This window comes from Heloderma suspectum, chromosome W, assembly GCF_057233095.1.
Source record: "Heloderma suspectum isolate Gila_16-S chromosome W, 16-S_ref, whole genome shotgun sequence".
Classification (NCBI taxonomy): domain Eukaryota; kingdom Metazoa; phylum Chordata; class Lepidosauria; order Squamata; family Helodermatidae; genus Heloderma; species Heloderma suspectum.
The window spans coordinates 46245374-46387745 of record NC_139475.1 but is presented as its reverse complement, the minus strand read 5'-3'; the positions used below and the strand labels follow the sequence as shown (position 1 = coordinate 46387745).

General features: G+C 48.6%; 3 protein-coding genes across 8 annotated transcripts; 2 read left to right on the top strand and 1 right to left on the bottom strand.

The window, feature by feature from the left end:
* Positions 1-30073: 30073 nt before the first annotated feature.
* LOC146333983 (uncharacterized) lies at positions 30074-39158 on the bottom strand. Of its 2 annotated transcripts, none has more exons than XM_084825144.1 (2): positions 32312-39158; positions 30074-31701 (listed from the first exon to the last, which is right to left on the bottom strand). In XM_084825144.1, exon 1 carries the CDS (start codon positions 33803-33805, stop codon positions 32327-32329), a length of 1479 nt encoding a protein of 492 aa, XP_084681270.1. In that variant the 5' UTR covers positions 33806-39158; the 3' UTR covers positions 30074-31701; positions 32312-32326. The 2 variants fall into 2 exon arrangements, with proteins under 2 accessions (XP_084681270.1, XP_084681269.1); XM_084825143.1 differs by having other exon boundaries at positions 30074-34143; positions 36743-39158.
* Positions 38679-106349, top strand: LOC146333982 (DAZ-associated protein 1-like). Of its 5 annotated transcripts, XM_084825146.1 has the most exons (13): positions 38679-39164; positions 59206-59246; positions 59955-60121; positions 61310-61375; positions 62848-62952; positions 81183-81231; positions 92262-92344; positions 96284-96437; positions 97820-97849; positions 99892-100032; positions 100456-100638; positions 103711-103800; positions 105285-105356. In XM_084825146.1, exons 1-12 carry the CDS (start codon positions 39133-39135, stop codon positions 103788-103790), a joined length of 1131 nt encoding a protein of 376 aa, XP_084681272.1. In that variant the 5' UTR covers positions 38679-39132; the 3' UTR covers positions 103791-103800; positions 105285-105356. The 5 variants fall into 5 exon arrangements, with proteins under 5 accessions (XP_084681272.1, XP_084681275.1, XP_084681273.1 ...); XM_084825149.1 differs by lacking the exon at positions 103711-103800 and having other exon boundaries at positions 100456-100644; positions 105285-106349; XM_084825147.1 differs by lacking the exons at positions 103711-103800; positions 105285-105356 and adding an exon at positions 103584-103678.
* A 5305-nt stretch (positions 106350-111654) lies between these two features.
* LOC146333981 (small ribosomal subunit protein uS19-like) lies at positions 111655-119689 on the top strand. Its single transcript, XM_084824894.1, has 5 exons — positions 111655-111709; positions 113916-114061; positions 115266-115351; positions 117483-117717; positions 119523-119689. The coding sequence occupies exons 1-5, from the start codon at positions 111655-111657 to the stop codon at positions 119634-119636; spliced, it is 636 nt and encodes a 211-aa protein (XP_084681020.1). The 3' UTR covers positions 119637-119689.
* Positions 119690-142372: the final 22683 nt, after the last annotated feature.

Here is a 142372-nt window from a genome sequence, read left to right as displayed (position 1 = left end):
ACCCACTCAGAGCCCTAAGTACATAGCGGCCCATGGAGTTGAAAAGCACGTCGATTAATCCTGGAAAGCCCAGGAGGATGGAGGATGGAGTCCTTCCCGGCAGGCCTAACAAAGACTGATAGAGGATGCATTCCCAGTTCCCCCGCGCCAACCCTCTCAGAAACACTAAGTACATAGGGGCACATGGAGTTGAAATTCACATGGATTAATCCTGGAAAGCCCAGGAGGATGGAGGATGGAGTCCTTCCTGGCAGTCCTGACAAAGGCTGGTGGAGGATGCCTTCCCGTTCCCCAGCCCCAACCCACTCAGAAAGACTAAGTACATAGGGGCACATGGAGTTGAAAAGCACATGGATAAATGACTGGAAAGCCCAGCAGGATGGAGGATGGAGTCCTTCCCAGCAGGCGTAACAAAGGCTGCTGGAGTGGAGGATGCCTTCCCAGTTCCCCCCACCCCGACCCACTCAGAAAGATGAAGTACATAGGGGCACATGGAGTTGAAAAGCACAAGGATTAATCCTGGAAAGCCGAAGAGGATGGAGGATGGAATCCTTCCCGGCAGGCCTAACAAAGGCTGCTGGAGTGGAGGATGTCTTCCCAGTTCCCCCAACCTGACCCACTCAGAAACGCTAGGTACATAGGGACACATGGAGTTGAAAAGCACATGGATAAATGACTGGAAAGCCCAGCAGGATGGAGGATGGAGTCCTTCCCAGGAGGCCTAACAAAGGCTGCTGGAGTGGAGGATGCCGTCCCAGTTCCCCCCACCCCGACCCACTCAGAAAGACGAAGTACATAGGGGCACATGGAGTTGAAAAGCACAAGGATTAATCCTGGAAAACCGAAGAGGATGGAGGATGGAATCCTTCCCGGCAGGCCTAACAAAGGCTGCTGGAGGATGCATTCCCAGTTCCCCCGCCCCACCCTCTCAGAAACACTAAGTACATAGGGGCACATGGATTTGAAATGCACATGGATTTGAAATGCACATGGATTAATCCTGGACAGCCCAGGAGGATGGAGGATGGAGTCCTTCCCGGCAGGCCTGAGAAAGCCTGCTGGACAATGCCTTCCCAGTTCCCCCGCCGCAACCCACTCAAAAACACTAAGTACATGGGGGCACATGGAGTTGAATAGGACGTCGATTAATCCTGGAAAGCCCTGGAGGATGGAGGATGGAGTCCTTCCCGGCAGGCCTGACAAAGGCTGCTGGAGGATGCCTTCCCAGTTCCCCCGCCCTAACCCACTCAGAAACACTAAGTACATCGGGGCACATGGAGTTGAATAGCACGTCGATTAATCCTGGAATGCCCAAGAGGATGGAGGATGGAGTCTTTCCTGTCAGGACTGACAAAGGTTGCTGGAGTGGAGGATGCCTTCCCAGTTCCCCCCACCCCAACCCCCTCAGAACCTTAACTACATAGGGGCACATGGTGTTGAAAAGCACAAGGATTAATCCTGGAAAGCCCAGGAGGATGGTGGATGGAGTCCTTCCCGGCAGGCCTAACAAAGGCTGCTGGAGTGGAGGATGCCTTCCCAGTTCCCCCACCCCAACCCACTCAGAGCCCTAAGTACATAGCGGCACATGGAGTTGAAAAGCACGTTGATTAATCCTGGAAAGCCCAGGAGGATGGAGGATGGAGTCCTTCCCGGCAGGCCTAACAAAGATTGATAGAGGATGCATTCCCAGTTCCCCCGCCCCAACCCTCTCAGAAACACTAAGTACATAGGGGCACATGGAGTTGAAATTCACATGGATTAATCCTGGAAAGCCCAGGAGGATGGAGGATGGAATCCTTCCTGGCAGGCCTAACAAAGGAGGAGGGAGGATGCATTCCCAGTTCCCCCGCCCCAACCCTCTCAGAAACACGAATTACATAGGGGCACATGGAGTTGAAAAGCACGTGGATAAATGACTGGAAAGCCCAGGAGGATGGAGGATGGAGTCCTTCCCAGCAGGCCTAACAAAGGCTGCTGGAGTGGAGGATGCCTTCCCAGTTCCCCCCACCCCGACCCACTCAGAAAGACTAAGAACATAGGGTCACATGGAGTTGAAAAGCACAAGGATTAATCCTGGAAAGCCTAGGAGGATGCAGGATGGAGTCCTTCCCGGCCGGCCTAACAAAGGCTGCTGGAGTGGAGGATGCCTTCCCAGTTCCCCCCACCCCGACCCACTCAGAAAGACTAAGTACATAGGGGCACATGGAGTTGAAAAGCACATGGATAAATGACTGGAAAGCCCAGCAGGATGGAGGATGGAGTCCTTCCCGGCAGGCCTAACAAAGGATGATGGAGGATGTATTCCCAGTTCCCCCCGCCCCAACCCTCTCAGAGCCCTAAATACATAGGGGCACATGGAGTTGAAAAGCACATGGATTAATCCTGGAAAGCCGAGGAGGATGGAGGATGGAATCCTTCCCGGCAGGCCTAACAAAGGCTGCTGGAGTGGAGGATGCCTTCCCAGTTCCCCCACCCTGACCCACTCAGAAATGGTAGGTACATAGGGACAGATGGAGTTGAAAAGCACATGGATTAATCCTGGAAAGCCCAGGAGGATGGAGTCCTTCCTGGCAGGCCTAAAAAAGCCTGCTCGAGTGGAGGATGCCTTCTAGTTGCCCCCACCCCAACCCACTCAGAAAAAATAAGTTCATAGGGGCACATGGAGTTGAAAAGAACAGGGATTAATCCTGGAGAGCCAAGGAAGATGGAGGATGGAGTCCTTCCCGGCAGTCCTAACAAAGGCTGCTGGTCTGGAGGATGCCTTCCCCGTTCCCCCCAACCGAACCCTCTCAGAGCCCTAAGTACATAGGGGCACATGGAATTGAAAAGCACATGGATTAATCCTGGAAAGCCCAGGAGGATGGAAGATGGAGTCCTTCCCGGCAGGCCTAACAAAGGATGATGGAGGATGCATTCCCAGTTCCCCCGCCCCACCCTCTCAGAAACACTAAGTACATAGGGGCACATGGATTTGAAATGCACATGGATTAATCCTGGAAAGCCCAGGAGGATGGAGGATGGAGTCCTTCCCGGCAGATATAAGAAAGGATGCTGGAGGTTGTCTTCCCAGTTCCCCCACCCCAACCCACTCAGAGCCCTAAGTACATAGGGGCACATGGAGTTGAAAAGCACAAGGATTAATCCTGGAAAGCCCAGGAGGATGCAGGATGGAGTCCTTCCTGGCAGGCCTAACAAAGGATGCTGGAGGATTCCTTCCCCGTTCCCCCGCCCCAACCCACTCAGAAACGCTAGGTACATAGGGGCACATGGAGTTGAAAAGCACATGGATAAATGACTGGAAAGCCCAGCAGGATGGAGGATGGAGTCCTTCCCGGCAGGCCTAACAAAGGCTGCTGGAGTGGAGGATGCCGTCCCAGTTCCCCCCACCCCGACCCACTCAGAAAGACTAAGTACATAGGGGCACATGGAGTTGAAAAGCACAAGGATTAATCCTGGAAAGCCTAGGAGGATGCAGGATGGAGTCCTTCCGGGCAGGCCTAACAAACGCTGCTGGAGTGGAGGATGCCTTCCCAGTTCCCCCCACCCCGACCCACTAAGAAAAACTAAGTACATAGGGGCACATGGAGTTGAAAAGCACATGGACAAATGACTGGAAACCCCAGCAGGATGGAGGATGGAGTCCTTCCCGGCAGGCCTAACAAAGATTGATAGAGGATGCATTCCCAGTTCCCCCGCCCCAACCCTCTCAGAAACTCTAAGTACATAGGGGCACATGGAGTTGAAATTCACATGGATTAATCCTGGAAAGCCCAGGAGGATGGAGGATGGAATCCTTCCTGGCAGGCCTAACAAAGGATGAGGGAGGATGCATTCCCAGTTCCCCCGCCCCAACCCTCTCAGAAACACGAAGTACATAGGGGCACACGGAGTTGAAAAGCACGTGGATAAATGACTGGAAAGCCCAGGAGGATGGAGGATGGAGTCCTTCCTGGCAGTCCTGACAAAGGCTGGTGGAGGATGCCTTCCCGTTCCCCAGCCCCAAACTACTCAGAAAGACTCAGTATATAGGGGCACATGGAGTTGAAAAGCACATGGATAAATGACTGGAAAGCCCAAGAGGATGGAGGATGGAGTTCTTCCCTGCAGGCGTAACAAAGGCTGCTGGAGTGGAGGATGCCTTCCCAGTTCCCCCCACCCCGACCCATTCAGAAAGACGAAGTACATAGGGGCACATGGAGTTGAAAAGCAAAAGGATTAATCCTGGAAAGCCTAGGATGTTGCAGGATGGAGTCCTTCCCAGCAGGCCTAACAAAGGCTGCTGGAGTGGAGGATGCCTTCCCAGTTCCCCCCACCCCGACCCACTCAGAAAGACTAAGAACATAGGGTCACATGGAGTTGAAAAGCACAAGGATTAATCCTGGAAAGCCTAGGAGGATGCAGGATGGAGTCCTTCCCGGCCGGCCTAACAAAGGCTGCTGGAGTGGAGGATGCCTTCCCAGTTCCCCCCACCCCGACCCACTCAGAAAGACTAAGTGCATAGGGGCACATGGAGTTGAAAAGCACATGGATAAATGACTGGAAAGCCCAGCAGGATGGAGGATGGAGTCCTTCCCGGCAGGCCTAACAAAGGATGATGGAGGATGTATTCCCAGTTCCCCCCGCCCCAACCCTCTCAGAGCCCTAAATACATAGGGGCACATGGAGTTGAAAAGCACATGGATTAATCCTGGAAAGCCGAGGAGGATGGAGGATGGAATCCTTCCCGGGAGGCCTAACAAAGGCTGCTGGAGTGGAGGATGCCTTCCCAGTTCCCCCACCCTGACCCACTCAGAAATGGTAGGTACATAGGGACAGATGGAGTTGAAAAGCACATGGATTAATCCTGGAAAGCCCAGGAGGATGGAGTCCTTCCTGGCAGGCCTAAAAAAGCCTGCTCGAGTGGAGGATGCCTTCTAGTTGCCCCCACCCCACCCCACTCAGAAAAAATAAGTTCATAGGGGCACATGGAGTTGAAAAGAACAGGGATTAATCCTGGAGAGCCAAGGAAGATGGAGGATGGAGTCCTTCCCGGCAGTCCTAACAAAGGCTGCTGGTCTGGAGGATGCCTTCCCCGTTCCCCCCAACCGAACCCTCTCAGAGCCCTAAGTACATAGGGGCACATGGAATTGAAAAGCACATGGATTAATCCTGGAAAGCCCAGGAGGATGGAAGATGGAGTCCTTCCCGGCAGGCCTAACAAAGGATGATGGAGGATGCATTCCCAGTTCCCCCGCCCCACCCTCTCAGAAACACTAAGTACATAGGGGCACATGGATTTGAAATGCACATGGATTAATCCTGGAAAGCCCAGGAGGATGGAGGATGGAGTCCTTCCCGGCAGATATAAGAAAGGATGCTGGAGGTTGTCTTCCCAGTTCCCCCACCCCAACCCACTCAGAGCCCTAAGTACATAGGGGCACATGGAGTTGAAAAGCACAAGGATTAATCCTGGAAAGCCCAGGAGGATGCAGGATGGAGTCCTTCCTGGCAGGCCTAACAAAGGATGCTGGAGGATTCCTTCCCCGTTCCCCCGCCCCAACCCACTCAGAAACGCTAGGTACATAGGGGCACATGGAGTTGAAAAGCACATGGATAAATGACTGGAAAGCCCAGCAGGATGGAGGATGGAGTCCTTCCCGGCAGGCCTAACAAAGGCTGCTGGAGTGGAGGATGCCGTCCCAGTTCCCCCCACCCCGACCCACTCAGAAAGACTAAGTACATAGGGGCACATGGAGTTGAAAAGCACAAGGATTAATCCTGGAAAGCCTAGGAGGATGCAGGATGGAGTCCTTCCGGGCAGGCCTAACAAACGCTGCTGGAGTGGAGGATGCCTTCCCAGTTCCCCCCACCCCGACCCACTAAGAAAAACTAAGTACATAGGGGCACATGGAGTTGAAAAGCACATGGACAAATGACTGGAAACCCCAGCAGGATGGAGGATGGAGTCCTTCCCGGCAGGCCTAACAAAGATTGATAGAGGATGCATTCCCAGTTCCCCCGCCCCAACCCTCTCAGAAATTCTAAGTACATAGGGGCACATGGAGTTGAAATTCACATGGATTAATCCTGGAAAGCCCAGGAGGATGGAGGATGGAATCCTTCCTGGCAGGCCTAACAAAGGATGAGGGAGGATGCATTCCCAGTTCCCCCGCCCCAACCCTCTCAGAAACACGAAGTACATAGGGGCACACGGAGTTGAAAAGCACGTGGATAAATGACTGGAAAGCCCAGGAGGATGGAGGATGGAGTCCTTCCTGGCAGTCCTGACAAAGGCTGGTGGAGGATGCCTTCCCGTTCCCCAGCCCCAAACTACTCAGAAAGACTCAGTATATAGGGGCACATGGAGTTGAAAAGCACATGGATAAATGACTGGAAAGCCCAAGAGGATGGAGGATGGAGTTCTTCCCTGCAGGCGTAACAAAGGCTGCTGGAGTGGAGGATGCCTTCCCAGTTCCCCCCACCCCGACCCATTCAGAAAGACGAAGTACATAGGGGCACATGGAGTTGAAAAGCAAAAGGATTAATCCTGGAAAGCCTAGGATGTTGCAGGATGGAGTCCTTCCCAGCAGGCCTAACAAAGGCTGCTGGAGTGGAGGATGCCTTCCCAGTTCCCCCCACCCCGACCCACTCAGAAAGACTAAGTACATAGGGGCACATGGAGTTGAAAAGCACAAGGATTAATCCTGGAAAGCCGAAGAGGATGGAGGATGGAATCCTTCCCGGCAGGCCTAACAAAGGCTGCTGGAGTGGAGGATGTCTTCCCAGTTCCCCCACCCTGACCCACTCAGAAACGCTAGGTACATAGGGACACATGGAGTTGAAAAGCACATGGATTAATCCTGGAAACCCCAGGAGGATGGAGGATGGAGTCCTTCCCGGCAGGCCTAACAAAGGATGATGGAGTGGAGGATGCCTTCCCAGTTCCCCCCACCCCGACCCACTCAGAAAGACTAAGTACATAGGGGCACATGGAGTTGAAAAGCACGTGGATAAATGACTGGAAAGCCCAGGAGGATGGAGGATGGAGTCCTTCCTGGCAGTCCTGACAAAGGCTGGTGGAGGATGCCTTCCCGTTCCCCAGCCCCAACCCACTCAGAAAGACTAAGTACATAGGGGCACATGGAGTTGAAAAGCACAAGGATTAATCCTGGAAAGCCGAAGAGGATGGAGGATGGAATCCTTCCCGGCAGGCCTAACAAAGGCTGCTGGAGTGGAGGATGTCTTCCCAGTTCCCCCACCCTGACCCACTCAGAAACGCTAGGTATATAGGGACACATGGAGTTGAAAAGCACATGGATAAATGACTGGAAAGCCCAGCAGGATGGAGGATGGAGTCCTTCCTGGCAGTCCTGACAAAGGCTGGTGGAGGATGCATTCCCGTTCCCCAGCCCCAACCCACTCAGAAAGACTAAGTACATAGGGGCACATGGAGTTGAAAAGCACATGGATAAATGACTGGAAAGCCCAGCAGGATGGAGGATGGAGTCCTTCCCGGCAGGCCTAACAAAGGCTGCTGGAGTGGAGGATGCCGTCCCAGTTCCCCCCACCCCGACCCACTCAGAAAGACTAAGTACATAGGGGCACATGGAGTTGAAAAGCACAAGGATTAATCCTGGAAAGCCTAGGAGGATGCAGGATGGAGTCCTTCCGGGCAGGCCTAACAAACGCTGCTGGAGTGGAGGATGCCTTCCCAGTTCCCCCCACCCCGACCCACTAAGAAAAACTAAGTACATAGGGGCACATGGAGTTGAAAAGCACATGGACAAATGACTGGAAAGCCCAGCAGGATGGAGGATGGAGTCCTTCCCGGCAGGCCTAACAAAGATTGATAGAGGATGCATTCCCAGTTCCCCCGCCCCAACCCTCTCAGAAACTCTAAGTACATAGGGGCACATGGAGTTGAAATTCACATGGATTAATCCTGGAAAGCCCAGGAGGATGGAGGATGGAATCCTTCCTGGCAGGCCTAACAAAGGATGAGGGAGGATGCATTCCCAGTTCCCCCGCCCCAACCCTCTCAGAAACACGAAGTACATAGGGGCACATGGAGTTGAAAAGCACGTGAATAAATGACTGGAAAGCCCAGGAGGATGGAGGATGGAGTCCTTCCTGGCAGTCCTGACAAAGGCTGGTGGAGGATGCCTTCCCGTTCCCCAGCCCCAACCCACTCAGAAAGACTCAGTATATAGGGGCACATGGAGTTGAAAAGCACATGGATAAATGACTGGAAAGCCCAAGAGGATGGAGGATGGAGTCCTTCCCTGCAGGCGTAACAAAGGCTGCTGGAGTGGAGGATGCCTTCCCAGTTACCCCCACCCCGACCCATTCAGAAAGACTAAGTACATAGGGGCACATGGAGTTGAAAAGCAAAAGGATTAATCCTGGAAAGCCTAGGATGTTGCAGGATGGAGTCCTTCCCAGCAGGCCTAACAAAGGCTGCGGGAGTGGAGGATGCCTTCCCAGTTCCCCCCACCCCGACCCACTCAGAAACACTAAGCACATAGGGGCACATGGAGTTGAAAAGCACAAGGATTAATCCTGGAAAGCCGAAGAGGATGGAGGATGGAATCCTTCCCGGCAGGCCTAACAAAGGCTGCTGGAGTGGAGGATGTCTTCCCAGTTCCCCCACCCTGACCCACTCAGAAACGCTAGGTACATAGGGACACATGGAGTTGAAAAGCACATGGATTAATCCTGGAAACCCCAGGAGGATGGAGGATGGAGTCCTTCCCGGCAGGCCTAACAAAGGATGATGGAGTGGAGGATGCCTTCCCAGTTCCCCCCACCCCGACCCACTCAGAAAGACTAAGCACATAGGGGCACATGGAGTTGAAAAGCACAAGGATTAATCCTGGAAAGCCGAAGAGGATGGAGGATGGAATCCTTCCCGGCAGGCCTAACAAATGCTGCTGGAGTGGAGGATGTCTTCCCAGTTCCCCCACCCTGACCCACTCAGAAACGCTAGGTACATAGGGACACATGGAGTTGAAAAGCACATGGATTAATCCTGGAAACCCCAGGAGGATGGAGGATGGAGTCCTTCCCGGCAGGCCTAACAAAGGATGGTGGAGTGGAGGATGCCTTCCCAGTTCCCCCCACCCCGACCCACTCAGAAAGACTAAGTACATAGGGGCACATGGAGTTGAAAAGCAAAAGGATTAATCCTGGAAAGCCTAGGAGGATGCAGGATGGAGTCCTTCCCAGCAGGCCTAACAAAGGCTGCTGGAGTGGAGGATGCCTTCCCAGTTCCCCCCACCCCGACCCACTCAGAAAGACTAAGTACATAGGGGCACATGGAGTTGAAAAGCACGTGGATAAATGACTGGAAAGCCCAGGAGGATGGAGGATGGAGTCCTTCCTGCCAGTCCTGACAAAGGCTGGTGGAGGATGCCTTCCCGTTCCCCAGCCCCAACCCACTCAGAAAGACTAAGTACATAGGGGCACATGGAGTTGAAAAGCACAAGGATTAATCCTGGAAAGCCGAAGAGGATGGAGGATGGAATCCTTCCCGGCAGGCCTAACAAAGGCTGCTGGAGTGGAGGATGTCTTCCCAGTTCCCCCACCCTGACCCACTCAGAAACGCTAGGTACATAGGGACACATGGAGTTGAAAAGCACATGGATAAATGACTGGAAAGCCCAGCAGGATGGAGGATGGAGTCCTTCCCAGCAGGCCTAACAAAGGCTGCTGGCGTGGAGGATGCCGTCCCAGTTCCTCCCACCCCGACTCACTCAGAAAGACGAAGTACATAGGGGCACATAGAGTTGAAAAGCACATGGATTAATCCTGGAAAGCCCAAGAGGATGGAGAATGGAGTCCTTCCCTGCAGGCGTAACAAAGGCTGCTGGAGTGGAGGATGCCTTCCCAGTTCCCCCCACCCCGACCCACTCAGAAAGACTAAGTACATAGGGGCACATGGAGTTGAAAAGCAAAAGGATTAATCCTGGAAAGCCTAGGAGGATGCAGGATGGAGTCGTTCCCGGAAGGCCGAACAAAGGCTGCTGGAGTGGAGGATGCCTTCCCAGTTCCCCCCACCCCGACCCACTCAGAAAGACTAAGTACATAGGGGCACATGGAGTTGAAAAGCACATGGATTAATCCTGGAAAGCCCAGCAGGATGGAGGATGGAGTCCTTCCTGGCAGGCCTAACAAAGGATGCTGGAGGATTCCTTCCCCGTTCCCCCGCCCCAACCCACTCAGAAACACTAAATACATAGGGGCACATGGAGTTGAAAAGCACATGGATTAATCCTGGAAAGCCGAGGAGGATGGAGGATGGAATCCTTCCCGGCAGGCCTAACAAAGGCTGCTGGAGTGGAGGATGCCTTCCCAGTTCCCCCACCCTGACCCACTCAGAAACACTAGGTAGATAGGGACACATGCAGTTGAAAAGGACATGGATTAATCCTGGAAAGCGCAGGAGGATGGAGGACGGAATCCTTCCCGGCAGGCCTAACAAAGGCTGCTGGAGTGGAGGATGCCTTCCCAGTTCCCCCCACCCCAACCCCCTCAGAACCTTAACTACATAGGGGCACATGGTGTTGAAAAGCACAAGGATTAATCCTGGAAAGCCCAGGAGGATGGTGGATGGAGTCCTTCCCGGCAGGCCTAACAAAGGCTGCTGGAGTGGAGGATGCCTTCCCAGTTCCCCCACCCCAACCCACTCAGAGCCCTAAGTACCTAGCGGCACATGGAGTTGAAAAGCACGTCGATTAATCCTGGAAAGCCCAGGAGGATGGAGGATGGAGTCCTTCCCGGCAGGCCTAACAAAGACTGATAGAGGATGCATTCCCAGTTCCCCCGCGCCAACCCTCTCAGAAACACTAAGTACATAGGGGCACATGGAGTTGAAATTCACATGGATTAATCCTGGAAAGCCCAGGAGGATGGAGGATGGAGTCCTTCCTGGCAGTCCTGACAAAGGCTGGTGGAGGATGCCTTCCCGTTCCCCAGCCCCAACCCACTCAGAAAGACTAAGTACATAGGGGCACATGGAGTTGAAAAGCACATGGATAAATGACTGGAAAGCCCAGCAGGATGGAGGATGGAGTCCTTCCCAGCAGGCGTAACAAAGGCTGCTGGAGTGGAGGATGCCTTCCCAGTTCCCCCCACCCCGACCCACTCAGAAAGATGAAGTACATAGGGGCACATGGAGTTGAAAAGCACAAGGATTAATCCTGGAAAGCCGAAGAGGATGGAGGATGGAATCCTTCCCGGCAGGCCTAACAAAGGCTGCTGGAGTGGAGGATGTCTTCCCAGTTCCCCCAACCTGACCCACTCAGAAACGCTAGGTACATAGGGACACATGGAGTTGAAAAGCACATGGATTAATCCTGGAAAGCCTAGGAGGATGGAGGATGGAGTCCTTCCCAGCAGGCCTAACAAAGGCTGCTGGAGTGGAGGATGCCTTCCCAGTTCCCCCCACCCCGACCCACTCAGAAAGACTAAGTACATAGGGGCACATGGAGTTGAAAAGCACAAGGATTAATCCTGGAAAACCGAAGAGGATCGAGGATGGAATCCTTCCCGGCAGGCCTAACAAAGGCTGCTGGAGTGGAGGATGCCTTCCCAGTTCCCCCACCCTGACCCACTCAGAAAGACTAAGTACATAGGGGCACATGGAGTTGAAAAGCACATGGATAAATGACTGGAAAGCCCAGCAGGATGGAGGATGGAGTCCTTCCCGGCAGGCCTAACAAAGGATGATGGAGGATGTATTCCCAGTTCCCCCCGCCCCAACCCTCTCAGAGCCCTAAATACATAGGGGCACATGGAGTTGAAAAGCACATGGATTAATCCTGGAAAGCCGAGGAGGATGGAGGATGGAATCCTTCCCGGCAGGCCTAACAAAGGCTGCTGGAGTGGAGGATGCCTTCCCAGTTCCCCCACCCTGACCCACTCAGAAATGGTAGGTAGATAGGGACACATGGAGTTGAAAAGCACATGGATTAATCCTGGAAAGCCCAGGAGGATGGAGTCCTTCCTGGCAGGCCTAAAAAAGCCTGCTCGAGTGGAGGATGCCTTCTAGTTGCCCCCACCCGAACCCACTCAGAAAAAATAAGTTCATAGGGGCACATGGAGTTGAAAAGAACAGGGATTAATCCTGCAGAGCCAAGGAAGATGGAGGATGGAGTCCTTCCCGGCAGTCCTAACAAAGGCTGCTGGTCTGGAGGATGCCTTCCCCGTTCCCCCCAACCGAACCCTCTCAGAGCCCTAAGTACATAGGGGCACATGGAATTGAAAAGCACATGGATTAATCCTGGAAAGCCCAGGAGGATGGAAGATGGAGTCCTTCCCGGCAGGCCTAACAAAGGATGATGGAGGATGCATTCCCAGTTCCCCCGCCCCACCCTCTCAGAAACACTAAGTACATAGGGGCACATGGATTTGAAATGCACATGGATTAATCCTGGAAAGCCCAGGAGGATGGAGGATGGAGTCCTTCCCGGCAGATATAAGAAAGGATGCTGGAGGTTGTCTTCCCAGTTCCCCCACCCCAACCCACTCAGAGCCCTAAGTACATAGGGGCACATGGAGTTGAAAAGCACAAGGATTAATCCTGGAAAGCCCAGGAGGATGCAGGATGGAGTCCTTCCTGGCAGGCCTAACAAAGGATGCTGGAGGATTCCTTCCCCGTTCCCCCGCCCCAACCCACTCAGAAACGCTAGGTACATAGGGGCACATGGAGTTGAAAAGCACATGGATAAATGACTGGAAAGCCCAGCAGGATGGAGGATGGAGTCCTTCCCGGCAGGCCTAACAAAGGCTGCTGGAGTGGAGGATGCCGTCCCAGTTCCCCCCACCCCGACCCACTCAGAAAGACTAAGTACATAGGGGCACATGGAGTTGAAAAGCACAAGGATTAATCCTGGAAAGCCTAGGAGGATGCAGGATGGAGTCCTTCCGGGCAGGCCTAACAAACGCTGCTGGAGTGGAGGATGCCTTCCCAGTTCCCCCCACCCCGACCCACTAAGAAAAACTAAGTACATAGGGGCACATGGAGTTGAAAAGCACATGGACAAATGACTGGAAACCCCAGCAGGATGGAGGATGGAGTCCTTCCCGGCAGGCCTAACAAAGATTGATAGAGGATGCATTCCCAGTTCCCCCGCCCCAACCCTCTCAGAAACTCTAAGTACATAGGGGCACATGGAGTTGAAATTCACATGGATTAATCCTGGAAAGCCCAGGAGGATGGAGGATGGAATCCTTCCTGGCAGGCCTAACAAAGGATGAGGGAGGATGCATTCCCAGTTCCCCCGCCCCAACCCTCTCAGAAACACGAAGTACATAGGGGCACACGGAGTTGAAAAGCACATGGATAAATGACTGGAAAGCCCAGGAGGATGGAGGATGGAGTCCTTCCTGGCAGTCCTGACAAAGGCTGGTGGAGGATGCCTTCCCGTTCCCCAGCCCCAAACTACTCAGAAAGACTCAGTATATAGGGGCACATGGAGTTGAAAAGCACATGGATAAATGACTGGAAAGCCCAAGAGGATGGAGGATGGAGTTCTTCCCTGCAGGCGTAACAAAGGCTGCTGGAGTGGAGGATGCCTTCCCAGTTCCCCCCACCCCGACCCATTCAGAAAGACGAAGTACATAGGGGCACATGGAGTTGAAAAGCAAAAGGATTAATCCTGGAAAGCCTAGGATGTTGCAGGATGGAGTCCTTCCCAGCAGGCCTAACAAAGGCTGCTGGAGTGGAGGATGCCTTCCCAGTTCCCCCCACCCCGACCCACTCAGAAAGACTAAGTACATAGGGGCACATGGAGTTGAAAAGCACAAGGATTAATCCTGGAAAGCCGAAGAGGATGGAGGATGGAATCCTTCCCGGCAGGCCTAACAAAGGCTGCTGGAGTGGAGGATGTCTTCCCAGTTCCCCCACCCTGACCCACTCAGAAACGCTAGGTACATAGGGACACATGGAGTTGAAAAGCACATGGATTAATCCTGGAAACCCCAGGAGGATGGAGGATGGAGTCCTTCCCGGCAGGCCTAACAAAGGATGATGGAGTGGAGGATGCCTTCCCAGTTCCCCCCACCCCGACCCACTCAGAAAGACTAAGTACATAGGGGCACATGGAGTTGAAAAGCAAAAGGATTAATCCTGGAAAGCCTAGGAGGATGCAGGATGGAGTCCTTCCCAGCAGGCCTAACAAAGGCTGCTGGAGTGGAGGATGCCTTCCCAGTTCCCCCCACCCCGACCCACTCAGAAAGACTAAGTACATAGGGGCACATGGAGTTGAAAAGCACGTGGATAAATGACTGGAAAGCCCAGGAGGATGGAGGATGGAGTCCTTCCTGGCAGTCCTGACAAAGGCTGGTGGAGGATGCCTTCCCGTTCCCCAGCCCCAACCCACTCAGAAAGACTAAGTACATAGAGGCACATGGAGTTGAAAAGCACAAGGATTAATCCTGGAAAGCCGAAGAGGATGGAGGATGGAATCCTTCCTGGCAGGCCTAACAAAGGCTGCTGGAGTGGAGGATGTCTTCCCAGTTCCCCCACCCTGACCCACTCAGAAACGCTAGGTACATAGGGACACATGGAGTTGAAAAGCACATGGATAAATGACTGGAAACCCCAGGAGGATGGAGGATGGAGTCCTTCCTGGCAGTCCTGACAAAGGCTGGTGGAGGATGCCTTCCCGTTCCCCAGCCCCAACCCACTCAGAAAGACTAAGTACATAGGGGCACATGGAGTTGAAAAGCACATGGATAAATGACTGGAAAGCCCAGCAGGATGGAGGATGGAGTCCTTCCCGGCAGGCCTAACAAAGGCTGCTGGAGTGGAGGATGCCGTCCCAGTTCCCCCCACCCCGACCCACTCAGAAAGACTAAGTACATAGGGGCACATGGAGTTGAAAAGCACAAGGATTAATCCTGGAAAGCCTAGGAGGATGCAGGATGGAGTCCTTCCGGGCAGGCCTAACAAACGCTGCTGGAGTGGAGGATGCCTTCCCAGTTCCCCCCACCCCGACCCACTAAGAAAAACTAAGTACATAGGGGCACATGGAGTTGAAAAGCACATGGACAAATGACTGGAAAGCCCAGCAGGATGGAGGATGGAGTCCTTCCCGGCAGGCCTAACAAAGATTGATAGAGGATGCATTCCCAGTTCCCCCGCCCCAACCCTCTCAGAAACTCTAAGTACATAGGGGCACATGGAGTTGAAATTCACATGGATTAATCCTGGAAAGCCCAGGAGGATGGAGGATGGAATCCTTCCTGGCAGGCCTAACAAAGGATGAGGGAGGATGCATTCCCAGTTCCCCCGCCCCAACCCTCTCAGAAACACGAAGTACATAGGGGCACATGGAGTTGAAAAGCACGTGAATAAATGACTGGAAAGCCCAGGAGGATGGAGGATGGAGTCCTTCCTGGCAGTCCTGACAAAGGCTGGTGGAGGATGCCTTCCCGTTCCCCAGCCCCAACCCACTCAGAAAGACTCAGTATATAGGGGCACATGGAGTTGAAAAGCACATGGATAAATGACTGGAAAGCCCAAGAGGATGGAGGATGGAGTCCTTCCCTGCAGGCGTAACAAAGGCTGCTGGAGTGGAGGATGCCTTCCCAGTTACCCCCACCCCGACCCATTCAGAAAGACTAAGTACATAGGGGCACATGGAGTTGAAAAGCAAAAGGATTAATCCTGGAAAGCCTAGGATGTTGCAGGATGGAGTCCTTCCCAGCAGGCCTAACAAAGGCTGCGGGAGTGGAGGATGCCTTCCCAGTTCCCCCCACCCCGACCCACTCAGAAAGACTAAGTACATAGGGGCACATGGAGTTGAAAAGCACAAGGATTAATCCTGGAAAGCCGAAGAGGATGGAGGATGGAATCCTTCCCGGCAGGCCTAACAAAGGCTGCTGGAGTGGAGGATGTCTTCCCAGTTCCCCCACCCTGACCCACTCAGAAACGCTAGGTACATAGGGACACATGGAGTTGAAAAGCACATGGATTAATCCTGGAAACCCCAGGAGGATGGAGGATGGAGTCCTTCCCGGCAGGCCTAACAAAGGATGATGGAGTGGAGGATGCCTTCCCAGTTCCCCCCACCCCGACCCACTCAGAAAGACTAAGTACATAGGGGCACATGGAGTTGAAAAGCAAAAGGATTAATCCTGGAAAGCCTAGGAGGATGCAGGATGGAGTCCTTCCCAGCAGGCCTAACAAAGGCTGCTGGAGTGGAGGATGCCTTCCCAGTTCCCCCCACCCCGACCCACTCAGAAAGACTAAGTACATAGGGGCACATGGAGTTGAAAAGCACGTGGATAAATGACTGGAAAGCCCAGGAGGATGGAGGATGGAGTCCTTCCTGGCAGTCCTGACAAAGGCTGGTGGAGGATGCCTTCCCGTTCCCCAGCCCCAACCCACTCAGAAAGACTAAGTACATAGGGGCACATGGAGTTGAAAAGCACAAGGATTAATCCTGGAAAGCCGAAGAGGATGGAGGATGGAATCCTTCCTGGCAGGCCTAACAAAGGCTGCTGGAGTGGAGGATGTCTTCCCAGTTCCCCCACCCTGACCCACTCAGAAACGCTAGGTACATAGGGACACATGGAGTTGAAAAGCACATGGATAAATGACTGGAAAGCCCAGCAGGATGGAGGATGGAGTCCTTCCCAGCAGGCCTAACAAAGGCTGCTGGCGTGGAGGATGCCGTCCCAGTTCCCCCCACCCCGACTCACTCAGAAAGACGAAGTACATAGGGGCACATAGAGTTGAAAAGCACATGGATTAATCCTGGAAAGCCCAAGAGGATGGAGAATGGAGTCCTTCCCTGCAGGCGTAACAAAGGCTGCTGGAGTGGAGGATGCCTTCCCAGTTCCCCCCACCCCGACCCACTCAGAAAGACTAAGTACATAGGGGCACATGGAGTTGAAAAGCAAAAGGATTAATCCTGGAAAGCCTAGGAGGATGCAGGATGGAGTCGTTCCCGGAAGGCCGAACAAAGGCTGCTGGAGTGGAGGATTCCTTCCCCGTTCCCCCGCCCCAACCCACTCAGAAACACTAAATACATAGGGGCACATGGAGTTGAAAAGCACATGGATTAATCCTGGAAAGCCGAGGAGGATGGAGGATGGAATCCTTCCCGGCAGGCCTAACAAAGGCTGCTGGAGTGGAGGATGCCTTCCCAGTTCCCCCACCCTGACCCACTCAGAAATGGTAGGTACATAGGGACACAGGGAGTTGAAAAGCACATGGATTAATCCTGGAAAGCCCAGGAGGATGGAGTCCTTCCTGGCAGGCCTAAAAAAGCCTGCTCGAGTGGAGGATGCCTTCTAGTTGCCCCCACCCCGACCCACTCAGAAAAAATAAGTTCATAGGGGCACATGGACTTGAAAAGAACAGGGATTAATCCTGGAGAGCCAAGGAAGATGGAGGATGGAGTCCTTCCCGGCAGTCCTAACAAAGGCTGCTGGTCTGGAGGATGCCTTCCCCGTTCCCCCCAACCGAACCCTCTCAGAGCCCTAAGTACATAGGGGCACATGGAATTGAAAAGCACATGGATTAATCCTGGAAAGCCTAGGAGGATGGAAGATGGAGTCCTTCCCGGCAGGCCTAACAAAGGATGATGGAGGATGCATTCCCAGTTCCCCCGCCCCACCCTCTCAGAAACACTAAGTACATAGGGGCACATGGATTTGAAATGCACATGGATTTGAAATGCACATGGATTAATCTTGGAATGCCCAGAAGGACGGAGTATGGAGTCCTTCCCGGCAGGCCTAAAAAGGATGCTGGAGGATACCTTCCCAGTTCCCCCCGCCCCAACCCACTCAGGAACTCTAAATGCATAGGGGCACATGGAGATGAAAAGCACAGATATTAATCCTGGAAAGCCCAGGAGGATGGAGGATGGAGTCCTTCCCGGCAGGCCTGAGAAAGCCTGCTGGAGAATGCCTTCCCAGTTCCCCTGCCGCAACCCACTCAAAAACACTAAGTACATGGGGGCACATGGAGTTGAATAGCACGTCGATTAATCCTGGAAAGCCCTGGAGGATGGAGGATGGAGTCCTTCCCGGCAGGCCTGACAAAGGCTGCTGGAGGATGCCTTCCCAGTTCCCCCGCCCTAACCCACTCAGAAACACTAAGTACATCGGGGCACATGGAGTTGAATAGCACGTCGATTAATCCTGGAATGCCCAAGAGGATGGAGGATGGAGTCTTTCCTGTCAGGACTGACAAAGGTTGCTGGAGTGGAGGATGCCTTCCCAGTTCCCCCCACCCCAACCCCCTCAGAACCTTAACTACATAGGGGCACATGGTGTTGAAAAGCACAAGGATTAATCCTGGAAAGCCCAGGAGGATGGTGGATGGAGTCCTTCCCGGCAGGCCTAACAAAGGCTGCTGGAGTGGAGGATGCCTTCCCAGTTCCCCCACCCCAACCCACTCAGAGCCCTAAGTACATAGCGGCACATGGAGTTGAAAAGCACCTCGATTAATCCTGGAAAGCCCAGGAGGATGGAGGATGGAGTCCTTCCCGGCAGGCCTAACAAAGATTGATAGAGGATGCATTCCCAGTTCCCCCGCCCCAACCCTCTCAGAAACACTAAGTACATAGCGGCACATGGAGTTGAAAAGCACATGGATAAATGACTGGAAAGCCCAGCAGGATGGAGGATGGAGTCCTTCCCAGCAGGCCTAACAAAGGCTGCTGGAGTGGAGGATGCCGTCCCAGTTCCCCCCACCCCGACCCACTCAGAAAGACGAAGTACATAGGGGCACATACAGTTGAAAAGCACATGGATTAATCCTGGAAAGCCCAAGAGGATGGAGAATGGAGTCCTTCCCTGCAGGCGTAACAAAGGCTGCTGGAGTGGAGGATGCCTTCCCAGTTCCCCCCACCCCGACCGACTCAGAAAGACTAAGCACATAGTGGCACATGGAGTTGAAAAGCACAAGGATTAATCCTGGAAAGCCGAAGAGGATGGAGGATGGAATCCTTCCCGGCAGGCCTAACAAAGGCTGCTGGAGTGGAGGATGTCTTCCCAGTTCCCCCACCCTGACCCACTCAGAAACGCTAGGTACATAGGGACACATGGAGTTGAAAAGCACATGGATTAATCCTGGAAACCCCAGGAGGATGGAGGAAGGAGTCCTTCCCGGCAGGCCTAACAAAGGATGATGGAGGATGTATTCCCAGTTCCCCCCGCCCCAACCCTCTCAGAACCCTAAGTACATAGGGGCACATGGAGTTGAAAAGCACAAGGATTAATCCTGGAAAGCCCAGGAGGATGCAGGATGGAGTCCTTCCTGGCAGATATAAGAAAGGATGCTGGAGGTTGCCTTCCCCGTTCCCCCGCCCCAACCCACTCAGAAACACTAAATACATAGGGGCACATGGAGTTGAAAAGCACATGGATTAATCCTGGAAAGCCGAGGAGGATGGGGTCCTTCCTGGCAGGCCTAAAAAAGCCTGCTCGAGTGGAGGATGCCTTCTCGTTGCCCCCACCCCGACCCACTCAGAAAAAATAAGTTCATAGGGGCACATGGAGTTGAAAAGAACAGGGATTAATCCTGGAGAGCCAAGGAAGATGGAGGATGGAGTCCTTCCCGGCAGTCCTAACAAAGGCTGCTGGTCTGGAGGATGCCTTCCCTGTTCCCCCCAACCCAACCCACTCAGAGCCCTAAGTACATAGGGGCACATGGAATTGAAAAGCACATGGATTAATCCTGGAAAGCCCAGGAGGATGGAAGATGGAGTCCTTCCCGGCAGGCCTAACAAAGGATGATGGAGGATGCATTCCCAGTTCCCCCGCCCCACCCTCTCAGAAACACTAAGTACATAGGGGCACATGGAGTTGAAATGCACATGGATTAATGTTGGAATGCCCAGAACGATGGAGTATGGAGTCCTTCCCGGCAGGCCTAAAAAGGATGCTGGAGGATACCTTCCCAGTTCCCCCCGCCCCAACCCACTCAGGAACTCTAAATGCATAGGGGCACATGGTGATGAAATGCACAGATATTAATCCTGGAACGCCCAGGGGGATGGAGGATGGAGTCCTTCCCGGCAGGCCTGACAAAGGCTGCTGGAGGATGCCTTCCCAGTTCCCCCGCCCTAACCCACTCAGAAACACTAAGTACATCGGGGCACATGGAGTTGAATAGCACGTCGATTAATCCTGGAATGCCCAAGAGGATGGAGGATGGAGTCTTTCCTGTCAGGACTGGCAAAGGTTGCTGGAGTGAAGGATGCCTTCCCACTTCCCCCCACCCCGACCCACTCAGAAACACTAAGTACACAGGGGCACATGGAGTTGAAAAGCACATGGATTAATCCTGGAAAGCCCAGGAGGATGGAGGATGGAGTCCTTCCCGGCAGGTCTAAGAAAGGATGCTGGAGGATGCCTTCCCCATTCTCCCGCGCCAACCTACTCAGAAAGGCTAAGTACATAGGGGCACATGGAGTTGAAAAGCACATGGATTAATCCTGGAAAGCCCAAGAGGATGGAGAATGGAGTCCTTCCTGGCAGGCCAAACAATGGCGGATGGAGTGGAGGATGCTGTCTCAGGTCCCCCCACCCTGACCCACTCAGAAATACTAGGTACATAGGAACACATGCAGTTGAAAAGGACATGGATTAATCCTGGAAAGCGCAGGAGGAGGGAGGATGGAATCCTTCCCGGCAGGCCTAACAAAGGCTGCTGGAGTGGAGGATGCCTTCGCGTTCCCCTGCCCCAACCCACTCAGAAAAACAAAGAACATAGGGGCACATGGAGTTGAAAAGTACATAGATTAATCCTGGAAAGCCCAGGAGGATGTAGGATGGAATCCTTTCCGGCAAGCCTAACAAAGGCTGCTGGAGGATGCCTTCGAAGTTCCCCCTGCCCCAACCCTCTCAGAAACAATCAGTAAATAGTGGTACATGGAGTTGAAAAGCACATGGATTAATCCTGGAAATCCCAGGATGATGGAGGATGGAGTCCTTCCCCGCAGGCCTGAGAAAGGCTGCTGGAGGATACCTTCCCCGTTCCCCCCGCCCCAACCGACGCAGGAACACTAAATACATAGGGGCACATGGAGATGAAAAGCATAGATATTAATCCTGGAAAGCCCAGGGGGATGGAGGATGGAGTCCTTCCCGGCAGGCCTGAGAAAGGCTGCTGGAGGATGCCTTCTCAGTTCCCCCACCGCAACCCACTCAAAAACACTAAGTACATGGGGGACATGGAGTTGAATAGGACGTCGATTAATCCTGGGAAGCCCTGGAGGATGGAGTCCTTCCCGGCAGGCCTGACAAAGGCTGCTGGAGGATGCCTTCCCAGTTCCCCCGCCCTAACCCACTCAGAAACACTAAGTCCATCGGGGCACATGGAGTTGAATAGCACGTCGATTAATCCTGGAAAGCCCAAGAGGATGGAGGATGGAGTCCTTCCCGTCAGGACTGACAAAGGCTGCTGGAGTGGAGGATGCCTTCCCAGTTCCCCCGCCCTAACCCACTCAGAAACACTAAGTCCATCGGGGCACATAAAGTTGAAAAGCACATGGATTAATCCTGGAAAGCCCAGGAGGATGGAGGATGGAGTCCTTCCCTGCAGGCCTAAAAAGGATGCTGGAGGATGGCTTGCCCGTTCCCCCCGCCCCATCCCATTCAGAAACAGTAAGTACATAGGGGCACATGGAGTTGAAAAGCTCATGGATTAATCCTGGAAAGCCCAGGAGGATGGAGGATGGAGTCAACAATGCAGTGATTACTCGAAGCCAACATGGATTTGTCAAAAACAAGTCCTGCCAGACAAATCTGATCTCATTTTTTGATCAAGTCACCTCCCTTGTAGACCGTGGGAATGCTGTAGACATCATATACCTCGACTTCAGCAAAGCTTTCGACAAAGTGCCCCATGATATCCTGATGAGCAAACTAGCTCGAAGTGGGCTAGATGAAACAACGATCATGTGGATCCACAGTTGGCTACAGAATCGGACCCAAAGAGTGCTTATCAATGGGACCTTCTCAAGCTGGGGAGAGGTAACGAGTGGGGTACCGCAGGGCTCAGTCCTGGGCCCAGTGCTCTTCAATATTTTTATTAATGACTTGGAGGAGGAGGTGCAGGGAATGCTGATCAAATTTGCAGATGACACAAAATTGGGAGGGATAGCTAATACTTTGGAAGACAGAAACAAAATTCAAAGTGATCTTGATAGACTGGAGTGCTGGGCAGAAAACAACAGAATGGCATTTAATAGGGACAAATGCCAAGTTCTGCACCTAGGAAAAAGAAACCAAATGCACAGTTACAAGATGGGGGATACGTGGCTCAACCACACTACGAGCGAGAAGGATCTTGGAATTGTCGTCGATCACAAGCTGAATATGAGCCAACAATGTGATGTGGCTGCAAAAAAGGCAAATGCTATTTTGGGCTGCATTCATAGAAGCATCGCTTCCAAATCCCGGGAAGTACTAGTTCCCCTCTACTCAGCACTGGTTAGGCCTCATCTGGAGTACTGTGTCCAGTTCTGGGCACCACACTTTAAGAAGGATGCAGACAAGCTGGAGAGGGTTCAAAGGAGGGCAACAAAGATGATCAGGGGACTGGAAACAAAGCCCTATGAAGAGAGACTGAAAGAACTGGGCATGTTTAGCCTTGAGAAGAGAAGACTGAGGGGAGATATGATAGCGCTCTTCAAGTACTTGAAAGGTTGTCACAGAGAAGAAGGCCAGGATCTCTTCTCGATCATCCCAGAGTGCAGGACACGGAATAATGGGCTCAAGTTACAGGAAGCCAGATTCCGACTGAACATCAGGAAAAACTTCCTGAGTGTCAGAGCAATACGGCAATGGAACCAATTACCTGGGGAGGTGGTGGGCTCTCCCACACTGGAGGCCTTCAAGACGAGGCTGGACAGCCATTTGTCAGGGATGCTCTGACTTGGATTCCTGCATTGAGCAGGGGGTTGGACTCGATGGCCTTGTAGGCCCCTTCCAACCCTACTATTCTATGATTCTATTCTATGATTCTATGATTCTATGAGTCCTTCCCGGCAGGCCTAAGAAAGGATGCTGGAGGATGCCTTCCCCGCTCTCCCGCCCCAACCTACTCAGAAAGGCTAAGTACATAGGGGCACATGGAGTTGAATAGCACGTCGATTAATCCTGGAAAGCCCAAGAGGATGGAGGATGGAGTCCTTCCCGTCAGGACTGACAAAGGCTGCTGGAGTGGAGGATGCCTTCCCACTTCCCCCCACCCTTACCCACTCAGAAACACTAGGTATATAGGGACACATGCAGTTGAAAAGGACATGGATTAATCCTGGAAAGCGCAGGAGGATGGAGGATGGAATCCTTCCCGGCAGGCCTAACAAAGGCTGCTGGAGTGGCGGATGCTTTCCCAGTTCCCCCCACCCCAACCCACTCAGAACCCTAACTACATAGGGGCACATGGAGTTGAAAAGCACAAGGATTAATCCTGGAAAGCCGTGGAGGATGGAGGATGGAGTCCTTACCAGCAGGCCTAAGAAAGGCTGCTGGAGTGGAGGATGCCTTCCCAGTTCCCACCACCTCAACTCACTCACAAACAGTAAGTTGATAGGGGCACATGGAGTTGAAAAGCACATGGATTAATCCTGGAAAGCCCAGGAGGTTGGAGGATGGAGTCCTTCCCTGCAGGACCAACAAAGGATGCTGGAGGATGCATTCCCAGTTCCCCCGCCCCAGCCCTCTCAGAAACACTAAATACATAGGGGACATGGAGATGAAAAGCAAATGGATTAATCCTGGAAAGCCCAGGAGTATGGAGGATGGAGTCCTTCCCGGGAAGCCTAACAAAGGCTGCTGGAGGATGCCTTCCCTGTTCTCCCTGCTCCTCCAACCCACCCAAAAATCACTAAGCATAGAGGCACATTCAGGTAAAGTAATCATATGAAATAACATTCCTTCACTGTAATAAAGTTTTAACTGCTGTGCGGTAGAATGGGGATACACAGAAATACACGGACACTCTTTCTGCAGCAGCGGCGCCTCTGGTCTCTAGTCTGGACTGGAGCAACTGAGGCTGCTGGCCACTCACACACTGCCATCCTATGTGTGAAGGCGGGATAAATGTTTGATGAGTTCCCTCCCCTCAATGATGTTATCTTGGGGGGGGGGGTGAGTGGGTGGCCTGGAGGGACCTCACCTGAACCTGACCTCACCTGAACCTGACCTCACCTTCACAAACAATAAAAAAAAGATGAGGTGACGTGCAGTTTGTGACTCATCCTCAAGCAAGCTACGTGCACTTCGTGACCCCGTCCCTCCCAGTGAAAGAAAGTCGCATCATTGCAGGAAACTGCATATTTATTAAACAGTTTCGTAAAATCCCTTTCGACATCTTTCGTCCCCATTTGCAAAGTTTCCTTCGTAAATTCTTTTGTAAAATTTTCAGCGGAGAAAAAAAAAAAGTTCCACGTGATCTCCGGTCCGCGTAGACTGGGGCGCCCCATTCCGGGGAGGGTTCTGCGGACCGGATGTGTCTGAATTCGATCCCATTTGACTTTCGGATGGATTTCTCTGACATCCCTAATCCTAGAGAGGTGTGCCTGCTGCTGCTGGGCCTGCTGCTGCCCCCCCCCCCCCCCACCACCAGGCCTTCTCTGTAGACTTCTGCCTGGCAGACCGCCACTCCCTGCAGGACCAGGCCCCCAGGTACTGAGCCAGCTGTGCTGCTCCACCTGCCCCTCCCTGGAGGAGCTACATAAGCTGGCTGGCTGAGATAGCCTAGGAGAGCCAGGGCCTGCAGGAGAGGCCACCATCACCACTGGGGAAGAGGCATGCCTGCTGCTGCTACCACCACCAGGCCTTCCCTGTAGACTTCCGCCTGGCAGAATGCCAGTCCCTGCAGGACCAGGCCTGGCATTATTTTTAAGGGGATTTTTAATTGTTTTTTTTTTGTTGTTTTGTTTTCTGAGGGATTTTGTTGTGTTTTTAGGGGGTGGGTAGCCTGCCTGATAGGCGGGAGTGAGGGGGCATGTGTCCACCTGATGGAGGCAGTGGGGGGAGTGTTGGGGGCCAGAACATACTGAGGCTGGGCGGCAGGTGCTGGCGGAGCGCTAGGGGCAGGCCATGACAGGTAAGGGGAACAAGGGAGAGATGTGTAATATCTGTCCCCTGCTCCGGGCCTGTCCAGAGCCAAAGGATGGCTGGGGGAGGCATAACCCCATCTTCTGGCCTTCGTTTGCTGCTCTGCAATGCCAGGTCTGTTACCCAGAAAACCTCCCTCATCCATGACATGATCCTGGATGAGGGTGCAGACCTGGCATGTATTACGGAGACCTGGCTGGCCGAGGCTGCTGCTCCAACCCTTGCAGCCATGTGTCCAGCTGGATTTTCGTATGCACAGCAGCCGAGGGCTGGGGATCAGGGAGGGGGAGTGGCTGTTATCTACCGAGAGTCCTTGGTCTTCACCAGACCCCCTCTCTGGGAGACCAAGGTTGCTGAGTGCATGTACTGGAGGTTGGGCCCAAAAGGCAGTCTGGGGATTCTGCTCGTGTACCGTCCACCCCGCTGCACAACTGACTCCCTGGCTGAGGTGCTGGAGGTGGTCTCTGATGTGCATGTACAGTCACCTAACTTATTGGTGTTGGGGGACTTCAACGTACATTCGGAGGCCATCCTCACAGGAGCACCTCGGGACTTCATGGAGACCATGGCCTCCTGGGAGCTGCACCATATTCTAACTGGGCCCACCCATGTAGCCGGTCATGCACTAGACCTTGTGTTTGTTTCTGGAGAAGCGGGGAGTGATCTGGAAGTCAGGGGTATATCCACCACCCCCTTGTGGTCAGATCACTATCTGGTGACGTTGGACTTCTCGGTTCCACAACCCCTCCGCAGGGGTGGAGGACCCATTAAAATGGTCCGCCCCAGGCGTCTTATGGATCGAAATGGATTCCTGAACGCGCTTGAGGATTCTCTGGGGCACGCCAACGGCCACTCGGTTGAGGCCCTGGTGGGTGGCTGGAATGCCGCAATCACTGGGGCATTAGATCAGGTGGCTCTGAAATGCCCTCTCCCCATGAACAGGGCTAGGACTGCACCATGGTTCAATCTGCAGTTACGAGCTCTGAAACAGGAGGTGAGAGGGCTAGAGCGCCGGTGGCGGACGTCTCGCTCCAAAGACGATCAGACACAGGCTAGAGCTGTATTTTCAGCCTATCACGTGGCGGTGATAGCAAAAAAGGAATATTATGCTGCCTCCATCGCGTCTGCAGAGTGCTGTCCCAGGAGGCTGTTCCAAGTGGTCCAGAGCCTGGTCGGTCCTGTGGCTCCAGAACCACTGGAGCATTCTAAGGCCTCCTGTGAGGCCTTGGCAAGGCACTTCGCAGATAAAATTGACCAGATTAGGTGTGTTACTCTGCATGCTGTGGATACAGTTAGTGAGCAAGAGGCAGCCTGTGGCAAACCGGTTTTGTGGGATAGGTTCCAGCTTCTTTCTCCTGATGAAGTGGACAAGGTGCTTTCAGCTGTAAGGCTGACCACCTGCTTACTTGATCCTTGCCCATCGTGGCTCATTATGGGCTGCAGAGAGAGACTGGTTGAGGGGATCAGGGCGGTGGTGAATGCCTCCCTTGAGGAGGGAGTGATGCCACCAGCCCTCAAGGAGGCAGTGATAAGACCGCTCTTAAAGAAGCTCTCCTTGGATCCTCAAGTTCTGAACAACTTTCGCCCAGTCTCAAATCTGCCATTTTTGGGCAAGGTGATTGAGCGGGTGGTGGCGGTGCAGTTGAAGGCACACTTGGAAGAAACTGATTATCTAGACCCATTTCAGTCGGGCTTCAGGCTTGGGCATGAGACAGAAACAGCCTTGGTAGATGATATGAGGAGGGCTCTGGATAGGGGTGAATGCTCCTTCCTTGTTCTCCTCAACCTCTCAGTGGCTTTTGATACCATTGACCAAGGTATCCTCCTGGACAGCCTGGAGGGGTTGGGCTTTGGAGACACCGTATTGCGGTGGTTCCGGTCCTTCCTCTCCGGCAGGTACCAGAGGGTAGCACTGGGAGAGGAGGTTTCGGACCCATGGCCACTCACTTGTGGGGTGCCACAGGGTTCCATCCTCTCCCCGATGCTATTTAACATCTATGTGAAGCCGCTGGGGGCTATCATCAGGAGGTTTGGGGTGCAGTGTCATCAATATGCGGATGACACGCAGCTCTACCTCTCGTTCAAATCTTCACCAAGGTTGGCCGTAGAATCCCTGTCCAAATGTCTGGAGACGGTGAGTGGCTGGATGGGGAGGAATAAGCTGAACCCTGACAAGACAGAGATACTTTTGGTGGGAGACAAGAGGAGGCTAGGGGATGTTGACCTGGTTTTGAATGGGGTACGGCTACCCTTGAAAGACCAGGTCTGCATCCTGGGGGTCATTTTGGACTCCCAGCTGTCCATGGAGGATCAGGTGTCAGCTGTGAGCCGGACAGCGCTGTATCAACTCCATCTGATACGGCGGCTGCGCCCCTTCCTTCCCATCTGCTCCCATCGGTAGTACATGCCCTGGTCTCCTCTCGTGTAGACTACTGTAATGCGCTCTACATGGGGTTACCCTTGAAGAGGGTTCGGAAGCTGCAGCTGGTACAGAACGCGGCGGCTCGCCTGAGTAAAGGCAGCCGCCGGCGAGATCACATCACTCCAGCGCTGAAGGAGTTGCACTGGTTACCAGTTGTTTTCCGGGCCAAATTCAAGGTGTTGGTTTTGACCTTTAAAACCCTATATGGTTCCTGCCCAGCCTATCTTAAGGAGCGCCTCCAGCAGCACCAGCCAGGCCGCTTAACAAGATCAGCCTCGGATGGCCTTCTCTCTGTCCCATCAGCCAGGACAGCTAGACTGGTGGGGACGAGGGAGAGGGCCTTTTCAGTGGTGGCCCCCACTCTGTGGAACTCCCTCCCTAGGGAACTCCGTCATGCCCCCTCTTTAATGAGCTTCCGTCGTGCATTAAAAACGTGGTTGTTCAGGCAGGCATTTGGGGTGGGTTAGGGTATTTTAGAAAATGTTTTTATTGGTTTTTATTGTATGTTGTACATCACCCAGAGTGGCTGGGTGACCAGCCAGATGGGCGATTAATAACTTTAATAATAAATAAAAAATAGACAGTGAAGTCAAGTGGGCCTTAGGAAGTATTACTAACAACAAAGCGGGCGGAGATGACAGTCTTCCAGCTGAGCTATTTAAGATCCTAAAAGATGATGCTGTTAAAGTGCTGCACTCAATATGCCAACAAATTTGGAACACTCAACAGTGGCCACAAGACTGGAAAAGGTCAGTTTACATTCCCATTCCAAAGAAGGGCAACGCCAAAGAGTGTTCAAACTACCATACAATTGCACTCATTTCACATGCCAGCAAGGTGATGCTCAAAATCCTACAAGCTAGGCTTCAGCAGTATGCGAACGGAGAACTACTGGAAGTACAAGCTGGGTTTCGAAGAGGCAGAGAAACTAGAGATCAAGTCACCAACATTCGCTGGATCATGGAGAAAGCAAGAGAATTCCAGAAAAATGTCTCTTTCTGCTTCATTGACTACACTAAGGCCTTTGATTGTGTGGATCACAACAAACTGTGGCCAATTCTTAAAGAGATGGGAGTACCAGACCACCTTACCTGTCTCCTGAGAAACCTGTACGAGGGTCAAGAAGCAACAGTAAGAACCGGACATGGAACAACCGATTGGTTCAAAATTGGGAAAGGAGTACGACAAAGCTGCATATTGTCGCCCTGCTTATTCAACTTATATGCAGAGTACATCATGAGAAACGCCAGGTTGGATGAATCACAGGTTGGAATTAAGATTGCTGGGAGAATTATCAACAAGCTCAGATACGCAGACGATACCACCCTAGTGGCAGAAAGCAAAGAGGATCTAAAGAGCCTCTTGTTGAGGGTGAAAGAGAGTGCAAAAGCTGGTTTGAAACTCAACATTAACAAAACGAAGATCATGGCATCTGGCCCCATCACTTCCTGGCATATAGAAGGGGAAGAAATGGAAGCAGTGACCGTGACTGTAGCCATGAAATTAAAAGTCGCTTGCTCCTTGGGAGGAAAGCTATGGCAAACCTAGACAGCATAGTAAGAAGCACAGACATCACCTTGCCAACAAAGGTTCGTATAATCAAAGCTATGGTTTTCCCAGTAGTAATGTATGGCTGTGAGAGCTGGACTAGAAGGAAGGCTGAGCGCCGAAGAATCAATGCTTTCGAACTGTGGTTCTGGAGAAGACTCTTACGAGTCCCCTGGACTGCAAGGAGGTCACATCAGTCGATCCTAAAGGAAATCAACCCTGACTGCTCATTGGAAGGACAGAGGCTGAAGCTCAAATATTTTGGCCACCTAATGTGAAGAGAAAACTCTCTGGAAAAGACCCTGATGCTGGGAAAGATTGAAGGCAAAAGGAGAAGGGGATGGCAGAGGATGAGATGGCTGGATCCTATCACCAATGCAATGAATATGAACTTGAGCACACTCTGGGAGAGAGCGCAGGACAGGAAGGCCTGGCGTGCTATGGTCCATGGGGTTGTTGCACAAAATGCTAGTGTCGCCCCCTGGAGGCTAGTCCAATTTGCCCCAAAGAGGAGAGTCAACTTCAGGCTAGGTCCAACTCGATTTTATTGTTTGCAAACAGTTTGACAGAGGAGCTCACACTCAAAAGCAGAGTCGACCCTGGGCAACCCCTGCACTACAGTTTTATCACTCAGCCAGCATTCCTCAGCCAGCATGTTACTTTTGATTGGTTGCCAGCAGTTTGCCTAGCAACCTTATCTTAGGGTTACTGCTCACTCATTCCAGTCATGCGCAGCTCTCACAATGCTACGCCTGCTTAAGGCACATACAATGGCATCAGGTTACATTTTTTTACCACAATTCCCCCCTCAAGATGCTTTCTTCTTATAACACTTAATCTATTTCAGCCATCGCTAATCTCTGGTAATGTACAAACATTTCCCTGCTGACTACAGATTCTACCGTGCGCCTAACTAGGGTATAATGCAGGGTAGTATGCAAGGTAATAAACACAAAATTAGCATAACTAAGCAGAATATCATAAATCCAGTCTTTAACCAGCGAAAGTTTGGCAGCCACGAAGTCAGCCAGTCAGTATTCCACCCGTTCCAGGTTTGCACTGGGACGTGAGTTACTTTTTTATTTTGGTTGCGATATCTCTTAAGGATATCGCCATTGCTGTCAATCTGTAAACAACAGTCTGTCCAATTGAACTTTTGACAAAGGCCCCCCTCTGCTTCCAACACGTAATCAAGTCCCATCCGATTTTGGGTGACAGCATTGCGGAGTTGGGTTAGCTGTGTGGCCGCTAAATCTATGGCCCTTGCAGTCTCGTTTGCAAAGATTTCCACTACTGCCTGAAGCCGGATTATGCGGTTAGTGAGGTATGTGGGTTCTCTCCCCACCACGTTGGGTTCCCATAATACCTTATCCTTTCTGCCAGCCACTTGTCATTTCCCCATCTTTGTGTAGCAGACAAGTCTTTCATGCTCAGGGATCTTTTATCTACTCCGTACAGTCGGTGCAGCACTGAGGCCCTTTGAGGCAACAGCATGAATGGGGGCCTTAATATCCTGGGATAGCACACACCAGTCCTGTTGGCAGGCAACTGGGTATATGCCTGAGTCCCACAGATCCAATAATGGCCAGTCAAAGCAGGCCAAGACTTGTCTGCTAGGCCATATTTTTGGGGATCCAAATACTGATTATAATATCCCAAGTATAGGGTTGAATCTCCACGTGAGCTGAGAGTTCCATTCATATAGCAAGCTCTAGTATTTTGATCTTTTGTCTGGTTTCGAATGCAATAGAACAAGGATTGTGCGCTACTATGAGGGATTGACCACAACACACATTTGTGGCCACCTATCACCCTTGAAACCTCGGGTCGAAGGGTGATAAAGTCTGTGTATCCTGCACAAAAAGTTCTCTTCGAGGTGTGATTGTTGTGCCATGCACCTCCCTTTACTATATAATTCCTGCAGCTACTATTCCCTAGCAAGTGTGTATGTGTGTCAGACCTGTTTTGCATGAAGCACCATTCTCCTAATTGGGGCTGCACTTCCCATGATGGAGTTTGACTTAAGATAAAATCGTCTTCCCAAGTAACATTGGTTTGCTTATGTATTCTATAATCAGTGTGTACTAATTCAGTCAGGTTCAGAGGATGAGGGATCCATGTGCCTACTTTTCCCTCATTCTCGGCCTGTATGCAAACCCAGCAGTTTGAGAGGTTCAAGTATCTGGCTACAGCTTCGGCTAGAAACAGCATGCTGTTTTCTCCTGCAGCTAGGTTCAGCTTTAAGATCATCATTAACAGACACGGCTGCTGCATACTTAATCTTTGGTCCTCGTCTTATATAATTTTAATTTCAGTTCTGTAATGGGATGACTATGCCAGTTGTCTTTATCCCGCTGCTTGCAGGCTTCTTCTTCTGAGAGGAGGTCAGCTTCTGGAGTGACCACGCCCTGGGAGCTGTTGTCCTCACTTTGGTTGTACCTCTTTATTCTGGAACAATGAGTCCACCTGTCATTGCCGCTGAGCTTGACAGCCATATGGGTTACCAGCAACACCTGGTATGGCCCCTCCCACTTCTCGGTTAGGGGGCCCTTTTTCCACTTTTGGAGCAGCACCTGGTCCCCCGGCTGGAAGTTATGGATCGGGGCATCCAACAGTAGGCTCTGGAATGGTGCAGCAAACCTGTGAAGGGATGACAAAACAGACTGCAAGGCAATAACATGTTCCTTAATTTCAGTTTTTCCTAAATCGACAGTGACTTGTTCCCTCCACCCTGCTGGCAGAACCCTGGGAGGCACCCCAAACATTAATTCAAAAGGAGACAATTTATCCCTCTACGTGGAATGCTACGAATGCGAGTTAAAGCCAGTGGGAGCGCCTGGGGCCACTTTTAAGTGGGTCTCAATGCTAATTTTTGTTATCATTGCCTTTGACGTCCTATTCATGCGCTCCACCTGACCTGAACTCTGAGGTCTCCATGGAGGTATGGAGCCTCCATTCAATGCCTAAAGCTTTGGACACTTCTTGCACTATCTTTCCCCCAAAGTGGCTCCCCTGATCTGATTCAATAGACTCAGGCAACAGGAACTGGGGTATCAGTTCCTGGAGCAGGAAGTGTGCCACTGTTGATGCTGTAGCTGTCCTTGTAGGGTAGGCCTCTACCCAGCCCGTTAGTTGGTCCACCAGTACCAATAAATATTGGTGTCGGCCTGACCTTGGAAGTTCTGCAAAGTCAATCTGCTAGGCCTGTCCAGGGTAGTACGCCCACTGTCGTCCTCCCATTGGCGGTGGCGCTCGGGCCCCTTTTGGATTTACCTTCTGGCAGGTGGGTCATCTTGCTGCGACTCGTTGGGCTTCTACATACAGTCCTGGTGCTACAACCTGCCAAACTAGTAAGTCTCCCATTGCAGTGCCTCCCACGTGGGTCTTCGCATGAAGTTGTTTTACTACTTCTTCTGTCAGCCATCGGGGTAGCATGACTTTTCCTCCTGGGACTACCCACCACCCTTGGGGGGGTTTTGTGGCCTTATTTTCTTCAGCAGCTTTGTCATCAGCCTGGGTATACTGTGCTTTGTAATCTTCCAGGCGAAGGGGTATCTCATGGGCTGAGCTTTGAAACGCTGCTTCTCCTCCCATCTGCGCTGCTTCATTGGCTGCCATGTTGGCCTTCGCGTTTCCCCTTCTCTGGCGCTCGTCTGCGGCTTTGCTGTGCGCTTTTACGTGCACCACGGCTACCTCCTTTGGCAGTTGAAGAGCTTCTAGTAGTGCCACAATTTGCAGCCCATTTGCAATCTTCTGTCCAGAGGCTGTGATGAACCCACATTCTTTCCACAGTAGTCCATGGGCATGCAAAGGCATAGCGTGAGTCTGTAAAGATGTTCGCTCTTTAAAGATGTTCGCTCTTTTATCCTTCCCCAATTCTAGCGCGCGTGTCAAGGCAGTGAGCTCTGCTGCTTGCGCTGACCAACTTGCAGGGAATTTCTCTTTCCACATAGTCTCAGTCAGCGTTACCACGGCGCATCCTGTATGTCGTGTGCCATGGGTTCCATTGCTTGAGCCATCTACAAAGAACTGTTCTGGATTTTCAAGTGGGTCATCTGCCAAGTGGGGTCGAATCAATACTGTTTGAGTTAACACTTCTAGACAATCATGACATGGGGGTCCTGGTTCTGGCAGAAGGGTGGCTGGATTTAGGGCAGTGGTGTGCTTGTAGGTGAGGCCTGGATTGGATAACAAAAAGATCTCATATCTAGATTGTCTGGAAGGGTTTAAGAACTTTCTTCCCTCTGCTCCGAGGATTTGGGGCACTCCATGTGGGGTGCGTACCTCCATGTTGGCTCCCATGACAATCTTCTGAGCTTCCTCTACAAGGGTGACGGTGGCCGCAACAGCTCTCAGGCATGCTGGCCACCCTTTTGCTACAGGGTCCAGGACCCTGGAGTAGTAGCCCACAGGCCTCCATGTCAGGCCCACTGGTTGAGTTAAGACTCCTGAGGCAACTCCCTTGTTCTCATGCACGTACAGTCTATAGGGCTTGTGCCCATTTGGAATCATGAGTGCTGGAGGCTGTGAGAGGGCAGTTTTCAATAGTTCAAATGCATGCTGGTTTTCTTTGGTCCATTTCCAACTTGCGAGGCCCTCTTTGGTAAGAGACTCATATAGGGGCTTAGCCTTTCCCCCATAATCAGGGATCCACATTCTGCAAAACCCCGTCAGACCCAGAAAGGCTTGTAGCTCCTTTGGGCTTTTAGGAGCAGGCATATTTTGTATAGCTTGTATTCGATCTTTGCTCAGGGCTCTTGTTCCCATTTCAGTCTCATAGCCTAAGAAGGTGACCTTTGGCTGGCATATTTGAGACTTTTCTCATGATACTTTATACCCCCTTTCTCCCAAGGTGTTCAGCAAGGACTCTGTTGCCCGCCTCTTCCCCGTTTGCATGCTAGGGCTCGCTATCAACAGGTCATCAACATATTGCAACAGCGCCACCTCCTGGTGCTTTTCTCTCCACTGCTCCAAATCCTTTTGCAATGCCAATCCAAAAATGTTGGGGGATGAAACGAGCCCTTGGGGCAACACAGCCCATAACAATTGAGTTCTGTGATAAGTATCTGGGTCTTCCCATTCAAATGCAAATATCTTCTGGCTGTCTTTGTGCAGTGGGATAGAGAAGAAAGCATCTTTTAAATCTAGGATGGAAAACACCCTTGCATTCGCTGGGACTTGGGTCAAAATGGTGTCGGGGTTCGGAACCAGGGGTGAGCCACTAAAACTTTCTTGTTTATGGCTCGCAGGTCTTGCACCAGCCTGAAGGAGGTGCTATTTGCCTTGGGCAACCCCAAAAATTGTAGTGGTAAAGCGGGATGAGCGCTCTACTAGCCAGCCATACTTCTTAAACTTTTCAACAAGCGGTTTTAAGCCTGCAAGAGTAGCTCTCTTCAAAGGATACTGTTTCACGCACACAGGCAGCTCTCCCTCCTTTAGGGGAATTTTGATTGGTGTTACATACTTTGCCCGGGCTGGGGTTCCGTCTGCCCATACACACGGGTCAACATTCTCTAAGAGCTCAATCCCCTTGGCCTTTGACACAGTTTCAGTTGCCTGGAGGGCCATCTGGTAATTTGAGCTCTGGTTTACAGGTAGCTGTACTACAACCTGATCCTCACAAAAGAAAATCTCAGCTTGCAGCTTCGTCAGCAAGTCCTGCCCCAGAAGGGCAACCGGACATGTGGGCGAAACCACAAAGGCATGTTCTAGTCTGTTGTCTCCAATCTTTGTGAGGAGGGGCTCACATACAGGCCATCTAGCCTTTCTTCCTTCAGTTCCCTCTATCGTCACGTGCCGTCCACTTTCTTTAGCAAGGGGAGGTTTTGCGGGGATCATGGAAAAGGTGGCTCCAGTATCTACCAGAGCCTCATAGTCTCTGCCACCGACCCTTATCTTTACCATGGGATCTTCCCAAGCACTTACTTGTAGGGTGGTGGCCTTAGATCCCGGTCCCCTTCAGCTACATTCCTCAGAGGAGTCTGCTCTCAATTGGCGTCCCTCCCCCTGGCTCTTCTCCTTCTGCCTTTTCAGCGGGCAGTCTTTGTTCCAGTGTCCCTTCTCTTGGCAATACGCACACGTCAAACCTAGGGTGGCTCTTTCCCTTCTTCTGCCCCCCCTCTGGTCTCTGCTGAGGCTCTACGCATCCTGCGCTGCCACTCAAGGCGGCTGCTAGCATCGCCAACTGCTTTTCCCTGCGTTTTGTCTCCCGTTTTTCTGCTACTTGCTCTCGGTTGCCATACACTTTATATGCAATCTACCAGCTCGGAGAGTGGCTTGCCCACGGCTCCTTCAGCTTTCTGTAGTTTCTTTCATATATCTGGAGCTGCCTGCCCTATGAACATCGTATTTACCATGTGCTGGTTTTCTGGGGCCTCAGGAACTAGGTCACTAAACTTCCTAAATGCATCAAACAACCATCCTAGGAACAGAGAGGGATTTTCATGCTTCTCTTGGTGGACTTCATACAGTTTGGAAAAGTTAGTCACATGTGGCACAGCCTTCCCCAATGCCTCCACTATTATTCCCAAATACTCCTGACTCCACTCTCGGTCTCTGGGGTCGTTGGGACACCACTCGGGGCCTACTTGGGGGCATAATTCACGGGGGTCCCTAGTAGTTCCCGCTACTTGCTCTTTGGCGATCCTATCAGCTGTGCCTTGCACTAGGCATCTTTCCTCGGACGTTAGCAGGGTTTGCAACATCAACTGCACGTCTACCCATGTGGGTCAATGCGTCTGCCCCACAGATCGAAATAAACGTTGCATCTTATCAGGATCATCCCTAAAGGAAGGATTTTGATTTTTCCAATTGAACAAATCAGCAGTGCTGAAGGGTACATATACAAATGCAGTCTGCCCTTGCCCCGTCATCACCTCTCACATTGGGCACTGGTATTGGAGGTGCAGATTTCGGGTGGCCCTAGGCTCAGCCAGAGGAGAAAAATGTATTGCTAACTGGGGTGGATCCCACAGGGGTCTTGGTGAGTCAGGTTGGGCCACTTGTCTTGGGACTTGGTCAGAGGAGGAGTCAGCAGGGCATGAGAGAGTTGCGTTGTATTCTTCATTATAGGGCGGTGGCTGAGAGACTCTGCGGTGTGGACCCGGTTGGCCGGGGTTGGGAGGTTGTGGCTGCCATTGGGGTGCTGTCTACTGGAGGCTGAGGTGGGACTGCGCGACCACAGTCCTGCCCCCTCAAGCCTTGTGCCAAGTCTATCTCATCTTCTCCCTCTAAGATTGGCCTTCCCTTCCCCCCTTTCTCTCTCCGAGGGTCTGCAGCCAGCATTGGTTTACACATCTCTCCTTTACATTGTTTCACCCAGGAGGGGTTGCTCAAAGCACAACTCAACCACGAGTCTATGTAGGAATACTGATCCCAGTGCCCATCATTTACAACAATAACGTGCACTTTTCTAATTGTGGCCTCATTAAAGGAGCCAATATCTGGCTAGTTGACTCCAAATGACAGCCATTCCAATTGACAGAATGTAACCAGCTTGCCTTTCGACATCTTAGTGCCATAATTATCTTTGAATTTACTAAAGTTCTTTAGCATGCATCCCAAGGGAGTGGCAGAGCTTTGTAAATTGGAGCTACCCGCCTCCACTGTGCCTGCCTCTGTTCAAAACCATACACGGAGCCTGACAAACCTCAGATGCTCCGAAGGCAACTCAAAAAGAAGACACAAGGGAAATCAAATACTTACTCCGCCCAGCACCCTGGCGCCATCCCTTCGGACCCGTTCAGCCTGGTTGACTCAGTCAATGGAGTCCACACCTTTAATCTCCCGGGTGTCCCGGCCCCTGTTCTCCGGTGCCGTGGCAGACCTCAAAGGCGGTCTGGCGCGCCCACGGGCACCTTCGCCGGTCGTGTCGTTTGACCCTGGGGTGGTCCGAGGGGACTCCTGACCGCTCGCCAGATTGTTGCACAAAATGCTAGTGTCGCCCCCTGGAGGCTAGTCCAATTTGCCCCGAAGAGGAGAGTCAACTTCAGGCCGGGTCCAACTCGATTTTATTGTTTGCAAACAGTTCGACAGAGGAGCTCACGCTCAAAAGCAGAGTCACCCTGGGCAACGCCCGCGCTACAGTTTTATCACTCAGCTTGCATTCCTCAGCCAGCGTGTTACTTTTGATTGGTTGCCAGCGGTTTGCCTGGCTACCTTATCTTAGGGTTACCGTCCGCTCATTCCAGGCATGTGCAGCTTTTACAATGCTGCGGCTGCTTAAGACACATACAATGGCATTAGGTTACATCTTTTTACCACAGGGTCACGAAGAGTCGGACACGACTTAACGACTGAACAACAACAACAAAGGGGGGTTGGACAAATTCCTGGAGAAGGCTATCCATGGCTACTAGTCCTGATGGCTATGTGCTACCTCCAGTACCAGAGGCAGTGAGCCTATGTGCACCAGTTGCTGGGGAACATGGGTGGGAGGGTGCTGTTGTGCCGATGTCCTGCTGGTGGGATTCCCATTAGGGCATCTGGTGGGCCACTGTGTGAAGAGAATGCTGGACTAGATGGACCCTGGGTCTGATCCAGCAGGGCTCTTCTGAAGTTCTTATGCTCAGTCCGGTATCATTCGGAGAGACAGCAAACTTCAGAAGGAACTCATATTGTCAGCACCGACTGCTGGCAGCTTTCGGAGATTTCAGCCCAGGAATAGTCTTTCCCAGACCAACCAGTTGCCGGGCATTGAACCTGCAAGCTTCTGCATGTGAAGCAAGAGCTTGACCACCAAGCTACGGTCCTTTCCCTAAAAACAAGGTCAGCTTCTAGTCCTCATGATTCTGCATAACGAGATGATTTAAACAGGAACACTGGAAGCTGCTTTCTACCAGTTCAGACAATCACTAGCAACTGGCAACAGCTCTCCAAGGTTTCAGACAGGTTCACCCGCCCTCCAAATCTGGTGATGTCTGGGATTGAACCAGGGATCTTCTATTTACAAAACAAGAGCTGTGCCACCGAGCTATTGGTCTTCCCCTAAAATTAAGGTGACATTCTAGTCCTCATAGTTCTGGTTTAAACAGGAAGCCATCCAACACGGAGTCAGAACATTGGTCCATTCAGCTCAGTATTATCTATCCTATTACACTGACTGGCAGTGGCTCTCTTCTAGGGTTTAAATGGAAATAGTCACAAATTAATTGTTTGCAAAAGAACCGACCAGGTCTGAATGGGACTCAGGGCTCTGTGGCAGAAACCTGTTTTGAAATCCCACGGAAAGATGTGAATTCGTAATAAAAGGTTGTCTCTGAGCATGTGGTCCATGGGGTCACGAAGAATCGGACACGACTGAACAATAACAATGTGCAGAGCGCCCCCTCAGCACATCTTTTTAAAAAGACTTTCACATTTCCTCCCGTAAAGAAATACGAAAAAAAAATCTGTTCAAGCCCCCTCCCCTCAATCCCACCATGTAGCTCAAGGGCACTAAAACCCCCATGAAGCCTTGCGCCGAGTCGCTTCAATCCCGCATACGCGCGGCACTATCTTCCTTGTCTGCGGCCCCGCGCTTTCCTAACCTTCCTAGTATGCCCTTTGGGCCTTCCGCCGGAAAAGACTATCTCTTCCATCACGCTTTTCGCTCCTCGACCGGAAGTGAGGCAGCTGCGTGCGTCATCACGCGCTCCTCATGAAAAACCGTCAGTCGCGTCGCCTCGACTGCCTTCTCTTTCCCTGCGTCGCTGCCGGAAATCCCGTAGCTCTCTGCCAATGACGCGCGCGCTGGCTAGTGGGAGTGAGGGGCGGGCGGAGAGGAAACCATTTCGCGCGCCCCTTGCGCACGCGCGGTAGCCGGCTTCGTCCGGAGCGGCGGTTGGTGGCGAAAAGGGCAGAACGAAGGGGGAGGAGGCTGCCCGCGCGCTACGGCCCGCTGCCTGTCGCCCGGGCCCTCTTGTGTGAGGCGGCGGCCAGGCTTGAAGGGGCGAGAGCGGTGGAGGAAGGACGCGAGGAAGGAGCGGTGTGGACGTCCGCCACCCCCCCTCACCCCTTTACCGGAGGGACCCCCCCCCACCGGAGGAGGAGGAAGAACGCCGGAGGGGCAGCCGAGCGGGCCCAGCCCCAGGCCTTCGAGCTGCCCCGCCGCCGCCATGAACAGCGTTGGGAGCGCCGACGAGATCGGGTGAGGGAGGCCCGAATGTGAGGGAAGGAACGGACGGCTGGGTCACGCGGGGGGGAGGGGCGAGCTGCCAGGGGGGACACGTGGGTCGCCTTTATGTCCTCCCCCCACGTGAGGGACGCTCCCTCCCTCCGCCGCCACGCGATCCCTTTCCTCAGGGTCTCAGGAGGTGGTGGGTGTCCTCTGGCTCGGTGTAAAGCCGAGCGGGGAGGGGTGGGCAGGGGTCACCCCAAAGGCGCTCCAGCTGAAAGGACCCCTATTGCTCTCCCTCCGTACTTCAGGGTGAAATGGGCCAATAGATCCTGTTCAGTACCAAGCAAGTCGGGGTGGGGGTCTTGGAGTTGGCAGGGAAGGGGTTACATGGGGAGGGCTTGAGAGAATCTCCAATGAAAGGTTCCCCACCGATTCGTTCTTTTATTTCTCCCCTTCAGGGAGGGAGAAGGTATGGAGGTACCAAGGCCCCCCAGCCACACACGTGGAGAACCTCCAGTGAAAGACAAACACCCCATCCCTTTTCTTTTTTTCACTGTCTGCACCATGGGGGCAAGATGAGCGAATGCATTCTACTTGGTAGAGAGCAGGTCCCCATAGTGTGTGTGGGGAGGCTGAAAAGAACCTCTAGTGAAAGACCCCTGCGATTTCCCCAAATGCGGGGAAACTCGACTGCATAATTTGTGGTTTCTGGTCAGAGAGAGAGGAGGAGTTTGGAAAGGGCAGAGGAGGGGGCATGTGGAGACACCCCACCCCCCCAGTCAGTAAAGGATCTCTCTTTCACCCTTGTTCTTTCTCTCCCTCTGCCCTGTAGGGCAAGATGTGCCAGTGGGTCCTAGTCAGTGGAAGGCAATGCTCTCTGTTCAGAGAGAGGGGGCGAGATGGGGGCCTGGAGAAAGCAGGTTGGGGGCTCACAGGTGGGGCTGAGAGCCTCCAAAGAAAGACACCCCCTTTCCTTCTGCTCACCCCCTTTTTCTGTACACTACAGGGTGAGATGGGTCAACATTCCCTTTTGGTGTAAATCCAAAGGGAAGGCCTCGTTCAGCAGGAGGGCCAAGGGGCTAGATGGAGAAGGGTGGCTTGGAAACAAGGGAGAATTCTCATTACGGATGGAGAATCAGACTTGGAATAATGAATAAAGGCCTTCCGTGTGTGTATGTGTGTGTATTTAAATGAGGTTATGGGGGTTACGCTTGGTGGAGATCTGTGGGGGGTTTAAACAGTGCAGGAAGAAAAGGAGCATGTGGTGATTTTGGGAGGAGGCTGGTAATGTGGGTGAAGACGTGCAGGGCATAAATAGCCCTGCTGGATCAGGCTAGAGGTTCATTTATCCCAGTGTCTTGCTTTCCACAGCAGCCAACCAGCTGTCCCAATGGGAAGCTCCTCAGTGGGGCGTGAAGCCAACAGCTATCTCTTGCGGCTTGCCCCCAACAACTGGTGTTCAGTGCCATCCTACTCCCTCTGAACACGGAGCATGGGCTCTCTAAAGGGAGCTGTTGGTCCAGAGCTGCTAATTTGCAGGTCAGCGTTTGGTGCACAGGCCCCTGTGTCAAGGAGATCCCTGTAGCTGGGGCGGAACACTTTGTATGGGTCATTTTACTAGTTAGGGGACATATTGGGAGAGGGTGATTATCTTGGGGCATGCGTGGGGAAGGCAATTGTCTTAGGGGTCTGAGGGCAGGCAGCAATGCTCTTTCCCGGGTAATTGGGCTTTGGGGATGAACCCATGCTGGAACAGGCCTGGTGGTATCAAGGGGTTCCTTCAGCTCATGCAGTTTTGTGATTGGGGTGTTCGATTTGTCCTGAGCCTGGCGCAAGCTCCACCCCTTCCTCACAGGTGGGAAGCTGACATCCACAGGGACATCTGCTTATGTCCACCTTTGTGGCAAAGGGCTTTTGGGGAAACACTTTCCTGTGGCTCTTTAAGTTACTCCTTTGTGTGTTAGGGGGTTGGTCGCCCTATTGTGAAGTGATAGTGCAGAGTCCAGTCCCAGTCCAGTCCCGCTCCTGAATCCGTCAGCGGCCTAGACCATTTGTATGTAGCGATGCGTAGAATTCCTCTGCCGTGGGTTCCGAGGCCTCCTCCTGCTTGCCTGCTTGTGGGTGCTGGATTTCCAACACTGTGGTACAAATGTTAAAGACTCGAGAGCAGCTGGAAGCCTTGCACCTGCCTATTGCAGCTGAGGCCCAAGGTGATCCTTTGCAATTGGGCATCTGCAGCATTCCCGTGTCATCCTTGCTTTGCAAAGAGCTCCAGTTATCTGAAGTTCTTCTGCACACTTTGAGAAGCAGGGCGGGGGGGAGGCATATGTTGCTTAACCATGCCCTCCTGGTCCCTTTCATATCACTGGTGGCCCCGCATGATCCTCCGTATTGGGACTTTTGCTGCTGAAACAGTGTTACATGCTCTCTTGCTGTTGAAGAAGGAGGAACACCTGTGCAGGGCAGAACAGTGGTGACTCATCAATGCTCCCCACACTGTATGAGCTTGCCCCACTTGCACTACCAAAGGCATGGTTTGCATTCAGCCTCTGGGGCTGAGACAGCTCATACAAGAGCGGTAGAGGCTTAAAACAAGATTCTCTTTTGTATCTCCTTTTGACTTCTCTGCTTGTCCTGCCACATAGAGATAAGACCTCCTGGGGTGTCTGATGAGCTTTTATGTTTCTTGTTCCTGGGCAGATTTCCACAGATCAATTTCTACCCTGGGAATGGCTGAATTTGAAAAACGTGGGGGGGGGGTTTACATTTGTAAAACCTTCCAAGGGATTTCATGCTTTTAATAACCTCAAAATAGCTCTCTAGTTGAGTTTCTTTGTATATGTTTTTCTTACTCACCATGCTCCAAATGTTGAGCAGGATGTCTGAAGTGTGTAGGGAAAGAGCTGGAGGAATATTTTAAAACCCTCACTTTGCTCTCTAAGCTGCTGTTGGCATGGAAATAGACATAGATACCCTGGAACTGAAACCGGACTATGCTATAATACAAAATATGCTTTAAAAAACCAACCCACCATGGAATTTTTTAATGTTTAGATTATACTTCTGTATGTTGTCCTATGTTTAAGTTTAAGATCAAGCAGCTACCTTATGATTTGATCATAATATTTTTTGTGCTGTCAGGCCCATTCCTAGAGTGGCACATGGAAACCAAGCAAGCACGATGTCAAAGTGTGACAGTACGCCAGTGTTGCAAGTAGACAACCTGAATGGGGGATGTTGAACTGTAGCTAAAATAATAACTTATTCTCTGAGTTCTGCTCAGCAGGAAGGTTTCCACTCTGCAGGTTTGGATACTTTGCCTTTGGAGTCTTTATTTACTATTCTTAAATCAAGCCTCCTCAAAGTCCACCTTTTCCATGAACCTTAAACCCCTCATTTGTTTTCATCCACATCTGAAATGAGGCCTGAGTACATGTAACTTCATTTATTTATATTTGTCCTTTGTAGCTTTTTCTTCCCATGTTGTCTCTAAGCAATTGACATTTACATTTAAAGCTCCTTCGGATAGGGACCTGTCTTCTGTCACTCTTATGTATTTATTTATTTATTGCATTTATACCCCGCCTTTCTCCCTCTCGCAAGGAACTCAAGGCGGCTTACATTATCCTCCTCCTCACCGTTGTATCCTCACAACAACAACCCTGTGAGGTGGGTTGGGCTGAGAGTCTGTGACTGGCCCAAAGTCACCCAGTGAGCTTCCATGGCCAAGTGGGGACTAGAACCCGGATCTCCCGGCTCCCAGTCCGTCACTGTCACCACTACACTACACTGGCTCTCATGTAAAGCTTCATTTACATTGGAGGTGGTGCTATAATGTTCATTTTGGAAATTAATATCCTGCCTTTCTATGGTCAAAGCTGCACTCAAGGAGGCACAAATAAATTGCTTCTCTCTATCTGATTCATTTCAGTTGAATTTAAGTTCTATAAATGGGGCCACGGGCAAATAAAATCTTAACTAGTTTAACCTACACTTGTCAGTGGTCACACATGACCAGCCCAAATCCTTTCTCTTCAACTAAGCAAAAAGAAAGTTGGATTTTTTTTAAGGCCAAAAATAGGTGTAGGGGTGGGTGTGTGGACAAATAACCTCTGCACCCCATTGCAAGAGCAACTGGATTCACTCTAGTTTTTAAATCCATTAGATCCCCAGAAGTGCTCTTTCTCTTGCAGCATAACCAGTACTAGATCCTGCTGCTGACTGTCAGCAAAACTAGTTGTGAAGGTGCAGGACTGATTCTCAATCCAAGTGGCCGGACTTGTAGTTGAACTTGGGATAACTTAGTTTGTCTTGATCATCATACACATGCTTCAAAATACAGAATACTTCTGGCCACTGTGCTGTTAATTCTGGATGTTTTCAAGACTTCTACAAAATTGAGTGGTAAATAGGATTTTTCACTGGTTGCATTTGGATGATCGCATTATGCGCTTCTTGCTCACAGGACCAACCCTTTTGTGTGAGCTGGCAAAGAAACCAGGAAGTATTCCACTAACTATAGTTTCCTGTTTTGTCCAAACCAGGAAACTGTGGTTAAAAGCCAGGATGTTAAACCAACTTCAAGCCATGGGTTAATATACTGACTTAGTTCCTTGATTTAGATGAATTGGGAAACTTCTGTTAATGGAAGACTTCCTGGTGGTTTGCCAACTTGCGCAAGAGGTACGAAAGGGCTGCGTACGTGGGCAAAAGGTTCGGTCACATCTTGGCTTATTAATTGTGATATCATCCAAGCTCTCGGGAAGTGTGGCTACCATTTGTCCATTTTTTAAAAATTAAATGAGCTTTGTAAGCTTATTCGTAGCTTGCTTGGGGTTTGTGGTTTTATATGAAGCTGTTTTCTCCTGTCAAGGGCTCCTTGGAGGCCTCTCTCAGTCTAATCCAGTAGCCAAGTCCAGACACAGACAACTGGATTCCTTTCAAAGCTTTATTCTACTTTTACAACTTAACAACTTTACAGGTAGTAACTAGATCTGAGCAGCAGAGTACCTATGCCCTAAGTTGGAACAGTTGGTCCCCGTTTGAAAGGGATTTACTGGCAGACCCCTGAACTTAAGGATTAGGGAGAGTCCCTCCCCTTTTCCCTTGGAGCCTCTGGGCGCAGCCCTTGTTTGCGCGCCAACCTGGCACTTTGCCTCCTTTCCATGCCCTCCATCTGGCGCTGCTCTCTGCATCTGCGTCGCGCATCTACTAAGTCTGCTATCTCTGTTCGGTCACTCTCTGGACTGCTTTCAAGTCTAGGAATGCTGGTGGGAGGAATCTCCGCCAGCTGTGGGCCCTGGGAAAGCGGAGCGCGCTCCTCTCCCAGGAGCAACTGCTCTTCCTCAGAATCAGAACTACTCTGGGATTCTATGGGTTCAGTGTCCACCCTGACATCTCCTGTGGTGAAGCAGAGGATAGTGCAAACAGAGCAGACAAAACAGGAAATCATGGTTGGTGATATGAGAATGAGCCTCCAGGCAGCTTCTGGCTGCCTCCTCGCCCGAGGCTTCTTCAACGTTGGTCCTTGTGGCATCAGACTATGGCTTCGTGTTGCTAAGATCCAGCCCAGAATGTTCAAATAAACCGAAAGATTGGGAAAACATTTGGATGGGTGCTTAGTAAGTAAAATTACTATACAGCAAATACTTTAAACAAATTAATGAAAATAGTGCAGGACATATAACCCAAGAGAGTGTTCAGCCAGATCCTGTGCATGTTTATTCAGAAGCAAGTTCTACTGAATTCCAATAAGTATGCATAGGATCTTAGCGTATTGCATGTGGAGAAAGTTTTCCATGGCCATGTAAACCATTTACTCAAAATAATCCAAGGGAATTCAGTGATGTTGCCATGGAGCGCATAATATGGCTCACTTTTGTTTGCTTTGCTGCTCTGTTCCTTGCTGTTTTCAGCGTGTTACTTAAACAATTTCATTTTTATTTTTTTAGCATTAAGGAAAATACTGCTCAAAACAATGCATCAATTTTATGCTATGTGGCAGGTGAGCTGCAGATAAAGCTGGTAGATGCTAGAGGCCACACATTGGAGGATGTTTTCTTGAGGAGTTTGGTACAAGATAGTTTGCTTCTCTCATGGACCCTGTTTATTTTTTTCGTCCCCTACTCAGGCTGCCATGCTGGTTAATTTTGCGTTTGCTCGGTGTTCCAGAATCCATCCATCACAAAGCCAAAGGTCCAAACAGTCTTAGCTTGTGGTGATCGATAGAGCTGTGTATAAATAGCAGCACTTTATTTCCATCCTGCTGCTCCGCTTGACCTTGGAAAACCCTGCCTTTTTTTCTGAATATTTGTCAAGGTGGAATCCAAAGGAGGATTGAAATAATAATTTAGAAATAATTTAGAATGAAGCTGGGAGACTGAAATGGCTACAGAGAAGAGAAAATCCCTGCAGTCAAACCTGCTGCATGATGTGTTAGATATGTTTGCCTCAGCAATTGAATACCACTAATAACACTTTTTAGCAGGTCTGTGCAACGTTAACAACCTTGTCTGTGTTTGGTGCTGCTTACAGTCCCCAGCTTTCTCTTCTAAAGATTTCAGGCTCCTTCTCATTGCAGAGAGATGCTTGTTTTAGGAAATGTTGTGTTTCATAATAATTTTAGTGGAGTTTCAAGGAGGGATGTGTTCATTGGCTACCTTGAGCCCCTTAAATAAGAGGGAAAGATGGGTAGAAATATAATATACTGGAGGAAATGCCAGAGGATCAGAGGCAGGGCAAACCATGTTCATAATTCTTCCTCTCTTGTAATGTCCACTGCTCTTAGCCAATAAACCACTTGCATGGCCTTGTGCAAATCACAATCTCTCGGCCTCAGTTTATCTACAGTGGGAATATTAACGCTCTGTCAAAAGGATTCCTGCTGAAATTAATCTAACCCTATTACAAGAGTGGGAATTTGGTGGCCCTCTAGATGTTGTTGGACTCCCCTCAGCCCCAGCCAGCAGGGCCAGGGATGATAGGAATTGTAACCCAGCATCATCTGGAGGCTGCAAGTTCCCCACCCCTGCCCTACACCGTATGTGTACCTGTGTTGCTCCAGCCGTGGGCATTGAACTCTTAGGTGAGAAGTGCCAAGATAGTGATACATCAGACTCAAAGGTTTGCTTACAAGGAGACTTGATTGAGTAACTCCCAGCACACAGGCGTACCCAATGGTTGGATCAGACAGCTTCTCCGAACCCCGAGCCATTGGGTACAATGGGTCTTATACTCTACAGGTTAGCTAGCAATCAGCAGTGTTTCAGCAGCACGCGCCCCTAGTGCTCATTCCCCGCATAGGCTAGCAGTATTTGGTTCTCAGCTCGGCTATCTGTAAACAGACTTTGCTTCCCAGGCACATCAGAGATAAAGACTCTCCTCATTCGCAAGGAATGCACCAAGAAGGCTGTTATCGGCCTTCTGACTCATCTGCACATGCTCAGAGGCTTACTAGCATGGGAATTGCACCAGTAATGAACTTAAGCAAGCATTATGGATCTCTAGGCCCCTCTAACTCTACAAATGACTTGGCTACACTCCTGGGGCCAATACAATACCATATCAATAGACTGTATTTTGGCACATGTGCTTTTCCATATGCAGGTTATGTTACTCATATGCTTCTGAGATGCATGAATGAGTTTCAGCCCTCTAACTTGGTCCTTGGTGTGTTGCGCAAGTTGTCTTCCCCCTCTGCTTTTTCATCAGGCTGCCTCGTGAGTGTTATTTGGGTCTGTGCAGTTGGGACAGTGCCTGGGTCTGCTTTGAGCCAGGTTTGTGATAAGATGTGCATAAGAGTGCCAGAGTCCTGCTTTGGTGATGATGGTAGCAACGTCTCTTAATATTAACGCGCCCAGACCACGCTCCACTTTAAGAACGCTCCATGCTTTCTGTACAGCACTGATGGGCACTGCACATGATTAAAGAGCTGAAACACTGAGGGCGGTGTTCATGTGGCTTGCACCAAAAACTGCTTTGAGCTCTGAAAAGAGTTAAAAAAAGAAATGGCTTTTTTTGGTCACACGTCAGTTTTGCCAGTCATAGAATCAGAGCTCTGAGGAACCTGAAGGTGGCTCTGCCCTATGTCGAGAGCTTGCATTTCCTGCCTCTATTGACCCATGTCATGCCCTCCTTTGGATTCCACAGGCTGAAAAAAACCATCCATTCAGGAAGATAGTTTTACAACACATGGTGCTGATGTTGTGGAGGAATAGACTTTGCATGAACCTCCCCCCCCCCCATTTTTTTTTAGCACTGTCTTCATTAGATTATCAGAACCTAGAAAGCTGCCTTATACTACCCCAGGGCATTTGTCCGTCTAGTCCAGTATTGTGTCTGGAAGTGCCTTTCTAGAGCCTCCCTCAGGCATCTTTCACATCACCTGCTACCTGGTCCTGTTTTAACTCACGATACCAGGGTTTGCGTCTGGGGCCCTCATGCAAAGCAGGTGCTCTCCCTCTGAACTATGGTCCCATTCCTTCCACCTCTTTGGTGGTACCCAATGTAATGAAGTTCATGATGCTTTCAGTCTTGTGTGCAGCAGAATTTGCCCCCAGAGAGGCTTTCTTCTTGCTCAGCTCCCTGTAACTCTTAGAACTAGCTACCAGTGGGTCCTGGTTGTCTAATGGCAGCCATTCTTAGGACGTGGTTCACTTGTGGTGTAGATCTATTTTCTTCTAGATCACACTGACAAGACAAAGCCATTAGTCATCAGGGAGGGTAGCTCTCTTTTATCTTGGTGCCTGGGAAAAAACATAAAAATAAAAAGAGCCTTCTCTGCCCTGGGGAGTGCCCTTTGATCATCTTCTCTGCTGCTTTTGTGGAGTGGGGGTGGGCAGCTGGAGAGAGACTGTCCCCCTAGTAAATGAATTACAGGTAAGCATGTTGGATGTGGGATGTCCCAACCATCACCGAAGCTGCAACATTATGGCATCAGATATAGCCTCATTGCATTACTCCCACTAGTACATGGGCAGTGGGAAGAGAAGGGCATGGAGTATTGTCCAGTAACAGTTCCATTATGCTCCTTTTGTGGGCTGAGCCGTTGAGTGGTGGAATCCTGGCTCTTGCATGGGTCCCCTGTTGATCCTCTTAGCCCAGCCTCTGAGTTATGCCCACATGATCATCAGCTAGTCTGTGAGGGTTGATTCCTCAGCCAGAGCCAGGTTGCTTTGCCTTTTATTCAACATTCTGGTCTTTATGGTTCTAGACATGTGTTCACAGCCATGTAGGCAGTGCTTGCAAAATACTACTTTTTCTGATGGGGCCGACTTGAATTCTCCCCATCCCACCCTTCTGTATTTAGTCTCATTGGCTTACTCTGCTGGCCCTCATAGCCCATTTTTCTTCTCCATAGTCCAGCTTGCCAAAAACTTTACATGTTCAGTTTAGAAAATACACCCTGCAGATTTATGCTAAATGATGTCTTGCGTAATTAAGACTAAATGTAATGATGGGATATACCATAGCTGCATGGTGGAGCACATGCTTTGCACACAGAAGGGCTGTCCCAGCACCTCTATTTTAAAAAAAAAGCATCAAGTGGCAGGTGATGAGAGATACCCCTCTCAGCCTGAGACCCCAGAGCTGCTTGAGAGACACATAATCTGGCCTGGTATTAGGTGGCTTCTTATGTTCCTATGTCTGGCTTTAGTCTCTTCTACATTGTGCCAGGTTTGTGCTGCATTGAAGGCTTTCAGCTTCACTGGAGAAGCAAATACACAATTAGGTAGGTGTGTATGTGTTTTTATGGTGCTTTAAGTTTCCTTTCAGTATCCACTGCCATACACCTGGCTCCTCCACCTGTGGGGTTATCATGACTTTGTGTTTAGGGATTTTCTAATAGTTTGTTTGCCAGCTGGGCAGTCTGTTCTGTATTTGTGCTTTCTTCTCTTGGCCCAGGGACAGAGTGTGAAAACATTTCAGCATCTCAGTTTATTGTCCATTTTACTAGGCATCGTGAAACTGGTAACTGGCAATCTTGTATTATTTGAAAAGCATTTGAACACGTCGCTGTACTTGCCATGAGGTCTTCCAGTTATAGCAGAGTAAGCCCCAGAAGCCCTGGTCAAATGAACACACACTGACCTTGAGGTTCTGAGCTTTGGAGCAACTACTTTGCATTGGAGCTGTTCATGATCCACGTTTGGAGGATGGGGAGAAAGCCAAACTGGTTATGTAGGGAAATCAGCAAGTGTTAATAGGAATTAGACTTCTTCAATGGGCTTAAGTTGTTTACTGCTCTCTGAAGGATCCTGTTTCTTCAAAGAAAGACCCGCATATTACATCACTCTGTGCCTTGAAGTAGCTCCCAAGAATGAGTCCTCGTGACATTTTTTAGAGAAGTCATGGGATGTTCTGTAGTACTATCCACAACTCAAAAAATTTCTTCTGACAACAAAAATTAATGTTTCCTCTTTATAAACTGAAAAGCAGGTGTGTTCTTATCTTGGGCTCTCATTCAGCAGAGCAGGATAGTCTGAGACTTGGGGCCTAGAACTGCATTCAAGCCTGACACCTTGGTTTTGTCTGTCTGAAGTAATGTTTTTGGGGAAAGATGAGTTTAGGACAGTCAGCATATGAAATTAAGGGCGCACAATCCTGTGCATGCTTAGACAGAGAAAAGGCCTACAACTCCCAACATTCCCCAGCCAGCCATGCTGGGGAATGCACCCTTAAAGGATTTAAGACTTGGTCTGCTCCTGGAAAGCCATCTACAAACAAGGGACACCCCTCTGGATGTCTGCCAGTATTACTTGCAGTAGGGCGTAATACTGAATGTCAGATCCTGATAACTTTTCAGTGCCTTACGGGCATACCACTGTTGAGTACACACTTGAATCTGGATCTTTTATTATTTATTCCCCCCCCCCCCCCAACTCAGCTTTCTTCATGCTAAAACTTTGGTAAGATTCTGCTAAGTTAGAAAAAGACTGGGTGATATCCAATTAAATTCTTCCCCCAGTGGAATGGCATCTGTTAGATTTTGGAGGTGGGGAATCCATTCTGCTATCTGGAGGATTGGGGGACTTTCCAGAGTAGTTTTGGGGGTCTGCCGATGGGAAGAGAGGAAGGGAAAGTTCTGTTGCGTGAACAGAAGTCTGCTCACAATGTTGGATATCACCTGCTTTTCCTTGGCTCAGTTGATTGTTGCAAGTGACTTTAATGTTCAGACAGGTAACATTCAGGATTGTGTATTAAAAGTGCGTGGGGTTCCTGCATTTGAGGAAGCCCTATTTTTGAACGTCAGTAGGCATTAATTTGATGGTAAGATCAGTGCTTCTGGGCTGGAGTTCTATAAACTGATACTGGAATTTGTATTGATTATATTGGGCTGCTTCATAGAGTCATGGAATAGTAGGGTTGGAAGGGGCGTATAAGACCATCAAGTTGACACAATCAGAATAAACTACTGTGGCTTATTTAAATCACAATGCGTGCAAGGTGCGATTTCCATAATCACTGCCTAGGCACAGCTTGTTGTGTCATCCAAACCTGGTGGCATAGCTTGCTGGTGGGGGAAACAACCCTTCACTAACCCATGGGCTGCTGATGGGTTAAATAAGCCACAATAACTTATTTTGATTGTGCGAACCAGGTCATCGAATGGAAATTCTGTAGGAAAACAAGGAGGGGATTCAACACATTTTGTCATATCTGGGGTAGTGTGACTGCATAGTACTTACAGTGGTGATAAAACATTTATTTGATTGCTGTGCGATCTGGGCTCTGGATTTTTTCCCTTATAATCAGTACAGGTGTGTGTGTGTGTGTGTGTGTGTTTTTCCTGAGGGCTGTTCGCATATACCATTGAACTGGTGATCTTAGGTCTGAGAATGTGCGTGTCAGGGTCAGGATCTTAGGTCCCCTACCTGCCTATTCTTGCCGATTGCGTTACATTGGCTTAGGGATGTCAGAGAAATCCGCCACGGACCCCAATGAGTCTGTGGCTGAAAGGAAACCTTACCTCCGTCTCCCTGCGGAATCCTCCCCGCCGGTGGCTCCGGAGCACCAGAAAACATGAGGCCAGGGTGCATTCGCCACTTCTCATGAAAAGCGCTTTGGATAACATCAGCAGAGCTTTTCCTTGCTTCCTTTTTCCGTGCAGTCAACCTTCTCCGATCCAGGAAGCGGCAAAAGCAGTCTCACAAGTACCACCGGCACTCAGGAGCAAGAGCACACACCATTCTCTAACAAGCATTTCTTCATCAGGATACACACACAGAACTGCCACATCTCCTGAAAGGCATATACAGTCTACAAGTCCGGGCCTGAAATTTCTATTTCTAGACAAACTAAGCATTTCCCAAGATGCCAGATGTGCACCACCAATCACAATTATATTGCACATGGTTTCAGGATGCTAGAATCACCACAGCCAGAGTAACGTGAGTAACACGTTAACCTCCCCTCCTTCACCCCAGTAAAAAAATATAAATTAACAAGGTAAGCATTTATTGGCCAAAATTAAACATCCAGGCGAACGAAGACACTACTTTGTTCTCTGGTTAACGTTTTTCATACACTTGAATATTTGGTTGCTACTTTATGAACATAGGAAGCTGCCTTATACCGAGTCAGACAATTGGTCCATCTAGCCCAGTATTGTCAACACTGGCTGGCAGCAGCTCCCCAGGGTTTCAGGCAGGAGTTTTTCCAGCCCTCCCTGGAGATGCCAGGGATCGAAACTTGGATCTTCTACATACAAAGCATGGGCTCTTCCATTGAGTTTTCTGGGTAAGAGGAGAGGAGGGAAGAGATATTGCATTACTTTAATCCTCTAGCAAGGGTAGACATTTTACAATCCAACTGTGACAATTCCTGCTTAAACGTCCATTTGTTTAAAACAATATCAGGTTCAATTCAGCTTGGATATGTTACTTCTGGGTTTTGCTTTGATCAACCATACCTGAAGTTCTGTGCAACTAGACTCCCATCATCCTAAACATTTGGCCCAAAAGAGATATTCCGCTGTGGGACCAGTTGGTTTCATTACTACAATAATTAAACCAAAGTAGAGAAGCCAGAGTGATTAAGAGCATCAGTCTAGGACGGGGGGAGAGCCAGGTTTAAATTCCCACTCAGCAAGGATGATGAATCAGAGGTCGGAATTAAGATTGCTGGGAGAATTATCAATAACCTCCGATATGCAGACGATACCACCCTAATGGCAGAAAGCGAAGAGGATCTAAAGAGCCTCTTGTTGAGGGTGAAAGAGGAGAGTTTAAAAGCTGGTTTGAAACTCAACATTAAAAAAACAAAGATCATGGCATCTGGCCCCATCACTTCCTGGCATATAGAAGGGGAAGAAATGGAAGCAGTGACAGATTTTACTTTCTTGGGCTCCAAGATCACCGCAGACGGGGACTGTAGCCATGAAATTAAAAGACGCTTGCTCCTTGGGAGGAAAGCTATGGCCAACCTAGACAGCATAGTAAGAAGCAGAGACATCACCTTGCCGACAAAGGTCCGTCTAATCAAAGCTATGGTTTTCCCAGTAGTAATGTATGGCTGTGAGAGCTGGACTATAAGGAAGGCTGAGCGCCGAAGAATTGATGCTTTCGAACTGTGGTGCTGGAGAAGACTCTTACGAGTCCCCTGGACTGCAAGGAGGTCAAATCAGTCCATCCTAAAGGAAATCAACCCTGAGTGCTCATTGGAAGGACAGATAATGAAGCTGAAGCTCCAATATTTTGGCCACCTAATGCGAAGAGAAAACTCCCTGGAAAAGACCCTGATGCTGGGAAAGACTGAAGGCAAAAGGAGAAGGAGACGGCAGAGGATGAGATGGCTAGATAGCATCACGGATGCAATGAATATGAACTTGAGCACGCTCCGGGAGAGAGCGCAGGACAGGAAGGCCTGGCGTGCTCTGGTCCATGGGGTCACGAAGAGTCGGACACGACTGAACGACTGAACAACAACAAGGATGAATTACAGCCTGTCAATCTTTTTCAACTCAAAGATGGGGTTGGGGGAACCATGCATGTCACTCTGAGTACCTCAGAGGAAGGGCAGGATAAAGATGTAATAAATACAAGTAACTAATTGTTGGCAAGTGCACACAGTGACCATGAAGTCAAAGTAGTCTTGGTCTCTTTGCTATAAGTCCTGGGTGGGTTGGGATGAATATGAGGAGCCAATATAGGGATGGGCGGTTTCCTTACCTGCTTCTCTGCTGGAGAATCTGCCCTTGCGGGGAGGCAATCCCTCCCTCCCCCCGGAATCCTCCCCTGCCGGCTCTGGAGCGCCAGTAATATGGCCGCCATTGGTGTGCTGTATTGCTGGCTGAGGCTGACTCTGGACACAAATGGCATCCACTATGCCATTTGCGGCTGTAGAGCTCTTAGATTAAGCTAAATGGCTGCACATGAGGAGGCACATGAGGTCTTAAGAGCTCTCTAGCTAGGAGGTAGTTCTCCTGACATAATAGTGGTATGGCTGTTCCATACAAGCCGGGGTTGAAATCCCAGGTGTGCAGTCCACTCATTCATCTATTTGACCAGAATGGGAGATGGTACTTCAGTGTGTGAGGCACAGACTTCAGTTTTTAAAGAGCAGGCATGACAGATTTTAGGTGCTAGGCCTGTAAACAGCTGAATAAATGTTTCAAATTCCCAGGTGCCGCAAATGACTAGCTACCCTGGGTAACGGGGTGCACGAACGAACAAACACACAGATACATGCACACACACAGTCTGCCTTATGAAGATAACAGTTCAGGCATCTGATGAAGGGAACGCTAGTCCATGAAAGCTTATGCCAGATTTCCCCTATGTGGTGCCCTCCAGATGTTTTGGACTGAAATTCCCAGCATCCTTGGCCATTCATTGGTCATGCTGGCTAGGGCATGCTAATCTAAAACATCTGGAAGGCAGGCAGCAAGTTGAGGAAGGCAGGCTTATGCCATAATACATTGGCTTGCCTTTAGGCTGCCTCAAGATTCTTTGCTGCAGTAGGACTAATATGATTACCCCTCTGGAAGTTAGAACAATAAGTAGGTTTCACCAGCAATAACCTACTAGAATAAAAAACATTTCTACCTGAACCTGCAACCTGGGAACCTGGGAGAAACTCCCACTTAACTGTAATGAGAATTAAGGCCCTGTAGACATGTATGAGACTTTGCGGTCAATATAGTGATTTTCACTGACAACAGGGAAGGATAGATTGGCATCTAGTGGAAATTCTCTGCGTACTTTGCATAGATCACCAGGGGTTTCCGACTCCCAGTTGACATTGTTTAACAACAGCAACAGCTAAAAAGCTTTCCCCTGCCTCTTTTCCCTAAATTAGGCTGCTAAAATTAGTGTAAAAATTACAATAAATTAATACAATAAATCATATTAAAAATAAATTATTAAAATTACAAAGATTGATTTTGGGGGGAGCCTTTTGACAGAAGAGTGGGATAAAAATGCTTTTAATCAGTAAATAATAACATGAAGAAAGCTGGTGGCCGGGGAGGAGAGTGGATTTTGTGTGACAAAGTACCGAGTTTAGTTCTGGTACTGAAAACAAACTCCTAGTCGGAGCATGTGCTTGGAGGCATCTTGCTACTTGATGTTGCCTGCACTTCACTCTGGCTGGTGGACCTGGGGGTTGAACATATATGAACATATGGAACTGCCTTGAGACTGTTGGTCCATCTAACTCTGCATTGTATGTATACTGCTTGGCAGTGATGCTCCAGGGTTTCTGATGGGTCTTTCCCAGCCCTATGAGGCCTGGTGCCTTCTCCATTCAGAGCATGGGCTCTACCCCTGAGCTACTGCCCCGTCTCCTTTATTGGTAAAAAATAATGATGAAATAGATCCAACAAGCCTGTAGTCAGCTCACCCCTGGTACATGGTGATCTCCTTGGCTTCCAGTTGCCTTTAAAAGTCTGCTTTCGAACGTGTCAATCTCCTTTTTTGCCAATAAACGAAGTGCTTTCCCTCAAGAGCCAGTGTGGTGTAGTGGTGAGAATGTTGGACTGGGAGTTGGGAGATCTGGGTTCGAGTCCCCACTCAGCCATGGAAGCTCACTGGGTGACTTTGGGCCAGTCACAGACTCTCAGCCCAACCTAATTCACAGGGGCACTGTTGTGAGGATAGGAGGAGGAGGAGGAGGATTATGTACGCCGCCTTGGGCTCCTTAAGGAGGAAAAAAGGCAGGCTATAAATGTAATAAATAAATAATTTTAGTTTTCAATTATTTGTACTGCTTAGTTCGCAGTAAAGAGGAAGAAGTAACACAAAGACACTATTCCAAGGAGTTGATGTAAGACATGTTGGGTTAGATCCAGAGTTGATTCTTGGTGAATGGAAGCACTCCTTTTGTTGGCAGAATGAACCAGGATCCAGCAGAGCTTCTCCAGTAGAGAAGGGGCTGATTCGCTCTTCCCCCAGCAGTCCTTAGCGCCACCTCATGCTGTTCTGGAGTAACCATAGCAGATTTTCAGGACATAGAAGGCTGCAAGGGGGAGCAATGAAAATGCCCCCCCCCCCCATCATCCAGTTCATGGAGTTCTGCTTCGCACAGCTCTGGATCCAGCCCATTGTTTTCAGGAACAAGACAGACAAATAGATGTAAATGCCCTTGCAAGGTAAACTCTATTAACTGGAGGATGGAAGGAATTTCAAATGGTCTTTCGGTGTATAATGAGGTTAGAGCTGAAGCTTAGTGCAGGAGGTGGTGGGAGTTAATGGTGCCTGGATCCTCCACTGTTGTGCTTTGTTTGGTGATGCGTTGCCCCGGCCGTAGGCTCTGAACTCGTAATTTAGAGGTGCCGAGATAGTGATACATCAGACTCAAAGGTTTACTTACAAGGAGCACTTTATTGGGTAACTTACAGCACACAGGCGTACCCAATGGTTGGATCAGACAGCTTCTCTGAACCCTGAGCGACTGGGTACAATGGGTCTTATACTCTCCATGTCAGCAATGAGGCAGCACAACACTAGCAAGCGCCCCTAGCTTTCATTCCCCGCATAGGCCAGAAGTGTTTGGTTCTCAAGCACAGCCACCTGTAAACAAGCTTCACTTCTCAGGCATGGCCTGATAAGGCTTTCTACTTGTTAGTAAGGAATGCGCTGAGAAGGCTGTTAGCGGCCCTTTGACTCATCGTCACATGCTCAGAGGCTTACTAGCAAGGGAACTGCACCAATAATGAACTTAAGCAAGCATTATGGATCTCTAGGCCCCTCTAACACTACAAATGACTTGGCTATGCTCCTGGGGCCAATACAGGTGTGTGCTAAAAAGGAAACCTCTGTCTGCTGCTTGTGATTTCCCAACAGGCTCTCTTCCACCATATGGCGTGCGAGCAAAGTGTGCAGCCATCACATTGCTGATATATGGCATTGTTTGACTTATTAAAAGCCAGCACTTGGGTAACTTTAACTGAAGGGGAAGGATTTTTCATGCTTCAGTAGGCTTGAATATCCCCTGACTTGGGAGATGGCGGTGGAGTGTTGCTGCATGGTAGAACCTAGAAATTGTTGTCGCCCCTTGTTCTTTTCGGCTTTTTCTTTTATTTATAGAAACAGAAACCAGCTTTCAGCCCCCATAAAGAGGCACCCAAGGAAGTTCACAACAGTAAGATACAATTTTGATACAATAAATGAGAATAGTACAATAAAACACAAGGACAGTAAAAACAAAGTAAAAAAAAAGCCAGTAAAGTTAACATAAAGTTAAAACATTAAAACAGTGAAGTTAACATTAAAAGCCCAGCAAAATAAAAGTGTCTTCAGTGCCCACCTGAAAACCATTAACCAGGGGTGAGCACCTTGGGGAGGTCAGGAGGCCATTTTTGCACATGCACACACTCCATACTGTCTAAATATTTTTTTTAACAAAATTAAAATGTTTTTTAATGGCATCTGTAGTGGCTACAGATACAAAAGGGGTCAAAATTAGCTTGAGGTAGGGTTGTGTGTTGAACAGGAGAGTTGATGGCACCCAACCATGGAGCCCTGAGGAACCTCGTAGGCCAAGGGGCTGGCCAGTATAGCACATCCACCCATCTAGTCCCATACCAGCTGCAGCACAGTACCTTCCAGTCCTATACCAGCAAGACATTGCAGGCCTTGGTGGTTGCTACTAAAAGCTGCTGAGAGGTCCAGCAGAACCAACAGGGACACGCGGACCACGTCTAGCTCCCGGCAGAGGTCATCCATCATGGGGACTAAGTCTGTTTCAGCCCCCAACCTGGGCCTGAACTCAGATGGAAAAGGATTGAAATAATCAGTTTCATCCAAGAATGCCTGGGGCTATGTAGCCACCCCTTTCTCTGGCACCTTACTTTAAAAAGGTACATTAGAAAATGGCCGATCATTATCCAGGATGATGGAGTCAAGTGAGAGCTTTCAAAGCCAAGGTCTTGCCACTGCTCTAACACCACAGGAACACAGCCTTCCGCCACTCATGTGGCCAGTATAGACACTGATCTAACCAGTAAGTGTTCGGCCTCGATCCTCCAAACAACATGTCCACCTCCTCAGGCTAAGCAGAAGCCTATCCAATGAAACAGGACGAGGAGCTTCAGTCGTTGCTATAGATAACTGCTCCCAACGAGGAGTCTCAAGTCGAAATGAACGCGAGCAGCTTTTATCAGCAAAGGTCTTTGTAAACTGGTCACAGCAGGCTGCAAAGCACAAGTTTGTGCCCCTACGAGGGTTGCACTGGAGATCAGGGATATGTGTTCCCTCAAATTGGGGGGGGGGAATGTTGTTTTCTGCTTATATGTGGGGAATAGGCTGGAGAGCCACTCCCCAGGTTCAATGAGCTGTGATGGTCTCTGTCAGTTTCTGTGCTGGGGTGCATATCGCATAATGGGAGTGGTATGCATATGCATGCAGGGAAGGATGTGTCTCTGTGCCATCTAGTACAGAGAGATCGGGAATAAGAGGATAACGACCCCCTGTGGTGCTCTCCACATGTTTTGGACTACAACTCCCATAATCCCTGACCACTATCCATGCTGGCTGGGGGTGATGGAAGTCCAAACCTTTTGGAAGGCCCCAGGTTGCCCACTCCTTCTCTGTGGCATACTGCTTGTCCGGTGAACGTCTGCCACCTGGCTGTTATTATTCCATTGGTGTAGCAACCCTAATGAGTCACCGTTGTAGTGTTTCCATGCTCGTAGAGGAGCAGCAGTGTTCAAGTTACTGTTAGGTTGCCATGCTCCTGAGATTCTGGTGCCAGTGGGATCTGTCTAGAGAATCACAGAGGCATTCCTGAAGGAGTATACAAAACCCTCTGCAGTTCAAGCCTGTAGCCGGGAATTGGTCAGGCACACCTTTTGTGTAGGTACTTGAACACTACAGCAGTTGTGAAATCCTACCCCAGTGCTTAAAAAATAAGGCATATATGCAGCTGGCAAGTAGTGGATTGCTTGCTGGATGATTTCCCTGGAAGCAGTTCTGTTCCTGAGGATCAAACGGTTTTTCTGAAGCAATTTTGGGAAAACAAACTGTTTGCCAAAATGGCTTTCTAGAGCCTTTGTGGTCTAATGAATAGAGTGATAGCAAAAGATCGAAGATAAATTCTCAGCCCAGGTGCGATCTTTCTAGGTGATGCTGGCAAACTGCTACCTTTTTTCTTTTCTTTTTGGCCTCTGTAAATGGGAGCAAAGACCTACCTCAAACAGCCATTGGGAGGGATGAGATAAGAACTATAAAGAATTGACACACTAAAAAATTCTTACAATACCTTTTCAGTAGGTGGTATAGTGGGATAATGATCAATAATGAGTTTTGCTTGGGCTTTGAGAAATAGATTCTTGATATCCCATATTTTATGAGTGTTACTTGTGGCTTTAGAAGTGTTAGTCACCCCCACCCTGTATGTTTGTTTACTACTTCAACAGGCTTGAAAATTGGTTCGTAATATCAGTTCAAGTGGAAAAGAAATTCTTAGTTGGTAACAGCTTCAGGATCTACAAATCTTAAGGACTAACATAGTTATCCCTCCAACGGCATTTTAGGATGTAGCACATTACTCTAAACAGGCTGTGTCTGTCAGGTTTAAAGAGATCTTTGTTTTTACAGAGCAGATCTTAACTAATGTGTTCTTTGTCTTGCAGAAAGTTGTTTGTGGGTGGCCTAGACTGGAGCACCACACAAGGTAATCATCTCCTGAACTGATCATGAGCTTCTTACTTTAAAAAAAGCACACGTACAACCCAAATCACGACCCACCCATTTCGAATCCCTGCTACCACAAGGCTGGACTGCTGCTTTGCATTGTAACATGACTTTAAGCAGCCTTGGTTCCAAATCATTTGTGGTTTCCCTGGGGCCAGCACAGCCTGAAAGCCATTCCCAGCCCTGCTAATGATGAGTTGCAGGTACAGAAAGTGAAGGTCAGACGAGATAATTTTTGTGAACTGCCCAGAGAGCTTCGGCTATTGGGAAGTATAGGAATTAAACGGATGGATGGATGGATGGATGGACAGTGGATTAGAGCAGGAATTCTCAAGCCTTGCTATAATAAGCTTCCCTAAATTATAAAATGCTTCTTGTGTACATTGGCCCTATTGCTTTCACTATAAAGCCATTCTTCTTTGGACCTTACGAGTTTGTTCAGAACAGAGTTGCACTACTTCTGTAAGCATTGAATGGCTGGAAACCTATTTCAAGGTAATGAATACTTTTATACCTTTGTTTTGATTGCCCTAAAAAAGTGTCTCTCTCCAGTCCTGAGTATGTCCTTCTTGAAAGTTGCAAGCCATCTTGGGGTAGTGTATTACGGGGTTCATCTACTTCCGCCTCTGCCCATTTTCTGTCTCCAACAAATTGTTCTCAACAAAGCGTGTGTTTTTTTCTTTCACAGAAACGCTCCGCAGCTACTTTTCCCAGTATGGGGAAGTTGTCGACTGCGTGATAATGAAAGATAAGACAACAAATCAATCGCGAGGGTTTGGGTTTGTCAAGTTCAAAGATCCCAACTGTGTGGGCACAGTCCTCGCCAGCAGGCCCCATACATTAGATGGCCGAAATGTAAGTTTACCTCGGTCTGGGGGCAGAAAGGGGAGAATGTGGGTGCATGCCCAGTTGTTTCTTAAAATAACCAAGTTCAAGAAATGATTCAGGTGGCTAATGGAATAATTATACTTTTGCTTAGTGATCATTCCTTCCAGATGTGACTGTCCTTGAGGCTAAATGTTATAAGAACTCAGCTTTTAGGAAAGTGTTCAGCATTAATACGCAGGGTCCCCATTCCTTGATGTTCTGCTTACAAGATTGTAATGAGAACTATGTGGTGAAGGGTGAGGTCTCCCCATACCCCATGATGAGCCTCTTCCCAGTTTTGTAAAATGTATCTTTTTACTTTGACTTTCCCCCAGCCATGACCTGCCTTTGAATCAGTCTCTAATATGGCACTCTTTATTTGTATTGTATTTATTCTGTTTCTTTGTGAACTGCTCTGGGATTTGTGCAAATGAGAAGTGGTATAGAAATATTGCTAATACTACTAATAAAAAATAAAATAATTGCTACCACCGCCCAAGAATCCCTTGGTTAGCAGACACTCGGGTAACTTTAATGGCAGCTGTTTGTTATGCTGACCTTTTGTCTGAGAATCATGCTTGGTAACTGGCAGGTGGCTGACTGCTGTAATTACGAGATGAAACTGTGGCTGAAATGCTGCAGCCTTGCGAATAAGCCCACTGATTTTACTAGACCATGACAGTCCTTATTAGCCTGCCCACTGATGTGTGCCATTTAAGGCACATCAGCATCCTGAAAAAGAGAGCCAGTTCTCCCATTTAGAAAAGCACCTCTGCTTGGCCATCTCCAGTGCTTCCTACTTGAGAAGAGAGTGGCCTCTTATATGCTTAAAATAAGCAGCTTGGCCTTGAGATTGACAGATGGGTCCTTGCTCTACTTTGGAGTTCCCTCTGCAAGTTCTCTAGCTTTCTCTGAGCGAGGATTTCTCTGAGAGAATATCACTGCTCAGTTGCATGCAGATCTGTGTTTGTTGGAAGAGCGTCCTTCCAGCTGGTTCATCCAGTCTTCCTGTGAGTTTCTTAATACATGGCTTGAGCCATCCTGGAAAGGGGGTGGCGGGAACACCTAGTACTCATCAGCTTGCTTGCCAAATGCTGGTACAGGGCAAAGCCAATTCCAGCTTTTTAAACTGCAGCTTGCCGTGTCTCCAGTTTCACACTCGCCCTTGTTTGACAGATTGATCCAAAGCCCTGTACCCCTCGAGGAATGCAACCAGAGAGAACACGACCAAAGGAGGGATGGGTAAGGGAGTTGTGTCAACATTGCTTTGTGCTCTGCCCTCGCTGAGCTGTTGATGTTTTTGCTGCTCTGCCCTTGCTGAGTTGTTGATGTCCAAATTCCAGGGAGCTTTGTTAACCCGTTGGAAGCAGGCAGTGAATTTCAAGTGCCCTGGCAGAAAACGAATGGAGCTCTCAGGACTGATGCTGGCTTGCCAGATGTCACCGCTTGCGAGAAGTGGCCCCACTTCATAAGCCGTTGGGTTTCCAGCCAGTCGTGGCAGCTGTCTTTTGGTGCGCTCAGCTCCATGATCTGGTTCTAAGGGAGGGGTTGCATTGACCTTTTGACATCTGCACACCTACAGGCTACTGCCACACAAGAATCAGAAGGAGCTGGGGCAGAATCTCCCATTTGGAAGCCATACTGATGTGTTTAGATGCCCCTGCACAGTGAGCATTTACTGTTGGGGATAACATGCATTAATTTTTCACCCTGAAGAATTGGCCAGAACGAGGTAGAAAAATAGGCTTACAATTACAGTTAAGAGCTGTAAAAATGATAAAAACAACAAATACAACATCCAGTGTAAGATTTTAAAAAACCTAGCACGGACCAGGAGAAGTGTTAGTTATAAAGGCCTTGGGGAATAAAAAAAGTCTTCGCATCCTCCCTTTCCTTGTTTTAGTTGAGGCCTCGTGGGCTTCCCTTGGGGCAAAGTTCCAGAACCTCGTTGCCACCCCAGAGAAGTCTCCTCTAAACCCCCCTCACAAATGTTACCCATTCCTTTGTTTTGTGAAGTAAGCTGTTTCCTACGGGGACTGAGAGGTTCCTGTCAGAGAAGCTCCTCTATGTTAGGCTGGGCCCAGGCCATGCAGAGCTTTGGAGCCCATAGGGCAGCCTGGGGCTGTCCAGATGTGTTGGACTACAACTCCCAGCATCCCCCAGCCAGCATCGAGTGTTGCTGGGGATTTTAGTCCAACGCATCTGGAGGGTGCCAGATTGGGAAAGGCTGACTGATTGGGAAATTCGATTGAGCTTGGAGCTTTTCAGAGCTTCATATATAGTCGCCCTTCATGAGATTCACCATTTGCCTTCTACAAATGGTGAGATTCGTGAGATTCACCATTTGCCGTCCAGGCTGCCTCTGCACTCCTTTCTCTGCTCCATGCAGCTGCCGCCCACTCCCACTTCTGTGCCTGCTGTTCTAGTGCCCTCCATTGAATGGCCCCCTTTCCTCTTCTCCCCACTCTCCTGAACCTCTCTTCAACCTCCGTTTCTGTCAAGCTTTTCCTGGATCTTCCCTGTGACTCTGCCTTCCTTCGTATCAGTCTTCATAATCAAATCCTTTCCTCTCTCACCTCTGTCCTGTGCGCTGTACACGGTCACTGCTGATTGCACTTGAGTTGTCTTGAAGAATGCAGCAGTATGAAGAAAACGTTGTTTTGAAAAGCAAGCCTTTGCTTCAGCACAACTGTCTGTCCCGTTTGTTTTGGCAGAAAGGATCCAAGAGCGATAACAAATCGAATAAAATTTTTGTTGGTGGGATCCCTCACAACTGTGGCGAGACGGAGCTCAGGGAATACTTCAAGAAGTTCGGAGTGGTGAGTTATGGTGACGGCACACGTTGGTTTCTGGAAAGAGGCCTCCTTCCCTACCTTCTAACTTAAAAAAAAATCGTACTCCGATCTGTTTCACTTGTTTATTGTGACTGACAGATGTCCCCCCCGCCCCCCCCTTATGTTTAAAGCTGGATTTCTTGCTGTTAGCTGCAAAAGCCCTCGACTCTAATGTGTTCAGTTCTGTAGTTCTGAGGCCACGGTTTTGCCTCTTCTCAAATTGGAAGTGCTGTTACAAACTCAGCACTGTGGCTGTAGAAAGCTTCTTGACTTTGCAAAATGGAGGAAGCTTCGCCACCTTTTTGGCCTGAACGTGGCTTCATACACTATTACTGTTTTGCTGTAGAAGTAAGGTTTTGCTAGGGCTGGGTTAGTGGGTCATGTGGCTGAAATCTAGCAAGCAAGACCTGTCTGTGATCTGATGTAAGGAGGCCTGTTCTTGCCACCCCTCTCCTCCAAGTAGAACAACCAGTCAATGTGGCATCTGCCTAAAGCACCCAACAACCTTTTCTTTTTGTTTTCAGCTGGATCCTCCAGTAGGGGGTTCAGCAGCCCCCTATGTGTGCACAGGAAGCAAACAGATGGTTTGATGAAGTTTGCAGTTGTTGCCTTCATTATTCTAAAATGGATATTATTTATTTTATCTTTTCCTCACTTTTCAGCCAGGTTATAAACATCAACATCTAACACCAGGGTATAATGTAGTGGGGACATGTGGGGGCAAGCATTTGGCAGCCTGTTCTGACCCCTGGCTGCTGCTGACAATGTCCAGGTTCCAGGCTCCTTCCTCATGGGCAGGAAAGGGATGCTGGGTGGTAGCAAAAAACAAAACAAAACCCAGTCCACAGAAACATCTCTTTCATGGATTCTTTATCAGGGTACACTTTACTTTCCCTAAACATTCACGACTTTTTTTGGATTGGTATGGAATATTTTCCTACTGTATTCTCGAATGCATTTCATTTTTCCCTCCACCCTCTTCTTTCTCTCCTCCCTCCCCGAAGCAGGTAAGCAGTAAGCCACTCCTCCTTACATGGGGGCATCATGTAGCCTGCATTTCTCCTTTTATGCAAGGGAAGGGGGGAACCTCAGGCCTGGAGGCCAAATCTGGCCCTCCTGGGCTCCCTCCCCCTTTCCCAGCTTTTCTCACCTCACCCAGCCCCTCCCCTTTCTAAAGGTTGAAATGCCTCTCCTAAGGCTTAGTTACTGGCAGTAAGAGCTTAACGCTGCTATCTTTTGTATTGGGGGCTCCGCCCCTTTTGCCTTTGACTCTGCCCCTTTGCTTCCAGTCACACCCATGCCTGGAATGTGACCCCCAAAGAGCTTCTCTGAAATCTCATTTGGCACTCAGGCTGAAAGCGGTCCCCCCTGCTTTCATACGCAAGACCCTCGTGGTTGGTGTACAGCAACCATCCCCAGCCTGTGTCCCTCCACACTGCAACTTCCATCTCCCCAGTCATTGGCCATACTGGCTGGGGCTGATAGGAGTTGCAGTTGAAAACGTCAGCGTGGGGACCCTGGTTTGGGAAGGCAGGTGTACAAGATAGAATAATAGGATGACTCCTAGTCACCAAATAGCCTCACCTCTTACCTCTGTGCTCCAAATACCTAGTGCCTTCTTGTTTTTTTAAAAAAGTTTTAATCAGAGCCACAGGCTTTGAGAATTGAATTTCATTAATCCATTAAAGCTCGTTGAATCATAACCACCACAGCTCATGTGGGTTTAATTTAAAGATAGGGGTGTTAACAATACACACACACACAGTGTGAAGCACAGTTTCCGACAGCTCTTCCTTCAGAGGCTGAGGTTTCTGTGACTTTCCAGTTCTAAACTTTCAGTGGCTCCCTTAATAAGAGGCTTAGAGACTGGTTGCATACTTAAGGCTTGCCCAAACGGTCATAGTGGCATGTTACAGTAGTGCTGAATTTTGGGAACTGGTTTTAATGTAACCACAGACACCATAGCTAAGAACAGGCAGAGAATTGCTTGTTTCATCCAAGGTTATCTATGTTCCTGTACCCCACTTCCCTTATTCCCCACAAATGTTACCTTGATGGTTTGGGGCAACCACATAAAATGGTGTAAACATGAGTGTTTCCTTCTTACTTGACATAGTTTCCCTTACTTCCAAAAGAATCCATCTTTTCGCAGAGATTCGGGGTGTTCTCAGTCAGTGATAGAATGGAGCCAACAAAAAAGGGTTGAGCTCCTCTTGCTCAAGAAGGCAGGGCCAACCCAAAGTTCCAGTTATGCCCTGAGCGGAGGAAGCCCCATTCAGTCTTGGCTCTGCCTTCGAGAGGAGGGCAGGGTTAGCATCTGCTTCAGGAAATTGCATGGCAATTGGGCAGGGAGTAGGACCTGTGTGAGGGGAGGGGGGATGGGCAGGAGGGTGAGGAGCTCTGTCGGGCACCAAAGCTTCCATCTTTTCAACCATGGAAGCTTGCCAGCTGTCCTCTTGGCTTCTGAGACTTCACCTAGAGACCATGCATCTGTTTGCGTGACCTTTCTCCATCAGGACTAGCAGCTTGCTTTATAAAAATAAAAATCCTAGAGCCATTTGGGATGTCTGTGGCAGTGTGGGCCATATGCACCTTGAAAGTGAATGTACACAGATATCCTAGAAACACTCCTGCTCCTAAACTTTTGCTGAATAGCAATGCAGGTGAATTTGGCAGATGGGGCGGGGGGAGGTGAAGTGGCGGTGTTAAGCAAATGAACAGTACAGGCCTGTCAGCATAGTGTTCAATGAGTGGCTTGTCTGGTGTATGCAGCTGCAGGTTGAGACATGAGCATCGGCAGCGTACGTGGCTGGAAGGGCCATTTCCAGCTTTCCAAGCTTCTGTCTGGAACCCAACTTACCTTGGTTACCACAAGCCGAGCTACTCAGCGGGGAGGTTGTGTTTGTGTACATCTTCCTGGGAACTTCCTGGTGGCTGTGGAGTTGGGCGCCTCTGTCAGTTGCACGTAATGCATGTGGGAATCCCCACAATTTGCAAAATAAAGGGGCTAGCGCGGGGGGGCTTTTCTTTCAACCAGCTGACTTAAAATTGCTCCCTTCCCTGTCCTTAGTTTTATCACTGAATTGTTTGGGAAATGAACAGCGTTCATTTCCCAAAATGAAATTTCATTCTGAAATGAATTCAGTTTGGGAAATGAACAGCATCAGTCTGAGATGTGCCGTTAAAAGGTGCGGGTATGACTGGCTTTTCAATAACAAATGTGTAAAACACGAACATGTTCAGCAACTAGTGACTGCTTTTGCCCACGTGAAACAGAAACCCAACACTCCTGTTGGGAGGGGAGCACTTGACAAGATGTAATTGGGATGGGTCTCAAAAGGGAATTAGCCCATGTTAGTAGGATTCCCATTAGCCCTTGGTAACTTGAACCCTACCGAACGAGTTCTCTTTTCCAATTAGTTCAAAAAGCTCACCCTGGGAGAACCCACGCATATCTCTTTTCATTACGCAGTTCCCCAGAACACTCCCTAGGGTGAAATTGGTGGCGTTCAGGGCAAATTCTCCCTAAAGCCCTTGAGTGGTGCCAATCAATGTGTGTCTTCCTTCTTTCCTTGGTCATGCCTTGCTCCTGCAGCACAGCCCCAGCTGCTTCGTGCAAAGGGTAGCATTTGTGGGGCTGGGTGGAGAGGCCTCTGAGCGTCAAAGGTCGTCCTGCCACAGCAAGGACAGGTGGAGACTAAGCAAGGCGTTGGCAAGCGTGGAAGGTCTGTAGAACGGAGGACAAAGCCCCCATAAGCCTTTGCTGCAGCACCTTGCAGCTGGTGGTCATTTCTTAGGGTAGGTCTTTTTCTCATACTTCCCTGGATAACATCTCCAAGCAATAGTTGCTGACTTCCCCCCCTCCACCCTTTCTAACCTAAGAGGTCACCAACAAATTGACATATACTGATGCATCAATGAGGCCTGAGAAAAGATTCCCCCCTCCCAACTTTCACTACCTTATTTACAGACTGAGAGAGGGAGGAGCTGTTTTGCAGGACAGGACTGACTGTTGTGAGCAAAAGGGAGCATGAAACCTACCGGTGCTCCTCCTGGTTTGGTTTCTCCAGAATGACACAGTCATGTTGTAGCTTTGTTCCAAGGGACATCCTGCTCCCCCCATCACCTCCTGGATGAAAGCCCCCTTTCTCATATATGAATCCCCTCCCAAAGAATTCAAATGAGAACTTCTCCCCCACTAATAAGGCAGGCTGAAGTTTCTCCTTTGCTTAGAGTATTGCAGATTGAGAGGAGACTTCAAGGCCGTCTAATCTACTTCAGCCCCCTTTCCCTCTCCCCCCATCCACCTGTGCAAACTCAACCGAGTGCCTTCTGCCACCTGCGGTTGGTGGCCCACCTACCCCTATCTGAACCGGGATAACCTGGCTTCAGTTGCCTATGCCCTGGTAACCTCCAAGTTAAATTACTGCATTGCATTCTACATGGGTCTGCCTTTGAAGACGGTTTGGAAGCTGCAGCTTGTCCAAAATGGGGCAGCCAGACTAATAACAGGGACCAGAAAGTCTGAACATATAGGACTGATTCTGGCCTGTTTGCACTGGCTGCCTATATGCTTCCAAGCCCAATTCAAAGTGCTGGCTGTGACCTATAAAGCCCTACGTAGCTTGGGACCACAGTACCTGGCATGACGCCTCTCCCAGCATGAACCGAACCGTTCACGATGCTCTGCAACTAAAGCCCTCCTCCGGGAGCCTCCTTCAAGGGGGAGGCTCAGTGAGCGGCATCAAGGGAGAGGGCCTTCTCAGTGGTGGCCCCCCGCTTTTGGAATAATCGCCCTGGCGAGGCCTGCCTGGTGCCAACATTGTCATCTTTTTGGTGCGAGGTTTAAACTCCCCCTCATGGATCACTGCCTTGTTGTGGCGAAGGGGCTTGCGTAACTCAGTGAAGCCATAAGCTATGCTGTGCCGGGCCACCCAAGACGGACAGGTCATGGCGGAGAGTTCTGACAAAATGTGGTCCACTGGAGAAGGAAATGGCAACCCACTCCAGGATTCCTGCCAAGAAAACCCCATGGAACGTATCACAAGGCTAAAAGAGATGACGCTGGAAGATGAGCCCCTCAGGTCGGAAGGTGTCCAATATACTACTGGGGAAGAGCAGAGGGAATTTCCAAGTAGCTCCAGAAAGAGTGAAGCGGCTGGGCCAAAGCCGAAAGGACGCTCAGCTGTGGATGTGTCTGGTGGTGAAAAGAAAATCCGATGCTGTAAAGAACAATATTGTTTAGGAACCTGGAATGTCAGATCAATGAATCAAGGTAAGCTGGAGGTGGTCAAGCATGAGATGGCAAGACTGAACATCGACATCTTGGGAATCAGCGAACGAAAATGGACAGGCATGGGCGAATTTAATTCAGGTGACCATCATATCTACTACTGTGGGCAAGAATCCCTTAGAAGAAATGGAGTAGCACTCATAGTCAACAAAAGGGTGGGAAAAGCAGTACTGGGGTACAATCTCAAAAACGATAGAATGATCTCAGTACAAATCCAAGGCAAACCATTCAACATCACAGTAATTCAAGTCTATGCCCCAACCACTGATGCCGAAGAAGCTGAGGTTGATCGGTTCTACGAAGACCTACAACACCTTCTAGAACTAACACCAAAAGAAGATGTCCTCTTCATCATAGGGCATTGGAATGCTAAAGTAGGAAGTCAAGAAATCACCGGGATAACAGGCAGGCATGGCCTTGGTGTACAAAATGAAGCAGGACAAAAGCTAATAGAGTTTTGCCAAGAGAACATGCTGATCATAGCAAACACTCTTTTCCAACAGCACAAGAGGCGACTCTACACATGGGCATCACCAGACGGTCAATATCGAAATCAGATTGATTATGTCCTTTGCAGCCAAAGATGGAGAAGCTCTATACAGTCAGTCAAAACAAGACCTGGAGCTGACTGTGGCTCAGATCATGAGCTTCTTGTTGCAAAATTTTGGCTTAAATTGAAGAACGTAGGGAAAACCACTATAAACCATTCAGGTATGACCTAAATCCTATCCCTTGTGAATATACAGGGGAGGTGAGGAATAGATTCAAGGGATTAGACCTGATAGAGTGCCTGAGGAACTATGGACGGAGGTCCGTAACATTGTTCAGGAGGCAGCAACTCAATCCCTCCCAAAGAAAAAGAAATGCAAGAAAGCCAAGTGGCTGTCTGATGAGGCTTTACAAGTAGCTGAAGAAAGAAGGGAAGCGAAAAGCAAGGGAGAAGGGGGAAGATATATCCAACTGAATGCAGATTTCCAGAGAATAGCAAGGAGAGACAAGAAGGCCTTCTTAAATGAACAATGCAAAGAAATAGAGGAAAACAACAGAATGGGAAAGACTAGAGATCTCTTCAAGAAAATCGGAGATCTCAAGGGAACGTTTTGTGCAAAGACGGGCATGATAAAGGACAAAGAAGGCAGGGACCTAACAGAAGCAGATGAGATTAAGAAGAGGTGGAAAGAATACACAGAAGAACTATCCAGGAAAGATCTGAATGTTCCTGATAGCCATGATAGTGCAGTCACTGAACTTGAGCCGGACATCCTAGAGAGTGAAGTCAAGTGGGCCTTAGGAAGCGTTACTAACAACAAAGCTAGCAGAGATGACAGTATTCCAGCTGAGCTATTTAAGATCCTAAAAGATGATGCTGTTAAAGTGCTGCACTCAATATGCCAACAAATTTGGAACTCTCAACAGCGGCCACAAGACTGGAAAAGGCCAGTTTACATTCCCATTCCAAAGAAGGGCAGTGCCAAAGAGTGCTCAAACTACTGCACAATTGCGCTCATTTCACATGCCAGCAAGGTGATGCTCAATTGGTTCAAAATTGGGAAAGGAGTACAACAAGGCTGCATTTTGTCCCCTGCTTACTTAACTTATATTCTGAAGTACATCATGAGAAACGCCGGGTTGGATGGATCCATCCGGGTTGGATGGATGAAGTACAAGCTGGGTTTCGAAGAGGCAGAGAAACTAGAGATCAAATCGCCAACATTCGCTGGATCATGGAGAAAGCAAGAGAATTCCAGAAAAATGTCTATTTCTGCTTCATTTACTACGCTAAGGCCTTTGATTGTGTGGATGACAACAAACTGTGGCAAATTCTTAAAGTGATGGGAGTACCAGACCACCTTACCTGTCTCCTGAGAAACCTGTACGAGGGTCAAGAAGCAACAAAGAACCAGACATGGAACAACCGATTGGTTCCAAATTGGGAAAGGAGTACGACAAGGCTGCATGTTGTCACCCTGCTTATTTAACTTATATGCAGAGTACATCATGAGAACCGCCGGGTTGGATGAATCACAGGTCGGAATTCAGATTGCCGGGAGAATTATCAACAAGCTCAGATAACGCAGACGATACCACCCTAATGGCAGAAAGCGAAGAGGATCTAAACAGCCTCTTGTTGAGGGTGAAAGAGGAGAGTGCCAAAGCTGGTTTGAAACTGGTTTGAAAAAAACTAAGATCATGGCATGTGGCCCCCTCACTTCCTGGCATATAGAAGGGGAAGAAATGGAAGCAGTGACAGATTTCATTTTCTTGGGCTCCAAGATCACTGCAGATGGTGACTGTAGCCATGAAATTAAAAGACGCTTGCTCCTTGGGAGGAAAGCTATGGCACACCTAGACAGCATAGTAAGAAGCAGAGACATCACCTTGCCGACAAAGGTCCGTCTAATCAAAGCTATGGTTTTCCCAGGAGCAACGTATGGCTGTGAGAGCTGGACTATAAGGAAGACTGAGCGCCGAAGAATCGATGCTTTCGAACTGTGGTGCTGGAGAAGACTCTTATGACTCCCCTGGACTGCAAGGAGGTCAGATCAGTCAATCCTAAAGGAAATCAACCCTGAGTGCTCATTGGAAGGACAGATACTGAAGCTGAAGCTCAAATATTTTGGCCACCTAATGCGAAGAGAAAAGTCACTGGAAAAGACCCTGATGCTGGGAAAGACTGAAGGCCAAAGGAGAAGGGGGCGGCAGAGGATGAGATGGCTAGATAGCATCACCGATGTGATGAATATGAACTTGAGCACACTCCAGGAGAGAGCACAGGACAGGAAGGCCTGGCGTGCTATTATGGTCCATGGGTCACGAAGAGTCGGACACGACTGAAAAACAACAAGGAGTCTCTTGATTGTCTCCAGCTGATTGTTTTTGTTTTAGATAGATGTTGTTGGTTTGTGCATTCTATGTTATTAAATGAACAGTTTTATAGTTTATATAATGTATTTCAATGGTTTTTAATTTTTGTGAACTTCCCAGACAGCTTCAGCTATGGGGCGGTATAGAAATCAAATGAACCAGTCCTTGGTGTATCTCATTTCTCAAGATGATTGCCGTGGGCCAACTTAAGCCAGTGCTGTTTGGGAAGAAACAAGCCCGCCTCCCCGCTCCCGTTACAGTTCAGTCTGTCCATTGGAATTTGGGTCCTGTGGTGAAACATTTGAGTATTGCCGTGCAGCATCTAGCATAGCAATAGTGCAACCTGTAGAGGTAAGGGGGCAATTGAGACTGCTCAAAATAAGTGTCGTCTTTAAATCACATCTAGACTCTTTGACCTCAGGGGTTTAGTGACACATTCAGAGACAATTGAAATTGATTCAGAGGCTGTAGATTTTTTTGGGGAGGGGTGAACTCTGAATCGGTAGCCTGTTGTCTTCGCAAACCAAGAATCCCAAGGTGTCTCATCAGTGCCCTGTTGCCCACGATTTGGGGACAACGTTAAGGTTTCCTCTCTGCGGCTCATCCACCTGTGATAATCCTGCCATTGTGTATAGCATTAGTCATCTCAGGGTGGGAAAGAGTTTGCTCCATCCTCCTGATCTTTTTAGGGGCTCTCTTCCCTCATCACACTTCAGCTTCTGAACGTGTAAGCAAATCAGAGGTGAGCAAGGGGTAGTTTTCAAAGGACCGCTGTTTATGCAATCAGGCCCTGTCACCTTGGGGAGTTTTACCTGTTTGAAACAGTTATTAAGAAAACATACCCAGTGTTCTTTGTTTGTTCCTCTAGCTAAGTCATCAATCCTCACTCCCCAGAGCCACCTGATTTTCTCCCCTTTCCAAAGACGTTTTCTGCTTCTTCAGCACTGATACTTGCATTCTCAGCCCTCTGTGGTTGTTGGTTGTTTTAATTATTCTGTCTTATATGTTTACACCTGTATTGGCTCCAGGAGCGTAACCAAGTCACCTGTAGTGTTAGAGGGGCCTAGAGATCCATAATGCTTGCTTAAGTTCATTATTGGTGCAATTCCCTTGCTAGCAAGCCTCTGGGCATGTGCAGATGAGTCAGAAGGCTGATAGCGCAGCCTAGCACATTCCATACTAATGAGTGAATTAAGAGGTGCCTGGGAAGTGACATTTGTTTACCTTAAATCTGCGGGTGGCTGGGCTGAGAAATAAGCCCTGTTAGTCTATAGTGGGAATGAACACTAGGGGGTGCTTGGTGCTGTCATGCTGCCTCATTGCTAACATGTATGGTATAAAATCCATTGTACCCCATGGCTCTGGGTTTAGAGAAGCTGTCTGATCCAACCATTGGGTACACCTGTGTGCTGTAAGTTACCCAATAAAGGTTTACCTTTACCAGTAAACCTGGATCTGATTTATCAGTGTCTTGGCACCTCTAACCTAAGAGGTTGACGCCCATGGCGGGGGCAACACATTTAGTGCAGCAAGCAGGGTGCCAGGAATAGTGCTATGTTCAGATTCCCAGAGAAGGAGGATCGGGGGGTCAGCGTGTTAAACTGACTCCCAGGCTGTCCACAGTTGGAGCTGTGGGGTCCAGCTTCAAAGCAGTTGGTGGTGCTGTGTGGCCCGATTGCATGGCCAGAGGTCGAGGAGGTTTCCGTGTGTCTGGAAACTGCATTGGAATCTCTACAGCTGGGAAAGTGGTCAGCTAAAGAGAAGCAGCGTGCAGGACCTCTAGCATGGTTATTGCTGACAGCTTTAGGAGCTGTTGGGCAGGAGGAGTTAGAATGGAGAGTGGAAACGGCAGAACAGCCCAAGGATGAGCTGAGAAAAGAACAAGATAAGAGGCTGTTAATTAGAGAAATGTTGCAGGACAGCTTGGCCTCTAATGAGATGTGGGAGCGTGAGGCCGAAGAAGTAGCCATTAGCCTGGTATGCTGAGGTCGGAGGAATTGCCCAAAGAGTGCCAGGGTGTGCAACATCATCACCTTGCGTGATTGGGATGAAATCCCTAAGAAGTGGAAACTGAAAATGAAGACCCAGAAGATGAAGACATGGAACAGAGTAAAGGTGAAGAATCTTTGCCCCCAGGGCACGGACTAGACCCCTCTTAGAGTGGAAAGCGTGCCAGAAGACGGTCCCAAGGCAGAATGAAGCAGAGAGGCCACGTTGAAGATCTCTGTCAAGGTAACAGTGTTTAGCTTTGAGCCGTTCTAGAATTGCATAGTGCTTATAGCTACTGACCATCAGATTTCTGAAGGGTGTAACCATTCAGCTTTTGCCATGAGATTCCCTGCAATGAAGAAATCTCACTGATTTGAGTGTCCAGTGTTGGACTGCCTGAGCATGTGCGCTGAAGAGATCGAGAAAGTGCTACTATCATGCTCCTGGAAGCTGCAATAAACTGTTTAAGGTGGGAGACCCAACCTGGCTGAGAAGAAAATAAGATATTGGAGTAGCTGTCTTCAAAAACAGTGAGATCTGTGTAGCTGGCTAGCTGACGCTGTAAGTGCTGTTACATTTGCAAACTAAGACTGTTTTCCTTTCTGAGACCCCAGCAGAAAAAACTGACCTGAGTCATTTGTTGCCCCTGACAAAGTAAGAATCCAGTTGCCGTTTACCTCATGTCCTGTTTCGAACCTGAGATTTACAAATACAAACTGTAAAGCTTTACCTTCAAGTCCTGCAAATCACCCCGCCGCCTCCCAAAGAAGATTGATGGCTGCGTAAAGAATGGAAGTATAAGGCGCCCCCCCATCACCCCCCAGTGTCCTGAGTTTCGGCACTTGGTTTCAGTGTGCCAAGTTAAGGAAGAAAAAGGAGGGGGGTGTCATGTTGTGATTCCTGGCTAGCCTGTGTATTGATTGATAGCCCCCAAAGTTTCCCCCCCATGCAAGCTTGTTTCCTTAGTCCTCATTTGAGACTTTTGTTGTTCTGTGTTAAGAGCTGTGCAGTTTACAACTGCCGCGTAACTAAGAAGTTACTTTTGAGAAAGGGAGGGGATCATAGAGCTCTCCTTTTCTCCTTGCCAGAAAAAAAAAGATTCGTTTTTAATGTGTTTGAAATAACTTAGATTTAGATCTCCAAGTAGACCCATGGAAAGCTCAGAAACACTAGCAATGTATTTACAAGCTCCCTAGTTTAGACAGTCGCTTCCCCTCTACAATCTCCGAGCAACCAAGCTGAGAAAGTGTGAGGGGAGGAGAGTAAATTTTTAGAATGAAAGAGTGTTATGAGAGCCAAGAGAATGTCAGGCCCAGCTTCAGTAATGCCGTGAAGCCTTGCAAGTTATAGCCAAGATGTAATTAGAAGTAGCATAGAAGAGTTTAGGCCTATTCAGTTTTTAGAATGTCAGTCTGTGTGAGTTTATCTCTGTCAGTGTTCTCAGTGCGGAACCACGGGGAGTCACCCAACTCCCTGCCTGCCACTGGTTTAGCCTTGGCGGGCAGGGAGGCTAGAAGATGTCTATGAGAACCTGGCAGAGGCAGAGTGAGATTTAAAGAAAAGCTGCCCAGGTTGAAGCGTCGCTGCTAGAAAGCTGAGGAGTGCTGCTCTGTTTGGACAGAAGCCTTGCTGAAAGGCTAAAAGCCCTTGTGGGTCGAGGGATCTGGAAGGGGTATACAGTCACACCTTCCCTTTGAACTGATGCAGAGGCAGGGAGCCTTTGCTGGAAACATCTCGTCTTCATTGCCCAGAGCCTCCTCTGTTTGGATCCATCATTGTCTGGGCTTTTGAGAGGCACTCTGCACATGGACTGGAACTTTGGATTGTTAAAGACTTGCCATGGAAAGTAATGTGAGGCTTTTCATGGACTTGAACTTCCATTGTTGTAGATTGTGTGTCTGTGTTTGTAGGCAGCTCAGTGTATGGCAGGCTGAGTTTGATCTGTGACGTTTGGACTTCCCTCTGCCAGAACTCGCGCAGCGTGGAGTTGCCGATGCGAAAGCGGTGGCCTCAAACTCTTTGCATGTGCGAGCATGCCCTTCCCTTGATCTTGACAGGCCCTGACCATGCAGCCTGGAGGAGCAGTACGATTGCTGGATCTGCTCCATCATGCCTCACCATGCAGGGGGTTTCCCACTTATGGTGTTCGATTTCAATGAAAGGTTGTTGTGTGCATTTTATGATTTCTTAAATACTACGTGATACCTGCAAATGTCTTTAAGGTCAGATACAACTCCAGTGATACTGAGTGTGGTTCCCGGGACAGAGCCTTCAGAGTTAACCCGCAGAAGGCAAACAAATCCATGGGAGAGAGAAAAAAGGATCGAGACAGACAACAGAAAAGAGGGGAAAGGCAAAGAAGGAGTGCCAGACCATACATGCATGCCCCAGTGAAGGGTGGCTGTGGTTGCCGCCAGGATAGCTTGGAAAATGCTCCCTGGGAGTGCTGTGAGGCCCCTATGGGTTTGTGAAAGAGAAATGGCAACGAGACATTTTCAGTTCGGCTGATTATGCCTAGAGCTTATTACCTGTGGGTGGAGTAGCCACAATAATGTAAGAGTTCTTTAAAATGAGACGATGTGACTAGAAGGCAAAAAAGAGCTTATCCCAAATGTGCGTAATTGGGACTGGTGTAAGGCAGAAAGGTTTAAGTGAGTTTCTGTTGAGATGAAAGCGAACAGCCTAACTTGCAGAGAAGACAAGTGAAGGGTTAAGGCCAGTGCATGGCACAGAGAGTTTTATGTAGAAAGTTTGACAGGCAGGTCAGAAAGAGTGAGAAAGAGAGATTTCTCTTCCCAAACAAGGGGAAGAAGTAATAGCCCACCTTTGAGCTGTTAAATATCAACAAAGTATGATAAGTCACAGTGTCAAGGCTTTGTATGTGCAAAGTAAGAAGATACATCACCTAGAAGGGGAGTCCCTTTTCGACCCGATTTCAGACTGGTTTCAAGGGATTGGGGGTGGGGGGGTGGAAGCGAGTGGTTGCAATAATTCTGACTGTTATTAGCAGCTTTATAGCTTTGTGTGCTTGCTCATATGGCTGCCGCATTTTAAAGTATGCGTTTAAGTAGATATCAATCCCCTGGTGATCAAACAGCAGGGCAGACTGCTATCGTCCTTTGATCATCTAGGGGTGGAATGTATTGGCCCCAGGAGCATAACCAAGTCACCTATAGTGTTAGAGGGGCCTAGAGATCCATAATTTTATTATTTATTTATTTTTATTTCATTTACAATATTTATATACCACTCCTCATCAGAAGATTTCTGAGACTACCTTCCCGGAGCTTAATCATCGTAAAAAGCTGTTTTGAAACTCCTGTCTAATAGGGGAAAACAGGGCTGACATGTTCCATTGTAATATATGGATTAAGAAATATCAACAATATTTGAGAATATCTGAGGACCTGCAAGATTTGTTTGAAGAGAAACATGGCTACAGCGAGGAGAAAGAAAGGAACTGCCATCACCGCCCACTCCCCCCGTACCTCCTTTGGCAAAGGCTCCGAGAACCGAATATACAGGGGAGTTACTTACTCTGATAAAAGCTTTAACTTACCAATTTGTGGAGCAAGCTTTGGATTCAATTCAAAATTCCATCACCGCCCTGCAAGGGGCTGTGGATTTAATTAACACTTCTTGGCAAAAAATGGAGGCAAAGGTTAACGAGCTGCAAGATAGGCTGACAACGAATGAAACTATGACACAAGCTTTTTTCAAGAATTTCTGTCAATTTCCCAACTGGAGGCCTTCACACGCAGATCCAGTGTACATATTATTGGTATTAAAAATTTGCCTACTGATGTAGACAAGCTTTTGCATGAGATACTCCCTGCACCACCTGATTATTTACTTGATGTTGAGCAGGCATCTCGTGTGCCAAATGCTAAAGGGACTGGCTATACGATTATAGTCCAATTTGCAGGAATCCCCACAAAGGTTTATATCCTGCGTTTGGCAAGAGAGGGTGGAAGCCTTTCCTGGAAGCAAGATAAAGTTAATGTTATTTCCAGATTACACCAAAGAGGTGGCTGATAAAAGAAGACAATTTATCAAGGCGAAAAATCTGGCAAAACAAATGAACTTACAGTATCACTTAAAATATCCTGCTACATTTTGCATTGTTTCTGAAGGTCAGATGAAGAAGTTCCTAAATCATGAAATGGCGGAGGCATGGCTGAATGTAAAAATGCATGAGACTTCTGTTCCAGCCCCATGAACTGGAGTCTTTAAACAAGTTTTGTTAACTGTCTATGTTTAGTCTGCATGATTCAGGCTAGGCCAGAGATAACTGATTATATGTACATTCATTTGCTTTCTTTCATTTTTATTTTTCTTTAAGTTCTCATTCTCTAAAATGGATATGATATGCTGTATTTACATATATTGTTTGAGGGTGTATTGTGCATGCTCATTTATATATCTAGTATAAAATATATTACTGACTGTTGTAAGGTTGCTTCCAAGGTTCATTATTATATAACATTATAATTTCATCTTTTCTTCTTCTATTATTATTATTATTGTCATCATCATCATCACTATAAGACTACTTAGTAAGATTTTTGGTTTGTTTATTATTGCATTTATATCCCACCTTTATTCCTCTTGCAAGGAACCCAAGGCGGCTTACATTATCCTCCTCCTCCTCTCTGTTGTATCCTCACAACAACAACCCTGTGAGGTGGGTTGGGCTGAGAGTCTGTGACTGGCCCAAAGTCACCCAGTGAGCTTCCATGGCCAAGTGGGGGCTAGAACCCGGATCTCCTGGCTCCCAGTCCGTCACTCTCACCACTACACTACACTTATTACTGTTCTAACTTAAGGGCAATTATATGGTTACTGGGAATGAATTGTAGGCCTGCTTCCTTGCTATAAGACTGATGATATGATATTGAAATGGAAGGTTGATTATTACATTGTAATATTGCTAATGTTATAGGTATAGTTTTTAAAGTAGAATGGGATCTGAAGCCTGTGTGTATTGGAATTTAAATTTAACCCTTTAAAAAAGAAAAATCCTTTTTTTTTTCTTTTTCTTTTCCTTCTCCTTTTCGTTATTGTTGTGTCCTCCTAAGAATATTGTATTGTTGGGAAATTGTAGTTATTGATCAGGCTGTTGGTATTGTTCATTTCATTTATAAAGACAAAAATAAATTAAAAGTATTTTTTTAAAAAAGATGATTTCGGAGCAGTGAACAACATGATGAAAGAATAAAACAACCGTTAAAAGTGTTAAAACATTTTTTAAAAAAGACAAACCCCAACAAAGTGGAGTTTAACAAACCACGGCTGGTCATGCGAGGAAGGCCTCTTGAAATAACGTCTTCAGGAGCCACCAGAAGGAACACAATGTTGGCGCCTGCCTGGCTTCTACAGGTAGGGAATTCCACAGAAAGGGGGCCACCACACTTGAAGGCTCTTTTCCTGGTGGACTCCAGGAACCACCAGGAACATGCCCTCTGATGACCCTCAGTGACCAGACAGGTTGGTAAGGAAGGAGGCGCGCTCTCAGGTATCCTGATCCCAAGTCGTTCAGGGCTTTGTACACTAGTACTATTACCTTAAACCTGGCCCGGTAGCGAATAGGCAGCCAGTGCAGTTCCCTCAGCAAAGGAGTTACACACTGAAAAGGGGCAGCTCCCGACAACAGCCGAGCTGCTGTATTCTGCACTGGCTCCAGCTTCTGGACCAGCCTTAAAGGCAGCCCCACATACAGTGCATTGCAGTAATCCAGTCTTGAGGTTACTAATGCCTGTACCACTGTGGTCAAGCAATCCCTGTGCAGGAGAGGCTGTAGCTGGCAAACCAGCCGAAGCTGTTAAAAGGCACTCCGAGTCGCCATGACCACTTGGGCCTCCAGCAACAATGATGGATCTAGGAGTACCCCCAGACTACGGACCTGATCTTTCAAGAGGGCGTGCAACCCCATCCAGAACAGGCAATGACCCTATCTCCCAGACCCGGGAACCACTCACCCACAGGGCTTCCGTCTTGCCAGGATTCAGCTTCAGTTTATTGGCCCTCATCCAGCCCATTACTGAGTCTAGGCACTGATTCAGGACTTGCACAGCCTCTCCTGATTAAGATGTCACAGAGATAGAGCTGCGTGTCATCAGCATACTGATGGCATTTAGCTCCAAATCCCCTAATGACTACTCCCAGTGGCTTCATATACCAGGCGGCCCAAAAGTAGGTATACAGTTGTTTAGAATGTTGATGGGAGTGGGAGAGAATGTGTGAGTAGAAGACGTGTGGGTGGAGTCAGAATGACAGTTGGGAAGAGTGAGTGACAGGTAGTGACAAATCAGTTAAGTGTAGAGAGAGGGGAGTGAGGCCCTTAAGTAGGTATATGATACTGTATACCTACTTTTGGGCCACTCTGTAGATGTTAAACAACATCAGGGGCAAGATGGCACCCCATGGCTCAAATGCCAAGGGGCCGAGGAATAGTCACCCAATGTTACTCTCTGAAATCAGCCCCGTAGGTAGGATTGGAACCACTGTAGCACAGTGCCTCCAATACCCATCCCACGGAGTCGATCCAGGAGGATACCATGGTCAATGGTATCAAAAGCCGATGAGAGATTGAGCAGAATTAACAGGGTTGTACTCCCCCGTCCCTCTCTCGATAAAGGTCATCCATCAGGGCAACCAAGGCTGATTCAGTTCTGTAACCAGGATGAAACCCAGATTGAAATGGGTCTAGATAATCAGTATTCTCCAAGAGTGCCTGTAGTTGGTCCGCCACGACCCTCTCAAGTACCTTCCCTAGAAAACGGGGTATTTGCGACTGGGCGGTAGTTGTCTAGTACCGTTGGGTCCAGAGTGGGCTTCTTCAGGAGTGGCCGCACTACTGCCTCCTTAAGGACAGCAGGGACCACCCCTTCCCGTAGGGAACCATTTATCACTCCCAGGACCCACCCAGTCATACCCCCTCGGCCAGCTTTTATTAGCCAGGAGGGACAGGGATCAAGAGGGCACATGGTTGGTCGCATTATTGCAAGCATCTTGTCCACATCAGGCTGTAACAGCTGGAACTGATCCCACAAAATCGGGCAGATGGTGGCATCAGACACCTCAACTGGTACTGCGCTAACAACAGCATCAAGGTCACTGCGGAGACAAGCGATTTTGTCCTCAAAGTGCGATGCAAAAAGGTTGCAGCGGGTCCTCGACAGGGCCAGGGCCCCATTTACTGAGGGAGATGTTAACAACTGCTGGACCACCCAGAAGAGCTCCGCTGGATGGCTGCTTGAGGATGCAATGGAGGCAGCAAAATAAACCTTCTTTGCTGCCTGCACTGCCATGCAGTATGCACGATTATGCACTCTACAGCGTGCTCGGTCGTCTTCACTTCGAGTCTTGCACCATTTGCACTCTATAATGCTTTGCTTAAGTTCATTATTAGTGCAGTTCCCTTGCTAGTAAGCCTCTGAGCATGTGCAGATGAGTCAAAAGGCCGATAACAGCCCCAGCACATTCCATACTAATGAGAGTGTCCTATCATTTATGTGCCTGAGAAGCAGAGGTTGTTTACCTTAAAGCTGCGGGTGGCTGTGCTTGAGAACCAAGTGCTGTTAGTTTATGCAGGGAATGAACGCTAGGAGGTGCTTGCTGCTGTTATGCTGCTAACATGTATGGTATAAAACCCATTGTACCCCATGGCTCTTGGTTCAGAGAAGCTGTCTGATCCAACCATTGGGTACACCTGTGTGCTGTAAGTTACCCAATAAAGTCTCCTTGTAAGTAAACCTTTGAATCTAATTTATCACTACCTTGGCACCTCTAACCTAAGAGTTTAACACCCATGGCCGGGCAACACAACACCTTAAGGAAGCAAGGGCAGGGGGTGATCTTTTGCATCATTATGCATTTGCCAGAGAACAGTGCCCCCTCTTTAGGAAGCATGCTTTACTTGCAAGGAGTTTATCTGCCCTGTTCTCTGGCAGATGCGTATTGATAGCCACAGTTAATTGTGTGTTTTTGTTTGTGGTCCCAGCCTGCTTCCATTTGTTAACCCTCACCTGGTAGCACCATTGGTAGAATTTCCCCTTCTCTTTTCCAGGTCACTGAAGTGGTAATGATCTATGATGCAGAGAAACAGCGGCCCCGAGGTAAAGGAGAATCTAGTTTGTCCTTGAAATCTCTTTATCCTCTCCCTGTGTCAGATGGCAAACTTTCACAGCATTAATCCCCCCAAAATATATTTATATTTCTTTTGTGCATTGCCTTGGGAAAATATTTCACTGAACAAACTACTCCATGTCGGCTTTCCATGCAATTAGCAATTTCATCTGGTGTGTTACTGCTTTTGAAGTCAGATGTTGCATGTCCATCACTGTTCCTCCTCCCCCCCCAAAAAGGTGTTTCTCTTAACAAAAATGTGACACCTGAATTGAGCTGCTTGTTTAAAATAAAGAAGGGAAAGGGAGTAAGAGGGAGGAGCTGACACGCTTATAGAGTTCCTTCCTCCTTTCCTTCTAGAAATGGAGGTACCATTAAAATCGAACAGCCTGTTTTTCAGGCTTGGAATTCTCACTAGCTGCAAGATAAGAACAGCTGTCCTGTTTTATACATTGTCTCTTCTTTGTTTTGGTCATTAAGTGGCTGCGGCTGATGTGGGTGGCCAAAACCCATGTTTGTAAATTGCTGCTTGAAACATTTTGTGGATGAGCATCTATGCAGTCCCCTGTTAACCTTGAAAATACTGCTTCCTCCCCCACACACACACACCGAGAGCCATTTCCCCCTAACTTGATAGGCTCGGGTATGCTCACCTTCTCACCAGGAGTCCCAAAAGAAAGCAGCGGATGTGTTGTCCAGCTTTTCATTGCACCAATCACTTTTCAGTTGGCTCTTGCAGTATTTTAAAAACGTCATAAATGTGAGTTTCACCCAACGACTCAATAGCATGTCAAACATGCTAGCAAATAGTTTGCCATCTGGACTTTCCACTCCTTCTTGACTTCATTATTAAAAGAAATATATAAATTCTTCACTTCCTATTTATTAAGCTGTTAAGTCTTAGTTTTTATTTTTAATTTAGACATACATTCTTAGTGGCATATTTAAGTGTTTCATAGTAAAAGTACAGTAAACGTTAAAGTTCTTTCTCCCTCCTTTTTTTCTTCTTGTGAACTGTTTGTGATTAATATCTCTTTAGATTTCTTTTCTCTAGGTGATAGATTATCACAGAGGTACAGGCCATTTCCGCAACAGAGGAGAGACAGGGCTTTGCCTTTATTTCAGTGTAAACAAAGTTTTCAATATTTGGTGTGGGAGGACTCGCGGGGGTTGCTCTTACTTCGATGCCTTAATTTGTTTTGCAACAGCTTTGCAATGTTTCAACAGAAAAATTCACTGACGCAGCAAAGAATAACAGCACCTTGTGTGTGTGTTTTTTAAAACCGAGTTGAGGCAATAGACATCTTGCCTGTCTTTTGAATCCTCCATCCCACTCTCAGCAAACAAGACCCAAGCATGACCCTTTTGGCCGAAATGGCACTGATGAAGCAGGGAAGTCAGGCGATTTTTCTTTCTGACCCTTCATTCCCCCCGTCCAAGGTTTTTGTTTTAAAAGCCTCCTTACCGAAAAAGTTTCAACAAGCACGTAGCTTGTGAGTAGCAAGCAAATGGGGCAGCTCCAGAAGGACTTCCGCGTGGGAGAAAAGCAGCCATGGGGCTGCAGCTCTGCCTGCGGGCGCAGTGTTGTTACAAGGGCAGGCAGTACTGGGTGCCGAATGCGGGCAGGGCCACCCCAGCATTGCTTGTGCTGCAGCGGCATGAAGTATCAGGCCCCGGTCAGCTCACAGCCTGCAGCGTTCAGCTGGCTGAGCATCATCCTGCAGCCACGCTTTTGAAACACATTCCAGGTGTGGCTTGCACCTCTTGTGTCTATCCACTTGTCTGTAGCATCCACAGTTCCCATTACAATCCGGTGCTTATCCTCTTCACTCAACAATATAACCATAGACTTTTATTACAAGTGCATAATGCAAATTAGATATTTGCTGTTGGGTGAAGTGAATGCCTCTGGCTTTCATCCCTGGCTGTTCCAGTTGCTGTTTGCATTACTTTCATAACCTGCAAAGCCTGTCCAACATCCATAATCCCTCTCAGAATGCTGGGAAACGTACTTACAGTTCCCAGGTCAAACTCCTGGTGTCTCCTTTTCTGCTCAAGATCTCATTCTCTTCAACAACAAATATGTCCAGACCTTAACTCTATCTTGTTTTGCTCACAACCACCCAGAGATCAAGATCCTGAGGACCCTGGGTTCTTTCCCACGTCCTACTGCTTTCCCAGCTAGGTTGCATCAAGTATGGTGAATGAATGAACCTTTATTGTTCAAAGCCTTATTATTTTTATTATATTTATATCCCACCTTTTTCCCAATACTGTGTCAGGATTCCTTTAGCCCCCACTTTACTTCACAGGGTCATACAGGTGCAAATACAGATACTTCACAGGGTCATACAGATGCAAATTCTCAGTGACTCAGTCTACAAAGGAATGCCTTCAGGGGAATTCAAAAGGAATTTACAAGAACAGGAAGGCTGTCTCACTAGCCTAACTTAAGTTGGGGGGATGTCCCTCTCTCTCATGAGGCTTCTGAGCGCAGCTTCTCACGCAAGGCCAATAGGGTAGACCGTCTTGAGTTCCGCCCCTGTCTTCTCTCTCTTTGCTCTGCGCCTGCACCTGGCATCTTTTAGGTCAATCTCCGGTTCGCTGCCTCTCATAGGGGTGTGTGGAGAGGGACCCTCATCCTCAGCCAGCTGGGCATTTGTAACCTGAGAAGCTGGCCCAGCCATGTCTGGACTAGCCTGGGAAAACACCTCCCCCATGTCTGGCGGTTCGCCTTCAGAATCTGAACTGCTATCCCACTCCCTGCACTCAAAAACACCCCTGACATACTGGGACTCAAGACTGCTTTACAACATTCAAAACTTGTACAGTTAAAACATATAAATAGAAATAAACAAAAGTTAAATATAATTAAACCATAAATAGTATTAAGATTGTATAAAATAAAAAAAATTTAAAAGACAGCAACAGTATAAGCAATAGTATCCATCCATCATATTCTTACAGGTCCAGACTAGCTATCCTCAAAGGCCTGCTGGAACAAAAAAGTTTTTACCTGCCTGCGAAAGCATACCAAGGAGGGTGCCACTCTCGCCTCCCTGAGAAGGGAGTTCCAGAGCCTTGGGGCAGCCACCAAGAAGGCCCTCTCCTGTGTTCCCCCCAGGTGAGCCTGTGATGGTGGCGGGACCGCAAGAAGGGCCTTCCCGGAAGATCTCAGGGCACAAGCAGGCTCATAGGGGAGAGCCAGTGTGGTGCAGTGGCTAGAGTGTTGGACTGGGAGTCAGGATATCCGGGTTCTAGTCCCCGCTCGGTCATGGAAGCTCACTGGGTGACTTTGGGCCAGTTGCAGACTCTTAGCCCAACCTACCTCACAGGGTTGTTGTTGTGAGGCTAAAATGGAGAGGAGGAGGATTATGTACGCTGCCTTAAGGAGGAAAAAAGGCGGGATATAAATTAAATAAATACAGCCTTTCAGATAGCCTGGACCCGAGCCGTATAGGGCTTTATAGGTTATGGCATAGGCCATCACAATTTTAAAAATCAGGATAAAATACAAAAAAAATTTTTAATTTAAAGACACTACACAAACAATGATTATGATGACACATTTGCATCTCACTTCCCCTCCAAAGCAATAGCCACGAAGTCCTTCCCCCTAGATCTATAAGAGGGTTCAGTATGATGCCAGGCTCTCAAGTTTCTGGCAGCCAGGGATATACATGGTTGCCTGCAAGCAATATACAAACCTGATCCAAGGGAGGTCTGTTAACAGAAAACAGGATATGATGGAGAAATTTATATCTTGGGTACTCATACAACTGGCAGTGAAGTAAATAGTGTTCAATATCCTCAACTTCGCCAGACTCACCGATGCAGTCATAAATGAGGTTGGGTATTGTTAGACCTCCCCTCCAGATAAGCAGAGGGCATGCACTGGAATCTTAAAGCTGTGAATGATTTTCTTAAAGGAGCCACAGTAAGTGTTGCAAAGTATTGCTCCAGACCAAATGTTGTTTTATATAATGGATACCAAATTGAGTACGACACTTGGGTGATGGGCTTGTGAGACCTTTGGGAGGGCAGCTAGGTTCACTCTGGTGACGATGTCATCCCATATGGGCTTAGCTGGGGTAGATTATTGCCACCTGTAAATTGTAGCTTGCTGCTTTGAGATGCATCTTTTCAAACGTTATTGTTTAAGTCATACATCTTTTGCTGTAATTTTATCTTTGAAAATGTCTTAATACAGCAAGCAAAAAGGCAAGGATCGTCGAGGCAGGCTAAACAGTGTAGTGAGGCAGTGCTTGAAAATTCTGGCTAATGTGAGGTGCATTTAAAGGAAAGACAGTGTCATAGTTGAGATGAATTTAAATGTGCCGAACTACCACTGAGAACAAGAAAGTTCAGAGCACCTAACCTCTTTTGAATTGCATCCAGTATGCAAGTGAGTCTATATATCTGCAAAATGCAAACTTTGCAGGAGTCCAACGGCTGTCTAAGTCTCCAGACTCTGAGAGAAATGACAGTATATGTCTGATCAAGTGCCCCAGTTTATTATGATTTATTTTTTGCTCATATTTGTATACCGCTTTCCACAGAGGTATCGAAGTGGTGAACATAAAATGCAGTAAGCATCAGAACAGTGATAAAGTGTCATAGTAAAACAACACAATACAATATTGAATTGGCAGTAAAACCACAGACTCTCTGCTGTGTGCTACAAACTGTTGCTGGCTGGGTCGCCCTTTAAGGAAAACCTGTGTGAAGAGATGGCTTTTAAGAAGGCATCTAAACGTTCGAACTGTAGGAACCAGTTTAATGTCAGTTGGGAAGTTTGGCTGTGAGACATGCGCACACGCCTAGCCACTGCCAAAGTTCAAATTGCAGCTCAGCTGTCAAGGCTTGCTGGTGTGTCCTTGGGAGGGAAACGACAATCAGCCAAACGTACCTTCACAGGACTGTTGGGAGGATACAAATGAGAAAAGGCTATGGTGTACACAGACATGCACACTACTTAAGCCTCTGGAAATGTTGGCATTTGCATCCTCCCTTTCTGTGACAAGCTCACTCCAGGTGGCTGGCAAATAAACAGTTGTAAAATGAGTTAAAAATAATCAATATACGCTAACCACGCAGCAAGAAAGCATGAAACTGAAAGCCCTTGTCACAGCACTCTGCAAATAAAGCACACCTTCCCAGTCTCGGAATAGAAAGCGCCTCTTGAAATAAAATGGTCTTCAGCACTTACTTTACAAAGCAGGTAGAGGGGGCTTTGTGAACCTCCTTTGGAACCCTGTTCACAACATCAGCACCACCATTTTGGATCTGCCCCCCCCCCAACCAGCTGTAGTTCACCTTGGCAGCAGGAGAATGAAGGGAGCCTTGGAAACCAGATCTTGAATGGGCTCATAAAAGTGGAAGGAGAGGAACTAAAGAGCCAAGCTAGGGGGAGCATCTTTTGCCCCCAGGTGCCACGTTTGCAGAGGGGAGATCTCCCTCCTTAAGCCCTAACTGCCAAAATAGCACTGGGGAGGAGCTGAAAATACCATTTTTCTGCCTGCCTCAAGTTCTTAATCCACAGCCTGTCAGCTGTTCAAAACCTCTTGCATTCCAGTCTCTTTATGCCTTTTATACCCATTTCGATGAGTCCTCTTTTGAGTGAGAGACATAATTTTTATTGGTTTAGCTATCTTTGTTGTTGTTCAGTTGTTCAGTCTTGTCCGACTCTTCGTGACCCCATGGACCATAGCATGCCAGGCCTCTTTGTCCTGCGCTCTCTCCCGGAGCGTGCTCAAGTTCATGTTCATTGCATCAGTGATGCTATCCAGCCATCTCATCCTCTGCTGTCCCCTTCTCCTCTTGCCTTCAGTCTTCCCCAGCATCAGGAACTTTTCCAGAGAGTTTTCTCTTCGCATTAGGTGGCCAAAATATTTGAGCTTCAGCCTCTGTCCTTCCAATGAGCAGTCAGGGTTGATTTCCTTTAGGATGGACTGATTGGACCTCCTTGCAGTCCAGGGGACTCGTAAGAGTCTTCTCCAGCACCACAGTTCGAAAGCATCGATACTTTGGCTCTCAGCCTTCCTTATAGTCCAGCTCTCACAGCCATACATTACTACTGGGAAAACCATAGCTTTGATTAGACAGACCTTTGTGGGCAAGGTGATGTCTCTGCTTCTTACTATGCTGTCTAGGTTGGCCATAGCTTTCCTCCCAAGGAGCAAGCGACTTTTAATTTCATGGCTACAGTCACCATCTGCAGTGATCTTGGAGCCCAAGAAAATGAAATCTGTCACAGCTTCCATTTCTTCCCCTTCTATATGCCAGGAAGTGATGGGGCCAGATCCCATGATCTTAGTTTTTTTCAAACCAGTTTCAAACCAGCTTTGGCACTCTCCTCTTTCACCCTCAACAAGAGGCTGTTTAGATCCTCTTCGCTTTCTGCCATTAGGGTGGTATCGTCTGCGTTATCTGAGCTTGTTGATAATTCTCCCGGCAATCTGAATTCCGACCTGTGATTCATCCAACCCGGCGGTTCTCATGATGTACTCTGCATATAAGTTAAATAAGCAGGGCGACAACATGCAGCCTTGTCGTACTCCTTTCCCAATTTGGAACCAATCGGTTGTTCCATGTCTGGTTCTTTGTTGCTTCTTGACCCTCGTACAGGTTTCTCAGGAGACAGGTAAGGTGGTCTGGTACTCCCATCACTTTAAGAATTTGCCACAGTTTGTTGTCATCCACACAATCAAAGGCCTTAGCGTAGTAAATGAAGCAGAAATAGACATTTTTCTGGAATTCTCTTGCTTTCTCCATGATCCAGCGAATGTTGGCGATTTGATCTCTAGTTTCTCTGCCTCTTCGAAACCCAGCTTGTACTTCCGGTAGTTCTCGGTTCGCATACTGCTGAAGCCTAGCTTGTAGGATTTTGAGCATCACCTTGCTGGCATGTGAAATGAGCGCAATTGTGCAGTAGTTTGAACACTCTTTGGCACTGCCCTTCTTTGGAATGGGAATGTAAACTGACCTTTTCCAAGTCTCTGTTGAGTGTTCCAAATTTGTTGGCATATTGAGTGCAGCACTTTAACAGCATCATCTTTTAGGATTTTAAATAGCTCAGCTGGAATACTGTCATCTCCGCTAGCTTTGTTGTTACTAATGCTTCCTAAGGCCCACTTGACTTCACTCTCCAGGATGTCCGGCTCAAGTTCAGTGACCGCACTATCATGGCTATCAGGGACATTCAGATCTTTCCTGGATAGTTCTTCTGTGTATTCTTTCCACCTCTTCTTAATCTCATCTGCTTCTGTTAAGTCCCTGCCTTCTTTGTCCTTTATCATGCCCGTCTTTGCACAAAACGTTCCCTTGAGATCTCCGATTTTCTTGAAGTGATCTCTAGTCTTTCCCATTCTATTGTTTTCCTCGATTTCTTTGCATTGTTCATTTAAGAGGGCCTTCTTGTCTCTCCTTGCTATTCTCCGGAACTCTGCATATCTTCCCCTTCCTCCCTTGCTTTTCGCTTCCCTTCTTTCCTCAGCTACTTGTAAAGCCTCATCAGACAGCCACTTGGCTTTCTTGCATTTCTTTTTCTTTGGGATGGATTGAGTTGCTGCCTCCTGAACAATGTTACGGACCTCCGTCCATAGTTCCTCAGGCACTCTGTCTATCAGGTCTAATCCCTGAAATCTTTTCCTCACCTCCCCTGTATATTCACAAGGGATATGATTTAGGTCATACCTGAATGGTTTAGTGGTTTTCCCTACGTTCTTCAAGTTAAGCCAAAATTTTGCAAGAAGCAGCTCATGATCTGAGCCACAGTCAGCTCCAGGTCTTGTTTTGACTGACTGTATAGAGCTTCTCCATCTTTGGCTGCAAAGGACATAATCAATCTGATTTCGATATTGACCATCTGGTGATGCCCATGTGTAGAGTCGCCTCTTGTGCTGTTGGAAAAGAGTGTTTGCTGTGATCAGCATGTTCTCTTGGCAAAACTCTATTAGCTTTTGTCCTGCTTCATTTTGTACACCAAGGCCATGCCTGCCTGTTATCCCGGTGATTTCTTGACTTCCTACTTTAGCATTCCAATGCCCTATGATGAAGAGGACATCTTCTTTTGGTGTTAGTTCTAGAAGGTGTTGTAGGTCTTCATAGAACCGATCAACCTCAGCTTCTTCGGCCTCAGTGGTTGGGGCATAGACTTGAATTACTGTGATGTTGAATGGTTTGCCTTGGATTCGTACTGAGATCATTCTATCGTTTTTGAGATTGTACCCCAGTACTGCTTTTCCCACCCTTTTGTTGACTATGAGTGCTACTCCATTTCTTCTAAGGGATTCTTGCCCACAGTAGTAGATATGATGGTCACCTGAATTAAATTCGCCCATGCTTGTCCATTTTCGTTCGCTGATTCCCAAGATGTCGATGTTCAGTCTTGCCATCTCATGCTTGACCACCTCCAGCTTACCTTGATTAATTGATCTGACATTCCAGGTGCCTAAACAATACTGTTCTTTACAGCATCAGATTTTCTTTTCACCACCAGACACATCCACAGCTGAGCGTCCTTTCGGCTTTGGCCCAGCCGCTTCACTCTTTCTGGCGCTACTTGGAAATTCCCTCTGCTCTTCCCCCGGAGTATATTGGACACCTTCCGACCTGAGGGGCTCATCTTCCGGCGTCATCTCTTTTAGCCTTGTGATACGTTCCATGGGGTTTTCTTGGCAGGAATCCTGGAGTGGGTTGCCATTTCCTTCTCCAGTGGACCACATTTTGTCAGAACTCTCCGCCATGACCTGTCCGTCTTGGGTGGCCCGGCACAGCATAGCTTATGGCTTCACTGAGTTACGCAAGCCCCTTCTCCACAACAAGGCAGTGATCCATGAAGGGGTGGTTTAGCTATAAGTCATTGCAAACATGAAGACGTTCAAATTTCGGCCACAAATTTGGCTCTTAATTTCCTGGCTCCAGTGCAAATAAAGAAGTATGCCTTATGAGCTCTTGGTTTCAGATATACAAAAAATCTGTCTGTGGAGTTAACTCCTGTCTTCCACTCCCTAGTTTCTTCTAATGCCATGGAAGTGCTTCTTAATCGCTTCAGGTGTCCTTATCTTCAGCAAGGCTTCCCCAAAATGTTTCACAACCCCCCGCTTCCCCAATACTCATAAGGTGCGCTCACCTCGTCCCTCCGTGCACTGTATTCCATATTCATGTACAAAGGGGAATCCAGTCCTGAAGTCTACTTCAGCCCACCCCACATCTACTTGGGCCTCTGGTTTTCCATCTTTTTGCTGCTTTCATTCACAAATTGGTGGACTAAGACATCTCTTCTCTCCCCTCCCCCTCTCCCCTCTCCCCCCTCTCTCCCCTCCCTCTCCCCCCTCTCTCCCCCCTCCCTCACTCACTCACACACGTCTGCACTTCTCTGGCCCTCCCACAAATTCACAGGCTGCCCCACTCCTGCTTCTGGGAAGTCCTTTTTATGTTTGGGATATTTCCCCTTTGTTGCTGCAGTCTTTGTTTCTTCTTTTTTCAAATCGCCTTGCTTCTCCCTCATAGAATCATAGAACAGTAGGGTTGGGAGGGGCCTACAAGGCCATCGAGTCCAACCCCCTGCTCAATGCAGGAATCCAAGTCAGAGCATCCCTGGCAGGTGGCTGTCCAGCCTCATCTTGAATGCCTCCAGCATGGGAGAGCCCACTGCCTCCCTAGGCAATTGGTTCCATTGTCGTATTGCTCTAACAGTCAGGAAGTTTCTCCTGATGTTCAGCTGGAGGCCGGCTTCCTGTCACTTGAGCCCATCATTCCGTGTCCTGCACTCCGGGAGGATCGAGAAGAGATCCTGGCCTTCCTCTCTGGGACAGCCTTTCAAGTCCTTGAAGAGCGCTATCATATCTCCCCTCAGCCTTCTCTCCTCAAGGCTAAACAGGCCCAGTTCTTTCAGTCTCTCCTCATGGGGCTTTGTTTCCAGTCCCCTGTTCATCCTCATTGCCCTCCTCTGAACCCCTCACCTTGAGTAAAGCAAAAAATAAGAGTGCATCCTTCCATAAAGGCACTTTCCCCTTGATCTCCCTCCCCTCATTTTAAATACTGGAAGCCTGCAAATCGCACATTGCTCGGATGCAGAAGTGCCCATTGTTCCACTTCCTTCTAGCTTCAGATTAATATATCCTAACGAAAAGGGTGCTCATTCTTAAGAGGCCACTGCATCACAGACTCAACCCGACTTCATTTATACTGCTAGTCTCTTGCGTGCGGGAGATGTTTTTAAAAGTCTCCCCCACATCCTTTTAAAAAAATCGAATTTGTTTCTTGCTTTTGGTGCTGATAGCAGCATTTTGACCTGCTGCAATTTGTCTTGGCCTGTATCTTTGTGCCTCTTTAAGTATTAATCTTCTCTACATTAAGGCTCCATGGGCTTGCCCAACTATGTTGGATAAGCTTAGAGAGACACTAACTGTTACAGAGATGGTATCTTTTTTTTCTGTTGAACGCTTTAGAGCAATAAATGGCTGCTGTCAGCATTCGCTGCAAAGCAAAATGAAACCAAAGGGGAAAGCTTGGGTTTCGGGGGGGGGGGGGAAGAAGGAGAAACACCCTGTCCCAAAATGCTTTTGTCCCTACACCATTTCCCCCTTTATGTTGTTGCTCCAATACCTCTAACTTGATGAAATTTGCATTTAAAAAAAAAAAAAAAAGCCGGTTTTTCAACAGCATCAGTGGTTCTGAATTGACTTGGCCGTTGATAGTTTCCTGAGGTGAAACTGTTCTGCATGGGACTGAATTTAGGGTTGGTTTGGATTTATTTTTTGAGCATTAATTCCCAGTGCAAAAGGCAGATGTGCCTAGAAATGCTACCCCGTGATATGTTCGCCATCAGTCTAATTGACGCTGAGAGCGACAAGCTATAACTCCCCCCGCCCCCAGAAGATATGCCATGGGGCAACTTGCGCTGAGGCACCTGAAGCCCTTGCTTGAACCCTTTGGTCTGCCCCTAATACTGTTCATCATCCTGTTTTGTGTCACAACACCCTGCTACCTTGATTCACTCTTCGTCATTGGCTAGGTTTTGGATTTATTACTTTCGAGGACGAGCAATCAGTGGACCAGGCTGTCAACATGCATTTTCACGACATCATGGGCAAAAAAGTGTGTAGTTGTAGTTTTATTTTACCTTAAGACAAAGCGGAGGCTTGGGGCAACTGGCAATTTGGCTGGCAGATAGGAGCCTTTGTGGTGGAGCGGGGTGGTGGTGGAAAAAGAATCCCCATGGCTGAAGCAAATTCCAAAGCGTATTTTGTCTACTTCTTCTTGGCTAGGACAATATTTTCCACCTGTACCAGGATGCCCTTGGGTTTCCTCACTTGAGAAGATTTGTAATGGTGGACAAACATCCCCGAAAGACAGTGGACAAGTTCAGGTGTGACGATCTTGGTACAAAAAACCATGGTTTATCAGATCCCCAAATGAGCATTATACCTGCACGCCACCTCTTCCTCCTCCTTCCTTTTCTCCCTTGCCCCTTAATGCAAGACTCTTGTGCTTGTTAAATCCCGGTTTCCTGTTACACCCAAAATGGTAGTCTTGTATTATGGCGTGCGCAAGAGAGAAGGGGGAGGAAAAAGTACATAGGTACATTGCTCGTTCTATTCCATAAACCACAGTTTATCAGATTGAGACGGTTGCCTCTGAACCGGGTCAACTTGTCCCTCATTATTACCCACCTTCCCCTGTAATATGTGGCAGTTGGACATGCTTGAGGGTTTGCTTTCAATTTGTGCAGGCCTAGGGCAGGAGTCAAGCCATGGTGGAACAGGCCGTGGTGGAACAGGCCCTCCGAAAACCCTCTGCAACACCCTTCAGAGAGATCGGTAGGGAAAGGCCTGAAGCCTAGAAGTTTGAAAGCCACTAACTGAAGCAGCTGAGGACGATTTAGAGACTGCTTAGGTTAAATAACGCAGTAGTTTTGAGTACCATGGTTGAGGGTGTTTCACTTGCTTGGCTGCATTCACATGCTCCTGTAAGGGTCCTTCCAGGAGGTGTCCGGGCTTTACTCTTCACATCTGCTTCATGCCTCAGGAGGGCATCCCCTGTCCCACATAGGAGTTTTCTACTGAGTGAGTAGAAGTCAACCTTGAGCAGAGGTGGTGCTTTTGAAACGCCAGTGAAATCTCTACGTTGCTGAAGGCTCCGCTTCCCATTACCACTCCTTCAGATGTGCGTTCCTTGATTTCATTTTCCAACTTGGGAGGGGGGAAGGGGAGAGGGGCGGGTGTTCACAGGGACCCTTCAGAGGCTACATTTGAACCAAACGTTGGCAAAGCATCATGAAGGAATGGTTAAAACAAAAAAAATTGGGTCACTTACTGTGAGACTTTGATACGAATCCACATTCTTTTATCTATAATAGCATATTTTTTAACCACAATGCAGTTAAGTGACCTTTTGGTTGTTGTCATCTTCATACTGTGTTGTCAGCATTCCCAAGACATTTTATGGGTGAAGGGACTTTGCCTTCTTACTCTCAATTTCAGCTGCTCACCTCTGAGCATAGCTTCACCTTAGGAAACAAGCCAAAAGAGGAGCAACTAGGTAGTTTCTGAGAACAGCCTCTAAATTATCCTGGCTTCTGAAAAGGGAAAATGGAAGGGACAGTGGGAGAGTCTGATGCGAAACCTAAAACGTTTGCAGCCGTTCAGGTTTGCTTGTTGGCACAAACTTGATCATCCACTACAAAGACTTTGACTGAATTGAAAAGGTATTTCTACATTTGCCTACAAAGAGACTGGTGTCCCAAGGGAAGTCCTAGTGCTTTCTGATTTGAGATTCCCAATCTGCCAATTCACAGGTGGAAGTTAAAAGAAAAAAATTGTTTAAAGATAATATTTTCTAAAAACACCTACTAGGATATCCTAGTTAATGCAGGAGTAGTTGATCTAACTTAAGATATAAGGTGAAATCTACATGTAAGCTGGAACTGGAACCACAAATTCTCTTCGGGTGCTCTGGTTCAGTAGCTGTTGACACCAGTTCTATGAACCTGGGAGAACCCCTGTTGAAGATGTCAGAGCACACCCTTGTAGGGAATCAAGATAATTAGCTGATTTAAGTGTCGTTTTCAAAAGCAGTGTCCCCCGTACTCCCTTCCTGCAAAAGAGCACATCTTTGTCCAGTGCTGAAGCTTAATCTCAGCATGGCCCAGATGAAGATACTGCTGTAATGTCCTTAATGCCAAACTTACAGGAGTTAAAGCAGAAATGTGTGTCAAGCATTCCAGTAACACAGGCATTGATCCAAAGGTGTTCAAATACCAAGTTTTTGTTGTTTTGTTGACCAACCCAAGTGCAAATTTCCAGCGTCTCTGGACATTCCACCCCATTGTTAATGGCAGCCTCTAAACCTCCTCAGTGCTGCCACCCCTTGGGAAACTTCAAAACAGTTGTGTGTCTCTGCAGTCTTTGGGTGATTTGAAAACCATTCCAAAAGCTGGTCTCACTCTCAGCCTCTTTGCCATTGAAACAGCAACCAGGTTTGTCCCAAGGGGTTTTTTTGGGTGCGGGGATCCCCTCGTCTCCAGCCCGATCGAAAGTTTGGATCCACTCAAAAAAGAGCACGTTAGGAGGATTTGGAGACATTGGGAGTCCTGTTACCAGCATTGATTATTAAGCATATTCTGGAGCACACGATGAATGTGTTTTTGCTTTATTACATTTATATCCTGTCGTTCTTTTGGTGAGCTCACACACTAGAGTGGAGAGTTCGGGGGGGGGTGTCTCCCATCTAGGCAGTGATCACAACATGGCCTGCTTAGTTTTAGAGAGGGTGCTGCACCTCAGACCTTCAAACCAGGCCCTGGGCTCTTTGGAGGCAAAGATCTTTGACTTATTGAAGTGTACCTGAGCAGAACCAAATTGTTAGGTGTATTCCCAGACATTAGCGCAAGTTTGACTTAACGTTGTAGGATTTTCTCTGTCTTCCCCCATTGCTCAGGTTCACTTAGTAATTCAGAGTTTATTCCTCCCCCACCCCACCCCACCCCATGCTAAATCTTAAAACGATCTTCAGTTCATCATACTTGGATTAAAAGTTTATATTTCTGCATGAGGCTTATTTTAGAAAGGAAAATCATCTCAAGGAGGCCAAGCACATTTTTAGTGGCCTTAAACCACAGGGGCTTGTGAGTTTAAGCCTGCGCCCCTCCCAATCCCTTTATTTGCAAAGAATGCTTTTCCCCTGACTTAACACAGTATGAAGGTTTTGCTTCTTATTGACTCAACTGTCCATTTTTTATTACCTGCATGTTTGTTTACTTTTTTTGTTAGATGTAATGTAAAGTTTTCTTATCACATCCATTCCTTCTGACATTGTTTGAGTTAATTGACGTTCTTTAAGCATTAGCCTGGGGAAGGTAAGTATCTTCCATTAGACTTTTAACTAATAATAATACTTTAAAAAAACCTTAAGTTTAAAGAGGAATTAAAAGGAAGAAAGAAACTGTAAGCCAAATGTGTGTTTCTCAGGTATGAACAAAGCTGAAATCGCAGTTCAGTAGTGGTGGATTTTGGCCGTTAGTTCCACCACTTTCCTCATCACCATCCCCACCCCACCCCCAAAAAATCCCTCCCAAAAGGTCTGGCTAAAGCCGCACCACCTTCTTCCATGATCTCTTCAACCATGCTTGTCAACGTCATTTTTTCCAACCTGTGAAGCAAGATGCCAGAGCAACGTATGAAGGATGAAAATCCATCAAGCGGCCCGTACTACTGCTGTAAACCGAGGAAGGAAAACAACAAGCATAATGGAAGAGAGATCACGTGCAGGCCTCTATTTTATTCCAACTGCCTATGAAATCAACTCTCTTGGAGTGGCTTACTGTGAAACCCATTGTACCTGAGAAACATTTACTTTTCCTAAATTAGCGGCCTTAAAAATAAGTTTGTAATAATTTTTTTTAAGTCTTTAGCCATAAGTCATAAGGTGTTAAGGTATAGGTTTTTTTAAGTATAACTTAAGGGGGTGTGTGAAGGGGAGAAGGGGGGCAGTGAACTTGCAGCCTCCCCCTCCTGAGCACTCGACCTCTTTGTTTAGGTGGAGGTGAAATGGGCTGAGCCTCGGGATAGCAAAAGCCAGATGCCAGGGCTCACCGGTACCAGCCAGTGGGGAAGTCGGATCATGCCAAGTGCTGCCAACGGCTGGGCAGGACAGCCCCCACCTACCTGGCAACAAGGATACGGACCTCAAGGTACCTGTTTTTCAGTCGACATTGGGGGACTTCACTTTGCCTCCTCAACACAGAGGCTTGGGATTGGTTGAAATGCCATTTTGCGGCTTTCAGCAGCCACTGCTGCTCCTTGGCCCAGGGCAGACTTGGCCCTGGGGAAAGATCCTGTTGCAGAAGCAGGCATCAATAGCCCCTTCTGCTATGGCCCTCTAATCCACCCTTCCCCAACCTGGCACTCTCCTGATGGGTTGGGACTGCAACTCCCAACCCATCAGGCGTTGGGAGTTGCAGTCCCAACCCGTCAGGAGGGTGCCAGGTTGGGGAAGGCTGCTCTAGTCTAATGCAGGTGCCCCATGCAGACACCCATAGATTCAAGGGTTTGGGCAAGGGCCCCAAAGCACCAACTCTGCCTGTGGGAGGCCTCTGGTCCAGTCACCTGCAAAAAGAATCAGGTATAGCAGTTGATGGGAACTTTCTCCTCGAGAGCCATGTTGGAATGGCTGTGGTGTAGCCCCACTCCACTTTGGACAGGGTTCTACCTCCTGATGTCAGAGCCTGATGGCCAGTGCTAGATATGAGGTAAAGAAGCCCTGTCCAGGCCCATTTCCCTCAGTTTAAGATTACAGCCCATGCCATCCGGAGCTGGGGAAGGGGGGTGTAGATCATAGTTCAGTGGCAGAGCAGGTGCGCTGCCCCAGGTTCAGTCCCCAGCATCACCTGCTAAAAAGAAAAATGGGCAGCAGGGGATGACAAAGAGCCATCTCTGCCTGTGACCAAGGAGAACAGCTCCCAGTGAGAGCAGGGAATCCTGGGCTACATAGTCAAACAAGTCGGAATTGGTATGAGGCAGCTTCCTAGGTTCCATGCATCTGCAAGCTTTATCTTGAGCCCTCAAAATGTTGCCTATAAATAATACTGATAATGGTAAATGGGTCTTGGTTGCTTTCAGTAATACCACTGGATGTACGGAGGGGGAGTTTCATCCTCTTCCCACTCCCCCTACCACAAGCAAGCACGGGCAGATGTTTGTCTCTCGATGCCTCGCATTTTGTGGTTGGGGAGTCTGTTGGGCTGGAACGAAGGGGTTGGACTTGATGGCCTTGTAGGCCCCTTCCAACCCTGCTATTCTGTTCTATGAGCCAGTCCCTTAGTTCTAGCCCAATGCTTTCCCCAGACTTGATCTTATGAGACTACAGCTGCTCCTTGGATTCTCGTGCCACTTTCACACTTTAATATCCAACTGCCTTACTGCAGAATAATCCTGTGCTGTGCGAATAACTCTCCCACTAGACTTTATTTCTTGGTGTCTGCACTGTTCTGATGAAACAGATGTAATCACTTGACCTGGTCTTCTTTTGTGTGCGTCTCTCCGCCCCTTTTTCTCCTCCCCTCCCACCCTTTAGGTATGTGGGTTCCAGCTGGACAAGCACTTGGTAAGTGTCTTACAGGCTTTCATGGTGTCTTAGATCAGGGGTGGGCAGACTTCAGGCTTGCAGGATCTACTTGGTGTTTTACAAGAACTCCAAGATCTACCAACTGGAGCCTGGTGTGAAAGACATACCCTTAGAATTAAATCTGAGCTTGGGTATTTGCTTGGAGTACCAGAACTGGATAGAGCTCACAGAAATCCTTGCTGAGCTACTGCAAATCATCCAGAGATCTACCAGTAGATCCAGATACACCTTCTGCCACCCATGTTGTGTTTTATTATATATTATTATTATATATTTATTTTGAATACTTGTTGACTATTCCAACCATGCAAACCCAGTTATTAGCATAATTGTAGGACTTGTGCGCTTCTTTCCCTTTTCCTCCAAAGAATGCTTTGCAGTTGTAATTTTGTAAGCATGGTTAAGCCCCTTGAACTATGATTCCCAAGTTTCAGGGACCGGGGGAGTTGGGACAGTGAAAGGGGTTCTGTAAATGTGCCCTAAAGCCTCGCAGAGTCAGACAAATGTTGCTAACCCATTTGGCCATGTGTTTAGTCATAGAACCACAGGGTTGGAAGGGGCCTGCAAGACCATCAACTCCAACCCGCTGCTCAGTGCAGGAGCCTGATTCCCAGGCAGTCTCCCATCCAAGTACTAACCAGGGCTGTCCCTGCTTAGCTGACGGGATCGGGCGCATCCAGCCCTTTGCCCGTCATTTGTGGGCCATTGACAGCCTGAAAAATGTGTGTGTGTTTCAGGGAGAGAACTAACTACCATTTACAAAAAAAATACCCCACCCCACAAACTGAGCAGCCTTTTATAGGCTGACCCTGAGTGGCCTTTTTCACAACATGGCAGCCAGAAATCTCCTTTTTGAAAGCTGGCTACCTCCAGGACTCTGAATATTCACTGGATTAAAGGCTCCATTGTTCCCCATTTCTCCACCAAGCTAGTCCTTCAGTTGGCTTGGGAGCGCTGTCTTAAAGGCACTCAGACATGGGATGGTCTAGTAACTTTAATGTCCCTGGGTCGTTTGGGCAGTAGCCCTCTACACCACTGTTTTAACGGCAAAATCCAGAGAAGAGAATTGGAAAACTACTTTAACTCCTGGTTCCCTGAATGATTTCTGCAGCTTTTTCAGATGGATTTTTAGTCTTTATTGCACTAAGCTTAGAATGTTTAGCTTACTCTACAGCTTACGGATTATGCCATTTGTTTGGCTGCTACACCTTGCTTTTAATCCTGTATATTCTTGATATACAGTCATCTTATCCTGATGCTGCATATTAATCCTCATATGGGATATGCAAACATTTCATTTTGCATTACAGAAGCAAATAGAACTGTAACTTTGTGGCAGTTTTTAAAAATGTGGACAAATCCTTCTTTTTTTCCTGGGATGCTTCCCCCTCGTGAGCAGGCAGTCTTTAAAATAATTACACACATTCAAGAATATAAGTGAGTCACAGGAGATGACTTTAGTAAAACTAGTTTGAGGGAACAATGTTGCAAAGACCATTATTGGTGGAGCAGAGATAAAAACCTGTACTATATTGGACCTGAGTGCACTCACTGCAACTGAAAGCTGGGGGAAAGAATGGGGTTAGTGTGAAATTCTTTGGGAGAGTGCCTGCAAACCCTTGGAGTTACCCCTGCAGAGTCAGTATCAAAAAACCCCAAAAGTTTCTCCCCACCCCTGCCCCCCAGTGCCATTTCATATTCCGTAGAGTAAGGGGCATTCTTCCGTAGTATTTAAAACATCCAACTGTACGGTGTCTGTTTTCCATAATTTGAGGCTCAGAAACCCATAAATAAAATGGTAGCTGGGGGTTGATGGATGGATTTGAACACTGCACATCCAAGGTGAAGACTCCTGTGTCAGATCACGATAGCTGCTTGACCTTAGCACAGCAGATGTTGGGGGAATTTAATCCCTACTGCAGTAGGTAACGTCTTATTCCATGGGGCTGGCTCAGATGTCAACAGCTCCTATTTTCTCCACCATCTTCTGCTTCTTATTGGCTCCTGCTCCCCTTCCCCAGGTGGGTATGGTCCCCCCGCTCCAGGCCGAGGTGCTCCACCTCCACCACCGCCTTTTACCTCGTACATCGTTTCGACACCTCCAGGAGGATTTGCGCCCCCGCAGGGCTTCCCGCAGGGATACGGCACCCCTCCGCCCTTCAGTAAGTCCTCCTGACCATTCTAGGCTAAATGTGTTGCGTTTTTGCTCTACCCTTCCGCCAAGGAGCTCAGGGGCAGAGTATGTGAGGCATCCCGTCCCCCGCCCATATTGTCCTCACAACAACCCTTTGAGGTAGGTTTCGGCTGAGAGAGCGTGAAGTTGGCCCTGGCATGGGGATTCGAACCTGGGTCTCTAGTCACGGACTGACATACTCTGATCGCTGCACCACAGGGGCTCTGTGTTGAATTTCCCCATCCCTAACCGTGGTGGGGAGGAGGGTGATAACCGGAGCCTGTGAAGAAGGGGAAGGCTTCTTGAGGCCTATCCAGAGGGCATTTCCCTTCCTGCCTTGGCCTTGGTTATCAGTGTGGGCTTCTGGTGACACTATGGTGACTGTTCCCTTGCCTCCTTTCCACCCCTTCAGGCTTTGGTTATGGTGCCCCGCCGCCTCCACCTGACCAGTTTGCCCCCGCTGGCATTCCTCCACCACCTGCCACTCCTGGGGCAGCACCACTAGCTTTCCCCCCACCGCCACCACCATCTCAGCCAACTCAGGACATGAGCAAGCCACCAACCTGCCAGCCGGATTTCCCCTATAGTCAATTTGGTAAGTGTTTGCCTCCAGCTCTGCTCTGTGCAACATTGGTCTCCTCTCCCAGCTTCCCCCCCCCCCCCGCTTCCTCTTTCTTTTGTTTCGCTTTGTTCAGAAAGCTCTGCTGGAAAAAAAGAATTGGGGTTTTGCACACAAGATCTCTAGAGACATCTGTTGCGACGGTGGCCTTGTTTCCACCTTTAAAAAGAAAAAGCCCTGCCTGTTTCCTTGAGCTTGATTGTCCTCTTGAGGGTAGAGGCCGCAATAAGCATCACTCACATGAAAGCTAACCTGTGCGATCTAGGCGAACATGGTACCCGTCCATGGGAGGAGACTAGGGTGGGATGAATAGCGTTTCTGATAAGCACCACTTGAATCACAACTCTCTTGAAATTGCTGTTACCCTGGGGAATGAAGCAGGAGGGGGCATGAATCTGACTGAATTACTGGCTTGATGTGAATGGGCCCCTTTGTCTCGAAGCAACATGTTTCAGCCTTTTCAAGGGACTTTAAAAGGTAATCTGGCTCGTAATTTTTGTGCCGACATCAGAGTTCAAACCAGTGCAGAGGAACTGAATTTGCAAGTGCAAGTTGTGCAGTATGTAAATCCCCCCCCCCCCGGTTCCTTATAGATATTGCAGCTGCAGAAATGAGGGAGTAGGGGTCTTTTGCTCACACCCTCGGGGTCCTCAGGAAGACGTTTGCCACTTCCAGCACCAAAAGCAGATTTTGTAGGATTTCTAGTTGAACTTGTTAGAAATTCTGTCTTGAGTTTTCTAGGACGTGGCTTCAGCATCACCCCAGAGCTATTCTTGATACACATTCAGCAAGCTTCACACTCTCTCATTTCTCCATTGGCCAGTGCTTCTGGTAGCAAATTCTGATATTCCAGCAGACGTTCTCTGGTATTCTTGTCTTGCCCTCTTGTCTCCTGAGAAGGCCTGCTTCTGGATTAATCCAGTTTCCCCAGACTGATCAAAGAAGCCTTTGTCACTCCTGTCTGGCAGGTCAGCAGCACAAGACTTCTTGTTCCATTTTGCCATTCATTTGTAGAGGTTGGGCTGTTCCATCCCTTTTAAAGATTGGGGCCAAGCAGCCCTTGGAAGAACGAAAACCTGTGCCTGTGTTGCTTAGGGCGCTAGGCCCCTTCAGTAGGGCTCTGGACCCTGCTGGTATTTCTAGATGGACAATTTTATTTTTATTTATTTATTCATTTAAAATATTTCTTGGCTGCCTTTCAGGGCAGAAGCCCTCCCAAGGCAGCGTGCAGCAATAAAACACCTAAAACAGGCATGAGATTAAGATTTTACATAGCACGAGATTGAGAAGCAAAGAAAGGGAAGTACAGCAAAAACTGACCTGCGTTTTTGCTTTCATTCTGTACCTGAAGACTTGCTGGAAGTGGGATAAGAAGGAGAGTGGTCTGAACTTGGGCATTTCCCATGCATCTCTATTGACTACATGCCAAGTCTTGATCGGTGGATCCCAAATCATAAGACTGTGTGCTGCAGTTAATCTAACGTTGAAGTACCTCAACTTCCAAGCCCATGTGTGTCCCCAAATACCGCTCTCATAGAATAGTAGGGTTGGAAGGGGCCTACAAGACAGTCGAGTCCAACCCCCTGCTTAATGCAGGAATCCAAGTCAGAGCATCCCTGACAGATGGCTGTCCAGCCTCGTCTTGAATGCCTCCAGCATGGGAGAGCCCACCACCTCCCCAGGGAATTGGTTCCACTGTCGTGTTGCTCTAACAGTCAGGAAGTTTTTCCTGATGTTCAGCCGGAATCTGGCTTCCTGTAACTTGAGCCCATTATTCTGTGTCTGGCACTCTGGGATGATCGAGAAGAGATCTTGGCCTTCCTCTCTGACAACCTTTCAAGGACTTGAAGAGCGCTATCCTATCTCCCCTCAGTCTTCTCTTCTCAAGGCTAAGCATGCCCATTTCTTTCAGTCTCTCTGAAACCCTACTATTCTGTGATTCTTTGAGATCCCCCCTTCCAGGTGTTCAGTGGAGAAACCCGGAGTGGAAGCAAGGTGAAGTCACACGGCCATCACGTCAAGCTTTTTACTCTCTCGCATTCTTCCTGGGCACTTAAACAGGGTTCTCAGGGCCAGTGGAAACTCTGCTGAGCCCAGTGTTCGGGATATGTAGATAGCTGAATGTTTAGTGTAGGGCTGGTAGGGGAGCAGAAGATAATCTTTTAGCACTGATTTGGCAAACTTCTCCCCCCCCCCCCAAAAAATAAAAAAAATACAGCCCTCTTGAGTCCTACCTTTTGACTTTGGAATGCCCTGTGCGTTGAAGCTATTTGGAAGAGATTCTTTGGCCAAATTACTTAACAGACATCTAAGTGGCGGTGGGGAGGATGTTTGAAGTGAAACCTTACAAAGCTATTGAAGAGGCCAACGAAAGTGTCTTGATCTCATTTCTGAGATCTGAGCACTGCCAGGAGGAGCTTTGTTGAAATTGTATGCAATGGGAGGAGCTTTGTTGAAATTGTATGCAACGGGAGGATGCTTAAGAAGTTCTGCTTTGTTGTCCATTTTGGGTCAGAATGATCAGAGCAGCAAAGGGGACTTGTAGTTCAGTTGAAGAGGGTGTCTGCCGGATAGCAAGGAAATTCACAGGCTCCCCAAACTAGGTTGGCTAGTCTAGGTTGTCCCAGCTCACGCTCTCGCTCTCTCTTTCGCTCGCTCGCTGCTGGATCTCCAAATATTACGATGCTCCCACAGCTAAGACTGTATTCGACAACTTCCAAAGCGTGCCTTCTTTACTACTTGCCAAGTTCTAAAGCAATATTATGCAAAGTCGGTTGTCCCCTCGCCCCCCTGTTCTGCATGTTTTCTCCCTTTTAAGATGTGGAGCTGTTTTAAGACCCCTCCAAGGGGGCTTATATACCTGGCTAAAATGCTTCTGGCCCCCTTGGGTAGCATCTTCCAAATGTTGTCTGTCTTTTCAGCTAGGGGGACCCTAAGCACACCGCCTAGTGGGTAAGTGACCCTTGCTGTCTTTCCAAGAGAATTGTAGCTTTTGTGCAGGGCTCTCTTGGGGGTTTAGTCACCCTGGTCTCCTCCGTTTCTTACCAGGGCTGGGTACCTATTCTCAAGACCCTTCAGGCTTCGGGCCAATACTTTGTTTACACACTTATGGTCAGGCTGAGAAGTGAGTTACCCTAGGTAGGTGAAGCCTATTTACACCAAATCGTCATGCTTGTAATCTGTCGTATGGAAGGGGGCAGCGGGGGGAAGAAGTAACCTCTTTTTTCCTTGCAGGGGTGTCGTCTCCTAAGATGTGTGGGGCAGGGGAGGCCTTTGCCCTCCCCCTAAAGGTTCTTCTAGTTCACACAGCTGCTGATCTGATTCCACTGCCATGAATAGATAGTTTGCTTAATTACCACTCAGTATCAAAATCTTGCTGTGTTCACACAAACAGTGTTGGGGACTCGTGCTCCCAAGTTATTCAGGTGCAAGGACCTTCTGCTCTGTTTGTACACATGTCATATGGAAGGGACTCCTCCCCCCTTCTACCTTGCACAAGGGAATTGTGGTCTGTGAAGTCACATGAGGATACCCGAGAGTTCTCCCCTACTCAGCTTGGTAGAGAGGAGGTTGTCTTCTCTGTGGTGGGTTGAGGCGCTCTGAGAGAGCTGGAGCAGCACAGCTCAGAATGCACTTTGGCAGACAATTCCAGAATAGGGGAGAGTCCATTTGTCTGCTCTGCAATGGAAAGAACAAGTGTTATGTTGGAAGAACGGTTTGCGTATACACGGCTTCTGATCATTCTTCCATCACTTGACCTAACAGCTTGTTGGGCCTGGTCCAGATAGGTTTTTAAATAAATAAATATGACCATTCTGCTAGCATGAGAATGCTCAGCCCTGCACTGGGTCTCTCTTAAAATAACACCAAATGCCCCTGGAATAGCATCGAAACAGTGTGTTTCTTCTCCAAACTTTTTGAAGAAAGCCATTCTCCACACTGCACTTTTTAGTTTGGTTATTTGCCCGTGGTGTCGTGGAGGATTGTCAGCAGATGTTGAAAAATCAGATGTACTCTTCCCCGAAGAGTTCTGTGCCACTCAAAAACCTTGCCCTGCCAAAAGCAGTTGGTCCAGTACAGTGGCACGATGAGCAGTGGTGGACCTGGGTTGTCTCTCAGAGGGACCAGCACAAGCCAGCCACGAAGACTGAACCACTAGCTTTAAACTCGACTGGCAGTATTCCACTGACAGCTATAATCTGGAGGGGCATTGGCAGAGCCCCTGTTTGGTACACAGAAGGTCCCCGGTTCTGGCATCTCCACTTAAAAGGATCAGGGACATTAGGATTGTCCTGCCCGCCTCAGACCAAGGGTCTATCTAGTCCGGCCTTCCATTCACACAGTGGCCAACCCAGTGGCCTCCATTGGAAGCCCACGAGCAGGACACAGGTGCCATTCTAGCTACCCCTGGGCCAGAGCGCAGGATTCCCATCCAGCTTTCTGGCTTCAATACAGTGGCACTCGTGCTGTCTGGGGATGGTGAGAGTTGTTGTCCAACACATCTGGAAGGCACCAGGTTGGGAAAGGCTGGGTTAGACATTACCATTCTGGCATAGAAACTGCAACAGGAACTCAGCTCCATCCTCCCCACCCCACTTCTTGTCCCTCTCTCTCCCTTCTAGGACAAGACTTGAGTGGTTTTGGACAAGGCTTCGCCGATCCCAGCCAACAGCTGCCCTCCTATGGAAGCTCTTCAGCACCACCTTCAAGTGGGCCGCCCGCAGGGGGCAGTGGTTTTGCCCGGGGACAGAACCATAACGTTCAAGGTTTTCACCCCTACCGACGCTAGCACGCCCACCTAGAAATCGGGGAGTTCTGTCCAGAGCAGGATATCTGGTATCAGCTGAAATCCAGGAATCCCAGACTTATGAACTTGTGACAATCACCTACTTTGCCGGAGGGGGTGGCGGGGAAACCACAAACGTAACATCTTGGGGAGGGGGGAGTGTTGGGGGAGGAAGAGGCAGCGGCTTTTGAAAGCGAAACTGTGGGCGGTGTTTGGAGTGCAGTTTTTTTTTTTTTTAATCCCTTTCTTTAACCCATCAGCACATATAAAGAGTGTGTCACTGGTTCAAACTACAGGGTTTTAAAAACATCTTCAGCTTTAATTAAAAAAATAATTCAGGATGCTTTCTCTATATTTTTGTTGGAATTTTTTTTCCTGAGCCTTTGTTTTACTATATATTGTAAACTTTATGTTTAAAGAAGAAGAAAAATATATACATTTACAGATTGTGAAATTTTTAAGAGAAATTTTCTACTTCTACTGGCTTATTTTTTAATTTAAAAGGAAAAAAAAAACAGGGTTTCCATTAGCACTGCTTAGAAAGTAAGTGAGGGTCAGCTCCAGACCTCCTTTTGTTAGTGTGGTTGGTCCAGAAACTCTGGGAGTTTAAAAAAGAAAAAGAAAAAAAATGAGGGAGGGGGAAAAACTGAAAGGAATCTGTGTGTGCACTAAGTCATTTTGTTGTTTGTTTCTGGGTTGATAACAGCACAGGAGCAGAATTGTTTGAAAGGCACCATGTCACTTCTGAAGCACAGTGTTTCAATCTGGGCTTCAGGTTCTTTCAAAAAATCCTTTTGGGATGTGGAATTCTTTAAGGGGGTTAAATGAAGGCCTTGCAAAGATGTAGATTTCCCTCAGGCAAAAAAAAAAAAGAATTGGGGGGGGTGCATTTTGCACTAACCAGTGATCACCCCTGGTTTGAATAAAGAGAAGTACATTTGGATTAGAAACACAAACGTGTCTCCACTTTTTTTCTCTCCCCCCTCTCCCCCCCCCCCCCCCAATGCTTGAATTTCTCACAGTACCAAATCAGCTCCGTTTTGGGTTGGACTGGTAGCCAGCAGGAGCCTTCAGACTTGTCCCTTCCTCCCACTTGTTCGCTTCTGTGTAACTTTAAAGCTTGCATGCTTTTCAGCCAACAGCCTAAGACCACAATTCCTTATTGCTCTATATTGTCTGCCCCAGCCTGGGCAGGGAAGACTGCTCTTTCCCTACAAAGACTCGCGTGTGGCCACAGAAGCCCAATCAATGCGCGCATGACGGTGTTTCTGATCCCTCAGACATTTTTGAAGCTTGAGACCCAGGAGGCAGCTTAATCAATCACCGCTTCTGTTTTCTGTACCTTTTTAAAATTCTCCTCAGGCTTGTCAAACAGGATTCGGTCTCCTCCCCACCGAATGATAAAAGGAGTACAATACAAATCACAACACAAAATACAACAAATGTACATAATCAACTAAACAAAACAACATTGCTCTAAAAAAAACTAACCCACCCCAAATGCCCGCCTGAACAGCCAGGTTTTCAAAGCCCGGCAGAGGCTTGGACATGGCGGAGGTCACTAGGGAGGGAATTCCACAGAGCGGGGGCCACCACAGAAAAGGCCCTGTCCCTAGTCCTCACCAGCCTAGTTGTCCTGGCTTGATGGGACAGACAGGCCTTCTGAGGCCAATCTTGTCGAGCAGTTGGAGGTAACAACAGTTTTCTGTTTAAACCTTTACAGTTCTTTAGTTTTCTGGGCCTGGCAGTCATTCCTTAGCTTGTACCAGGTTTGGAAAAGTGCTCTCTCTCCCTCTCTCTCAGAACATTTGAAGCCCTGAGGCTAGGCCTGGGCATCTTCTGCCTTCAAATGCACAAAGCAGTCAGTCACCAGAAAAACGATGCCCTAATTGGTTTGGATAATTGGACAAGGAACTGGCGAGGGGCTGGCCTTTCCCAACACAGTGCCCTCCAGGTGTGTTGGATTACCCCTTCCATCATCCCCAGCCAACGAATAGTGGGAGTTGTAGGCCTGTGCAGCTGGGAGGGTCCCAGGTTGGGGAAGGTGATGCTGGCCTGCAGAGAGGGGTAACTCAATACATTGTCAAACGACTGAGCGTGAAGATCACTCAGGCACAACTTGGACAATGATGTTTGAGGACCAGAGCCTCCTTTTTTAAAAAAACAAATGTTTTTAAAGGTTCTAGCCTCCATATTAGATACAAGCCTGAAGCACTCAAATCAGGTTTTCAGAACTGAAGGCTATTGCTGTCAAGATTCCAGCCTTCTCTTGCTCTCGGCCTGTTTCCTATCCGCTTATCCTGCCATGGCTGCCCCCGCTCAATGAGGTAGCTGCCATCCATGGCTGTTGAGTTCCGTGGGTAAGTGTGAGAAGGGGGCCTTCATGCCAACTCCATGCTCCCTCTCAAGGTGCAGCACTCACGGCATGTCTGGCCAAAGTTGCTGTTGGGACTCAGTTCCCCTAGTTTAAAATGGGAACAATAAAGGGCCATGGCTCTGTGGTAGAGCATGTGTTTTGTGTGCAGAAGGTCCCAGATTCCGTTGCGGGCATCTGCTCATAGGGGCAGAGGGAAAAACTTTCAAAACATGGAGAGCCACAGTCTTCCACCATCTGCTGCCTGCTATTTATTTTATTACATTTATATCCCGCCTTTTTTCCTCCTTAAGGAACCCAAGGTGGTGTACATAATCCTCGCCATTTTACCCTCACAACAACAACCCTGTGAGGTGGGTTGGGCTGAGAGTCTGTGACTGGCCCAAAGTCACCCAGTGAGCTTCCATGGCTGAGTGGGGACTTGAACCCGGATCTCCCAGCTCCCAGTCCAACACTCTAGCCACTACACCACACTGGCTCTTTCTTGTATCCTATACTGCCTTTCTGCGGCCAACCAAGGCGGTTTACAGCGTGCTCAGAAAATACAACTAAAATACAAACACAGTGAGACGTTTAAAACTTCAAAAACCGTAACAACAACATAAAAAGCCAAGTTGAAAAGATGTGTCCTGACCGCCCTCTCTGAACATGCGCAGAGTGTGGGAGCAGCCCAGGAGCAAGCCCTTTCCCGCAAGCTTGGCAGGTGAGGAGGTCTTTGAAAGGGCCTCGAGTTGTCCATGCTGGCTAGGGTGATTGGGAATTGTAGTCCAACACATCAGGTTGAGCAGGCTGGTGTGGGGATAATACTGAGCTAAATGGATCAACGGCTTCATTCCGTCTAAGGCAGCTTTCTGCATCTCTTCCGAGGTGGTGTCAGGGCACATCTATGCAGAGGAAAGTAGTGGCCCTGCCTTAATGCTTGCTGAGTCCTGAAGGGTTGTCAATAGTTGGTCTTCAGGGGCAACAGTTAGCCCAGTGCTTTGGCTAAATGGGGAGGTAATTCAGGAAGATACTTGTATGTTGACAGGAGAAGGAGAAGGTGTTCTGTTGCTGTTTCCAGTTTTATTTCTATGCTGCTTTTCCAAATTAGGCTGAAAGTGCCCTACAAAACCAACAAACAAAGATCCCAGCCTGTCCTCGATGCTCAGTCGCGTGCGCCCTCTTGTCTCTGCTTCTCTGGTTGAACACGGCTTTTTCCATTCCGCCGCCCTCCAGATGCGTTGGGACTACAACCCTCAGCCACCCCCCAACCAGCAGCGCTCGGAGTTGTAGTCCCACACGCATCTGGAAGACTTGTGTAACATGTACTGCTGCGCCAGGTTGAAGGTAGACCACAGTTCACTGCTGGGATTTACCGGCCAGTTCCTACTAGATCGCTGTGTGCCTGCTGGGATTTTGTAAATGCTTCTTGGGCTAGGCCCAATCCAGCCAGAAAAGCACCGCTTACAAGAGTGCAGACAAGCTCAGTTAACACCAGGTTTGCTGCTCTTTTAATTGGTGAGAGGGTCTGACAATACTGCTGTTAGCCAGAGGATCTTGATTTTGTCTTTCAGTATTGTATCCTCTTTGAGTCAGAACTCTGAAAGGTTGTCGCTCAAGCATTAGAAAAGATCAGAATGAAACACTGATCGAATTGATTTTCTGTAGAATCATATGGGGCCATTCACTCAAATGTGAGTCCAAGATGTACAAAGCTAGATACTGATAAAGAAAATTAATTTAAAACATTTGTATCCCGCTCTATACCATAAAGATCTCAGGGCAGCATACAGATAAAATCAATTTAAACAGTATAAACCAATACATAATTCAAATAGCTAAAAACATATTAAATCATTAAGCTAGCTAATACCAATTTAAAATCTAAAACAAACTAGTTGAAACAGTGTGCAATGAAGACGTAACCAGTGTCTGGGCCCACACTCTGGTTTCTACACATCCGGCAGCAGTTTCCAAACACGTGGCTGCATATCCTATACCAGCCTAGCGCTCTCCAGATGTTTGGATGACAGCTCCCAGAAGGCCTGGCCATTATCCACACTTAGCTAAGGCTGATGGGAGTTGAAGTCCAAAATATCTGGAGGGCACCAGCTTGGGGAAAGTTGTACTGCACAACTGGCATACGAAGCACCAAAAACACACAAACTTCAGCATATTCTAGCCTAAAGCTCTTACTGCCAGTAAATAAACCATAGAAGTATTTCAACCTTTTAGAAAAGGGAAGAAATTGTGCAAAAGCGCACACTCCAGCTGGTGTGCCCCAACTTGTTGCAAGGAAAGATGCTACATCCTAATCCTAGCACCAAGGAAAGTGCAAAACCTTCTGACTCAGGCCAAGCGTTCATCTAGTCACACATCCAGTTTCCATCATCTCGTTTCTTAGCCGAAGCTGTTTGGGTGGTTTACAAAAATTTTAAAAAACCATTAAAAATACATTATATGAAGTGTACAACCATTTACAGACAAGCAGAGGAACCGTCGGCACACATGGAGGCACCACATAACTCAAACCATTTCAAATCAACAGTAAGGCAAAACCGGGACCTGATTAACCTCATTGTCTGCTGCCAAATGTCTGAGAGAAAAGAAAGCTCTTAACCTGGTGCAGTAAAGATAACAGCGATGGTGCCAGGCAGGCCTCATGGGCGAGTTCATTCCGTTACTGGGGGGCCACCACCAAGGAGGCCCACTCCCTCGTTGCTATCCTTGGAGTTTCCCTCTCAGGAGGCACCTGGAGGAGAGCCTTAGATGCTGAACCAAATGTCCAGGTCAGTTAATGTTGGGAGAGGCACTCCATCAAGTATTGTGGTCCTGAGCCATGTAAGGAGCTGTTTAATAGGATTAAAACTGGCACCTTCTATCAGGCCCAGAAACATACAGGCGGCCAGTGCAAGCGGGCCAGATCTGGCCTTATATGCTTGGACACCTCGTCATCAATCTGGCCACCCCATTTGGCACGAGCCGCAGCTTCCAAAACGTCTTCAAGGGCAGACCCACGTAGAGCACATTGCAGTAATCTAGCTTGGAGGCTACCAGAGCATAGGCAACTTGAAGCCAGGTTCTCCCCATCCAGATAAGGGCATAGCAGGACCAGCAACCAAAGTTGGCAGAAGGCGCTCTGTGACGCTGAGGCCACCTGAGCCTCAAGTGACAAAGATGGCTGCAGGAGGAGCCCCAAGCTACGGAGCTGCTCCTTCGGGGGGAGTGCAACCCCATCCAGAACAGGTTGAGCACCCTCCCGCCAGTCAGCGGAGCCACCCACCAACAGCATCCCAGTCTTGGCTGGACTGAGCTTCAGTTTATTGGCCCTCACCCAGCCCATTGTCACAGCTAGGCACCGAATCAGCACATCCACAGCCTCACCTGAAGAAGCTGAAAAGGAGAAATAGAGCTGCATGTCGTCAGCGTACCAATGACAGCACACTTCAGAACACCAGATAACTGCACTCAACAGTTTCATGTAGATGTTGAAGAGCATCACTGTCTCCAGAAAGCTTTGGAGCAACCACAGGAAGGCACTTCCTCTCCTGTTTTGCCCCCATTTCCTGGAGCTTAGAGATAGCTCTGTGGAACATCCATGTTTGGTAGCAGTCTAACAGTTGCTATGACCCATCGTCCGCCTGTCATTTCAAACGGTGTTCCATGGGGCTTCCTTCCAAGGCAGCGTGTATAAGGGTTCCCCCATATACCACAAGGGTAGGAAATCTTTTAGGGCACAGTGGGCCATTTGAGAACCTGTCCTGGGCGCCATCCCAAAATGGCTGTCGTGGGAGGTGTGGCTAGTCAGCAGGGTTCCTGTTGGCACTGGAAAGGACCATTAACACGCCTAAAGATGGAGGACATGCTGGGGCCTGAGCATGAATGCGTGAAACAAGCCAAGGTTTTTGGTACCAACAGAAAGCTATTTCACAGAAGGCAAACTCTTTTTCTCCCCCGGCTTCCCCTGCAACCCACACTGCCAGCCAACTCATTTTCTCTCCTGCACCCCCACATCTCTCACATTCTGGGTCACCCACCTATGGGTTCACCCCAACTCACCACCCATAGTCATGCTCACGTGCTCTCACCCGACACTATGCCCCCATCCGTCCTCCACACATGCAAGTACCCCATGTATCTGTTGGGCATGCAGTTATACCTATGAATCCTTCCCTTCTGACTCCTCAAGCATCCTCCCAAAAGCTCCCTCTTTTTCAAGACCCTTCCAAAATCCACCCCCCAATTGCTTTCTCTCTCACGCACAGCCCCCATCCATTCAGATATACACTTCCCCAATCCCTTAGTTTGCCTCCAGCTGGCTTCCTGACCGGGGAGGCACAGGCAAGGCCGTGACGTTCCTTGGGTTTGACCCCCTTTGAGCTGGTCGTTAGCTTTCAGCCTAACCTACTAAGCAGGGCTGTTGGGCAGATGAAACGAGGCAAAGTATGCACAAGCTAGAAGAAAAGGCAGACGAACAGAAGAAGGAGAAGGCCCATGTGGTTGGGCATTCCGTTTGCACAGTATTTTTATTTGTTATTTATTTAAAATATTTATTGGCTGCCTTTCAGGGCAGAAGCCCTCCCAAGGAGGCTTACAGCAATAAAATACATAAAAACAGTTAAAATATTAAAAGTTATAAAAACATAACAAGAAAAGCCAACAAGAAAACCAGCAACAATGAATGTTAACAGCAGTAACAGCAAAAATAGCAGTCATATCAAGAGAAGTCCAAAGTAAAATAATATGTTTTCAAGGCCTTCTTGAAAGCCTGTAATGACAGAGCATGGCAGACCGCTGATGGCAGCTTGTTCCAAAGGTGTGGGGCCACTGCAGATAAGGCCCTCTCCCATGTGGTCACCCACCTGACTGCTCTCACAGGTGGGCAAGTGAGAAGGGCCTCTTTCTGATCTTAAAGTGCGGGCAGGCTGATATGGGTGTAGATGGTCCATCAAGTAACTTGGTCCCAAACCGTTTAAGGCTTTAAAGGTCCAAGCCAGCACTTGGAATTGGGCTTGGAAACGCACCGGTGACCAGTGCAGCTGGCGCAGTATAGGCGTTATGTGACTGAATCGCCTTGCCCCCACCAATACTCGGGTGGCCGCATTCTGCACCAGCTGGAGTTTCTGAACCATCTTCAAAGGCAGACCCACGTATTGCACATTACAGTAGTCCAGCCTGGACGCCACTAGTGCGTGGATAAGTGAGGCAAGGTCCGTCCTCTCCAGGTAGGCTGGTACGCCAACTGCGGCCCTAAGCTGGCAAAAACCACTCCTAGACACCACAGCCACCTGGGCTTCCCCAGTTAGCTCTGATGGGAAGCCCACCACACAGAGCACAAATGCAATAGCACCCTTCTGGTCATGTTCCCTAGTACGTGTCATAACTAAATAGAAATATTTCAAATAAATAACTTTATCCAAACCCTCAGCCAAAAAGCCTTTCAGTGCAGCTGATGTGCAGTCAGTAAAACAAGACAGCCCCTGCCCCATAGGTTTACAATCTAAAGCAGCTGTCTGTAGCTCATGGTGCCCTCCAGATGTGGCCTGCAACTCAAGCCAGCATGGCCATTGCAGGCCAACACACATCTGAAGGGCACGGGCTTGGGGGAAGCTGGTCTAAAAAGAAACAGCACACAAAGAAAAAGGGAAGAGGAAAAAATGAAGCACTCTTTCAACAGGGCTGGGGGAACGGCCCTGCTTCCCAAGGGAGGGATGTAAAGAGTGTGGTCCCACTGGGATCCCTATTGGGACCAATGCTTTTCAGCCTGTTCATAAATGATCTGGAATTAGGAGTGAGCAGTGAAGTGGCGAAGTTTGCTGTTGACACCAAATTATTTAGGGTGGTTAAACAGAAAGAGATTGTGAAGAGCTCCAAAAGGATCTCTCCAAACTGGGAGAACGGTCATCTAAATGGCAAGTGCGGTTCAATGTAGGCAAGTGTGAAGCGATGCACGTTGGGGCCAAAAATCCCAGCTTCAAGTCTAGCCTGATGGGATCTGAGCTGGCGGTGACCGACCAGGAAAGAGATCTGGGGGTCGTGGTGGACAGCGCAATGAAGATGTCCACCCAGTGTGCCAACATCATACTGCCCCATACAAATCTCTCTCTCCCCTAGCGGAAGCCGGCGTTCTGAAGCGGGCGGCTGGGCCTAACGTCGCGTTTGCACCTCCCCCCCCAGGCCGGAAGTTGTTGATCTCGCGAGACCAAGAGCAGTCCGCGCGAGAATTCGGCCTTTTCCTGGGGAAGACTGAGGCTAAGATGGTGGGTGTTTCTCGAGTGGGGTTGTGTTGGGGTCGTAGGATCCGGATCCATCTGGCCGGAGGAGGGCGGCGCGGGGGCTTTGGACCCCGTTATGTGCGGGGTGGGGGCGGGTTTGACTGAGGGAGCCCGGAGGGCGGGAGCGGGGAAACGGGGAGGCAGAGCGGGAGGGGGCTGCTGGCCGGCCTAGGCCGCGGAAGCATCCCGGGGGTGGGGGGACCTTGCACCCCTATGATTGGCTAGGCAGCGCTTGATTGGTATGGCTGGTCGGGAGGGGGGTGGGTCTTATGCCCCAGGGCCTCTCTTCCTAGTTAGACGTCCCGTCTTCAAAAACGCTGTGTGTGTTAAAAGAACAGTGCCTCTGAGCATGAGCAGAGTGGAGAATGGAGGTTATGCTTCAGCTTTTCCTTTCCAAGCCCGCACCTCTGTCAGATATCAAGGGTAGGGGGTATTAAAAGAACAGTGCTTCTGAGCATGAAGAGAGCAGCAAACGGAGCTTAAGCCTTGGCCTTTCCATGCCTGCAGCGCTGTCTTCAGTCATCTGGGGGGAAAGGGCAGATACTTAAAAAAAAAAAAAAATCAGTGCCTCTGACCACAAGCAGATTATCAAATGGAAGTTAAGCTCCATCCTTTCTTTTAAAGCCTGCACCTGTCTGTTTTCAGATTTTTTTTGGGGGGGGGGATTTTAAAAGAACAAGCCTCTGAGCATGAGCAGAGCATAAACCTGAGCCCTTTCTTTTCAATTCTGCACCTCTGCCTTCAGCTATCTGGGGGTGGGTCGATGTGTGGGAAGACATTAAAAGCAGCACCTCTGAGCATGAGCGGAGGGGTGGGCAGAGGGTAAGCATTAGAATTTTTTAAAAAATGAATGGGAAGATGGATACCTGGGGGATTTTGGTTGAGGGCTGATTGAGGGTGATATAGGAGGATGAGAGTGGATAACTTGTGTCATGAGAAAAGAGGGTTGCTGGGTGGTTTGCGGGGGGGAGACCACCCTTCACCAACCTGGAGCCCTCCAGATTTGTTGGACTACAACTCCTGTGGGGCAGGGGGAGGATGCTGAGAATTGTAGTCTGAAGACACCTGGGGGGCGCTAGGTTGGGGAAAGACTGGGATAGGTAGAGTGTATTTAGAAGGAGGCGGTTCGGTGTCCTCAAATGGCTGTTTCCCAGCGTGAGCTCATGGTGTGTCTCCTCTTCCTGGGCAGGCGGAAGTGGAGCAAAAGAAGAAGCGCACCTTCAGGAAGTTCACCTATCGCGGGGTGGACCTGGATCAGCTTCTCGACATGTCCTAGTAAGAGATGGCTATTTTTCTCTATGAATGCCCATTTCTGGCCCCTTTCATTTAGGGGAGGCCTAAATGATGCTTGCTGTGGATTGTGGCTGGGGCCTTTGCTGGCCTTCTGCAGCCCTTCCCAAAGCAGGGCCCTGGAGGGAAAAGTGCCTTCAGTGTGGTGGCACCCTTCCGGTGGAATTCCCTGCCTTTGGAGGTCAGGCAGGCGCCAGCACTGTGTTCCTTTCGGGACATTGTTATTTTGAGAGGCCTTCCAATTCGGCCTTATTGGAATCTGTCTTTTTATAATGTTTTGACTGTTTTAACCTGGTGTTCTGTTCTTTTATTTTGCTGTTCACCACTCCGAAAGCTTTTGATGTGGAGCAATATATAAATATTTTCAATAAAATAATAAAAAAATAAAAGGGTAAAGCTATGAGAAAAGCCCTGCTGGATCAGACTAAAGACCTAGTTGAGCACTCTGTTCCCACGCTGGGAAACCCACAAGCAAGACACGAGTGCTACAGCACCCTCCCGCCCATGTTCCCCAGCAGCTGGTATAAAGAGGCAAATTGCCTTTGATCCAGTAGGCAATATGCAGCCACCATGACTAGTAGCCACTGATAGCCTTCTCCTCCGTGAGCACAATCCTTCTGCGTAGGCCATGTCCCTGAATAGATCTGTGGATCCGAATTTTGGAAACCTCTAAATATGGGGGTGGAGTAGATGGGAAGAATCTGAACAGCTCGAAAGTTGGGGTGGCAGTGCAGAGAGGACATATTTTTATTATTTTATTGCTGACACCAGTATAATTGTTTGGAAGAAGGGCTTCAGGCAGGGTAATTTGCTGATTTTAATTCATAGCTTAGGGTGCAATCCTACGTGTCGTTAGACAGGAAAACCCCCTACAATTCCCAGCGTTCCCCAGCCAGCCATGCTGGCTGGAAAATGCTGGGAATTGTAGGGGGTTTTCCCGTCTGAACATGCGTAGGATTGCGCCGTGGTTGTTGTTGTTTATTCAGTCAGTCGCTTCTGACTCTTCGTGACTTCATGGACCAGCCCACGCCAGAGCTTCCTGTCGGCTGTCGCCACCCCCAGCTCCCCCAAGGTCAAGTCCGTCACCTCCAGAATATAATCCATATAATCCATTGCGCCCTTAAAATACTTTTATCCTGTTCCTCAGCCCAAAAGCCTCCTGGAGCAGCTTATAGGATTGCTGGGAGTTGTAGAGCTTCCCCCCCCCCTGTCTAAACATGCATAGGATTGTGCCCTAAAAGATCTTTCTCCTGTTCCTCAGCCAAAAAGTCTCCCGGAGTGACTTACAGAATTATGCCCTTGGTAGTTCCTTTGTTGTTGTTTTAATCATCTTTGTACATTAGGGAAATTGTAGTTTTAATGCATTTTGTATGCTGCTTTGTACTTTGATAATGCAAAATGGTATATAAATATTTTAAGTAAAGAATAATGAATAAACATAATTTCTTTGAGGGGGGTTAATCTTTTATCATCGTAACAACTGGGATGGGGGGTGGGACTGTGGATGACAAAAGAAAATAGAAAAGAAAATTGTGTTTTTACTAGGAGGAACAGATTATTGTGTATCATATATAATGAGCAAAGGGCTGGCTGTGCCTGATCTCGTCAGCTAAGCAGGGTCAGCCCTGGTTAGTACTTGGATGGGAGACTGCCTGGGACTCTGGCTTCCGGCACTGAGCAGGAGGTTGGACTCGATGGGCTTGGAGGCCCCTTCCAACCCTATGATTCTATATCAAACTGCTAAGTATGCCAAGCTGGCCTTGGCAAAGAGAGACATTTTTCATCTGCCTGGTGATACATTATGTTCTTAGAAGTGCTTAAACTAACAACCCTTGGTTTCATAGCATGCTCTTATGTTGATAGTATTGACCTCTTCCATTTCATTTTAATTGTTGTCTTGTTATGTGTTTGACTTGTTTTTATGATCGTGTGAAAAGCCTGATTGGCGAGAGCATAATAAAATTGATTGATTGACTTAGTGTGCTGGGTCCAGGGTCTCTGGTTCCAGCATGACACTGCTCTATCCACTATCCCTCCCTGTTCCTTGGGTTATTCCTGCCGGGTTTAAGAGGCGGCTGCAGCACTGACCCGGCCCGCCTTTCCTTGCTCTCCCCAGCGAGCAGCTGATGCAGCTCTGCAGTGCCCGGCAGCGGCGGCGGCTGAACCGCGGCCTGCGTCGCAAGCAGCACTCTCTCCTCAAGCGCCTGCGCAAGGCCAAGAAGGAGGCCCCACCCATGGAGAAGCCTGAGGTAGTCAAGACCCACCTGCGTGACATGATTATCCTCCCCGAGATGGTGGGCAGCATGGTTGGCGTGTACAACGGCAAGACCTTCAACCAGGTGGAAATCAAGGTGAGTGGCTGGCAGCCGGCCAAGGAGGAGGAGAAAGCCACTTTAGGACTGGCTGGATTGTGGCCAGGCCCGTGTTCCCTCAAGCCAGAGCTAAGCAGTTTGTGTTCCACTACTGCGGCTGGCATTGGGTCAGGTATTAAGGGGCTGGCAGGTCTTTATTTGCTTTATTCGCAAGGTGTTTTAACCTGCCTTTTAGGGCACAGTGCCCTCCCAAGACGGCTCATAATATCGCAAAGTGCAAACGTACAAGTTACAGTTGCACGCCCTTGCCACAGAAGCAGCAAATGATTTTTGAGCGCCAAATGCAGACTGGAGTAAATGTATCTTCGGGTGGTGGTTTCAAGCCAGCAGCGGTGGTGCCATCCATATGTCCTTGGGGAGGGAATGCCGAAGGTGTGGGGCCACAACTGATAAAGCCCTCTCCCTAGTACCCACTAGCCTCATGGCTCTTGCTGGTGAGCCAGCAGGTACAGGCCCTGAAGGTGATCTGAACGTTTGGGTGGGCTCATACAGGTGTAGGTAGTCCTTCAGAAAACGTGGCCCTAAACCATTCAGGGCCTTAAAGACCACAACCAGCACTTTGAATTGGGCCCAGAAACTTAACAGGCAGCCAGTGTAAATGATACAGAATAGGAGTCACATGATCCACACATTTAGCTGCCGCAGATGTTCTGTACTAGTTGCAGTTTCTGGATCGTCTTCAAGGGCAGCTCTAGGTAGAGCGCATTACAGCAGTCTAGCCTGGATTTCACCAAGGCAGTTAAGACTGGGTTTGCTGTTGAAATTTTGTGTTTGAGTGGGCTGCAGGGACTGTTAGCATGGAACCCAGGATGAATATTGGAGTTCTGTTGCTTTCGAACCCTGACCTGAAAAGTTCAGTGACTACCAAGATCACAGTGTGTTTGGCATCCTGAATTTTAACAAGTTGCTATCTGCCACCTGTTGTTTATTATTATTATTATTAACATTAACATTAACATTTCTATACTGCCCAATAGCCAGAGCTCTCTGGGCAGTTTACAAAGATTAAAAAACAGTAAGAATACAATATACAGAGATTAAGAACCATTTACATAAAAACACATGAACAGACAATATACACAAAAGAAACAAGATGATAATATCAACAAAGCTTCAAGATTAAGAGTCTTTCGACACAGCCTTCTCCACCTGGTGCCCTCCAGAAATTTTGGACTATGACTCCCCCCATGCTGGGGATGGTGGGAGTTGGAGTCCAACACATCTGGAGGGAGCCCAGTTGGGGAAGGCTGTTTAAACATAGCCCCTGGATTTTAAAAGCAGAATTTGGAAGCATTCGCAACTCCAAAGAATTAGAATTCTGAAATTACTCGATCTCTCAGTTCTCAGTAGCCAGATTGAGGTGAGGGTGGGGTGCTTTATTTCAGTCTCGCAGCATAATTTGGCAACTCTTCACTGTTTCTAGGTATAATATGCTCTATATCATCCATTAGGTTGCATCATGCTGCCGGCTCTTATTTCCTCGCTCACATCTTGCCTACACTGAGCACTGGCATAACTCGTTAGCTTGTTTATAATTTTTAACCCTTCCTGTAGCGCAGATAATTGGCAATTTGACGTGTTTCCCAAATACCTTGTATAACTTTGCAGGGTTTGAGTATTTCTAAGTTTTCCCTCGAGGTACAGAGTGACGTGCACAGACACGAATCTTCTCCAGATCTCTTCTTGGAAGATTCCTCTTTATATTTTCCCAACACAACTGTTTTGTTTCTCATTACGACAGTGCCTCTTTTTTGCTTGTCTCCCCCCCCCTCTCTTTTTTTCAGCCTGAAATGATTGGCCACTATTTAGGGGAATTTTCCATCACTTACAAACCCGTGAAACACGGCCGCCCTGGTATTGGGGCCACCCACTCATCTCGGTTCATTCCTCTGAAGTAGGAGAGGTTTTGGGAAGAACATTTCTATGTGTAAATAAAAACGTTTCCCAACCATTGTGCTGGTCACCTTTTTCGGGATAGGCCTGTTCTATATCATTCCTGTCGCACTCTTCATGTGTACAAGATAACAGTTCTTGTGGGGGTTAACTTGTCATTAACTTAGTGCAGCCCTCATATGTGTTGGACTACAAGTCCATCATCCCCAGCCAGCAGTGGCAATACTGGCTGGAAACGATGGGAGTGCAGTCCAGCATACCAGGAGGGTCCCAGGTAGGGGAAGGCTAAGTGAACAGCTTGCCCACAGCCAGCCAGGAAAAACTAGCTGCTGCAGGCTTTTGAATTTGGGGCCTTGACTACCCTTCTTTGGACTCTTAAGCTGGATTCCCTTTCTGTGGAAATACTGTGGAGGCATATAAATTCTTTGTAGCTAGGCAAAACACCTGGTTGGGGGAGGCTGCACTAAGTTAATTCTCCGTAGCTAAAAAAAACAAGCAAAACTTGAGGGCTAGAACCTTTACATGATGTGACCGCTCTCCATTGGCAGAAGAGGGGTCTCCCTCAGCAGCAACATCAATATGAAAACATTAGTTCTGCTTCTGTCATTGAGAGGCCATCATATCCTTCCCAGGTGGTCTTCCAAGCCAGCTTACTCTGTCCCTTGGGTGCACAGGAAGTTAGCTTACATTGAGTTGGGTGTTATAGCTCAGTCTTGTTTGCACTGACCAGCAGATGCCAGGGCTTGAACCTGGGATCTTGTGCGTGCGAAACATGTGCTTTACCACTAAGCTACAGCCTGTCTTCAGGAACACTTCCTTGGCTTGGTGGAGCCCACAGATGGGCTGTACCAACAACAGAAAACAACGTCTCTTGCTCTTGGTTTAAAATTTTCTTTAAAAAACAAAACAAAACGCAAAGAGAAGGTAGATGCAACCCCCATGGGGGATTTCCAAAAAGACCAGTCACCTTTCATTTTTCTGTTCTCGTTTATGGTGCATGCTGGCTGGGGATTGTGGGAGTCATAATCCAACATGCCTGGGGGGTGTCAGGTTGGGCCGTTGGGTGTCCTGCTAGAGTTTGCCATAGCAAAGGAGCCCTTCTAGGTTTAAAATGTTTCAAGCGCTGTGCCATCCCTCCTCCCAGGGTTGTGTTTGCTGGCTGGGGCGTTTTGTCAGTTGCAGTCCAACACATCTGGATGGGACCAGGTTGGAGAGAAGCTGCTTTAGGAAGGGAAGATACATTTGAGATTGTGTGAGCCATTTCTGCTGCAATCTCATGGTGGCTAAATAAAGTTTAAGCAAGGGAGAAGTCCTGCTTAGGTCTTTGCCCCAGGCCTAGCAAAACCGGAAATTGTGCAAAAAACAAACATGCAAGCTTGCATAATTTATGCAACTGGACACAGGATATGAATTGCCTGCATGCCCAAGGTCATTGTATCTGTGCAGCCCCGTGCTTTTCTTTCTCCTGCATTTCTGAACTTAATTGGCAAACTTGTAGTTTGCTCACCTTGAAGATGGGAGCTCCTAACCTTTTTATAAAGGTCTATTCTGGGGATGTTCAAAGGCAGTTTGAGTTTTGCTCACTTTTCATGATGTTTTAGTCACGCCCTTCTTCTAAGAAACATAGAGGAGTTCGGGTTACCCACTCCCTGCTTTTTATCCTCCTAACAACCCTTTGAGGTAGAGTAGGCTAGGCTGAGACAGAGAGGGATGAGCCAACAGCCTCCCAGTCAACTTCATGGTCACATGGGGATTTCAACCACGCTGACCAGGCAGGAGCCAAAAAACAAAACTGAAGGCACAGAAATGCCTCCACTGTTAGAACAAAGCCTCATCTGCTGGGTTCACATGAACAGGGCACTCTGTGAGTGGTATGCAGCTCCAATGCCTTTTTTTTATGCTTGCCCTTAATTTCCTTCTGCTCTCCTGTTCTCCTCGCATGTGCTACAGTATGTCTGGTCCTCCAAGTAATCATAGAGAAGTGGGTAGAGATGCAAAATGGGTAGGTAGTTCCAGTTGTTTCTCGTTGATCTGGGGGGAAAGGGAATCTAGGAACACAGGTAGGTATTGGTGTGTGCGTGCGGGCAGGGGGGTCTTTCTGGTGTGAACCCACCTGATTTAAATGATCATGAATGTCCACTGGGGAAGTCAAGGTGTGTGTTGACCTGGCTCCTGACTGAGCCCCCGCCTTAAGGAGTACTGACATTTTTAAAAGCCTTGTTGAAAAAAGATCCACATGGCTTCCGCAAAGGTAAGTCCTGTCTCGCTAACCTTTTAGAGTTCTTTGAGAGTGTCAATAAACATGTGGACGGAGGTGAATGGGAGACTTGGACTTCCCAAAGGCTTTCAACGAAGTCCCTCAACAAAGACCGCTGAGCAAATTTAGCAGTCATGGAATAAGGGGAGAGGCCTTTTTATGGATCAGTAACTGGTTAAAGAACAGAAAGCAGAGGGTAGGAAGAAATGGTAAATTCTCCCAATGGAGGGGTGTAAACAGTGATCTGTATTGGGACAAATGTTTTTCAACTTGTTCAGAAATGTTCTGGAAGGAGGAGTGAGGTGGCCAAACTTGCGATGACACCAAGTTATTTAGGTGGTTCAAACAAAAAGGGATTGGGAAGAGCTCTAAAAGGATCTCTCCAAACTGGGAGAATGGGCATCCAAATGTCAAAGGTGTTTTCATGTAAGCAAGTGTAAAGTGATGCATGTCGGGGCAAAGAATTGATGGAGGTGTAGAAAACCATACATGGTGTGGAGAAAGTTAGGGAGACATTTTTCTCCCTCTTTCGTAATACTAGAACCCAGTGGGTCATCCCATGAAGCTGGTTGGTGGGAGATATAGGACGGATCGAAGGAAGGACTTCTTCACAGCACAAACTATGGAATTCACTGCAAGATGTAGTGATGGTTACCAATTTGGATGGCTTTAAAAGGGGATTGGACAAATTCATGGAGGAGAAGGCTATTGTCGTGTCGTGTCCAGACCACACTCGGCTCCGCCAAAATGTAGCCACCGTCACACTGCCGAGCTGCTGTTCGATCAGGTGGTAGAAGGATTAGCCGGCGCAATGCACTGTTACCAGGGTATGCCCGATTGTACAACTGTCTTCAAGGAGGCTCCATCCGTGTACCCCAGGAGAAGGCTATCAGTGGCTACTAGTCCTGACAGCTATGTGCTTACCTCCAGTCCCAGAGGCCTCTCAATCCCAGTTGCTGGGGAACATGGGCGGGAGGGTGTGTTGCACTCATGTCCTGCTTGTGGGTTTCCTACAGGCAGCTGGTTGGCCACTGAACAGAGGGACCCTTGGTCTGATCCAGCAGGGCTCTTTTGATGTTCACTGTCGGGAAGACCCTGTTCTCTGCTCCCACCATCTCCAGTGCACCCCAGAAATCTGCCAATCTGAAGACCTTCAGGTTGTATCCAACGTTGGTCCTACTTCAAGTAGGCCCGCTGAAATGAACTGGTTTTCCATTAGACTCACACTGTGTACAACCCTAAGCAGGTAAGTAGATTCATATCTGGAGTGGCTATCCTTTAGATACCCAGGTCTGAAAACATTGAAGGCAGCCTACACCAACCTGGTCCCTTCCAGATGTGTTCAACTGCAACTCCCATCATCCCCAGCCAGCATGGTAATTCCCTGCATGAATCTTGAGTGTTGCTGGCCAATGCATCTGGACAGTGCCAGGTTGGCAGAGGCTAATTTAAGGCTTTGGGCAGTCAAGAGCAGCACCTTGAGCTTGCCTCCGAAACAAAATGGGAGATGGCGTCAATGCCTAACTCTGTTTAAAAAACAGGTTGCATGTCAACTGGGCATTTTGGGATGCTTTTCCAAGACAGCCCCATGCGAAGCATGTTCAAGAAATGCAACCTGGACGTAGCGGTGGCAAAACTGGCCATTTTCTAGAATGGGGGCAGCTGGCGGAGTGGCTTCAATGAAGAGTAAGCCCAAAAGTGTGGGATCGGGGGCCATTGCTTGGTGGTGGGCCCTCTGTTTTGCATGCAGAAGGTCCCAAGTTCAGTTCCCAGCATCTCCAGTTAAAAGGATCTTTGGTTGTAGGCATGGGGAAAGGACTTGGCCTGGGAACCTGGAGACCCTGGGACCAGTTGAAGTACAGGGCTGTTACATGTTTAGTTAGGCTGCAATCCTATGCATGTTTCGACAGAACGAAGTTGAACAACTCCCATAATCCCCCAGCCAGCCATGCGCTGTGCCTGTAGTTTATTTACTTTAGTATAATTTAGTATAATTAGTTTAGTTTAAGGTGTAGTCCTACGCATGTTTTGACAGAGAAAAGGCCTACAGCTCCCAGCATGCCCCAGCCAGCCATATTAACTACAGAGTGCTGAGAGTTGTAGGATATTTTCTGTCTAAATATGCATAGGATTATGCCCTTAGTTGGTTTAGTAGTTATAGTTTTTTTTATTACTTAGTTCATTAGTTCGTTCTTTAGTTTCTTATCTGCCCAATAACTAATGTTTTCTGGGTGGATTGCAACCACTGAAAAAACAAAAATACCATTTGAAAACACAATAAAAAATATGAAATCCGATACCAATATTGAAAAGACTCAAATACAATGCAATAAACAGCACTCGTGTGGCGCAGAGTGGTAGGTGGCAGTATTGCAACCGAAACTCTCCCCACGCCCTGAGTTCAATCCCAGCGGAAGCCAGGTCTCGGGTAGCCGGCTCAGGTCGACTCAGCCCTCCATCCTTCCGAGGTTGGTAAAATGAGCACCCAGCTTGCTGGGGGAAAGGTGGTCACGACTGGGGAAGGCCATGGCAAACCACCCCGCTACCGTCTGCCATGAAAATGCCAGTGCAAGTGGCGTCCCTCCAGGAGTCAGCAATGACCTGGTGCTTGCACAGGAGGAACCTTTCCAAACAGCACACAGCTAGACAGCTAAATGTGTTTTGGTGTTTGCAAGTCTGTATTTCTTTGAGATCAGTATTTCTAGGCTGGCTTTGAGGGCAAAGCTCTCGCCTGTCAGCTTCCCTACAATCTGGTATCTTGAGAAAAACAATCTTTTAAAACAGCACTTTAAAGGCCAGCACTGATGGCGTCCGTGTGCCAGGGGTGTGGAACATCTTTCAGCTGAATTCTGTTCTGGGAAAACACCCGGGCTGAATGCAAAACAGATTGGGCCAAAATTCCCAAACAGCCCTCATATTGTAGCTCAAGACTTTCCCAAGCTGGTGCCCTCCAGTCGTGTTGGACTACAACTTGCATAATTCCCAGCCAGCATGGCCACTGAGCTTTGTACATCCAAAGTGGTTTGGGGCTGGGCGACTTGAACCACCCACCTTCAGCTTGCCTGGGCTGAGACCAGCCACAGAGGCCCTGTGCGTAGGCCTTGCCTGGGAGAGTGATCAGAATGGCAGGCGTAACAGGGCCTTTCTGGTGGCTGGGAATTATGGGAGTTGCAGCCTGGTGTCACTAAAAGCTCTTCCTGCCTGTAACAATGCCCTGGGCGAAGCATGTCAACCTCTTAGAATCTGGAGGGGGAGAGGGGAAAAACGTGAAAGCTGAGGAACTAAACAATTGGTGTTTGGGGGTGGGGCAGGGAGAGGGGGTGTGGCCATCTGGGGAAGCAGCCTGGGGGAAGGAGGACCAGCCAGCAGCTGCACCGGGTGGATCCTGAGCCTGAGCCTGCTTCTGCCCCCGCCCACAGGTACTTAAGGTGGGCTGCCAGAGGCAGTGCCTCGGTGCTGCGCCAAGTGCAATGCTAAGTGCGCACTTAGCGTTGCACTTGGAGTTGCGTAGGATCTGAAGACCCACCCACCTGCCTCTCCAGAGACACCAGCAGCCACAGTACCAGCAGCAAACAGCAGCAGCAGAGGGCAGCAGCTTTAAAGACAAGGGGAAAGGGGCAAACGTGGACTTTATCTGCTCCTTCTTAGCTGCTGTTCTCTTTTATCTCTTTTATCTTTTATGTTCTTTTAAACTGTTGAGCATTTTATATCCTAACATTTTATTATGTCCCTGGGAGGACTATTGGGCAACTCAGGGGGTGGGGGAGGTGCCACCATAACTGTGGTCACGGGCAGGGGGAGGTATGGCGCTGGGGGACCAACAGGCCAGCTGAGGAGAAGAGGGGCTGGACACCTTACAGCTGTCCCCTCTTCCGGTTCTTCCCCCAACCTGATGGTTCCTGGCAGCCTTACCAGTCTGCCCTCGGGTCTGGTGGTGCTGCTGCTGAATGCCAGGTCGGCCCAAAATAAGACCTCCCTCATCCATGATTTGATTGAGGATGAGGGGGCTGACGTGGCATGTATTACTGAGACCTGGGTGGCGGAACTGGGAGGGGTCACTCTCTCCCAGCTGTGCCCTCCTGGGTACTCGGTGCAGCACCAACACCGACTGGAGGGTCGGGGAGGGGGGGTTGCCGTGGTCTATAGGAATTCAGTCTCCCTCTCCAGGCTTCCTGCTCATTGGAGTGCAGATCTTGAGTGTTTGTACCTTGTGTTGGGTACCCGGGACAGATTAGGGACTCTGTTGGTGTACCGCCCACCCCGCTGCCCGTCAGACTCCCTGCCTGAGCTGACGGAGGTGGTCTTGGACTTGGTGTTGAGGACCCCCAGGATGATGGTCCTGGGGGATCTCAACTTCCATGCCGAGGCCGCTGTATCCGGGGCGGCTCAGGACTTCATGGCCGCCATGACAACCATGGGGCTGTCCCAACATGTCATCGGCCCAACGCATACAAAAGGACACATGCTTGATCTGGTTTTCTCGACTGGGCAGGAGGATGGTGATCTGAAAGTGGAGGAATTAACATCTGCCCCTTTGTCATGGTCAGATCACTTCCTGCTGAGGTTTAGACTCCTGGCGGCCTTTCCCCTCTGCAAGGGTGGGGGACCTATTAAAATGGTCCGCCCCCGGAGATTAATGGATTCCGATGGATTCCAGAGGGCTCTGGGGGATTTTCCTGCTGGTATGGCTGGTGCTCCTGTCAAAGCCCAGGTCGCTCTGTGGAATGCAGAGATGACTCGGGCGGGTGACATGATGGCGCCCAAGCGCCCTCTCCCTCTGCGCAGAGCCCGGCCAGCTCCTTGGTATACACCTGAGCTGAGGGCAATGAAGCAAGAGGGGAGACGGCTAGAGCGCAGGTGGAGGAAAACTCGTGCTGAGTCTGACCGAACACAGGTAAGAGCCCACTATCGAGCCTGCTCTGTGGCGGTGAGGGTGGCAAAGAGGCAGTTCTTTTCCACCAGCATTGCATCTTCTCAGTGTCGTCCGGCGGAGCTTTTCCGAGTGGTTCGCGGCCTGTTACATTCTGGGCCAGGGAGAGAGACGGTGGAACCCTCGGTAGCACGCTGTGACGAGTTTGCACGGCACTTTGAGGATAAAGTCGCTCAGATTCGTCATGAATTGGACACCACCATTAATGCAGTTCCGTTGGTAGAGGCGTTCAGAGCACCGTCCGGTCCAGTTTTATTGGCTGAGTTTCAGTTACTGAGGCCTGAGGATGCGGACAAGGTGCTTGGCCAAGTCCGATCGACCACTTGTGTGCTTGACCCTTGCCCTTCATGGCTTATTAAATCAAACAAGGAGGGGTTGTCCGGCTGGGTCCAGGAGGTTGTAAATTCCTCCTTGAGAGAGGGAGTGGTGCCTGCCGCTTTAAAAGAGGCGGTAGTCAGGCCACTCCTGAAAAAGCCTAACCTGGACCCAGAGGATGTTAACAATTATAGGCCAGTGGCCAACATCCCCTTCCTGGGCAAGGTGCTTGAGCGGGTGGTTGCAGGACAGCTCCAGGCACTCTTGAATGAAACGGATTATCTAGATCCATTTCAATCGGGCTTCAGGCCTGGTTTTGGAACGGAAACTGCCTTGGTCGCCCTGTGGGATGACCTCTGCCGGGAGAGGGACAGGGGGAGTGCGACCCTGTTGATTCTCCTGGACCTCTCAGCGGCTTTCGATACCATCGACCATGGTATCCTTCTGGATAGGTTGTCTGGGTTGGGAGTTGGAGGCACTGCACTACAGTGGTTCTGCACCTACTTGGATGGCCGATTCCAGAAGGTGGTGCTGGGGGATTACTGCTCTGTGCCATGGCAATTGTGCCATGGGGTTCCACAGGGGCTCTATTTTATCCCCCATGCCATTTAACATCTACATGAAACCGCTGGGGGAGGTTATCCGGAGGTGTGGGCTGAGGTGCCATCAATATGCGGATGACACCCAGCTCTACCTCTCTTTCTCATCAAATCCCGGTGAGGCAGTGGCTGTTCTGAATCAGTGCCTGGGCACGGTAATGGACTGGATGAGGGCTAATAAAGTGAAGCTCAATCCACACAAGACGGAGGTACTGTTAGTGGGTGGTTCGTCTGCCCGGCTAGGTGATATTCAACCTGTTCTGGAGGGGGTTGCACCCCCCCTAAAGGATCAGGTTCGTAGTTTGGGGGTACTCTTGGATCCAGAACTGTCACTTGAGGCACAGGTGAACTCAGTGGCACGGAGCACTTTTTATCAGCTTAGGCTGGTATACCAACTACGCCCTTATCTGGACAGAGATAGCCTAGCTACAGTTATCCACGCTCTGAGAACTTCTCGTCTGGATTACTGCAATGGGTTATACGTGGGGCTGCCTTTGAAAACGGTCCGGAAACTTCAGCTGGTCCAAAATAGGGCAGCAAGATTGTTAACAGGGACTGGCCTGCGGGCTCATATTACACCAGTACTTTTCCAGCTGCACTGGCTGCCAGTCCATTTCCGGGCCCGATTCAAAGTGCTGGTGTTAACATTCAAAGCCCTGAACGGCTTGGGGCCAGGTTACCTGAAGGATCGCCTCCTCCCATATGTGCCTGCCCAGACCTTAAGATCATCGTCAGCGGCCCTCCTCCGTGAGCCCCTGCCTGAGGAAGTGAGGCGGGTGGCTACTAGGAGGAGGGCTTTCTCTGCTGTGGCACCCCGGCTCTGGAATGAGCTCCCTAGTGAGGTTCGCCTGGCGCCTACATTGTATTCCTTTCGGTGCCAGGTGAAGACCTTTTTATTTTCCCAGGCATTTTAGCTTTCTAAATTTTTATCTTTGCTGTTTTAAATCAGTATTTTAAACTCCTGCACTGCTGCTAGGTTTTATTCTGGTTGTATTGTTACACTGTGGTTTTAATGTTCTATATATTTTAAATTGTTTTATTGTGAGTTTGGTTTTAATTTTTGTGAACCGCCCAGAGAGCTTCGGCTATTGGGCGGTATAGAAATGAAATAAATAAATAAATAAAATAAAATCTGGGGGAAACCAGAGGGCTGAATTGGGATGCCAGGTGTCCTGGATTTGACCCGCAGGCCTGAGGTTTAACACAAAGCACTTAGAAGGAAGTTCCTCCAGTGAGGGGCTGCCATGCTGTTTGATCTCCCAGGCAGGGCTGACATGCAGGGGCTCTTCGGGTGGTCTCCAAATTGCCCAGCCCCAAACACTGAGGTCACCAGCTGCATCTTCAACTGGGCCTAGCATTTGTCCTCAATGCTCAAAGCCAGTTTTTTAAATTGTGAGTTACAAACTCTCCTGAGGCCTTTCCAGCCTCCTTCCCTCCCCCTCCAAAGCGCCATTGCTAGACGGGCAAGAAAGCCCGTCTAGAGAAAAATGCAGGGCGGGAGGATAGGGAGGCAAAGATCGCCTCTTCCCCTCCTCCTATCCTGCATCGTAGGATCGGAAGGCTCGGGTTTGGGGCTTCCAATCATGGAGGGGGCAATTGATAGGATGGCACCCTAGAAGTATTACCAATTGAATACTGAAAGTATTAAGAATGTTAAGTAGCCAGCAATAAAATTAATAAGCAGGGCAGCAGATTAAATGCAGGCTGGATGAGGACAATCTTAGCCTGCCATTGAAACGTATACAGTGAAGACACCAGGCGGATTTCCCTGGAAAGGGCAGTCCACAGACAGGGGGCCACTACAGAGAAGGCTCTTCCTCTGGTAGCCGCCTGTCACACCATTGTGGGTGGTGGCACCCGGAGAATATTTATTACATTTATATCCCACCTTTTTTCCTCCTTAGGCGGCAGACGTAATCCTCCTCTCCATTTTATCCTCACAACAACAACCCTGTGAGGTGGGTTGGGCTGAGCATCTGTGACTGGCCCAAAGCCACACAGTGAGCTTCCATGGCAGAGTGGTGACTCGAACCTGGATCTCCCAACTCCCAGTTCAACACTACGCCAGCTTCAGAAGTGCTTCTGAAAACGATCTCAGCAAACGGGGAGGAACATTTAAAAATCTGAACATGCTGGAAAGACAGGAGCCCTGCAAAGCAGGAACAAGTCAACGATCCAACAGGTGCAAGAGAGGTTGTTGTTATTACTACTACTATCCACACACATGCTGTCACCAGGCAGATCAGGGTTGGGCAACATGTGGTCCTCCTCCAGATGTTTTGGCTGAGAGCTCCCATTGTGGACCAAGTTATAGACCCAAAACAAGTTGCCCACCCCTGAAGGAGACGGCTTGGCATGAGTTTGGGGCCCCGAAAGGTCAGGTCAAGCCAGATCCCCAAACACTGAGAGCAAGATGGCAGCATCGGCCTCTCACCTGATGGGCACCTGGGGGGATCTCCAGATCAGGATAGCGGCTTTCTTGGGGAACTCCGGATCGGGACAGCGGCTTTCTTGGGGAACTCCGGATCGGGACAGCGGCTTTCTTGGGGAACTCCGGATCGGGACAGCGGCTTTCTTGGGGAACTCCGGATCGGGACAGCGGCTTTCTTGGGGAACTCCGGATCGGGACAGCGGCTTTCTTGGGGAACTCCGGATCGGGACAGCGGCTTTCTTGGGGAACTCCGGATCGGGACAGCGGCTTTCTTGGGGAACTCCGGATCGGGACAGCGGCTTTCTTGGGGAACTCCGGATCGGGACAGCGGCTTTCTTGGGGAACTCCGGATCGGGACAGCGGCTTTCTTGGGGAACTCCGGATCGGGACAGCGGCTTTCTTGGGGATTTGCCGATGGGGACAGCGGCTTTCTTGGGGAACTCCGGATCAGGACAGCGGCTTTCTTGGGGAACTCCGGATCAGGACAGCGGCTTTCTTGGGGAACTCCGGATCAGGACAGCGGCTTTCTTGGGGAACTCCGGATCAGGACAGTGGCTTTCTTGGGGATCTGCCGATGGGGACAGTGGCTTTCTTGGGGATTTGCCGATGGGGACAGCGGCTTTCTTGGGGAACTCCGGATCAGGACAGCGGCTTTCTTGGGGAACTCCGGATCAGGACAGTGGCTTTCTTGGGGATTTGCCGATGGGGACAGTGGCTTTCTTGGGGTTCTCCAGATGGGGACAGCGGCTTTCTTGGGGTTCTCCAGATGGGGACAGCAGGTTTTGGGGGGTCGTTGCAGGGCTTAGGTTCCTGAGTCTACGAAGGCAATGAATGTGCCTCAACACAGGCTGCTCTCCTGAGCCGTCCTTTCTGCCATCAAGGGCAGTGTTGCAAAGACCAGGAAATGCCTTGGGTGTGTTTTGATGTAAATAAGGCAGTGGCTGGTGCTGAAGCGGAGGACTCCAGTCTGGATGAGCTTGGAGTGGAAGCAACAGGATGGGACCACTGGCTGCAGGTGGACGGGGTGGGGATTTATTTTCAAAAGCAACACTTTGGGAGAGAGGGTTGAAGCAAAACATTCGAGCCTTTGGTCCCAAACCGGCTTGACAACTTGATCATGCTGTCCTTCACGTCCTGGTTGACATTTTTGTTGACTTTTTATTTTATTCAGCGTTTTGGCAAATGAGGGACACAAACGGTTGCCCGCGTGTTTTCAGTGCCAAAACTGCACGACTATGTATTTATTTAATTTTTTCTGTTAACTCCCTTTTCTCCCTCAATCTTTAACCAATCTTCTTGAAATTTTCAGGTTACGTAAAATAGACATTTTTGTCTGGCATATTTGATTTTCAGGAATATTAGTGAAACCCTTTCAATTTTATTAAGGTTAGAATAACCCATCCCTTGTTTTTCCTTTAACATGGCAGAATCCTTTTTTGACTGATCGCCTTTTTGACTGTGCCTCCAATAATTTGGTTTTATTGTCCGAATGACCACACAATACAAACACATCGGGTTTTTGCAAGGCACACACAAGACCTGCAAGGAAATGCCACTCCTTCTTCAGGAGTCTAGCCACTACATCTAGTTCCCCTGGTTTTCCCTTTCTCCTCCCCCACAACAACTGTTGGCAGCATTCCAGTCCTCATTGAGATGTTTTGGGTTTCCCACCCCCTTTCCCCCTCTTTTAGGGTTTTTTTCCTAAAGATTTTTTGGGGGACCTCTGCAAAATTTGGGGTTCCTCCAAAGTCACCGACATGCCTTCTTCTTATGCTTGGGTGTTGCTGATTTGGCCACATGCGTGTTGACACTCACCTCTGGACACAGGAAATAGAATGACATTAAAAGATACGAAGTCGCTAGGAAAGGATATCCATTCAGTGGGCCTCATTCTCAGGGGGCTGGAGGGGACAGCGTAGTTTATCCCACCAGCATAGTTTATCCCGCTTAAATCTGGATCCAACCCAATGTCGTATTTACTTATTACATAAAGCGTGTCTAACCTGTTCTCTTAAAACACTCAAGGCAGCTTGACAAGAATTATAATAATGCAAAAGATACAGTGTTAGAAAGAACAAAAGCAGCCCAGGATGATTGCACAGACTTGGATGGGTAGGCACTCTGCACATGCTTAGTGGCTCTCTTGTTTTTGGATGATCTGGAAACAAAATACATGTGCAAGGGACAAACCCTTTGTGCCCTAAACAGCTTAGGAACTGCCTACCACTTGTCTCACTATGAACCCGCCTGAGTATTAAGATCTGAAAAAGAGGCTTTTTTGAGGGCGCTATTACCCACAGGGGCCTGTTTGTTGGGCCTGTGGGAAAGGGCTTTCTCTTGTGTCACCCCCAAACTACAGATCCTGCCTCCTCCAGAACTACGATTGCCCCCCCCACTCTCTTTTAGAAAGGGTGTAAAGAGACGCCTCTTTCCAATGTAGCCTTTTAAAATGTGTTTTTTTTAAATGTCTTGACTTTTTTATTGTTTTAAAGGTTCTTTTATTGTTGCAAGGTTTTATTGATCAAAATTGTTTTACACTGCCTTGATGGCCATTAAAAAAAAAATTAGTAGTAGTAGTAAGTAGATGTATATATACTGCTTACCATCTTTAAAAATCCACTAAGAGCCAGTGTGGTGTAGTGGTTAGAGTGCTGGACTCAGGAGACCCGGGTTTGAGTCCCCACTCAGCCATGAAGCTCAGTCACTGACTCTGGGCCAGTCGCTGACTCTCAGCCTAACCTCTACCTTGCAGGGTTGTTGTGAGGATAAAATGGAGAGGAGGAAGGTCATGTAAGCCACTTTGGGCTCCTTCCAAGAGGAACAGAAGGCGGGATATAAATGTAATTGTGAACAATAATGCAAGTGGTTTACATGTCAATACATGTCAATACTTTGTGATATACATTACAACACAATTAAAACTGAAAGAGGCTCGGAGCTGGTCTTCATTGCAAACTCCGGCTGGTTTGATGATCAGGATGAGACTTGAGAACTGCAGTCTGTGTTGGAGACACAGAATATTTATTTTGTTTATTGATTACTCGTCTTTTTATACTGCCTTACCTTGCAATGTAGACCCTCTCCAGGCCTCTTTCAGGATTCCCACCCCCACCCCTAGCAACTCAGTTTCTTGCTCTCTCCTGTCCTCTAGTGCTGGAGAGCTGCGCGAAACATCTCACGCCACTCTCACTCAGAAAAACCAAACCCATCTTGAGGAGACAAGCAGAACCAGCAAAGGCTGACAGAGGATGCAGTCTGCATGGGATTGCCATGGATTCTTTCTTTCCTCCATTCTACCTTCTTCGCGAATGAGGTAAGGCCAGGTTTCCGTTGGCCTGAACAGGAGAAAATGCCAAAACCATCTGGGAACAGAAGGTTTTGGTGCACATAGCAGTGATTTTTCCCTTTTAAGATGCCAACCAGGCCTCCATTCTCTTACCGCCAGCCTGAGCAGAATATTAGACAGGCATCGCCGAGTCTTTGGGTTCGGGGCTGTAGGAAACTGGGACCGAAAGGGGGGCATGGATGAAATTGCTGGGAGACACACGGGGACACCGGCTGAAGCATTTTAATTGTGCAGAGTCTGGATTGTGGTTTGGAAGGGACGATTTTTGACACTGTGAGGTCATTCCTCCCACACCTCAGCTGTGCTATTTTTTATCTATTTATATGTATGTATGTATATGTACGCAGATGTTTGTGTGTCTGTGTGAGATAGATGGATATAATTATCCCCTAAAGCATGACCGTTCCGGTGCAATTTCTGCTTTTGTTGCCTAGTGACAGAAAGGACGTCTGAGAGCGAGTTGATCGGCATTTTTGAATGCAGTAGTCGGTGTGTTAGGGTGTGTGTGTCAGATTTGACATGGGTCCAACTCGAAAGAGCGCCATCTTTTTTTTTTCACCCCACCCCCTGCCCCATCAGAATGGCTTGGCCGCTTGGCGGATGTCCATGGGAGACCCATGCTGGCTGTGAAAAGGCAATGCTACCAGATGTAGGTTGGCCAAATGTGATCTGTCACCATATTGGCTTGCTGGCATGGACCCAAGGTGGCCCTTCTAGCCCAGGGCTCCATTCCCAGCAGCTGGACATGTTTGGGAAAGTTCATCACGTGGGATGCTGGGAAGGCGGGTGTCTTTCCCTGGTCGTCTGTCCCAAACACCCGCTTTTCTGAGGTAGAGTGCAACTCTGTTTGGAGGATCCACTTTGGCTAGCCTGACGACGTCACAAATTTCAGGGCTCAGAGCTTCACAACTGTGAAAAGAAACAGTGACGGACCTTTCTGTCCTCAGTATGGTGACAATAATAAGAATAATTATAGTAACCTCAAGGCTGGATTACTGCAATGCGCTCTCGGTGGGGCTGCCCTTTAGGCTGCTCCAGAAGCTGCAGCTAGTGCAGAACGCAGCAGTTCAGCCCCTTTTCAACATGTAACTCCTTTGCTGAGGGAACTGCACTGGCTGCCTATTCGCTACCAGGCCCGCTTTAATGTTTCGGTACTAGTGTACAAAGCCCTAAACAACTTGGGACCAGGAGACCCAAGAGAGTGCCTTCTTCTTTACCAACCTGCCCAGTCACTGAGGTCATCAGAGGGCATGCTCCTTTTGGCTCCACATGGACCCATGGCCTGGTTGGGGTCCACCAAGAGCAGAGCCTTCCATGTGGTGGCCCCCTTCCTGTGGAATTCCCTGCCTTTGGAAGTCAGGCAGGCACCAACGTTGTGTTGCTTTTGGCATCTCCTGAAGACGTTGCTATTTCAAGAGGCCTTCCCTGAGCAACCAGCCACGATTTGTTAAGTTCAGAATCTGCTCTTTTAAAATGTTTTGTTTGTTTTAATTATGGGGGTCTCTTATTTTATCTAGTCGTTCACTGCTCTGAAATCTTTGATGTGGAGCAGTGTATACATATTGTAAATAAAGAAAGAAAGAAAATAAAGAATAACGGTAAAGAGGAATAATAATGGTAAATAGGAATAATTGTCCCAAGGGTTCAAAGTGCTTCACTTTGAGATGGAACCCTTACAACAGGGGTGCAGAACCTGAGAGCCACGGGCCAAATTTGGCCCATGGAGTTGGCCCAGCTTGCTGAGGTTCCCTTGATAGCCGTGCCCACTTTCTCTGTCTCCACCCCCTTTGCCCCATCCGCCAGTTGTTCCTGGCTTCTGTGCCATTTCCCCCCCATTCCAAAAGGTCGAAATGCCTCCCGTAAGGAAGAGTTTCGAGCTAAAAGAGGCCAGCAGTTTTGGTATTCTTGGCTCCACCCCATTTTCCTTCGGGCCCACCCACCACTAGAATGTGGCCCCCGAGAAGCCCTCGGGCTGAAAGAGGTTCCACACCCCTGCCTTACAACAACAACCCTGTAAGGTGGTTCAGTCTCATCCTCTTCCTTATTTCAGATGAGGGGACTGAGGCTCAGAGAGAGAGAGAGAGAGAGAGCGCTTGTCATGGGCCACCGAGTTAAATTGTGGCATAAGTGAGACACGAACCTGGGACTTACTGATGTGTGGCTCAGTCTCTGAGCCACTGCACTACATCGACTCATCCAAGGAGCTCCCATCTCCATGTTAGGCATAATTAGAAACAGAATTGAGAATAAAACTGCCAATATCCTACTGCCCCTATACAAATCTATGGTACAACCACAATTGGAATACTGTGCACAGTTCTGGTCACCACACCTAAGAAAAGAGGATATTGTAGATGTGGAAAAAGGGCAGAAAAGGGCAACTCAAATGATCAAGGGGCTGGAGCATCTCCCCTATGAGGGAAGGTTACAACAGCTGGGATTGTTCAGCATGGAAAAAAGGAGGGCCAGGGGAGACATGCCAGGAGGTCTACAGAATTATGCATGGGGTCGGGAATGTGGAGAGGGAGACATTTTTCTCTCTCTCTCATAATGCTAGAACCCAATGGGGTCCTCCCATGAAGCTGAATGGTTGGAGATTCAGGACAGATAAAAGGAAGGGCTTCTTCACACAGCGCAGAGTTAAACTATGGAACTCGCTACCACAAGATGTAGTGATGGCCACCAATTTGGACGGCTTTAAAAGGGGGTTGGACAAATTCCTGGAGGAAAAGGCTATCAGTGGCTACTAGTCCTGATGGCTATGTGCTACCTCCAGTACCAGAGGCAGGGAGCCTGTGTACTCAAGTTGCTGGGGAACATGGGCGGGAGGATGTTGTTGCACTTGTCTCCTGCTTGTGGGTTCCTGGTCGACAGCTGGTTGGCCTCTCTGTGAGCAGAATGCTGGACTAGATGGACCCTTGGTTGGATCCAGCAGGGCTCTTCTGATGTTCTTATCTTATAATATCCCAGAAGTCATTGGTTAGTTGGCCATTTCCCCGAAGAACTGTACCAAGCCATGACTTTGTTTCTGCCGAGGTTGATGCTGCTCTGCGACCGAGAGCTTTTCACACAACCGCTTAACCTGAGTGTACATTAGCTTCATGTTCGCAGGACCCGGGTGTCAGAGAAGCTGGGAGGGGAAGTCATGTTGACTTGCTCTGAGGGGAGTTGAGGAGAATAGAGCAACCCTCCCCAACCCGGGCTCCTCCAGATGGGTTGGACTGCAACTCCCATTCTTCCCAGCTGTGCTGGCTGGGGATGATGGGCATTGTAGTCTGACGCATCTGGAGGGCGCCAGGTTGGCTGAACGCTGGAGCAGAGAGTCCGATCCTTGTCAAAGGCTGAAAAGACCCTTCTGAACATCAACTTTGAAATAAAATGACACAGGTTAACAAACACTTAGGAACATCAGAAGCGACTTTATACTGACATAGACCATGGGTCCATCTAGACCAGTATTGTCTCCAGGTTTCTAAGAAGGGGGGGGGGTGTCTCAGGTTTGAACCCTGGAGATGCTGTGGTTTGAACCTGGGACCTTCTGCATGAAAAGCGGGAGCTCTACTGCTATGGTATTTCCCTAAAGTAAGATTTTAGTCCTCATGGTTCTGAAAGAAGGGCCGATTTAAATAGAAACATGGGAATTTGCCTTATGCTGAGTCAGTCCCTTGTTCCATCCAGCCCAGTGTGGTCAACACGGACTGGCAGCAGCAGCTCTCCAGGGTTTCAGGCAGGATTCTTTGCTAGCCCCACCTGGAGATGCCGGGGATTGAACCTGGGACCTTCTGCATGCCAAGCAGGGGCTCTGTCCCCTGAGCTTCAAGCCTTCCATGCCTTCACCCTAGGGTGGAGGGAGGGGATGAGACCGCCATCCTAATAGTGTGGACAAAAGGATAGCTAATAGTGGCAAATCCTCCTGATCCTTGAGGGTCTTACTTCTGAGTAAGCATGCAGCAGATCGGACAGTTTGTGTGCATTTGGAGGTATAATTTGTTGGTCTTGAAAAGAAGAAAGTCCTACAACTACCAGCATGCCCCAGCCAGCAGAGCTGGCTGGGGCATGCTGGGAGTTGTAGGACTTTCTTCTGTCTAAACATGCATAGGATTGTCCCTTCAGAGACATAAACCCAGTCCTATGCAAGCCTACTCTGAAGTAAGTGGCCCTGCATTCTATGGGTAATGTCTTTACTATACAGGGAGAGACAACCATTTTGGGCCCATGGGCATATTTGGCCATTTGAGAAACTGTCTTGGGTACCAGCACGAAATGGCTGCCACGGGAGGCGTGGCTAGTCACAAAGGACCCCAACGGCCAAGGTGGGGTCTGAGCCCCAACATACTCCTTTGAACCGCCAGTTTTCAACACCAGCAGAAACCTCTTTGACAGAAGGCAAATTCTTTTTCTCTCCCCCTCTGCAAGCCAACTTATTCCCAGCAGAGTTTTCATCTCTGCTGGGAGCAGGTCTTTCATAAAACGATGGGCTCTTCATTACCCCTTCAAGACCCAGCCAACCCCCCAGAATGCTTTGCAAGGCAACAGTGAACAAATCCATTTTCCACCACCAACTGTGAGGGTTGCAGCCAAGCTCAGAGGGAACAGGGAAGTCTGCGGTGGGTGGCAGGTAACATCAGCGACCCTGCTAATAAAAAAGTCCAGGTGCCAAGTCCCTGCAAGCCCTGGTACCACTACCCTAGGGGTGAGTAGAATTCACACTTGCAGGATCGACTCTGTGTTTGTTTGTTTGTTTAATTTACAATATTTGCATACCACTCCATACCTAGAACAGATTTCGGAGTGGTGAACACAAGAGAGAAAACAGTAAAAGGATAATGAGATGAAAACGCCTGATTAAAATCATGCAGTTTTTTAAAAACCAGAACCCCCAGATCCACCGACCGGAGACCTGGTGCTTAGAAATAAATCCTAGCGTGGGAATTCATTTGGAGTCCCACAACCGAATGGAATTCCCAGGTTTCTGACCCAAAATCCACTCCTGTTTCCCTTGAGCATTGTTATTTTTTCATTTCAGCAGGGAAGGAGTCAGTTTGCTGCGACTGAATTGGGAGCCAGAAATCTTTGCCAAGGTACTGCAGGTCACCCAGAGATTGACCAGTAGAACCAGAACCAGAACCATACACCACTGCTCACCACACATAGATGCATTCTCTCCCACACGCATATGCACTCCATGTATCTCTTGTGCATGCATGCGTGCATGCATGCTCACTGCAAGCACCCCCTCTTTTTCAAGGTCCCTCCAGATGCCCCCCCCAATCCTCTTTCTCTCTCTCTCTCTTCCTCACACATATCCATCCCCTCCACACCATACAACCACCCATCAGGGCCAGCCCTTCCAGAAGGCAGAGTGAGGCAGTCACCTCAGGTGGAAGCTTTTGGGTGTCATAAACGGGCAGCAAATTATTCACTATTTACTTTGTTATTATTGTATTTCTACTGCTAGAGATGGAAAGAGATGCTTATGGAATTTTCATGTACCAAAATTAGCTAGATTTGGGTACAAGGTACCCCAAAGGGGTGCCATTTACTGCTCTGCCTCAGGAAGCAAAATGCTTTGGGCTGGCTGTGGCAGCCAACCCTCCGTAACTCTGCCATGGTTCTGTCAACCAGCTTTCCTAGCCCCCACTGGCTTACAGCTGCCCTTCCTAACTGCCCTCCCACGCCCCACCAAGCTTCCCAGACAGAAGGGTCAGGAGTCCCTTTTTCTCCCCCCCCCACTTCTGTTTCCTGGTGGCTGGGTGCATGGCAGAGGAAAACATCAGCCTGCAGCCGCCCACCATCTTTGTTTCCCAAACATGTGGCCCAGAGGCATTAGTGGGAAGCAAAGGCGGAAGTGGCTACAGGCCCTCACTTGGCTTGGAAGTGATCGCAGAGGCCAGTAAGGGCATTTGTTAGTTAAAAAAAGCAAAAACAGCAGGAGGAGTGAGGCACCTCAGTGAGTGATTTGTTAGTTAAAAAAAAAAAAAAGCAAAAACGGTGGGAGGAGTAAGGCGTCTTAGTGAGTGATTTGTTAGTTTAAAAAAGGAAGTGTCCAGAGGTACACTGCTGCCTGTGGGAACCACATCGGTGTCTAGGATTGTAGTTTTAGATGAGAGGTGCAGAAACTCAACTCCATGGGCTAAATCTGGCTGGGGTTCCCCAAATGGCCACGCCCCCTTCACCGCCCTGCCCCCCATTGTTTGGCAGTTTCCCTCCTTTTGTGTGGTTTCCCCTTAGACTAAGAACTGAGTTCAAATCCTGAGGCAGCTATGGATTCACTGTGTGTGCTCCTGGAAAAGTCACTCTCATCCTCAGTTTCCCTTCTGTGAAATGGGAACATAATGCAGAACAACACTTTTGCTTTAAATTCACATGGGAGGCAACACGTCACTGTTAACTCAAAAAGGCTTACTTTCAGAGGGTGGAAGAGGAACACTTAACCACCCTCCAAGGGGCCTGCTACCTGTATTTGTGCGTGCGGCTTTTCTGGGCAAGTGTCTGGATTGGAAGGAGAGAAGCCCAAAGCAGTGACTCACGCAGAAGTGTGACAGGGGCCCTCTTCTTGGGGTGGGGCTGATAATTCTGCTGTGCCTCTGTGCCAGGAATAATGGAACGATCCAGTCACACCTGATGTGGGGATGCGACAGAATCACTCTTCTCCAGGGGAGGTTGACCGGAGTGAGGCAGGGACTCATGCACAGGAGCAGCAAAGAGTCACCTCTGAAAGCAGAGGTTTATTGGAAGGAGGCAGGAACTCGTGCAGGGAAGCAGCAGGCACTTCTGGGGAATGCTGGGAGTTGGAGAACTTTTTTCTGTCCAAACATGCAGAGCTTTGTGCCGCTAAATTAATTGATTTCCCTGGCACGCTGTTTGGAAGCTAGGAGGTACACAGATATAAAAAGTGGCTTGTTGTGTTGCATCAATGCTTCATAAACAAACCTTGCCTTGACCCCTGCCTCCTTTCCTTCCTCCCCCCAACAGATTTTCTATCTTCCTTGATAGATTTTTTTTTCCCCACCCTCCTTCAACATTTCCCGAGGATCTCCGCCAAGGCCTGCTTTCAATTCCACCCCCTCCACCTCAGGCAGGTCAACTGCACCCCATCCGCCAGCACAGAAATCTTGGCTAGCCAAAGAACCCGGGTACCACACCAGCCTGGTTGCCATGGTGACCCTTGGTCCCTTTTGATTGGGTGATGAGGGCATCCTCAGCATCGTGTGCGTGCGTGCGTGTAGGGAGGGGGCCTGGATTGATTTCTCTGGTGCCCAGCAATCACTTTGACCTTGCTTTGAAATTGCCACATTGGGATATATTACGTACAAGCAGGATGTGGCGGGGGAGACGTACAAGCAGGATGTGGCGGGGGAGACGTTCTGCTTGGAAGCCCCCCCTCCCTGTGGGACCACTTTGTTTGTCAGGGTTGGGTTTCCTTCTTTCCCCTTTCTCTGTTTTATCTCTTTGATGCCCTGGATCCAGAGTGAAATTTCAATTAGGAGAAGCTGGTAACAACAGCCTGTTTGTTTAACACCCCTGGGGGGTTATGGGGTGTGGAGGAGAAAGGAAGAACCCCAGAGACTCTTGGCAGCTCCATTGATCAGGAAAGGGCAGACTTTCCTTTCCTTCCTTCCTTCCTTCTGTCTTTCATTTTAATGCTTTTCCTTCTCTTTCACTTTAAGGGGCCTTTTTTTTCATTTTAAGGGCCTTTCTTCTCTCTCTCATTTTAAAGGTCTTCCTTTTCTTACTCTTTCATTTCCAGGTCCTCCTTTCAAGCACAATTGTCTTTATTCATTCACGAAAGAACAACAACAAGAAAGATATTTATATCCTGCCTTTCTTTAAAAAGCCAGGACAGCTTCCAGCAATTCAAACAGTCCATTCAAAAAGATAAGAATGCAGAATAAAAACGAGAAAACAATGTGCTAATGTAACCCACTGGTATATTTTTCCAGTGGGGTTACATTAATCCAGACCTGATCCAAATCTAAACTAGACCAGGTTTAATTCGTACAGGAGATGTTTAATTTCTTTCTTTCTTTCTTTCTTTCTTTCTTTCTTTCTTTCTTTCATTCAAATAAAAGACACTTACTTTGTTCTTTCATGGTAATACTCTTTCTGTCTTTTTCTTTCTTTCCTTCATTTTAATTCTTCTGTATTTTTAATCCTCTTACTTTTTTTATTTCCTTGGAATGCTTTCCTTCCTTTCTTTTTAAGTCTCTTATTTTGTTATTTCATTTGAATGCTTTTCTTATTTCTTGCCCCCATTCTTTTTAATTCTCTTATTTTCATTCTTTTTAATACTCTTTCTTTTTCTTTCTTTCTGTCATTGTAATTCTTCTTTTACTTCTTATTTTTTATTTTCTTGAAATGCCTTCCTTCCTGCCTTCCTGCCTTCCTTCCTTCCTCTCTTACTTTGTAATCTCATTTGAATGCTTTTCTTCCTTCATCTCAGCTCTTTTTAATTCTCTTTTCTTTCATGTTAATGCTCTCTTTTGCTGTCCTTCCCCCACCTTCTTCCTTATGCTCATGTGCTTGCGTGCACACCCACACATCAAACTCGCTCTCTCTTTCTCCTGAAGCAGGTTAGCCAGCAGAGAATCCCATGGACAGATGGCTGTTCTTCCAGGCTGGTAGTCTCTGCAGAAAATCTGGGGTGATAGCTAAGACCTGCGAGCTGTAGTTTAATATGAACACTCACTCTGGTCCCCAGCCATGCATTTCATTCAGATTTCTAAACTTGGCACAGAAAAGACAGACACAAATACCCCCCACCATTTGTGGAGCGAGGAAGAACACTGAGATGTGGCATTTGATCTGAGTGAATCTCAGACTTTTTCTGAGCACTTTTTCTGGGCACTTTTTCAGATTGAAT

Coding starts and splice junctions, on each gene's coding strand:
- LOC146333981 (XM_084824894.1), top strand. CDS start 111,655: ATGGAGGACATGCTGGGGCCTGAGCATGAATGCGTGAAACAAGCCAAG. Junction 114,062..115,265: donor GGAAGACTGAGGCTAAGATG/GTGGGTGTTTCT, acceptor CTTCCTGGGCAG/GCGGAAGTGGAGCAAAAGAA. Junction 117,718..119,522: donor TCAACCAGGTGGAAATCAAG/GTGAGTGGCTGG, acceptor TCTTTTTTTCAG/CCTGAAATGATTGGCCACTA.
- LOC146333983 (XM_084825144.1), bottom strand. CDS start 33,805: ATGGGAACAAGAGCCCTGAGCAAAGATCGAATACAAGCTATACAAAAT.
- LOC146333982 (XM_084825145.1), top strand. CDS start 39,133: ATGAACAGCGTTGGGAGCGCCGACGAGATCGG. Junction 100,033..100,455: donor CGGCACCCCTCCGCCCTTCA/GTAAGTCCTCCT, acceptor CCACCCCTTCAG/GCTTTGGTTATGGTGCCCCG. Junction 100,639..105,284: donor TTTCCCCTATAGTCAATTTG/GTAAGTGTTTGC, acceptor TCTCCCTTCTAG/GACAAGACTTGAGTGGTTTT.